This window comes from Macrobrachium rosenbergii, chromosome 8, assembly GCF_040412425.1.
Source record: "Macrobrachium rosenbergii isolate ZJJX-2024 chromosome 8, ASM4041242v1, whole genome shotgun sequence".
NCBI lineage: Eukaryota > Metazoa > Arthropoda > Malacostraca > Decapoda > Palaemonidae > Macrobrachium > Macrobrachium rosenbergii.
The window spans coordinates 71904541-72026436 of record NC_089748.1 but is presented as its reverse complement, the minus strand read 5'-3'; the positions used below and the strand labels follow the sequence as shown (position 1 = coordinate 72026436).

Genomic DNA, 121896 nt, shown 5'->3' with positions numbered 1-121896 from the left:
GCTAAGATCAACATTTTGAATCGTGACATTTTCGAGATATTACCAGAAGGCACTATGTTCAAATAGCATTGTCGCTATATAGCGGGATCTGTTGTGCACATGGATAGATATTTTGTCATTCCCTGCTTTAATGCCTCAGGAGAATTGACTATTTCTATCGTGTCTTTCTTGCTGTATTTATAACTTGTATTTTATTTTTGCTGTATGTTGTGTTAAAATATTTTGTAAATATATTTCCTTGTTTATATAGAATTTTAATTTCTTTATGGTGAAAAGATAACGTTAAGAAAGTAGTGTTTTTAAAGGTAAGGTTGAGGCGGACAAAGGATTTGATCCCTTCTCCCCTACACGGGTTAGTATAGCTAAATCAAATAATTATCATTTTATCAAATAATGATGAATTATTAAATAGAAAGACCCGAAGGAAATAAACAAAACCATGAAATTACGATACCTCAGCAAGAAGTGGCTGAAAAGTGGCAAAGATTAGTCGATGGATTATTTTTCTATGAGAATCACATTTCTACGCCGGACCTGAGAAGAGACACCCCTAGCGGGGTAGAGCCGTCAGTGCACTTCACGTTCACGCGGTCCAATATAGGTATTACTTAAGGGTCTTTGCGGCCAAGGTCTCTAGACCTTGTTTGCGGCATCCCTTCGGCCCCTAGCTGCAACTGATTTCAATCCTTTTACTGTACCTCCGTTCATATTCTCTTTCTTCCATCCTACTGTCCACACTCTGCGAGGTTTTCCTCCTGTTACACCTTTGTACCCTTTTACTCTATTTTCCTTTTAGACTGAAAGGAAAGTTTCAGTGCTGAATGAATGACCTCATAGGTCCCAGCGCTTGGCCTTCGGCCCAAATGGTTTATTCTGTTCTATTTTAATGATTCCAAAGACATAAAAAATTAAAATACCCAAAACATAAAAATTCATCAATACCTTGCAATTAGAAACATCAAATATGAAATAATGTAAAGGTGCGTCCAGACGATGCCTTTTTTCCATGCGCTAAGCGCATGCCTTTTGGAATAAAATTCCATGCCTCAGTCAAGTTGAGAGAGGAATGAGGAACGTAACGCATGCCTTTTACTGTCCACACGTTGCCTTTTTTAGTTGCGCGATGTCGCTGGATTCACTTGTTTGCGACGGGATTTGTGCTGCTTACATCATTATTAATAAGGCTAATAAAAAGAGACGAAAAAAAACAACAAAAAAGAATATGGATGAAGGAATATTATAAACAGAACAAAAACACCATTTTGCGTGAATTAAGAGATGGACATGGAAAGAAAACCTCAATGAAACACTTAATAGAAGGCTCCTCAGCAGCTGCACCTCAGTAACATTCGGAACGGAGACAAAAAAAAAAAAAAAAAGGTTGGACAAGGACTTGAATGAATGAAGATGCAGTACTTACTGTATATACACCTAGCATGTGCGTTTTCCCTACGTGCTCGTAACTGTGATCGAGTATTCGTGTTATTTACTGAGTAAAGTGACTGGGAGTGTGAACGGTCAGCCTGATACACGACAACCAATTTCCAAGCGCCAAGTCAATCTTGTCCGCAATGTTTGTCTAGCTTACGCCGCCAAGGAAAGGGTAGGAATATTTAAAAATACTGAATTACCACGATCTTACTTTTGAAAATAAATGTATCCAAAAACACTATTAGGCTAACTCTCCATAATCTCGGCGTAGGCATAGGCTTAAATGTTAGCCTAATAGGCCATTACGATGCCGTAATTTCGTGTTTAAAGGACAGCATGAAGACAGGCAACAGGTTATTTGTCGGGGAGCGAATGCGGAATGATGGGAAGGCTAATAGGCCTATGAACCAGCCAGACGTAACCAAAGCTAGGCTAACCTCGGACGCCATACTAACCTGTCATTGCTGCCCCAAAGTAAGTCGTAGCCCCTCACTCGGGAACACGTCCAGCAGACGAAGACAAACTTAACCTTTCATATAGGCCTAATACCATCCCCTGATTTAGCCTGACCAAATTTTACCCTCCCATTCTCCGACCAGTCCCAGGAGATTGCCTCCCCAGGTAACACCAAACATCGGAAACAGTGGACTAAGCTTCTGTTCAGAGGTATTCCCGTCATTCTGCAAACTACCCTAGTAAAATTCTACATGGAAATTTAACTTTCCAATTATCCAAGTTTCACTGTATTGTAGTAAATTTGAAATGGTTTTTCATAAGAAATGCTTGGTTAAAACAACCTGCATCTAATTACAGTAGGGGGACTAACGGGAAACCAGGAGTTTTTGATGGAGAACTGATGTGAGTGGAATGAGCTAACCTAACCTTCCTTAACTTAACCTAGAGTGCCAAACCCTTACTTGGTATAGTGGCACTGCCCCGTAGATCCCACTGCCTAACCTAAACCAGAGTGCCATAAGTCATACTAACCTAACCTAGTCCTAGTCCCTTACCTGGCCCAAGTGTCAACCCTACTAACCTAAACAGACCATTAAGATAAGCTAACCAAATAGCCCCCTTTCAGCATCGTAAATTCATTTAAACTTAGACAGGAGTCTCCGGTTTATGATGGGGGTTCCGTTCAAACACCGCACCATAATCTGAAAATTGTTGAAAAGTATAAGAAAATCTAACTTTCAATTCTTTGGATGTCTTGAAAACGACATAACCTACATTTTTATTGAGTTTTTCATCGAAAAACCTCCAAATTTTTACCATTCTGACATTTTGGAGCCACATTTCTGCCGTCGGATCGGCGTTGTAACCCCGGAGCATGCGTAACCCGGGGGACTGCCTGTACCAGTATATGCCACAGTTCCAATGTTGATTGCAATTATCAGCAGTGTAGAATATCACTAGGATTGTTAAATACTTTAATGTTACCTAAAATAGCTTGGAGCTCCTTGACTTATGTGTCAACTGCTTACACTAACAAATATTAACTTGGGCTTACTAGATTTTCATTAACACTGTTATGTAAATGCTCACAGCATCAGTAAAGTACTGTACTATAATGTTCATGCCTGAAGAAATCTGAACAAGTGATGCAAGATCTTGACAGTTGTGTGCAAGAGATTAAAGATGCCTTAAAAATACCAGATCCAACAAATTCAATGACTTAAAAATTTTACAGCTTAACTCCTAGTAGACAGGAGGAGTGATAGTATCAGTTAAGTAACAAAAACTTTAAAAAAGCATTCATAATGGGCTAATGTTATTGTTGGCATGATAAAGAAGATAGACAAAGGGCAGTGCATCAAACTGAGCTACATCTGTAAAGTACTCCTTTGCAAATCTGGTGCCTGATGTGCACAAACTAGAAGTATCATTTTTGCATCCATTGATGCCATATAGCCTAGAAGAAAAGCTGTTGCAGTTACTGGGGTAGCAACCAAAATGCTGCATGTGTAATTCAAGCCTATGTGTAAAACAGCAATAATTTTCTAACTGCATATGCAGTGTTATGTAAAATGCTGCTCATCATTGCTGGTGATAACCCCTCATTCACTGTTTCTCCAGTCCCCTAGTCTATATAACCCAAACAGTTATGGTGGTACTCAAATAGGTAGTTCATTAAAAAATAAACTCACTCAAACAGTTATGGTTGATGTTTATTTTTACCCATATGCAGTTCATCTTATGAAATTATGGGAATACTGTGATGCAATCATTTCCAGCCAAACACGTGAACTGTATATTTGTTCCTATCAAAACAAACCAAAGCATTTCAGCCAGTGTAGGAATATTCCTTAGCATGAGCTGCAAGCAGTAGATGAAACTTGGTAACAAGAATGTTAATTGGAGGTAGGCAGGTAAGTTGGGCCTTGCTGTTATCTGACTGATCATTAAGTTGAAACTTTTTCGTCTTTATTATTATGATGAGCTTGCTGGTGCGCGCTACACGCTCTGGAACCTGGCACTGCTGTCTCCCCTACACTCCTGATCCCCTACCTACCCTGCCCCCCACCTGGGGCAGAGAAACCGGTTTGCAAGGGGTGGGTGGCTGTGTCATGTCTCCCCTACTGTCACCTGGGGGAGGACAAACAAAGATCCACTTGGATTTTATTACAGATATGCATGGCACTTGCGTTTTTTGTTCAACATGGATTTGAACCAGAAAAGTAAGCAAAAAAGGAGGTTAAGGACTTAGCAGTCAATTGGCCACTTCAGTAACTTTGTGTGTGTGTAACCAGTTTTTGTTTAATTTTTCTACTGTAGTAGGTCCTGCACTGGCAGTTTCTTTCACAGTGGAGAGGTTCAGCAGCAGTAGGGGAAGGCCAGCAAACTTTGCAGATGCATTCAAAGAGGATTGCCATGACTTTGATACCACCCAAACTGACTGACACTCTCTCTCTCTCTCTCTCTCTCTCTCTCTCTCTCTCTCTCTCTCTCTCTCTCTCTCACGAGTGGGGTAGGCAATCAGGTTAATCTCTCTGGCAGTGCTGATCCAGCTGTTCACATGGAGCTCTCCCCAGGTTATGTTGTGGCATGTGTTTTTGGGCCTCCTCCTCCTCCTCCTCCTCCTCCTCCTCCTCCTCCTCCTCCTCCTCCTCCTCCTCCTCCTCCTCCTCCTCCTCCTTAACTCCTCTCCTCCTCCTCCTCCTCCCTCCTCCTCCTCCTCCTCCTCCTCCTCCTCCTCCTCCTCCTCCTCCTCCTTCTTTCAGGCCATGTCCCTATTTGTTTTGCATTACAAGTCATTAAATGTGAGTGAGGATTCCTTACTATTGCATGCATCTCATCTGGATGATCATGCTGTATTATTCTAATACAAATTGTAATACGTAGTTATCTGGTGATCATGCTGTATTATTCTAATACAAATCATAATATGTAGTTATATGAAAAAGGTCAAAAGTTTGAGCATATAAGTGAAAGTACATTTTTGGAATCTTTGTATCATTATCAGTTACTGGAGTTTAGAGATGACATTGACAACCATGTAGGAGAAGTCATTGAAATTTTGTATAAATGTTCTGAGATGAGTAGGATTTGTGATGGCAATGTGAATTTTGATCTATAGATAGATGGGAAAGGCTATTGCAGTAAAAAGGCCTCAAAATATGGCAAGCAGTAAATTGAAAGGGTGAAACTGACACAAGAGACAGTGACAGTAGAGTTCCTACTGATTAGCTGTTTAAAGAGTATTTGTTCCTACACAGTATACAAATTGTTGGTCCTTTACTTAAGGAATTACTTTCAGCAAAGCTGGAACAGCCATTAAACTTTCGAACAAGGTGGTTAAGCAGTTAACTACCGTGCAGTAGGCGGGAGTCCTGCCTTCCCGGATGTAATCATTCCAGTTTGCTTTCGGCCGTCTCACAGTACAGACGTATTTCCTTACTCTCTGCCTTGATCGCCATTTTGCTTTTTTCTCGGTGCGATCTTTCTTATTTTGTTCTTTTGTGATTATAACGTCTGCAAATCCACAAATCATCTAAACCTGTACGGAAGGCCGTCACCCAGCATGTATGTCCTGGTGTTAACAGCAAGGGTTGCACCCACTCCCGATCACCCATTTGTGTTGACCCTCATGTCCTCTGCACTAGTTGCAGGGGGGCATGACAATGATCCAGACTTTATTTGTATTGAATGTTGTTCCTCATCACCTGTACAGTGGGTGAAGTTTACTGGCAGGAGGCAGCACAAGAAGAAAGCTTCCAAAGCATTGTCTAGGGGTTACAAGCCTCCGGCTAAGCCTTTGGTTGCCAACCCCTCTTCTTCATTTCTCCCTCCTGCTAAACTTCTGCACATTGCCGTCTCTCCTTCGGGAGCGATCTCCCCCTCTTCGTCTTCACTTGCTTCATCAGGTGAAGATCATCGGGGGAGCACCAGGCTGGCCTTGGCTCCAGGGTCTCCGCTCGCTCCAGGGGGGGGAGGGGTTTCTCCCTTGGAGCAAGAGGAGTCTCCCTCCCCTCACCCGACTTTGTCTTCTCTAGGTCAGGCAGATGAGCCCCGGGAGACTTGGTCTCTTTGGGGCTCTCAGGTGTTCCTTCAGTGCAAGGTCTCTTGGCACACCTAAAGGCTTTGTGCCTTCCTGAACTTTCAGTTGTGACTCAAGCCCCTGTCATCTCCACTGCAGCCACAGTGACCATGATGTTGTTCACCGAGGTCCCCACATCTGTCTTGACACATGTTCTGACTCTTATGACCACGGCTGTGTAGACCAGACTGCTGTTCATGCTCCTACTCTGGGTTATGCAGTCCCCCTCCTGACTATTGTCTTTGTGACCCCAGCTGCTCCTACTGTTCCTGCTGCTCTTGCTAGTCTCTCCTGTATGGGAGACTGTTTGCTGACAGCCATTCTAAAGATGTCGAAGAAGTCGGAGAAGAGGTGTCGTAAGGTGTCGTCATTGTCATCGTCTTCATCTTCGTCTTCAACTTCAACTTCATCTGCAGCTGCCTCCTCCCCTTCTTCTCCTGAGGCTCGCTGGCCGAAGAAGAAGAAAACTGCTTCTTCCCTTAGGAAGGCCTGTCATGGAACTTCTAAGGGCTGCCTCCCTCCACAGGGGAAGCAGGGGGGGATTTCTCATTGGCCCTCCCCAGTCTTTGGACTCGGGAACCGCTTCGTGTCCCCTCCAGGTTATCGTGTCTCTGGAGCCTCGAGTACGCGAGCCCCCAAGGCTCTCGCACTTGGAACCAGCTCTTGGGAGTCCACTTCCAAGAATGGTGCTGTGCCTGCCTCTTCCCGAGTCTCTTCAGACACTCAGGTAGAGATAGCTCCTGTTGATCGTTCTCTACAAGATTCAGGAGCTTTGAGTGCTCAACAAGATCAAGTCATCTCAAGTACTCGAGTTTCCCCAGAACCTCAGCTACCCCAAACCAGCACTGGGGAGTCTGTTCCCTGGTCTGGTTCAGGCACAGGACAAGAGGAAGCAACAAAGCATGCAGGTGCTTATCTCTTCTTGCCGGTACTTCTCCGAGTACTCGGACAGGTTCCCACCCAAGTGCTTTGGACTCGAGGGTCTGAACACATGGAGATGCAGTGAATAGTTCCCCTCTGCAGTCGTCTTCCCGCCAGGGGACTTCGGTCTCGAAGAAGACCGGAGCACTTTGGGAGGACAGCGCAAGTGCACACCCGGCGGTGCCCGATCCCTTGACTCTGGCTAGCCCTCGTTCACGTTTGTGTGATCGACTCCACTCACCAGAGGGAAGTGTTTGGATATGTTTGTGCGAACCTCTACACTCTTCAGGACAGCACCTCGCCACAACGTAGGCACTCTCCTATACCTGTGCTGCCGTTACCACCACGGGTTGGCGACCGCCCATGGCCTTCCTCTCCTGCAGGTTCTTCCAGCAGCAAAGGAAGGAGTGCGCAATCTCCCTCACCTATCCCCTGAACCTCCTGGGGTTGCACCAGGTGTGAGTCAGATAGGAGGGACTCTGATGAGAATGCTATACAGGCAGTCCCCAGGTTACGAAGGGTCCGGCTTACGATGTTCCGAGGTTACGACACTTTTCAAATATATTCATCAGAAATTATTTCCCGGTTTATGACGCATGTTCCGGGGTTACGGAAGAAATATGGCTACAAAACGGCAAAATAATCAAAATTTGGAGGTTTTTTGATGAAAAACTCAATAAAAATTCAGTTTACATCGTTTTCAGCACACCCAAAGCATTAAAATTAAGGTTTTCATAGGATTCTTTATGATTTTCGACAATTTTTCAGTTTACAACGATTTTCGGCTGACGACGCAGCATAGGAATGGAACCCCCGTCGTAAACCAGGGAACTGCCTGTGTCTCCTATATAGGAGTTCTACCACAGAGGCCTACACCCAAGTGGTCGAGGAAGGATCCAAGGGTCTGCCAAGGTTCTCCCTCATGCAGGGAGAGTTGATCAGGAGGACCACACCCTGGAAGGACTCAAGGGTCCTCTTCTCCAGGAAGCAGACACCCCTGAGATATAGAGGACTTTTTCGGACATCATTGCACTGATTCGTCAGCACAATGATCTCGGGAAGGGGACCACGGCCTCTTCTGTGGATCGTCCTTTGTGCCTCGAATCTTTTTGGGGTCCTAAGAAGGAACCCAAAATTTCAGTGGGGCTGCCATGGTCCATTCTTTCTGAAGGGGTGCTCAAACAGGTGAATAATCTGGTCTCTGGGCAGGATAACTCGCTTTGTTTGAACCATTCAGAGAAGCGTTTCTACATACCCTCGGAGGGGTCATTGCCGACTAAACAGCAAGAGGCAGTGAACCTGAAGCTACCACCATGGTGGCTCTCCAGGCAGTCTCCTAGTTGGATCTGTGGTCCTTTACAGTTTCCAAGGTTGCTGCCTCCCTAGGTTTGATGTTCCCTGGAGAGGACTCCATCTTTGGGAGACTGTGCCAGTCTGGAGGTAAGGCTATCTCCTACCTGGCCCACCAGACAGCAAACCTATGGGCAAACCTGGTACTGAAAAGAAGGGACGCTGCCCTGACTTTGATCTCCAGATCTGTAGGACCCAAGTCAACTCTGACCCTCAGGAATGGACCGTTGCTGGGGTCTGCCTCTCTCTTCCCCAGAGATCTGGTAGATGCTGAGGTAGGCAAGAGGTGTGCCGAAGACAATAACCACTTTGTCCACCAGGTGGTGGCTAAGACCTCTGGGTATTCACGTGCCACTGCGGCCCAACCTAACACTTCCTCGGTCCCTAAGAAGATTCAGGCTTCGAAGGGCACGTGCGGAAACATCCAGCCTTCTTTTTCTGCCGGAAAGGGCACGCAGTTGCACCTCCTTCAGCCCGCTTTCCAGCCCGGAAAAGGGGACAAGGGGAAGAAGAATGGGGAATGCTAGGGGCAGCACTCCCCTCAAGCTGCTGCCATTGGCGGGTGGATGTCCTTCAGGAGGGATATCTACTTCCCTTTGAGTCTCTGCCACCCCTCACCAACTCTCCGGTTCGTCTTCAAACCTACGTTCTTGGTTCGCCGAAGGATCTCGCAGTCAGGCAAGAAGTGCAAGCCATGCTGAGCAGAGGCACTGTGGAAGTCATGTCAGATTGGTCCCCAGGCTTTTATAGCCATGTCTTTCTCATAGAGAAAGCCTCAGGGGGTTGGAGACCAATCATAGACCTCTCTCCCTTGAACTTATTCATTTGCCAGACCCGGTTCATGATGGAGACGGCGCATTCTGTGCTCGCCTCCATCAGGGAGAATGACTTCATGCTTACAGTAGGCTTGAAGGATGCATATTTTCAAATTACCCATCCATCTGTCCTCCCACAAGTACCTTCACTTTATCCTCGGAGAGGCAGTGTTCCAGTTCAGGGCACTCTGTGTCGGGCTCTCGACCACTCCTCAGGTGTTCATGCGAGTGGTCACCCTAGTGTCAGCTTGGGCCCATTTGCATGGGATACGTCTGTTGAAGTATCTCGACGATTGGTTCATCCTGGCGAGTTCCTGCTCACAGTTGCTCCTGGACAGGGATTGGCTCCTCAAGTTTTGCCACAATCTAGGGATTGTAGTAAATCTCAAAATCCGATCTCTCCCCCAAGCAGAAGATGAAGTACTTGGGCATGCTGACAGATATGGTAGCAGCAAGAGTTCCCCTCAGACTCTCATATCAGCAGGTTCAGGAAGGCAGCACTCCTGTTCCTGTCTTGACGGGAGCAGCCAGCTTGCCAATGGCAAGTCATCATCGGTCATCTATCTTCCTTGGAGAAGCTGGTCCCTCACGGGCAACTTCACCTTTGTTCTCTACAGTGGAGGCTGAAGGAGTACTGGTCCCAGTCTCGAGACCCTCAATCCTTTCTCATTCTTCTCTCGGAGGAAGTGAGAGAGGATCTAGATTGGTGGCTAGACGACAGGAACCTCTTAATAGGATTATGCTTGCATACTCCCCCTTCAAACATGCCTCTGTTCTCAGATGCATTGACCGAGGGATGGGGCACACACCTGGAGGAGTTGCTGACTTTGGGAGTGTGGAACCGAGACAACAAGCACCTTCACATCAATATCCTGTAGCTCAGGCGGCCTTCCTGGCCCTCCAAGAGTCTCAGGATCGAGTGATGGGACACACTGTGGTGTTGATGAGCGACAACACCACAGTGGTGGCATATGTCAACAAGCAGGGGGCTCTTGTACCCCATCCGCTTCACCAGTTGTCAATGCAGGTGCATGAGTGGGCGGTTGCTCACTCGGTAGAGCTGTCAGCCAGATACATTCCAGGAAAGAGGAATGTAGTGCTAGACAAGCTCAACTGCCAGAATCAAGTGATAAGGACGGAATGGTCCCTTCACTTGGACATCATGGAGAGGCTGTTTGATCTGTGGGGGTGCCCAGTCATAGATCTGTTCGCTACCTGGCATGACAGAGAACTTCAGGTCTTCTGTTCCATCGTGCCAGACCCATGGGCCACTGTGGAGGACACTTTTCAGCACCTTTGGGACAACCTTGAAGTCCACACGTTCCCCCTGTTTTGTCTGATTCGCAGGGTGATCAGCTAAGAGTTGGTCACTCCGAGTCTCAGGATGATTCTAGTGGCTCCCAAATGGCCGCAGGCCGTTTGGTGTCCCAACCTGCTAGCTCTACTCTCCAAGGCAACAAGAGAGATTCCTCTCTAGCCCAACCTTCTGTGTCAACCCCACTTAGAGCGGTACCACCAGGCAGTGCAGTCCCTGTGTCTTCATGGCTGGAGGTTATCCAGTCTCTTGCAAGCAAGAGGTTTTTCGCACCGCGCAGCAACAGAAATGGCTGGATACCTCAGACAGTCCTCTGCAGCAGTATACCAGGGAAAGTGGGCCGTCTTCTGTGGTTGTTGTCGTTGCCGGGGTCTCTCTCTGGTCAGAGCTACTATTCAGCAGTTCGGGGACTTCCTGATCTTCCTTCACCGAGAGAAGCTTCTCTGTTTCAGCCATGAAAGGCTATAGGTATGTAATTTGTTATCATGGATTTCATATGTAATTTACTTTGTTATTTTCTGGAGTGCTTCTCAGTTTTACAAAGTCATTTTGTATGATATTTTATATTGATTGAATGTGAAAATATTGTAATTTTGAATCTTGTGAGCTAAGAGATCTAAATTTCTATCAGTTCCATAAATTCTCACTTTATCATTTTCATTAAGTTTAAGATTTTCTCCTCGAGTCAAGAAATTTAAATCCTCATTTTCTTGCTTAGCCCTGGTCCTATTTACCATGTGTAAAAGAGAAGACTTTTTGGCAGTGCTCCTGCAACGCTTAGAGGTAAAGTACTTACAGCATTATCTAGTATGCAACCAGTAACGTCTTCAGTTTCATGAGCCCGTTGTTTTATTTGAACAGTTGCTTTCAAAGCCGTATTACACGAATCGTTGGGTGGATGAGAGTGCTGAAAAGACTGACCATCAATCACATCATCATTCGTCTTCATTCTCACATTACACTCCTTGCGTTTTTCACATCTCCAGTAAACCTTGCTGCCACATGTTTTATCAACCAAGTACAGGCAGTCCCTGGTTATCGGTGGGGGTTCTGTTCTGATGGCGTGATGATAACCAAAAATCAGCGATTTTCGGTGATTTTCGGCACTTAACGGCACCAAAAAGCACCGAGAATCACCAATTTTCAGTTATCATCACCTGTTAGGTAAGCATCAGTGCCGATAAGTGGAAATTGGCAATTTTAGGCGCCGAAAATTGCCGATTTTCGTCACTAGACAAGCCCAGTAAAATCAGATCACTGATAACTGGGGACTGCCTGTCTGCTCACCCTTCGCAGAGGAGTTTTCTTGCACCTCTTTCTGTCTTGATGAACTCCATCTTACTGAGGGGATATGATTTTAAATTTAAAAGTTTAAATCTTAAATTTTTTAAACTAAACCATGCTAAAGTACGAAAATGTTTATTACAGCCATATCATGATAACAGAAAGTTAGTGAGCCAGTTGAAAAAATTAGCCTTTTTGACTAATTGTCCTTTCCATCAAATGGTCATTCGACGTGTTTGCATTTCGACTAGTTGTCAGTCGGCCAAATATTTTTCAACCAGTTGTCTTTCGGCAAATAGTCTGGCTACCGGTGATCGAACCTCTTCCTCTGGAAGATAAAGTTCAGGATGAAGACTCCTTGAACAGTCCTAGCAGCTGTTAGAAACAACGACCACATGCTTACTATAGATCTGAAGGACGCTTACTTCCAGACCCCTGTCCATCCCTCTTCCCGGAAGTTTCTTCACCACAGTCTTGGAGAACTGATGTTCCCAGTTCAAAGTCCTTTGCTTTAGCCTAACAACAGCTCCCCAGGTGTTCACAAGAGTTTTCACCCCATTGTCGACATGGACTTGTGCTCAGGGGATTTGCCTCCTAAGATACCTCGATGACTGGCTGGTCTTAGTGAATTCTTGGGAAAAGATAATTCGAGACAAGGACTGTCTTCAATTTTGTCGCAGCTTAGTCATCGTGATAAATTTGGAAAAGTCCAATCTTCAGCCAAAGTCAAAGAATTCTTTATCTGGGAATGGTCATGGACAGCCTCGTCAAGAGTCTTCCCATCAGACCAAAGAATCAAGAAGTTCAGGACAGTGGCTCGTTCCTTTCTGTCCAAACAGAAACAACCAGCTGGCAGTGGCAGGTGATCATAGGCCTTTTGACGTCACTGGAAAAGCTGGTTACTCATGGCTGTCTACATCTTCAATCCCTTCAATGGGGCTGAAAGAACTTTGGTCCCCAGCAGGGGACTCTCCTCAGTACAGGTCCTTCTGTCAACAGCAGTAAGAAGTGATGTCCTGTGGTGGTTGAACAACGAAAACCTGACAGTGGGAGTGCCTCTTCATTTACCCCCTCCGGAACTTATGTTCTTGGACGCCCCTTCCGAGGGTTGGGGAGCTAGAGTTGAAAGCAGCCTTCCTAGCACTTCAGGAGTTTCAAGAAAGAATGATGGGGCACTCTGTTGTTCTGATGTCAGACAACACTACAGTGGTAGCGTATATGTAAGCAAACGGGGGGGGCTAGTGTTGTGCCAACTTCACATGATGACAGGTCAATTGCATCAGTGGGCCATCGACAACTCAGTGGACCTCACAGCCAGGTACATTCCAGACAAAAGGAGTGTAGTAGCCAACAAGCTAAGTCATCAGGGACAGGTCCTAGGGATAGAGTGGTCTCTCCATCAGGAGATAGCAGACAGGCTTTTTCATCTGTGGAGGAGACCAGTGATGGTGCTCTTCATGACAAGGTTCACCAGGAAGCTAGAGGTATACTGTTCAATGATTTCAGATTTCTTCGCTGTGATAGAGGACGCCCTTCAGCATCCATGGGACAACCTGGAGGTCTACGCATCCCCCCCCCCGTTTGCCTGACCCGTCATGTCCTTAACAGAGTAATGATCTCTCAGAATCTCAGGATGACCCTGGTAGCTCCCTTATGGCCTCAAGCAGATTAGTTTCTGGATCTGCTATCTCTGCTCTCAGCAGTCCCGAGAAGAATCCTCTTATGGCACAATCTCCTCTGTCAGCCTCAGTAGAGAGATATCATTGATTGGTAGGATCCCTATCTCTTCACAGCTGGAGACTATCCAGTATCTCCTGTGAGCGAGAGGCTTTTCTCTGAGAGCAGCAACACAGAGGTCTGGTTATCTCAGAAGATCCTCTTCAGCCATATACCAGGGAAAGTGGGCCGTCTACTGTGATTGGTGTCATCGACAGGGTTTCTCTCCACTCGGAACATCTGTTCAACAGGTAGCTGATTTCCTGATCTTCCTCCGAACAGAAAAACACATTTCTGTTTCTGCTGTTAAGGGCTACAGGGCTGCCTTGGGATTAGTTCTTCGTCTGAAAGACGTGAAACTTACTTCATCTTGGGAAATCTCTATGCTGGCCAAAAGTTTTGAGCAGTCTCGTTCTCCTAGAGAACTTAAACCACCTACCTGGGATCTGACTCTGGTGCTAAGTAGTCTCACTTGAGCCCCATATGAACCATTGTGTCTCTCATTGGACAGGAAATTGACCCTCAAGACTGTTTTCCTTCTAGCCTTGGCTTCATCAAAATGAGTGGGCGAACTCCATGGTCTGTCTTGACATAAAACATACCAGGGGTTGTGGTCAGTAGCCTTTGAATTTGTCCCAGAATTCGTTGCTAAAACTCAAAACCCCTCAGTTCATGATGACAAGTTTGTCTCCTTTTCCATCCCTTCCCTTGGGTTAGAAGTACGTACACATATATTTTTAAGGGTAAAGTGTTTAGGATGACTTGGAATCACATTAATAATATTTCAAAGATTAATACAGTAAATAGAATAATAGTTTAAGGTATATTTGATGTAGGGTGCTAGTTTAAGGTGTAGATTTGTTATTTGAACTTTCAAGGTAGGCAGTTATAAGCGTTTTTAGAGGGGATGTTAACTATTTGCAGATTTTAACTATTCACGCAGGGTTGTGGTACGCTTCCCCTGCGAATCCGGGGGGTGTTTGCTGTGCTTTCAACTTCCTGTGGAGGGTACAGATAATTTTTAAAAAATTTTTCCTTCTACCATGTGCATTTGCATATCTTCCTTTTTGCAGTGATGTGTTTTTCTTTTAAAATATATATTTATCTCAAATCCATTAGCTTACACAGCTGGTTCTACCCCTGGCTCCTCTAGTCTTGAGGCAAGTTGAGGTAACACAGAAATGAGTGGTGTCCTTCTTTTGTGTCAATACAGTAAACCCCCCATATTCGCGGGGGATGCGTAATACACCCCCCCGTTAATAACTAAAACCTGCGAACACATAGAACCCTTCTAAAAACACTTAAAACTGCTTATTTTGATAGTTCAGACACACAAAAAATGCACTAAAAATGCTTATACAGGTATTATCCTACTTACAATGGGGTTAGCTTCCAAAAAAACCCATGGTATGTTGGAAAAAAACGTACCTCGAATATAGCCTAGCCTACACTAGGGCATTCGGTACCATGTATACTTGTATGGTGACCTAGCCTATACTATAAAGTGTACTCTATAAATACATGGTATAGTAATTGTTAATATCAGCCAGTTCTGGAGGTTCATGTCATGCAGATGACTTATGATAATTCATTACAAAGAGAAATTGAATAACAAACAAGAATTAGCTTAGCCTACACCATGGTATATCGTATACATACAGTATACGGAAGCCTAGCCTACATTATACTGTACTCTATGTTCACATATCGTATTATACAAACATCAACATAACAAATGCAGGTGTATGCATCTTTTCCATGGATCTTTTAAATGTTATGCCTTAATTCACTGTATCCAATAATATTGTATATATTCTTATATTGCTTTTGCGTTATAAATTGCGATCATAGCTATCAGTGTATTGGTTTGGAAATCATTTACGCGGTGTTTATTTTGCCATATTTAACCAAGACCACTTTATTTAACTTAGTTCAGAGCGCTTTTCTTGCTTCTAGTTAGTGTAAATGAATCTCTAGATACTTTATTTATATGGGGCAAGGTTATTTTTCGTTGTACGAAGTGTTTTATGTCGAAATATAACTTGAATACGTCTCGTTGTGAAATTAATTTAGCTGTTCTTTCATTAATAGATGACGTTGGCCATTTGGGAGTGTTTGTTTTGTGTAAAAAATATAAAGATTCCGTTCGCTATTTTCACTTGATTTCATCATAATACGAGATTTACGTATTTATCGTTTATTGGCATAAAAATAGCAGTAATGCATTCTTTCATGCTCAGTACTCTTGATTAAAATATTTTCTCTCCAATTTTAATTAGGGTCGAGTTTCATCTATGTTGCCAATGCATGATAATTTATAGTCATTAGCAGCTTGAACATTGTTTTCTCAGCTTTAGCTACAACTTGCAGCTTAAATTTAGCAGTATATTTCCTTGCCGATCTTTTATCCATACCGGATAAGGGTATAATGTAAAAATATATCATTCCTTTTCTACTTAATGTCATTTGTACTATAACCTACGGTAATTGTTTATTACCGCACGATGGTTGAAATACAAGCAAAATGACTGTTGTTATCCAATTCAGTGAAGCAAAACAACAGATTCTCAATCGGTTGTTTATGGCTGTACGCATTTATGCAAGAGTATAACTTACTAACAATACTTTTGTCATTCTCTTTTACTTTTTTAACTAGAAGTTGGGATGAAGAGATGGAGGAAAAGAAGTTGGTCTATTGCAATTTGGTCTCTCGCTGCCTGCACCTGCACGAAATTTAAAAATATTTTATAAATATTGTCATATTGTTACTTATTGCTTACCCCATTGCAAAATCAAATTATCATAAGGTGAATTATCGTAACTTGAGCACTACCTGAGTATTTTAATAGTTTTATCACAAAAAAGTGCATTTAGTCATGAAAATGAGATGAAAATACAGTAATTAGTGAATATTTCTCAGTGTAAAATACCATGAATGAGCGAATTTTCAGCGAATAATGTGTATATTTGTTCCATAGAGAAATCCGCAAATAGGTGAGTCTGCAAATCGTGATAGGGGTATAAAAAGATTCCAATTTGTCCTCTTTGAAAATGATGTCAATTAGTCTACGAGCATAACTTATGATTTTATTTAAGCTTGAAATATTTTAGACACTGATTTTCATTATGTTTTACAGGTTTAGTTTAAAAACTGGTGGTAACAAACATTATGGAGGTAGGCCCAGGTGGAAATGTGGATGCTGCTGGACGGGGCATTTCAACTACCATGCTCTTGACAGAACTGGATCGCTTCTTGCACTTAGCATTAGCTGCCACAGACAAGAGAGGTCATAGTAGACGAGATGGAATAAGTGAAGGAGAAGAGCAGACAACAGCTGAAACAGCCCTCTTTTTGCTGCGTAACCTTCCACCTGCTAGACCTGCTGCCTTGGCCTTCTTAGCTCATACTCTTTCAAGACAGGTAAAAGTGTACAGAAGAAAGGCCAGTATTTTATCTCTATAATTCTTTAACTCTTTCTAGACAGATAAGTGTTGAGAAAAAAACCAGTATTTTATCTCTATAAATCTTTAAAGACCATTACAGGCAGTCCCTACATTTCGGTTTTATGACGCTTGGCTAACAATGTCGCTAACCAGATTTTCGTCACCGGTAAGCAGTTTATCAGCGTCAGTAGGAGGTTTATCCGTGTCAGTAAGGGATTTTTGGCGCCGGTAAGCGGTTTATTGGCGTCAGTAAGTGGTTTATTGGTGCCAATCAGCGCTTATGTCATTGTAACGCCATTTATTACCATAATTACTGTGATGTTCCAGTTATCAGTGATTTTAAGTTATCGACGCTTGGCTGGGAATGGAACCCCCACCGTTAGCTGGGAGCTGCCTGTAATTTTAATAGAGTATTGTAATGTTTTGGATTTTTTTTTTTTTCTTAGAAAAAACTATAGAAAAAGCTGAGCAAATCAGTTGGTTTAATGTTTTGTTTGTTCATCAAAAGTCTTGGATAGCTTGTATGTATAAGGCATATTTGTTCCTACACAAATAAAAACCTTCGTTCATTACATAGGATTTAGCTTGCAAATGCAAGCTGGAATGACCATTTAACTTTCAGACATGGTCATTAACTATTGACAGGTAGGGGGAAGCCCTGCCCACGTCAGTATGCACTCCACTTTGCTTCCGTTGAGTAAGAAAGATGAGCCAAACCTGTCAGTCATTGCAGCCTTCCACCTCCCTTACGAGGAAACCTCAGGTATTTAGGTGCTGCCCAGGGATGGACAGACCTTACAACAAGTTCCTGTCCTTCGTGGAGGTGGATCCTCACACCCTCTGCAATTCATGTAGGAAGTACGAATGTAACCAAAGTTGTCCTTGTTCAGAGTGCTGCCTGGCCGTCTGAACAGTGGGTGAAGTTTACTAGGAAGAAGAAAAGAGAAGAAAGTCTCCCCAATGTCATTGGATTGCAATACTCCGTCGGTGATACCAAAGGTTGTCTTTAGGACTTTCCTTCCTCCTGCCAAACTTCCTCCCACTGTTGCTACTCCTATGGGAGCAGTTTTCCCCTCGCCGGCTCCTACTGGGCATTTAGTGAGAGCCTTCAAGGAGGAGAGGCTGCCCAGTCCAGCATCTGAGGGAGAGTTTTCCTCTGGAGGACATTCTTAGGGCAAAAGGAAGTCTCATAATAACCCAACTTCCTTTGCAGGTGTGATGGAGGATGAGCAGCTCAGCGAGTGTGACCCTCCCTGGGCATCTCGGGGGACTCCAATGTCTTGTCTAAGCTTGATCACCTGGAATGTGAGTAAGGTATCATACGCCTATCTCTGGTTCTACCATGATTGTTACAACCTTGGTGGTCACAAGTCTCCACTAGCTCTTGGACCACTCCCATATATTCATTGTCACCCCCTGTCTCATCAGTGATGTGCCCTGAGGAGTTGTCTTCTTCAACTCTGGGGCAGTTCTCTATTTGCTTTCTTGGGTGCTGACCTCAGCTGCACTCTGGAAGAAAAAGAAATTGAAAAAGAGAAGGGAGTCGTTGCCATCATTTTTGTCTCTGTCTTTGAATGCTGTTGCCTCCTTCCAAAGCTAATAAACGGAGGAAGAAAGCTGCTAGATATCCCTGAAGGAAGTCTCATTGAGCCTCTGGTGGTCAGCCCTCTGCTGCAGAGAGGACTGAGAGGACTCTCAGCAGTACAGCGAGTACTGCTGCACCCATTGCCAATGCAAGGGAGCAACTCGGGAAGGCTGGGAAGTGGAGGGACCCAAGGGTCCCATGCCCCCGGGCTCGGACACCAGAGTTTCAGAAGTACTTAGTAAAGGTCATTAAGTTGATGTGTCTTGTGTACTTGTCAAATATATTTACTCCAGCCCTTCAAGCATTCGTTATTGTATTGATGGGTGTAAAACTAGACTTACTAAAGGTGGCTTATGATTTGCACACTAAGTGTGTCAAGTGTTGGGGGCAGGAATGTGGTAGAGAGCTTAGTTGTCAGGATTGGGAAGATAGTAAGTGGAAGACCCTGAAGTCCCATCTGGACAAATTAGACTGGAAAAGGAAGGTGGCCCTTAGAGCCAAAAGTAGAGCCAGTCAGGAGATTCCTTCTTTACCTGTGGTATAAGATAGCTCTGTTTCTTCTCCTGTGATTCATACTATGTCTCCCATCCATAGCCCTCATACACCTTTACCCCAGACTCCTGTACGAGGTTCCCTACTTCCAATCCCAACGCTGTTACCAGTCTCAAAGCAAAATTTGATAAAAATTATGAATTCTTTGCCAATACTGTTATGGAATTAGGTTCCTCTTTCAGGGATTTTGTGTTTAAATCAGCACCAAGTGTCAGTGTTGCGCCTAGTTACAGTGTTGTGAGTGTTGAGGAGGTGGCTGCCCGTCCCACTGGTGTTCCTAGACGAAGGTCACTGTCCCGCCTCCCAGCTCCGGGGAGAAGGCATACCAGAGGTCCAAGGAGGCCAGTGGGGTTTGCTCACGGGCAGTCGCCCTTTCCATCAAGCCTGTTGCACGGTCCCAGGCTACAACAGAGGGCCACTGGAAAGCTGTCTTGTTTAGTGCTTCTCGTCTGTCATCGGATTCGGAAGACTCCTTGCCGGATTCGAGGCATCAGTGTCATCGATCTTCCGTCTCTCGGCCTTTGGAGAGGCACTCTGATGTGGCTAGTTTAAGTCTCAGCCCTCTTGCAGTTTCACTGTTCTGCCTGCTACCACTTCTTCTGCTCTTCATCAATCTTCTTGGGGTAGTCTGGAACCTCTTTCGAGTCACGAGCACCCTATTTTGGTCTCAAAGCGACATGGTACTTCGAGTAAGCGCCCGTCACTGCCTGCTAAGCGGTCTCTCAGCTCGGAGCGCCCCTCTCCTTCGACTTGCTTGGCACCCACTTTGCCTCTTCAGTCTACAGCACCCGACCACTCAGCGCCACGGTGGAGCATTTGGTGGCGATATTTGGGCGTTGGCGCCTCTTCCCTCTTCATCAGCTCAGGAAGATTCTGCTTTAGCCCCGATTAAGCATCAGCTTGAAGAACTCATGGGCTTTTTAAAGAAGAAAACTGTCGTTTCCAAGAGCAAGGACACCCCCTTATCCCATCTGTTCTGAAGAGGACGAACCGGAACAAGATACCGCTCCTTCGTCTGCGTATTTGGCGTTGCTGAGATTCGTTCTGGCGAATTTTTCAGACCTCTTCGAGCCTGCTGCTCCTGATTCCCCAGTCTCAACATTAATTGTGTGGAAATGGACTGCTGTCATCATTTGCCTCCCCAAGCTAGTGCTTTCCTCTTCCTCGAAGAAAGTCCTACGAGAAGTGGACTAGTGGCTGGCCATGAAGAGGGACTAAGGTAAAGCAACCTTTGCCTTCCCTCCTTCCAAACTTCTCAAGAAAAAGTATAAATTCTATGCCCCTGGGGAAGCTCCCTCCTTGGGAGTCTCTGCCTCCTCCCAGGGGGATTTCTCTGGTTTGTTTGATGCCACACATCATTCTGTGTTCTCCAGAGCCAAGATTTCCTTCTCATCGCCCAAACTGGACCATCTTGTCAAGAACCTGTTCAAGGTATTAGAAATTTTTAGCTTCCTTGATTGAATGGTGGGGGCTTTAGCTAGAAAAATCAAGGATTGTCCGGTCTTGGCCAAAGATTTCTCTTCTGACTGGTTGGGAGTACTGTATTGTCTTGCGCAGACAAAGCAGTCAGGGATGGTTCTTATGAGCTCAGCTCCCTGTTTTCGATGGGAATCTTGAAGAAGCAGGAGCTGTGGTGCTCCTTCACCACTAAACGAGTCACCGCAACACAGAAGTCAGCCCTCTTGTTCCCTCCATTAAACAGATCCCATCTCTTCCCCCAAGACACTGTAAAGGAGATCCTGTCTGACCTTCAGAAGAAATCTACAACTGATCTGGCTCAATCTTCCAAGCGGCCTAAGGAAGCTCCTACAACAGCAACCAAGTCCTTCTCTCCTCTACAGCAGCCCTTTCAAGGAGGAAAATCTAGATCGCAACCTAGACCTCGGACCAATCTGCGCCCCCCAGTCTAGATTGATCAAGAAGTCTTCATTTAAACCACCCGCTAAGAAATGAGAACACAGTCCTTCGTGCCCCGATCAGAGCCAGGCTACACCTCTTTTGGGAGGTATGGAGATGCAGAGGGGCAGAACCTTGGGTAGTCCAAGTGGTGAGGGAAGGACATTCCATCCCTTTCCAAGAGAAACCTCCCTTATCCAAGTTGCTGATCAACTTGACTGCCTACTCGGCTCACTCTGAGAAGCTTGCTGCCCTTTCTCAAGAAGTAGTCCCTTCTTCGCAAAGGGGCAGTAGAGGTGGTTTTGGATCTCAGCTCAGAGGGATTTTGCAACATCTCTTTGTGGTCCCCAAGTCATCGGGGCTGAAGACCAGTTCTGGATGTCAGCACCCTGAATCGTTTCATGCTGAAAACCAAATTTCATATGGAAACCAGTCACTCTGTCATGTCCTCTCGCCATCAGGGCAACTGGGTGGTCACCCTGGACATGCAGGACACCTATTTCCATGTCCTGATATATCCAGATTCAAGAAAGTTCCGGCACTTTGTGTTTTGGGACAAAGTTCTACGGTTTCGAGCCTTGTGCTTCGGCGTGTCCACCACCCCACAAGAGTTCACTTGAATCCTTGTTCCTCTTGGGAAACGGCTTCACCTTCTCAACGTCAGCGTTTGTCTCTATCTCAATAATTGGCTGCTCTGCTCTCCTCTGGAGAAGTGCGCCGAAGACTTAAACAAGACTCTTCGCCTGATGCAGGAGTTGGGTATTTTGGTCAGCTTTCACAAGTCGCAGTTAGTTCCAACACACAAGATTCCCTATTTAAGGATGATTTTGGACTCAGACTTTTTGGGCTTTTCTCTCTCCCCAACAGATTGACTCCTGTCTCCAGACAGTCCATGATTTCCTAGACCTCAGGACTTGCTCAGCGCTTCAGTGGATGAGTCTGCTGGGGACCTTGGCCTCAATAGAACCATTCATAAAGCTGGGCAGGCTTCACATGAGGCCTCTTCAGTTTTATCTAAAAGTGTGTTGGAGTAAGAAAACCCAACCAGACTCCTTCATTTTCCCCATCTCCTAAGAGATCAAGATGGACCTTTGATAGTGGTTGTCTGTAGAAAGACTTTGAGAAGGGGAGTCTTCTACAGTTGCACCCCGACCTAGAATTTTATTCTGACGCTCAGATCTAGGTTGGGGAGCCCTTCTAGGGAGTCAGAAGATTTCAGGGATGTGGTCTGTAGATCAGAGAGCTCTCCACATCAGTGTGAAGTAACTAAAGGCCATTCAACTGGGTCTCCAGGCCTTCTCTCCTCTAGTTTCCGGCAAGGTAACCGCCGTTTATGTGGACAACACCACGGCGCTGTTTTATGTCCGCAGACAAGGGGGCACCTACTCCTTTACTCTCTACGAGACAGCAAAAGACCTTCTTCTCTGGGAGGAGCGGTACTAGGTGAAGATCATAAAGGCCATTCAACTGGGTCTCCAGGCCTTCTCTCCTCTAGTTTCCGGCAAGGTAATCGCCGTTTATGTGGACAACACCACGGCACTGTTTTATGTCCGCAGACAAGGGGGCACCCACTCCTTCACTCTCTATGAGACAGCAAAAGACCTTCTCTGGGAGGAGCAGTACTAGGTGAAGATCATCACTCGCTTCTTTCAGGGAAAAATGAATGTCCTTGCAGATGAATTGAGTCGCTGTAATCAGGTTTTGCTGACGGAGTGGACTTTGGACTCCTCGTATGCAATGATCTCTGTAAACTTTGGGGCAAACCAGCTGTGGACCTCTTCGTAACATCGAGAAATCGTCTGCCTCTCTTTTGCTCCCCAGTCCCGGACCCTCTCTCATGGGTGATGGAAGCCATGTTGTTGGACTGGACGCGCCTGGATATATACAGTAAACCCCCTGTATTCGCGTTCTCATGGTTCGCAGACTCACGCATTCGCGGGTTTCTCTGTGGAACATATCTAGCCATCATTCGCAGAAAATTTGCCCATTCGCGGTATTTTTCACTGAGAAATATTCACTAATTACTGTATTTTCATATAACTTTCATGAATAGCCTAAATGCACTTTTTGTGATAAAACTGTTAAAATACTCAGATATAAGCATTTTTACAGGGTTTTTCTTGGTTTAGGCTATCAAAATGGGCAGTTCTAAGTGTTTTTAGAGGGGTTTTAAGCATTCGCGGGGGGGTGTGGGACGCATCCCCCGCGAATACGGGAGGTTCACTGTACCTTCCCAACTTTCGGTTTGATCAGGGAGGTGATCAACAAGTTCTCTCACCAGAACGTCTCAATGACCCTGATCACTCCGTTCTGGCCCAGGAAGGAATGGTTTCTGGATCTGCTGTGTCTGTTAGTGGACTCCGAAGACTCCTACCACAAAAACAGTCACTGCTCAAATAGCCCCACTTCCTCAGGTTCCATCAAGGATTGTCTGCTCTGGCCCTGACAGGCTTCAGAGTGCAGGAGCCTCGTCAGAGCAAAAGGCTTTTTGAAGCAATCTGCAGAAGCTATTGCTAGGTGCAGATCTTCTAGCAGGCTTTACCAATCCAAGTGGTCAGTTTTCAGGGGATGGTGCCAACATAATAACATCTCGTCTTCTGAAACATCTATAAGCCAGTTAGCTGACTTTTTTCTTTTCCTGAGGACCGATAGAAGGTTGTCTCCCTCTACCATCAAGGGGTATAGGTTAATGCTTTCTTTGGTGTTTAAGCATACGGACCTGGATCTGTCTCCAACCAAGACCTCACCAACCTCATCAGATCCTTTGAAACCTCCAAATTAGAAAAGCATGGATTTGTCTCCAGGAATTTGGACGTTCTGAAGTGGCTTACGAGCTCAACTTTCGAACCCCTCAGCTCGACCTCTTTTAAGAATTTCACTAGGAAGACTTTCTCGTGGGGTTGGCGACTGCCAAATGCCTTAGCAAGCTGCAAGCCTTCAATAAGAGAGTAGGCTTTTCAAATGGGTGGCAACTGCCAAATGCCTTAGCAAGCTGCAAGCCTTCAATAAGAAAGTAGCTTTTCAAATGGGAATGCAGTATGTTCTCTCTCTCTCTCTCTCTCTCTCTCTCTCTCTCTCTCTCTCTCTCTCTCTCTCTCTCTCTCTCTCTCTCTCTCTCTCTCTCTCTCTCTCTCTCTCTCTCATGAGGTGTTTCCAAGCCATGGCCCCGTTCCTTCGTTATTAAAAGCTTAACAGACATCCTCGGCCCTGAGAAAGAAGAGAGACTTCTTTGTCCTGTGAGGGCCTTGAAATATCTTCAGAGGACAGAAAAGATTAGAGGACCCTCTGACAAGCTTTAAGGTCAAAGCTCATGAGGTTCAGGCTGTCGCAACGTCTCTGGCTTTTCGTCATAACTTGAAAAATTCTACAATCAATATTTTAGAAGTGTAGATTGGTGTTTGCTTCACATTATCTTAAAGACATGGAAACTGTGTTTGATAATTGTTATACTTTGGGTCCTTTATCCGTGGCTGGCATGGTGTTGGGAAAGGAAGTATAGGGGCTCTCTGTCCCTCTACTGTCTCCTTGCCTTGTTGTAAGGCGTTGAGTTTAAGGGAAGCCCTGGGGGTACAGTATGCCTGGAGTACCTGGCAGTTTTTAATGGTTCGGGAGGTGGTTTTTAATTTTGGTAGCAGGTGACAGTGTTGTGTTTTTATTCTGGTCTATGCCCAGGGCAAATTCTTCACTGGATGAGTGGGTTCTGTTCTCAGCTACCACTCAGTTGGTCGCAAGTTTGAGTCTCCGACCGGCCAGTGAAGAACAAGAGGAATTTGTTTCTGGTGATAGAAATTCATTTCTTGCTATAATGTGGTTCGGATTCCACAATAAGCTATAGGTCCTGTTGCTAGGTAACCAATTGGTTCTTAGCCACGTAAAAATAAATCTAATCCTTCGGGCCAGCCCTAGGAGAGCTGTTAATCAGCTCAGTGGTCTGGTTAAACTAAGATATACTTAACTTTTTTATGCCCAGGGCAAGGGCGCTATTTTTGTCTTTGTCAGCCATCGGTAAACTTCCATAGCTGTAAAGTACCCACTGAGGTAGGGGCATCTCTTGGCCATACTGCCACGCCCTCCATAGGTTAAGATGAGCGCCAACCAGAGGCATTACCAGACAGAAGCAGCTCTCTTACCAGGTAAGGTACAACAAGTATTGACCCAGTGCTAGCAACCTTCCTAATTCAAAGTCATTACTGTGTCTTCATTAACCCTTAAACGCCTGTTGGACGTTTTAAACGTCGTCAAAAATTGTCTGTCGAATGCAGTGGGCGTTGCAAACGCGTCGACTGAAAATGTTTTTTAAATATTCGCGGAAAAATAATTATAGGCCCTAGTTTGCGGAAGATTTCAAATCACGCACCTTGAGGATGCTGGGAGTTCAGATCAAGCTGTTGTTTTGTTTATAAGCGTCACCCAGATGCGCATGCGCGAATTCCCTCCTTCTCGCACCAGATAGCATCAGCGTCAGACCTTGCGGGAGCGATTTTTTGACGCATCCGTGTTTTGCAGAACTTTGGCGAGTGTTTGCGTATTCGTGCTGCAACAGGACGTTTGCAGAGATGTCACAAAGCTGTCAGGACCGTGAAAGGCTCATACTGCCTGTCGGTAGTGAGCGTGAGACGAAGTTTTAGACTGGGTTGCTGGAGAAGGACCCAGCAGCCAAAGTGACCCAGCTTCTCAGCGCGCGTGTTGTTAGCCCACGTGTGACCAAATCCGACCAAAGACCACATCCCGTGACGTTTAAGACCCTAGGAAGCATCGGGGTGTCTGAGGGGCATCCGTAAATTTTTGAAAAAAAAATTTTCCTTCGCTGAAAATCCTGTCATTTCTTGCGTCTGCTTGCCGTAATTTTTTTGCCATTTCATATTATTCGTTACATAAAGTGTTATACATCAAAATGTGCGCAATTTCATGTAGAATACAACAAAAAATAAATCATTCCTTTAGCTCTTCACAGTTTTTTAATATTTTCGCCAAAATCACGATAACTGACAAAATTTTAACATTCGGCCGACTTTGACTCGATCGAAATGATCGAAAAACGCATCCGTAAGCCATAATTATTACATTCGAGTAACAATCAATCACTTACCTTCATTTTGCAACAAACGGAAAGTCTCTAGCACATTATTTAGATTTTTGGTAAATTTTTGAAAAAAAAAAAAATTTTCTCCGCTCCGTGCGTGCGGACTCCGCTGAAAATCCTGTCATTTCTTGTGTCTGCTTGCCGTAATTTTTTCGCCATTTCATATTATTCGTTACATAAAGTGTTATACATCAAAATGTGCGCAATTTCATGTAAAATACAACAAAAAATAAATCATTCCTTTAGCTCTTCACAGTTTTTTAATATTTTCATGAAATCACGTAAACTGACACAATTTTAACATTCGGTCAACTTTGATTTCGATGAAATGATCGAAAAACGCATCCTTAAGCCATAATGATTACATTCGAGTAACAATCAATCACTTACCTTCATTTTGCAACAAACAGAAAGTCTCTACCACATTATTTAGATTTTTGGTGAATTTTTGAAAAAAAAAAGTTCTCCGCTCCGCGCGCGGACTCCGCTGAAAATTCTGTCATTTCCTGCGTCTGCTTGCCGTAATTTTTTCGCCGTTTCATATTATTCGTTACATAAAGTGTTATACATCAAAATGTGCGCAATTTCATGTAGAATACAACAAAAAATAAATAATTCCTTTAGCTCTTCACAGTTTTTTAATATTTACACTGAAATAACGATAACTGACAAAATTTTAACATTCGGTCAACTTTGACTCGATCGAAATGATCGAAAAATGCATCCGTAAGCCATAATGATTACATTCGAGTAACAATCAATCACTTACCTTCATTTTGCAACAAACAGAAAGTCTCTAGTACATTATTCAGATTTTTGGTGAATTTTTGACAAAAAAAATTTCTCCGCTCTGCGGGGGCGGACTCCGCTGAAAATCCTGTCATTTCCTGCGTCAGCTTGCCGTAATTTTTTCGCCGTTTCATATTATTCGTTACATAAAGTGTTATGCATCAAAATGTGCGCAATTTCATGTAGAATACAACAAAATATAAATAATTCCTTTAGCTCTTCACAGTTTTTTAATATTTACACCGAAATAACGATAACTGACAAAATTTTAACGTTCGGTCAACTTTGACTCGATCGAAAAACGCATCCGTAAGCCATAATTATTACATTCGAGTAACAATCAATCACTTACCTTCATTTTGCAACAAACGGAAAGTCTCTAGCACAATATTTGGATTTTTGGTGAATTTTTGAAAAAAATAATTTCCTCCGCTCCGCGTGCGCGGACTCCGCTGAAAATCCTGTCATTTCTTGCGTCAGCTTGTCGTAATTTTTTCGCCGTTTCATGTTATTCGTTACATAAAGTGTTGTACATCAAAATGTGCGCAATTTCATGTAGAATACAACAAAAAATAAATCATTCCTTTAGCTCTTCACAGTTTTTTAATATTTACATTGAAATAACGATAAATAGAAAAAAATCAACCCTCGGTCAACTTTAACTCGATCGAAATGGTTCAAAAATGCAATTGTAAGCTAAAAAACTTACAGTCTAGTAATATTCAATCAATTTCCTTCATTTTGGAACAATTGGAAAGTCTCTAACATAATATTTCGATTTTATGGTGAATTTTTGAAAAAAACTTTTTTACGTCCGCGCATTACAAATTCATGCATCATTTTGTGATAATATTTTCTCTGTGTTGCTTTAATCGTTTTACAATCTGTTATATACCAAAATCATCGCAATTTAGTGTAAAAAACAGCTAAAAAAAATAACTCGTTAGCTTTAACCGTTTTGCACACAGCGCGATTTGTATACAATTATATACGAGTGTTTTTTTTTCGCTGTCATATATTCCAATATTTATATATAATGATATTTTTTTCATTTCTGATGATTGCATACTAAACTTCAGGCAATGGGAAAAAAAGGAGCCAAAAATGAACTCTTAATCTTGAAAACTAAGCGCGTTGTGATTTTTTGAAAAAAACTTTTTTTTCCACTTCGGCGCTACCTCTCGGAGGCCGTCGGCATACGGGAGATTTTTTTGAAAATAGGGCTTCGGCGTTAAAGGGTTAATGTTTTGGATTAGAGGATGTCCCTGATTCCCACCTCTCAATGTGGAATCAGCTATGTACAGGCATTCCCCAGTTATTGGCGGGGTTCGTTCCGATGGAGTGACGATGAGCAAAAATCTCTGAAAAGTGCCGGAAACCGCTGATTTTCACATATTGGCGCTTCTGTCGGGTATGTATTGGCGCCGATAAGTGGAAATCTGCGCGTATCGGTGCCAAAAATTGCAGATTTTCGTCACTAGACAAGTACCGAAAAACCGGATTGCAGATAACCAGGGACTGCCTGTAATTGCTTGGTAAATTCACTTATATAAAAATTACATTTTTATGATAAAGTTTTATATATACTTACCAAGCAGTTACATAATCGGAGCCTGCCTTCCTCCCCTCAATGGGCATTGGGCATCAAATGAATTGATCCTCTCTGCTGAGTTGTACCTATGGGTCCTGAAAGTGTGCGGGACCCTGTCACCTGCACAAGCAATGGTAACGCCACCAAGAAAATATGAATTTTGTTAGACTTCCATGTAGAAAGCTAGTAGCTATGTAATTGCTTGGTAAGTATGTATAAAACTTTATTTTATCATAAAAGTGTCATATTGTATATGAAAAGTGAACGAAATACCTAGTCACTCAATATTATTACAGTTGCAAGAAATATTTGCTATATTTGTCCAAAAAAGTCAATGCTTGGCTATGAGCACAGAAGGCAAGCAGTTAGTAGATAATGATTTGATAAGGCTAGATGTATTGGATTTTGATATCACTAATTAAGAGGGGAAAATGGTTCCTGTGGAAATATAAATTATACCTTCTACATAGTTTTCCTCATTGTCATTGGGTGTGATTTGCCTGCCTTGGAGTTTGAAGCTAATTTTCTTTCTGTGTGTATGGTACTTTGTTTTTGCACTGAAGGAAAACAAAACTTGTACAGTACCATGTGAAGGATGTGAGGAGGTGTGTGGCTGTTTTATGTCCTCTTTGTAAAAGTAACCAGTTTTGTTGTTCTGCAGAGGTGGGTCCTACAGCCCAGATGTTCTGCAGGGAGTATATTGGTTGGTCTCCTTCACATGGGGAGGTTCGGCAAGCAGAGCAGGAAGACCAGAAGATGTTTGCCAGTGTCTTTAGGGGGAATACTCTGTTTTTGGTGCTGCTAAATCTCTCTGGCTCTTTCCTCCCTGACTGCCCTCTCACACTTCCTACCTTCTGCTCATTCTGCTTTCTGACAATGCCAACTCTCAGGGGCCACATGTTCATGGTTTGCACCTACACCAACTTTGTTGCTGGCTTTGATGGAGTACTTACAGATGTTTCTATCCCTCAGTTCCAGTTGGCCCATCTTTAGCTGCTGTTCCCACTAAGGAACTTGGCATTGTTGACCCTTCTGTAATGGTCATCTTACTTGTTGAGTTATTCCCACAATATTGAGCACATGCTGTACACCTCCAACAGTACGACCTTGCTTTATCATATCTTTTCCACATAGGTGGAGTAAAGTATTCCAACTCGTTCAGAATAAGTACAGGCAGTCCCCAGTTATCGGTGGGAATTCCGTTCTGACAGCATGACCATAAGCGAAAATCACTGATAACCAAAAAGCAGTGATTTATGGGGCTTTTTAGCGTGAGCACAACCTCTACTTCGTAACCCTCACCCAAAGCAGACTCCAAGAAATTCTCCTAACATTTAGGTATGCTTATCTCGTAAAGGAAATCTCCCTAAATGAACTTTAAGATGAAAATGAATACTTAAGTGAATTTGAAGGCACTGACAATTATTGCTGAATTTCCCGAGTCCTTCCTCGATACAGCTACACTGCACCGGAGCTGCAAAGAGACTGGCTGTCATGACAGTCTTTGACTAACACCAAACATTCTACTAACAACCGAACCGACAACAACCGATGTCTGGTACTTAAGCACTATTACATGTATACTTACAATTAAGTACACGAAACAGCCAAACACAACTATATACAAACACAACAAAACATAATATCCTTCTTCTACATAATACTCTTTTCCACTTTATGTAAATTTAGAAAGAATGCATAAAACTGTACCACAACTTGTGGAAAAGTACAATCCCTCTTGTCGAAGTTTCAAGATAAAGAGAAGAAATGCATTTGCATATCTTCTTCCTCTTTCCCCACATCATCACGCTCTTCCTTCTTATCTGCTTCTTCCCTCAGAAGGAAGAAGAATAGATTTCAGAAACTGTCTCACAAGAAGTACCATGGAGTTATAGTGAGCAGCTTCCTTCATTGAGAGTTGGCGGCACTGTTTGCTCACATGCTGGTTAGACATCTGCTGTCATGGACTCTTAGCCCTTGCTCGGGGCACGCATGATCGTTGAAAAGTGAGTGTTCTGCCAGAAGGATCGTAAGCGACAGGTCATCATTGTACTATACAGTTATGTATCAAGCAAGGAATCCCAATGTGTTCGTGCATATGGTTGGTAGTGTGAATACAGTAAACCTCCCATATTCATGGACTCATGTATTCACGGATTTCTCTGTGGAACGTATCTACCCATTATGCGCAGAAAATTTGCCCATTTGCAGTATTTTTTACTGAGAAATATTTACTAATTACTGTATTTTCATCTCATTTTCATGACTAAATGCACTTTTTGTGATAAAACTATTAAAATACTCGGGTAATGCTCGAGTTATGATAATTCACCTTACAATAATTCGATTTTGCAATGGGGTAAGCAGTTAATACAGATAGACAATATTATTTATAAAATATTTTTAAATTTTGCACAGGTGTAGGCAGCAGCATAATCAGGCAGTGAGAGAGACCAAATTATAATAGACAACTTTTCCTCCATCTCTTTATCCCATCTTCTAGTTAAAAAAGTAAAAGAGAATGATAAAAGTATTGTTAGTAATGTTATACTCTTATGTAAATCGCATTGCAATATAAACAACCTAACCGAGAAACTGTTGTTTTGTTTTATAACCGATTCTGATAGATAAACAACCGTTTACCTGGTATTTCAACCATCGTGACAGTATATAATAAACAGTTACTGTAGCTTATAGCACAAATGACGTTAAGTAGAATAGGACTGATATATTTTTACATTATACCCTTATTCGGTATGGATAAAAGATCATCAAGGAAATATACTGCCTAAATTTAAGCTGCAAGTTGTAGCTGAAGCTGAGAAAACAATGTTCAAGCTGCTAATGACTATACTGTAAATTATCGTGCATCGGCAACATAGATGAAACTCGACCGTAATTAAAATTGGAGAGAAAGTATTTTAATCAAAACTACTGGGCATGAAAGAACACATTAGTGTTATTTTTACGCAGATAAACGATAAATACGTAAAGCTCATATTGTGATGAAATCAAGTGAAAATAGTGAACGAAATCTTGAATTTTTTTTACACAAAACAAACGCCCCCAAATGGCCATCGTCATCTATTAACGAAAAAATAGATAAATTAATTTCACAATGAGATGTATTTTAGTTATATTTCAACTCACTTCATATAATAAAAAATAACCTTGCCCCATATAAATAAAGTATCTAGAGATTCATTTACGCTAACTAGAATCAAGAAAAGCGCTCTGAACTGAATTAAATACGGTGAATTAAACACCGCATAAACAATTTCCAAACCAAAACATTGATCGCTATGACTGCAATTTATAATAAAAAGCAATATAAGAATATATATACAATATTATTGGATACAGTGAATTAAGCATAACATTTTAAAAGATGCATATTCGTTATGTTGATGTTTGTATAATACGATATGTAAATGTAGAGTACAGTATAATGTAGGCTGCGCTGCCATATATGTATACAGTGTACCATAGTGTAGGCTAAGCTAATTCTTGTTCGTTATTCAGTTTCTCTTTGCACTGAATTATCATAAGTCACTTTGCATGAACCTCAAGAATTAGCTGATATTAATAATTACTATACCGTGTATGTATAGAGTATACTTTATAGTGTAGGCTAGGCTACCATATATGTATACATGGTACCGAATACCCTAGTGTAGGCTAGGCTATGTTTGAGATATGTTTTGGTATTTCTTACGTTTTTTCCAACAAACAATGGTTTTTTTTTGGAACCTAACCCCATCGTAAGTAGGATAATACCTGTATGAGCATCTTTAGTTTGTTTTGTGTCTGTTTGAACTATCAAAATAAGACAGTTCTAAGTGTTTTTAGAAGGGTGTTCTAAGTATTCGCCGGGGGGGGGTTAGTACACATCCCCCGCGAATACGAGGGGGGTTTACTATATGTGTTCGTCCACAGCTTTTACTAGTTCACTTTCGGTCGGTCTTACAAAAGTAAGGATCAGTACTGCCAGGTTCATTCGTTCTTGTCCTTGGCCCAAAGAATGCTAACCAAGGCAAACTCGTATATCTGCTTCTTGGTAGAGGATCCAAATCTTGCTTTGGGGAGTCTGTTAAGACCTGAGAGTCCTTCAGAATGGTTTTTTCAAAGAGATGTTAGAGCTTATTTATGAGTTAAATGATCTGGAAGCAACGACTGCACTTTCGTTGAACCCATCTCATCAATAGTGTACTCTAAGGAGCACCCTGGAAGTGAGACAGTTATTGTTACTGCCAAGATCATTGTTTGCTTGGTTTGAAAGGTTCCAAACTGTTCAGCAGATCGAGTAGATATTTGCACTGATGTCATGACAGGAAATTCAAGCTATGGGCAAATTTTGTCCTGAGATGTGTTTTTATGTGTACACTCTTCTTCAGACAAGCTTAGCCTGAGAATAATCTTGCTAAGCAGAACGGATAGGCCAGACAAGGTGCCTCTGTACGCTTCCCAAAAAGTAACATTGAGACAGTGGTGGAGATAAGGTATTCCGATAGCAGGAACACCTTGATCAACCATAAAGTCTCTTTCAAGGTCTGGGGACCTAGAAGGGTACTGCGGCTGATCCTTTTGGCGGTACGCATGTTATCATGTGTTCAATATCAGGAAGGCTCAGACTGTCTCAAAACTACAAGGAATATAGGTTTCTTCTTCCTCATGAATGAGCAGGAGTCTCCCCAACTGCTTGGGCCTCTTCATTTAGCTTGGGCTTGAGGTGTAGGCAAAGGGAAGAAGAAGAGAGGGTAATGCTAAGGTAGGCTACTCCTTTTTCCAACTTCCAGGAGTACATAAGTTGGGGTATGCCTGTCATGTGATTGGGTACTTGGCAGCAATTCTGTTGCCAGCCTACCCTCCAGGGTCATCTCAGAGCTCTGACCCTGCTGGCAGAAGTTAGGGCAATGCTGGAAAAGAAATGTTAGAATTCACAGATGATATGCCTCTGGCCTTTTACAGGAGGTTCTTTTGGTGAGAAGTCAGCCAGGGTTAGAGACCAGTCATTGACCTTTCACTGTTGAACAAGCTGAAAGCAATGTGTTCCATGTTGGATTCTATCAGATAGAGAAATTTCTTTATTTTGCTGGATCTGAAGGATGTATATTTCCAATGGTCAGCCATCAGTACACAGCACTATGCTTCAGACTAGTAATCTTCAGGTGTTCATGCGAGTGATCACCTTGATTTGAACTTGGGCTTATTTACATTGGATACATCTTCTGCATTATTATAATGCATGGCTGGTTGTGGTGTCCTCAGAGACTCAGTTGCTCCAGAACAGAGACTGCATCATCACCTTTTGTCACAACCTGAGGATCATGATAAAATGGGGAAGTAGGATCACATGCCCAACCAACAGACAAATACATATTGACAGACATGGCAGCAGTGAGACTTTTATGGTAAGACTTGCTTTAGCAAGCTCAGAGAGGTAACAGCACAGTTCCTTGGTCACCTGTCATCCTTGGAGAAGCTCATTGCTTACTTCAGTGGTAACTGAAGTAGCATTGGTTGGTCTCAAGCAACCCTCCTCTCACCTGATGCCCTTAAGCCAAGAGAAGAAAGACCTTGCTCGGTAACTGAGCAATAGGAATCCCCTAGTGGGGGTTCCCTAAAACTCCTAACCCTAAAGATGTTTCTGTTCTTGGATGCAGCAAAGAAGGGTTGGGATAAATGCCTTGGGGATCTCTCTGCTTCAGGTGCGTGTACAGAGAATGACCTTCATCTGCACATCATCTAATGAATGTGTGCAGGACAGATAGCTGCAACATTGAGATCATGTTATGATCATTCTGTTGTGTTGATCAGTGAAAACAGGATTGTTGCATTGTACATCAACAAGAGGGGTAAAGGATGGTCTCCCTTCACTTCTGCAAGTTGGTGACACAAATGCTTCTGCGTGAGTGGGTGTTTTGCCACATTGTTAAGCTGTCAGCCAAGGATATACCAGCTAAGAGGGAATATTGTAGCAGACTAGCTTACCTGCCAAGGGCAGTTAGTCATAACAGATTGTTTCATACTTTTCCAATGAGGAAAGCATTTTCAAGCTTTGGGGAATTCCAGTGATCAACCTGTTTGTCATGTGGCTAAGTAGGTAGTTCCCAGTGTTCTTCTTCCCCATTTTAGACCCCTAGGCTACCTTGAAGAATGCTTCCCAGCAGCCTCTTGGACCATCTGGACCTCTTTGCTTTTTCTGTTTCACATTGTTTCACTGAGTGATCAGCTGAATGTTTGTTATACCTGGTCTCAGATAACCTTGGCAGCTCTTCATTAGTTCGTCTGTTCAAGGCACCCAGAAATTCTCCTTTGACCCACTCATATCTGTTAGCCACACTTTTTGAGATAGCCTCAATTAACATGTATCAGGGAAGTGTACCATCTTCTCTAGTTTGCATCTTAGTTGGGGTCTTTCTCTGGTCCAAGCAACTTTTCAGACCACTGTGCAGACAACGTCCTATCAGTCCCTGCAGTGAAAGCCTACGGCTCAGCCCTGAGCATTTTCTCCAACTGAAAGGTATGGATCTCTCTTTCTCAAGAGAGTTGTCTATGCTTATAGGAGCTTCAAACAGTCTTGGCCCAACTAGGAAACTTCAGGCTTGAGTCCGGGATTTTGCTCTTGCCCTCTGAAGCCTAACTCATTTGCTGTAGTGCCCTTGGAAGAGGCCTTGGATCAAAATCTCACCCTGAAGTTTTGTACTATTAGCTTTAGCTTTGTAGTTTGTTGGTAAGTTGCATGGTTTTTCAAATTTGTCTGGCACTCAGAGGGTTAGGGATCCATCTCATTCTTATAATTTCCGAGTTTGTGATGAAATCTCAAACCCATCAGTCTGATGAGAGATTCAAGTATTTCTCAGTTTCCGTCCCTCCAGGACTTTTAGATGCTTTTGTGCCCTCTTAGACCAGAGTGTCGGCATTTCTTTGTAGTACTGGCAGGCTTCATGAAGCAATCAAAGAGATGTGTGGTTTGTCATGCAAGAAGAGTGTCCAGTTCGGGCATGAGCTCACCAAACCAGGGGCATTGGCCTGTCTCTGGCTGTTCAGAGAAGCTTCGGGTTCACAGGTAATGAGGGCAGGTGTCTGACAGCACTAATGTAACTTAACAACAGGTATTCAGAAGGTCTAAGACTGTAGATTGAATGGGTAAGCAATTTGGCTCTCTCTCTCTCTCTCTTCAAGGCAGGAGTCAGGCCAAATACTTGCTGGAAGACCCACAGTGCAGATAGACTTCACAATATAGCATCCTATCCCTCTGCTCTCCCTTTTAGCAAGGGGGGTTATTAAAGATCTTATCTGCAAACATCAATTTATCAACCCAGATACTAGTTGTCTTCTGACTTGTGCAATCTCTATCTGTAGAGGAGTACTTGGTTCTCCGAAGTTTGCATTGAGTGAGAGTTCAGAGTTCAAACATATCTCATCCTGGCTCACGGCCCTATTTGTCTTGCATCCCTATGTCCGATTGTACAGAATGTTGGAGTCATTGGTCCCCTGCTCATGACCGTGACTGGGATCATGGCATTATCAACTGACTTGTCAGTCAGCTGAGAGACTATCTTCCCATCTAAGGAGTGAGTCACCCACACAAAAGGTGAGTAGTTTATTTTTCTTAGGAAACTGCATGCCTGCCACCAGAGCCACTGTGGAACCCAGATGCATAATCAGTTCAGTTAAGTTGGAAGGGTTTGTTTTCTTCAGTGGAGTCTGGAGGATTGCAGATGCACAGTAAGGTTAATGTAAAATAATGGGTTTGTGATGAATTACAGTCTGGAATGTGACTATGTGGGTGCTGTGTAAAAGGTTCGGGGGTAATCTCGGCACCATGTATTGAGTATAACCAAACGCTAATGGAAATTATCCATGAACAAAGCACTGTTGATGGAATCTTGTCAAGTTTTTTTGCTGTTTACTTTCTCATGGGCAGACTTAGAATATGCAGATTATCTGTGGTGCACTATATTGTGATTGGAAATAATGAGTAAAAAGCCACAGTAATGTAAATGAGAGACTATTTTTCCAAAATACAAAAAGGATAAAACGGGAGCTTTTGAATGTTTGCACAATGGTCCTCTTCAGCCAAGGTTGGTTGAAGAGGACCGTTGTGCAAATGGTCAAAAGCTCCCCTTTTTTTATTCTATTTGTATTGGAAAAATACAGTCTTTCATTTACATTATTATTGTGGCTTTTTACTCATATGCAGATTATGCTTTTTTTTTTTTTAAATCAGCAACACCTCACAAGGTTTAATTATAGCAAAATCCAACTAGCTTTGCAGCCAAGTCCCGCCCACTAAACGCCAGTGATTGGCAAAGTGGGAATGACATTGCTCTAGTTAACAGTCAAATGATTACCAGTACAGATCTGACTCCATTCGGTAATGTTGAGTTTCGTGCATGAATCTGGACACCACAGATTTGAGTTCCTGGAGTTGTGGAGTATGCATTTGATATCTCCAATAAAAGATATATAAAGTTATATATCATTATGAAGATCTTGGATCATTTTGTCTGTTTTTTTTTCCTTTTGATCATGCACAGCAGAAATACACAGGCATCTTGCTTTTTTCGTTCTTTTAAATTGGTGTTGGCGTACATAAGCGATCCCACATAGACCACACAAATTGAAATGAAGCACAGACTTATGCAGCTAGTTCTGTTATTAGGGTATTAATTCTTCATAATCCTGTATGTCAAATGTTAATATCATTGAGAGATTAGGCCTACTTGTCAATTTCTTATATTTTGAGGCAATGACAGACATACACATCAATTTCTTATATTTTGAGGCACTGACAGGGCATAGACCTACTTGTCAATTTCTTATATTTTGAGGCAATGAGAGGACATAGGCCTACATGTCAGTTTCTTATATTTTAAGGCAGTGACTAGGCATAGGCCTAAACATGTTTCTTATATTTTGAGGCAATGACAGGGCATAGGCCTACACATCAATTTGTTGTATTTGGAGGCAATGACACATCAATTTTGTATCGCAAATAGTTTTCTACCTGTATCCACAGAGAATAAAAGTAAAACTTGTGGGCACGTAGCCAGTGGTGCACAGATCAATCATAGGACTGTCTCAGCCTTACACACAATTATCAAACTGTTCTCAGTGAATTATACTGAAAATATATTTACAAAATGGATAACAAATTGTATTACTGTGATGAGTAAATATAAGGCTGCTGTAGCATTTAAATGAAAATGAAAGCTTTGATAGGAATGCATCATAAGATACTTAACGAAATGAGAAAAAACATAAATGATAGCTGAAAAAGTTATATATGAGATGATGCAAACCAGTCTGCGAGTAGCCCGTGAATCACTTCATTCTGGCGGCATTCTTATAGATTACCCTGTTGGACAAGAGGATATGTAAGAGTCATTGAATTCTCTCTATCTTTGTTGTTAGTAGAATATTCTAGCATAGACTATATTCATAAAGATCTCGATTACTTTTAATGAAAACAAATGGCTAATTTTCAATTAAAAGAGTAGGCAGATAATTCTTTACACCAGTATTCTATGGATAAGTCTATGTTTATTCTGCAGTGTTAGGTTATCATATCCCTTAAACGGCGAGCCTCTATTTACAAAAACGTCTCCCGTATGTCGGCGGCGTTCGGGAGTTAGCGCCGAAGCGGAAAAAAAGTTTTTTAAAAAAATCACAGCAGCTTAGTTTTTAAGATTAAAGAGTTCATTTTGGCTCCTTTTTTGTCATTGCCTGAAGTTTAGTATGCAACCATCAGAAATGAAAAAAAAATATCATTATCATATATAAATATTGAAAATATATGACAGCGCAAAAAAATTTTCATATATAATTTTATACAAATCGCTGTGAGCAAAACAGTTAAAGCTAACGGATTATTTTTTTCTTTGTATTGTACACTAAATTGCGATGATTTTGGTATATAACAAATTGTAAAACGATCAAAAGCAACACAGAAAATATTATCACAATATGATGCATGAATCCGTAACGCGCGGATGTAAAAAATGTTTTTCAAAAAATTCACCATAAATCGAAATATTGTGCTAGAGACTTCCCGTTTGTTGAAAAATGAAGCTAATTGATGGGTATTACTAGACTGTAAGTGTTTTAGCTTACAATTGCAGTTTTCGACCATTTCGTCAGCGTTAAAGTTGACAAGGTCGAATTTTTTCTATTTATATCGTAATTTATATGAAAATATTTCAAAACTGATAAAAGCTACAACCATGAGTTATTTTCTGTTGTATTCTACATGAAATTGCACATTTTCATATATAAAAGTTTATGTAATAACTAATATAAAGCGGTGCCAACATTACGTTATGTAACGACTAATATAAAGCGGTGCAACATTACGATAGCGTGGTGAAAAAGAATTTCTGAGATGTTGGCCGAGTTACCACACGGACCTAAGGAAAATGTTTTTCAAAAAATTCACCATAAATTGAAATGTTGTACTAGAGACTTCAATTTATTGCAAAATAAAGGTAAATGATTGAATATTACTAGAATGTAAGAGTTTTAGCTTACTATTGCGTTTTCTACCATTTGGTCGAGTTAAAGTTAACCGAAGGTTGAAATTTTGGCAGTTATCATGATTTATGTGAAAATATTTAAAAGTGATAAAGCTACAACCATGAATTATTTTCTGTTGTATTCTACATGAAATTGCGCACATGTTCATATATAAAAGTTTATGTAACGACTAATGTAAAACGATGCAAACATTACAACAACGTGACAAAAGAATTTCTGAGATGTTCGGCCGAGTTACATGCATGAGCGTAAGGAATTTTTTTTTTTTTTTTTTTTTTTTTTCTCTCAGAAATTCGCCATAAATCGAAATATTGTGCTAGAGACTTCCAGTTTGTTGCAAAATGAAGGTACATGATTGAATATTACTAGAATGTAAGAGATTTAGCTTATAATTGCTTTTTTTTACCGTTTTAAGTTAAGTTAAAGTTGACGAAGGTTGAAATTTTGGCAGTTATCGTGATTTATATGAAAATATTTCAAAACTGATAAAGCTACAACCATGAGTTATTTTCTGTTGTATTCTACATGAAATTGCGCACATTTCCATATATAAAACTTTATGTAACGACTATTATAAAGCGGTGCAAACATTACGACAACGTGGCGAAGAATTTCTGGCGGTGAGCGTAATGAAAAGTTTTTTTTTCAAAAATTCATCATAAATCGAAATATTGTGCTAGAGACTTCCAATTTTTGTTGTAAAATGAAGGTAAATGATTGAATATTACTAGAATGTAAGAGTTTTAGCTTAAAATTGCGTTTTTACCATTTCGGTCGAGTCAAAAGTTGATTGAAGGTTGAAATTTTGGCAGTTATCGAGATTTATATGAAAATATTTCCAAACTGATAAAAGCTACAACCATGAGGTTGTATTTTGTTGTATTTTACATGAAATTGCGCACATTTTCATATATAAAACTTTATGTGTAGCTAATATAAAACAGTGCAAAAATTACGACAAAATGATGAAAGAATTTCTGAAATTTTCGGCCGAGTTTACATGGACGAAGGAAAAAGTTTTTTTAAATTCACCATAAATCAAAATATTGTGCTAGAGACTTCCAATTTGTTGCAGAATGAAGGTAAATGATTGAATATTACTAGAATGTAAGATTTTTAGCTTACAATTGTGTTTTTCGACCATTTCGGTCGAGTCAAAGTTGACCGAAGGTTGAAATTTTTTGTTTTCGACGTACGGTACGTCCACTTGGCACCCAGCAGACAATTTTAGTCAACGTGTGATACGTCCAGTAGGCGTTTAAGGGATATGAAAAATTTTTGAAGGCACCACAAGCACCAAAACAGCAGCAACAAAAACAATAACCACAACAACCACAATAAAACGGCTGAATATAAGATAGGGATAAGCCTATAATCCAAACGTCACAAGCTGCATAAACCGACAAAAAGACAGGACATTATAGGTCTACTGTACATCCATTTTTATGATACAGGCAGTCCCTGGTTAGTGGCGGGCTCAGTTAACAGCGATTCGGTTTTATGGGGCTTGTCTAGCGACGAAAATCAGCAATTTTTGGCACAGAAAATCGCCAATTTCCGCTTATCGCCGCCAATAATTGGGTATTGGCGCCGATACATACCTAACAGAGGCTCCGATAACCGAAAATCGGCGCTTTTCGGCGCTGATAACCCAAAAAAATCGCTGAAATCGCCGATTTTTGGTTATCATCACACCCTCAGAAACGGAACCCCGCCGATAACCGGGGACTGCCTGTAATGTTATTCCGAAAAGAGATAATGTCCTTAAGAAAATTATCAGCAAATTATTTCCAATATATGACTCATATAGCCTATCACACTGTAACTTTAAGTTAAACATAGGCATATTCTGGTTTTGTAGAGTGCAGTCACTGCTTTTCATCCTTCCAAATGTGTAAACGATTGAGATGAAATTGATTTTATGACTATTAAAATGTAGTAAAATTTCCTGAAATCAATATGAAATACCAGTCTGCATAGCTTTGAGAATCTTTGTGTTTAAATTTAGAATGGTGAACATGCTTGACAATATTAGACGGTAATTATCATTGTCCAGTGATTAAAGTGCACCGATTCGAATGCAGACATTCCGTGTCACTGACTCACCTCCGTATTCAAGTGAACCCCATTTACAAAACACAACACTGCAGCATCGCGGAACACTCCTGACTTTATTCATATTTTCCTTTTTCTTTTTACCATTTTTAGGGAGATGTGTATTATGATTTTATTTCAGGGGATAATATAACATTTCCATTTGATAATCAGCAAAACGTATTTTAGTTTGGTTGTTTTCGGTAAAACAACCATTGAAAAATAAATGAAGATGAAAAGAAACACAGATTAACCAGCTTTTCTAAACTATCGCCAACCAATCAGTTCCAAGGAATGGTTGTGATGTAATCAGTGGACGGGGCTTAGCTGCAAAGCTAGGTGGATTTTGCTATAGTAGAATACATCATATATTAAGAGGTGGGGCCCAGAATAAACCTAAGGAAAATGTAAGTACATAATGAGAACATGGCATGCACAAAGATGAGATAACACTGGATAGAAAAAAGGTTAATGAGGCTGAATCTTTAAATTATTTAGGAACAGTGATTCAATCATTTAGGAAAAGTGATATCCAGTACGAGTCCTCTCGAGTGGAAATTTGATGAAAGACTAATAAAGCAAGTCACTGCCCCGTCCAAATAATATTGGAAATCAAAGAGATTGAAATTGCATACAAAAGTAAGATAATACATTAGTAAAATCTCTATTTCTCTGTGGACATGAATCATATTAAGACCTTGAAATTACTATATCTAAAGTATTTTGTTGATTTCAAAATAGTTTTCTTAACTTTTAGGATGGCAGAATAGAGCGAGAAACAATACCATAAGGGTAGTTATGGAAGTTCTGCGTGTAGGTATGACCATGATGAAGGGGAGATGGATATGGCGTCGACATGACCCTCTCACAACCTTGGGTAGAATTGTATGGGATAGTGTCATCAGGGCATCAAAGAGTTATAAGACCCAGACATACGTGGTTGAGAACTGTGAGGTGTGAGGATGGAGATGAATGGTAGAATTTCAGCAGGCATTTGCTACAGAGACTGCTGGAGGTGCTGATGATGATGAAAAATATAAGGAGAGCTCATAGCCAAAAGCCATGTTGTGGTGGAAGAGCGATTCTTAGAAGAGACAGAACATTTCTATTACTTTGCATATACTAGACTGTGAAGCTGGTATTGAGAGGTCTGTAAGAGAAATAGCAGCAAGCAGGATTAAATGGAAACTGAGCAAAAATTTGCATTATGTGTGCAAGGCCTGTGCTACTTGGTGAGCATAGACATGGGCATTGACAAAAACAGTAAGTGGGGATTTTGTAACTACAGTATGCTTGAATGTTTGACTGTTGTGTGTGCACAGATGAAAAAGTAGCCAATAGATATAGTGTCCAGTAGGTGGAAAGTAGACTGAAATACCAAAATTGTTTGGACATCTGATGAGAAAGAATGAGGGATATTAGTTAGAAAATTAGTAGATATGGCAGTGGCAGGACAAAGCCCAATAGGAAGGCCCAGAAAATCATGGCAAAATTGCGTGGTGGAGCCCAGACCAGATAAGGGTTTACATTTTGACTGAATGTAAGACTATACTAGAGATATTTATATCCAAGACCCAATCTTTTGGGATTGGGTTAGCCATATAACTCTCTTTCATTGTAAATTTTTTGCATATCTTATCAAGTAACTTGTCTTCTGTACATACAGCATAGTACAGTATAATTTTTAGTGGTATTGATTTAATATCTCTTATTATTGAATTTTCCAGTTATTTAAGTTTAATTATATTTTATTTTATACAGGTGTCATCGCACATGCGAGGCTTCAGTGGAGGTGAAGGATCTCGTAAACAAGACACACAGGAGGAAGGGCTGTCTACACAACTGGAGAGTCTCTTGAGTGATTTAGTGGAAGCAACGCCAGCTGTATGGGGACCACTAGTAAGCCAATGGGCTGTAGAGCAGTTAGGACGATGGTCTGTGGAGTGGGCAAATACTGTGGTAGGCAGAGGAGATGCTACACTTGAGGAAGTTGTAGCTGGATGGTTATCTTGTGGACCTGCTCGTACTTTAGCTGCCTTGACTGTTGCTTGTGTTGCCCATGACCCAGACACAGCTGTAGCAGCATTATTAGATGCTAGTGCAGCAAGTGGGCCAGCACTGGACTGGTTAGTAGCACATGTAGGTTGCTCATTTCCTGCAACTGTTATAAGTAGAGTCTTATCCCTAGGACTTAGAAGTTTTGCATCTTCTCATGGTCGACCTCCAGAACATCAATTAGCAAGTGTCAATAAGATATTGAGTCACTTAGCAGACAGGCATTTAACTGATATAAGAAGAGGTTTACATGGTATCCTTACTCTAACATTTGCTGGAACGTCAGATTCAGAAGCACGGGCTGCAGTACCATTTTTACTATGTCTAGCAGTTTCAAGCAGCTCGCGTGCTGTACTTGCTGCCGTTACATCTGGTTTAGATACATTGCTTATGCCTAGTGACCGTCTAGCTGCATTAGCTAATCAAGTTAGCTGGTGGGTTCCACGGTATTTTAATTCACATGGACAGTTATTGGAGATGGTAGTTCATTTAGTGTTGGATACTGGAGGATCAGCAGCCCCATCAATTTTGCACCTTTTGCTGCAGGGTGCATCTCCAACACCAAAATTACCAGCATCAGTGACAGCAGCTGTAAAAAGAATTTTGAAAGGTGTGGTTGGAGAGATATGTATAGTTACATACATGAGAAGAGCGTCTGGAGCAAATCGGATACACATTCCATTTTTAGTTGGTCTTCGAGGTGGTGGCCTTGACGGCAGTGACGTAGGTATAGCAGTTGGTGGAAGAGCTGTCTCCCCTGTTGCAAGTCTTGTGGAGGAAATGCTTTCCATTCCAGGTAACCATACAGCAATGGCTCAGTTAAAACAATTGATTACTCTTGTGGTAGTTCAACAAGGGCCTGCCACTGCCACAACTACTCTTGGCCACTTACTGCAGTGTCCAGCAAAAGAAAAAATAAGTGGACACCAGCAAATTTTGTCAGCAGTGATTACAGCAATCATGGTACATCAAATAACGCAGAGTACACAGGTATCTCCCCTGTCAGTGGCTCTCTCTGGAGCATTTCAGCCAAATACCGGAGGACCTACTCTACTTCTTGCTCTTAACAACTTGGAAAATTTGGTATGTCAAGGACATAAAGAAAGATCACATATATACCCAGCACTTACAGAGGCACTCTTGATAAACATATCTCAGTTATCAGAGTTAATAAATAATCCAATTATAGGTACAGCTGCAGTTAGAGTTTTGTGTCAGCTACCAGTTGAGAAGCCAATATCTGTCAGTCATGTCTTACATTTAAGCCATGCTATAGTTTTCTATTTTTTCAGCAGCCTTCATGAAATAAGCTTAAGTAAAAAAATATCTTGCATTGGACGTTGCCAGAGAATACTAGCTCAGCTTTCAAGATCATCACTTGCTCTTAACTTAATTATTCGGCTTCTTGTCGAAGGTGTCTTCAGACCAGAGTACTCCTATTTGTTTGGGGCTCAAAAGCAAGCAACCTTAGAAATGAAAGAAGTAACAAGTGAGAAATTAATCAAAGCTAATAGGCAATTTGACTCATGGGTTAAGGTTCCATTGTCACACACAAGTATTTTCCACATGGGCATCATTGGCAATGGTAGGTATGTTCCACCAAGACCTACGAAACCTCTTGCAAAGGATGTGGTCAAGCTTCATATACAGTTGATTCTCAATACATTAAGTATTTGTTGTGCTGCTCAAGCCAATGGTGAAGGAGCTTCTACTATAGCACTACTTTTAGTTGAACTTCTGTCTCCTGACATCATGTTTAATGGTTTTCCTTGGCCTGAGGAGTATATTAAATTTACATTTGAAAGGGATTTAGCTATAAAAAAGGCTTTTGATGAATATCCCATTGCATGGGCTCTGCTGGAGTTGGTAGCTGCTCGACGAGCAGCTCTCAGTTATTGTTCAGTGTTGGTTCGAGCCCTTACTGCTGCTCTGATTGCATATTGGAACACTTCTCCACTATCAGTAGCACAGCAAGCTCCAGAGGCTCTGCAGGCCACCCAGTATTTATTGGAAGTCATGGTCACAGCTCAGTTCCTCCCAGGACCATTTAGAGTTTTACCACAGATGGTAGAAGCTTTAGCACCATTTGAAATTGTGTGCATCCTCCAAGATGTGTGGGTATATATGCGAGATCATACACCTTCACCAGATCGCTGGTTAGAGCTTCCATCGGGCTTTCATCAACGTGCCCCAGAACCACGTCTGGCTCCCTGTTATACTGAGAGGATAAAGAGAATCATTCAATCAAATGTGTCAACACTAGGTTACCTAATGTCTGCTATGATAAGTGCTGAACAAGATTAATATCTAGTCATTAACTGTTATGAAAGTGTAGTAACAGAAATATCAATAACTTCCCTGTCCTTTATTTATTTTAACCATACACAGAAAACAGCTCGTCAAAATAACAGGAAATTTTTATATTTTATATATGTATGTACAATTACTCAGTATAACAGTACTGAGAAATGGTAAATAAAAACAAAAGTAAAGCCTACTGATTTTTCTTTTTGGATGGTTGCAACCAATAATGAGGTATTTATCACATAAAATGACCTTTTATGTTAACAAAAAGGAAATACAGTACAATTGAACATTTTGGCTTCTAATGAAGCTTCACTGCACTCATAAAACTAAACTGAATAGCAGGAGTGACATTTTTCTAGTCTCACAACATTTTCAGAAGTACTCTCTTGGATACGGACTTGTATGAGGAAAACTCTCCCTTTGCATGAAAGGCCGGTATGGGTCATCTGGATAATAACGAGGTCTTTTCCAGAATCGGGTAACCTGTAAGAATTGTTATTCTTATAAAACATGAATAAAAGATATTACTTAAACAAAAAATTCTTGATGATATCATATATGCCATCTCCCAAAACTTCTATATAGCTCTGCTTCTCTAGAAGTTACTTGAATATTTATGTGAACTGGATTTCACCTTATTTTATTTTATTTTATTTTTACAAAATTAGTCATACAGGCAAAGAGAGGACATTATATACACCAAATTGGTTTAAATAAATTAATCTTATGTTATGCAATTACATATTTTTTACAAGTCAGAGAAAAATCCTTAACTCTTTTCCATTACAAACTGCAGCTAGTTGTGCATAACTTCCCATGCTACTTGTATTTTACCCAGAATCCTAGGTAATACTTTTGAACTTCTTAAGCTTACCCTAGAGAATTTTCTCTGTAGTATGGGGGAAAAAAGTTGCAGCTTATAAAAATGTAAAAACACTAAAACTTCTTAGAAAGGCTGAAGACAGATTCCGACAATCATTTCATTAAATGTTTCAAAAACTTAATGAATTTAGAACATTCTTACTGCAAAGTAACCTCTCCCTATTCTATCAATTAGAGCCACAAATGGGCCACCTCATGTACTTAGTTTACTACAAAAGTTAGCCTAACCTTGTAATTTACATAGCCTACCCTTAGCGCGCGCGCGCACACACACGCGCGGTCAATAAAACTTGAACAAAAAGTCATAAACATATAATTATGTGAAAATATGATAATTTTCATGATAAAATTATTTATTTAGGTACTTCTCTACTGTTAAAGTTAGCTTTATCTTCGCGCCATTTGGTGTGATCAGTATTTTAAAAATATCAATATATGCTTGGCTAACTTGCCAGGACTGTCTTTGTATTCACCTGTTTCCCACCAAATGGTGCTGGAATGGTTACTTTCCTGTCATATTTCTTCATGACCACTAAGATGTGGAGAGGCTGGGTGGGCTTCCACTTTAACAGTAAGTTACTGTAAGTATTCAAATAATTGATTTTATTATGAAAGTTATCTTTATTTGGAATGAATCTTATCAACTATTAAAGTTATAGCTGACTACCACTTTGAATGACTGTGGTGGGTTAGTGCAGCCAGAGAAACAGAGTTTAGCCAAGCAAACTAAAAGCTTTTTAATGAGGAGGAAAAGCTTCTCAACATTCCTAACTGTTGTGTGATCCTCACGGGCAAGTACTCTAATGTCACCAAAAGTCTGTGGCTCCTGTGTCTGAGTTGAAACCCCATAGCTGACAGTCCAAAACTAAAAATAATTATTACCTTCATATATGAAGGTGTGCTCCTATACACTAATGTGTACCTTCATGCTCCCAAAATTCAATACTGCCGGGATTCCTAACAACTAACGATAAGATGGAAAGCCGAATTGTTCCTAAACGAACAAACCCTCAGTCTTTACATTGGGATTAACTTTCAGCGAGCTGGAAATCCGACCGTAAAACTTTTGCAAAGTTGGTTATGGTAACAGTTACCAAAGGTAGGGGTGGAAAAACCGCCCACCCAATCTGTATACATTCAGCTCCACGCAGTTTAACTTTTGGCCGCAGTCTCGACGAGATGTGCGTTCCTTCCTCTGTCCTGCCATTCAACTTTCTCTTCTGTGTTTGAATTTATATTGTTTATACTTTGCATATACTGAAACATTCCAACATGGTTTTTTATGTCTCTACAATGATATGTTCACTTGTTCTTGCTACAAAGTCTGCATAAGTTTTGAGAGGCTTTCTCCTTATACTGTATATCATTTTACTTATTTTTGTTTGTGTTGGCTTTTCGTATTTATGCAATCCAACACCTATCTCCTTGGTATTTGTTTTGTGTATTCTGTTTTCATGAACAATGTTTTTTTTATTTTCGACTACACAATTTCTTGGAATGTTGTAATGTACTAGTCTTTCAGATGTTGTGTAGATTGAGAGGTTAGAGACAAGGCAGGTTTTTCATGTTTCCTGGCAAGGGTTTCATATTCAGTTTGTACAGATACTTCTTGCTTGAACCCTGCAAATTTTTCCCCTCTCCCTCAACGTTGCAGGTCTCCGTCTCCTCCTTGGACTTCTTTTCTTCTCCGTCTTCGTCTGCCCACGGCCATGGTTCTCCCGCTCCAGCTCGCACCCGTCTCGCTGATACGGGGGTAGCACGTCCAGCCGCTTCTCAACGGCTCTCCCTGCTCCTGAGTCTCAATCCAAGAACCTCTACAGCGGCAACTGATAGCTAGATGGTTTCTTCTGCTCCTGTTAAGAAATCCAGGGTACTGAAAACTTGAAAGTTCAGCCTTTTCCTTCTGGGTCATGCAATCCTATGACGGACGTGAGAGATTCTGCATGGCTGCAGATGTGTTTCCTGCTAAGGCCGTTGTTGCCTCATCACTCACATGTCCGTGGCATTAGTCTCCATCATTCCAGAACTCCTTCCTGTTCACTCTCTCCCAAGAGGCCATTGGATCATCTTTCCAGCTCCCATGACTGTGTCCTCTCAGACATCCAAGTCTATGAAGACACGCAATAGTGAAGACACACACATACGTGCGGTTACTTCCACTCAGTCAGCCTTTCAGCCTCGCTTCTCAGCGTCTCGTCATCTCTTGCGTTCTCGCTCTCCTAGGAGAAATCTAGTTCGTGCAGCCGTGGACGTACGGCTGTATGATGACACCATGGCAGTTGTACGGGGGTTGTGGAACTTGTCTCAGGATGGCATGTTTGGGAACAGAACATCGACCTTGCTCACATAAAAGTTTGGGAAGAGAACGGGATGGTCTACAGCCATACCACGTTGAAGAACCATTGCCTGTCCGATCACTGCCTCGTTGAAAACCGTCAAATGAGGAGCATCGATAGATTTTTTGTGGATATCTAGAATGGCGCCGAACCAGGTGCACGGCCTTGAGAGTCGCATCCGCGGCCGTGCAGTCCTCGTTCAGGGCTGCCCGAACTTGAGTGGGGTTGTAATTTCTCCTAGGGAAATGCGAAACAGAACGACAGAGAGGCAGGGGCAATCCACGCACAAGTGCATCAACATGTTTGTGCAATGCCTTTCAATCACGCACATATTTTTTAGTTGATCATCTGGTAACGGCCTTCATAGTAATGACCAAGGGATATTACCATGCAAGCAAATAGGATCGTTCTACTAACTTTTATGTCTTTTATAACGTAAACTGACAGGGTCTTTTTCACGATCAAAAAAATTCATTTTGTCAGACCCATACAGCCGTCATTGCGGGAACTGACAGTCTTTCTATTGTGTTTAGCCAGAGACTTCAACATTTTGCAGGTAGGAAGAAATCTGTGTTTCACTGTTCATAATCGAACACTGACTCTTGATTGTTCCTACTCTGATATTAAGCTTTGACTCCCTGAAACAAGGTGGTTACAGTTCGTCACCACGGATTTCTTTGGATTCCTAATTCGTTTTCTACTACATGTTGGTCTCGTTTCCAGTGAGGTTCTGTAGAACCATACCATCCTGCGCTTCCGAAACAGTAGTCAATCAATTCTGATAGTGAAAGGTTTTTTCCTGGTGCAATCGGAGTTATTTTATAACTCCATAGGCCTACGGATCAGGCCTACTCCTTGGTGCAACAACCTCAAGTGTTCTCTTCTGCAATACTCTTCTTAGCAAGGATGAAGACTAATTCTTGAAGACGGAAAGGCAGGTCCTGGTCTTCGACAAGGTCTCCCCATTCCTATCCATCCTCTCTGAGGAAGGAGAGAAATTAGCCTAATGGTGAGATGACAACTATCCCCTTGGGGTGTTGTACACACTTTCCCTCCAAAGATACTCCGTACCTCAAAGCATTTACCTACACTTCAAGAGGTTAGGTTGGGTTTGGATCAAGTTGGGTACTTAACCTAACTCAGTCTACCCATTCCTTCCCATCCTCTCTCAGAGATGTGAGTGGACTTAGCCTAATGGTGAGATGACTACTCCATATTCCTTCCCATCCTCTCTCAGAGAGGTGAGAGGACCTAGCTTAATGGTAAGACGACTACCTTCCCCTTGGGGTGTTGTACACACTTCCTCCAGAGATACTTTGTGCCTCAAACATCAACCGAAGGACATTCACATGCACTTGAAGAGGTTGGGTTGAAAAGTTGGGGTCACATACACTTGAAGAGGTTGGGTTAGGTAAGTTGGGTACTTAACCTAGCTTAGCCTAGCGTAACTAGTTCTAGTCTAAATCTTACCAGACCTGCATTTCAATATCCTGGAGCTACTTGTCTAATGGCATCAACCAAGATGTGGTCTCTTGCTCTACAAGGGACTAGGTTTGGTTGGTACATAGCCCAGCCTAACTAGTTCTAGCTTAACCTTGCCAATCCTGCACTTCAGAATCCTGGGACTCCTTGTTTAATGCCTTCAACCGAAGGTGGTTACCCATTCTTCAAGGGTTTGGGTTCAGTTAGGTTACGTTAGCTACTTAACCCAACGTAGCCTAGCCTAGCCTAGCTTGACCTAATCCACACCTCAATAACCTGGATCTTCTCGGATCAACAAGCCTCAGGATCTGTAAATAGGTGTTCTGCAGTGTTGTTAAGGAACAGTACTATGGTAGTTCCTTAGTCAACAAGAGGGGGCTGTGTCCTATCATCTCTTCAACTGACGGTGCAGGTGCACAGGTTTGCAGTAGTACATTTAGCACAGCGGTACACACAGCACATCGGTCAACCAAACACATTACATTGGTGGTACACGTGCACAGGTTCTCAGTGGCACACTCAGCACAGCGGCCAACCACACACACACTCCAGGATGAAGGATGTATGACAGACAGGTTCGGTCTCACATCCTTGATTCAAGTCTTGTGCTTACAACATCATGTCATTTTGCCTGATTTGCTGGGATATCAACAATTCCTCCAAACTAAGTTCTGACAACTTGTTTGGTTCCTACTCAGTCAAGAAGCGGTGTCTGGGAGCTCCATTTCTTTTGACTTGATGTAATTACACTCCTCTTGTGAAGAGTGGGGGATGTAAGCAGTAGCTGTGCTACTGTAATTACCAGTTGATCCACAACTCAAGGAGAGTATTATGTTGGTCTTAAGACATTTTCAGGAGTCTCTGTGTCCAATTAAGCACTCCTTTGATAGCAATGACACCAAGGAAGTGGCTACACTATCCTCCTCCAGAGACTTTTCATTCTTAGGAATGTTGACCAGGCCGGCAGTCTCCTACACTTCATTTCTTGGGATTTAAGCACAGTTCTTTTTAGACTTTCAAGAGTCTCAAGAGCAAAGGTAGACATTCCTCGGTGTGATAGCCACAACATCATGGTAGTACCATGGTCAACAAAAGGTCCTAGTGTCCTTTCATCTGCTCTACTGCAGTGCAAGTACATGAGCAGACAGAAAAACATTCAGTGCAGTGGCCAACCATACATCCCAAGCAAGATGGATGTCTTTACAACATTTATTCACTGAAATAGGAAATACAGACACTTGATCTTGGCACCTTGACTTCTGGATTCGTTCAACCTTTGAAGAAGTTTGATTGCAGTCCTTCTTTCTCGACCTACTGAAGTTGGCGCTGTTCTGTTCTGTCTTCTCACACCTTTGAATAAAGAAAGACATCTTTGGTACCCATTTACATCTGGAAGCTTACGCCTTTCATCATTCTTCATGTTTCAAAAGTGTTCAGTGAGATGGATCATTCCACTTCTGGTCCTGTGGTGCCAATGACAGTATGATGTCTATGTTGCCTCCGTAAAGAGTAGACTTTTGACCCAGTGCTAACAACTCGATGGTTACCTTCGAGTTGTCTGAGAAACGGTGTCCAAATTGCCATTTCTCTGAATAGTGAGATGATCGAATGAGCATACCCCGCAACTTCTCAATGGACATCAGTACGTTGCAGACCAAATCTTTCGAAGCCAAGGGTATCAGTCTGTCTATCGCATTCAGGAAGAACCTGTCAGTCGAGTACTGGTATGGAATGCAATCGTACAGATCATATTTCTCCTTTTACCTTGGGACATTGCCCATAGGTCACTGGACTCCTTTTCCTTGGATCCTATGGTGGATGCTCAACAAGTCATTTAAGCAGGCCATACACGTAAAGGACTGACGCGCTGATTTTGCCGAGATTGGCGTGAACCGGCCAATCTTTATCGTGTATGGGGGTAAAAATGACAAACCCGGCGAGACTAACCAGTCCTCTCAGCTTTTCAACATGTTCAACCAGACAGGTCAGTCTAGCCAAGACTGGCATTATCCCCCGCCAGTCTGTGGTGTGTGTGGGGATGGACTAGCAGGACAACTGGGTTGACCCACTTTGGGCCACTTATTTTGACATGTATCATGCAGCCTCACCACTTGATCGGAACACGTAAACATTCGGTGGTCTGTGGTGCATATGCGTACTTCCTCCAGTTCCATATAGATAATAGTGCCATAGAGAAAGGATGTCTCAGGCCACCAAGTACAGGCAGTCCCTGGTTTATGATGGGGGTTCCGTTTTTACGCCGCGTCACAAACCAAAAATCGTCATAAACTGCATTTTTATTGAGTTTTTCATCAAAAAACCTCCAAATTTTTATTATTCTGCCGTTTTGATGCCATATTTCTTCCGTCGGATTGGCGTACGACGCGTCATAACCCCAAAATGTGTCGTAAACCGGGAAATAATTTCTGATGAATATATTTGAAAAGCGTCGTAACCTTGGAACGTCGTAAGCCGGACCCGTCATAAACCGGGGATTGCCTGTATTTACCTCACGATTTTGTGTGTGTTTATAGAAAAATACATGTCTGCCATTTTTGTGGAAAATACGAAGTGCAGAATATTCCAATAAAGTACAGTAATGATAAACCTGTCAAAAACTTGAGGTCTTCCAATGATCGGCCTGTTGCTAGGTATCTTAATGTTGCAATCAATCTTTCCTCTGCAACTATCGATTTCCTCATCACTGTATCTTTGTTATTTTGGGAGACACGAGTACTAAAAGGACTCTGAAGGCATTGTCAGTCATTCGCAAATAATTTCTGAAATCATCTGGGTTGTTTTCTGCAGTTCCTTTAATAAAGACATGTGCAAAAACTTCTCTGTTTTTCAGCCCTGTTTTCACCCATACCTCACGCTTTTTCTTGCTAATTTCAGGCTCCTCTTCCTCTTGTAATATAGCACTGTTATTATCACACTTATTTTTATTTTACTTGGCGCCATTATGTAACCATCTATAGATTACATATACACTGTGAGGGAAGAGGAAATTAACTATCCACACGGAGCAATGCTACGTCCTCTCCCATGTATGTATACATGACTAAAAATTACGTAACCATGTTTAATGTCCTCTTGAAATGTGCTGCCAAGTCAGTAGCGTGTGTGGGTATTTTTTACCTGACAGGAGCACCCATCCAGTCCAGTGGGACAAACCCACTGCCAGTCCTTTACGTGAATGGCCTGCTTTAGTTCACCCAGCTCTTGAGGGACAAGCTGCATCTCGCCTAAGGTGTGCGGCTGCTAGGAGAAGGTGTATGTCTTTCATGACCAGGAAGAGGATACCCAGGTGAGCTGAACTACCAGTCATTTCAGAGATTTACTCAGAATCCTCCCTCCAAAAGTCTCCCATGTGTGAAGACCGAGGGTTCGTATTTTATAGGAACAAATGACACATTTTTAAAGTAACTTGCATTTTTCCCGCATACAAACCGGAGGTCTTCACATTAAGGGCCTACCTCTTATCACCCCTCATTCTCTTACCTGGGCCAAAAGGTAAACTGCATAAATCTGAATGTGTACTGACTGGGTGGGTGGCTCTTCCACCCCTACCATCGGTAACTGTTGCCATAAACAATCTTGCAAAAGCTTTACGGACGGATTTCCAGCTCGCTGAAAGTTAATCCCATATGTAAAAACCTCAGGTTTGTATGTTAAGAAAAATACAAATTACAGTACTTTAAATAAAGACATATTTATGGTACAGAAGTCATGAGGTTTATCTCTATATAGGTAAAATACTCAGGAATCAACTGTGTGTGCATACATTAGCCACCTTGGACATAGGAGTGTTTGGATTTCTAGCACCACAGATAGATTCTTAACTTCTCTTACAGGTTTATATCTGTCCAGGTAAACCCTCAAGAGTTCAAACTGGACATAAGACTGCCAATCCACTAGAACAAAATCCCCAACAAGAAAGGGCTTGAAGGTCACTAATACACTTTGCCGCAACAAGAGCTAAAAGAAGAGTGTCTTCAAAGTTCTAAAGTGATGCCCTATCAAGGGGCTTAACTGAGGTTGTGTCAACATCTGAAGACTTATGTCCAAATTTCATCGAAAACCCTGATTGGAAGAAGAAATTCTAAGAACAAAAGATTGAAAACCTTTTCAAACTTAAAATCGAGAGCAATGTTCCAGTCAGCATGATGTAAAACTGAAAGCAATGTAAAGTGGGATCCTCAATCACTGTGACAAAAAACTACTTTGCATATCTGAGATAATGGTAGAGCTTAAATCAAGATAACTAGTGGAACCGATGCAGGATATCACTCAGGACAAGCACCAAGATAAAAAAATAACCACTGTTAATGGAACAAAAGTCTAAGAATGGAGGGCCTTCTAGATTTAAGGATTGCTTCCTTGGCCATTCTATAAATGCTCTTAGTTAGTAACAGACAACTGAGAATCTCATGCGGTGAAATGAAGTACAGTATGTGGAGGTTTGAAGGAATCTTCTCAAATAAAACTGTCTGAAAAGAGCCTTCCTCAATGGAGGAAGATGAAGAACATCTACCTCCAGAAAAGAAATTTAGGAGAACCATCCTTTTGGGGCCAAGGATGCATTAACAAAATCATCCTTGTGATCTGCAAATTTCACAACTTGAGTATTTCCTCAAAAACAGCCAACAGAGGAAAAGCCTAAAGGTCTAATTGACCATTCTAGAAGGAAGGCATCAACTGCCCATGCCCAAGGATCCTGGCATGGAGGGCAGTAAACTGGTAGTGTAGAGTTTTGGCAGTTGTGAACAGATGGGTGTTTGGGTCTCCCTAATGGTTCTGCAACTTTTGGCAAACTTGAGGAAGAGGAGACTATCTGACTGAAGACCTTGCCCTAGGACAAAACGAGGAAAGGAATGATGTTGCTGTACTCTGTCCAAAGGATAGGGTAGTTTCTTTGCTAGCCTGAAAAAATTCTAGATTTTTCTCCTTGTTGTCTTGCGTAATTGTGACTTGGATGAGACTAATTTAAACTGCCAAGAGCTGTAGGATGTTTGCACATCCACTTATCCTTTGTCCTTCCAAAAAGCCACCAGGACCAAACTGAATGAATCCTAGAAACGGGTAGAAAGGGGAGTATAATATGAATAAACTTGTTGTGACAGGACATGCCCATGGCTTGATGGCCTTGTTGCATAACAACTGTCCAAACTACCCTTCCAAACTCTGAACTTTTCTTTGTGAACAGTGTGGAGAGAAGGATGTTAGGAAGTTGATGGGGGTAAAATATAACAAAAAGTACAAAGTATCTTTCCCTGAGAACCATCACTACCAAATATTCTTCTTGACCCTTTGCTAGATGCTTCTGAAAAAACTGCACACGGCCTACTGAGGATCTACACAGCCTACTTGAACTGGGAGTTCATAATAAAACTTCAGTTAAGGTTACATGTGTAAAATTTCTCCACTGAGACTTTGAGCCAGAACTCTACTGAAGCAGAACTCGAGAGTAAATTGGGAAATTCTACGTGGAACTTGCATGCAAAAAAGGCTGTATGGACAGGACCCCAGACGAAAGACTTCAAAGGTAAGTGCTAAAAATTTCTAACGTCCTGAATCGAGACATCTAGGTGCTGACCTTAACACTAAGGGGTTAAGGATGCAATGATGGACCACCTTATATGATTTTTCACAACTTTCTGTTATTTTACAACAGAGTTGCAAAAGAGATAAGACATTCCTGCCATTAGCCTCGGAGGTAGGTCTATCATCTTCAGGAGTAATATAACATCAGCCAGTGTTGCCAACTTAAGAGGAAAAACCACTGTGTTTAGCAGATTTCAGGCTGTCACAGTTGGCAACACTGGCTCGCCCAACTAACACAAGAGTCAAAACAAGGAACCCATCTGGTCGAAGCTGCACGGCAACTCGGTGCCAAAATTGAGCCGGAAAAAACGGTGAGAGAGAGTTGTTGGAGGGCACAGAACCTTGGTCCCGAGACACACCATGGTTCCCTGTCAGAGGAGACAACCAACTGACTCAGGGCAGTCAAGAGGATAGGTTACATACAGAAGCCAAGGTTCCGACAACTTATCTCTTGGAGGGAAATCAGAAAAGGTGGAAAACTAGGGGAAGGAAGGCTTTGGCCTTAATATTTCAGTCAAAAACCTAACTAATAAAAGAGCATATGTAATTATTATTATTATTATTATTTTTCTACTGAACCACCTATGGAGCAAAAGAAGGCAGAGAAGGCTGAGCAGAATGACAGAGAGAGAGAGAGGAATTAACCTAGCTATCAGGTAGGCTAATGAAAGAGGAGAAGCAACACCAGCTGAGTAGGCTGCTGGTGTGCCCTAATTGTCTACATAAACTATCAGCCTCTAACATCTTCCAATATTTCACAAAATTTACATACTTTCAACAAAATACTCATAATCTACATATCAAGAAAACCACACTCGAGCCTGCACAGCTAGTCTACCGTAACTGCTAACATAAGGCTATATTGTTATCGGTAAAACCTAAACAATAGGTTTTCACAAACTCTTTCATATACAAACTAATGCTTTCATCTCTGCTTGTTGTAGATGACATAAAGCAAAAATAGAAAACAAGCACAATACCATACAGGAGAAATTAGCCACAAATCAAACTATACTCAAGCCAATAGAGACCGTGTGTTTAACACATCGGCATGAAGAAACACGACAAAATGTAAACATTCCAGTACCATCTGGTGGGAAATGGGTGAATACAAAAACAGTCCTAGCGAGTTAGCCAAGCGCATTTTGATTTGTTAATGCTGATCAAGTTAGCCAAATGTATTTTTATTTTTTTAAAATGCCAATCACACCAAACAGTCCAAAGATAAAGCTAACTTTAACAGTAGGTAAGATTCATTCCAAATACAATATTTTCAGACATGCTGATTACTTATAACTAGCACTACTGACCCCTAACCTGCAATAAATTAAAGTAACTGGAATGCAAGAATTTGCAATATAAGTACAGTAGCACCTAAATTTTATCAGATGCTTAACAGGTCCGACTTTCTGCTAAATGGCAAAATCCATTATGAAACAAAGAGCCTTTAGTACACACCACACTTGAACATTCATAGTATCCAAAGCCAACATGCATAATCTAAGTAGTAATTTAATATACTTTCTATCCTAACCAAGTAACAACTTAAATTGATGTTTTGATTGTGGAGATTTATCTTCCAAATACATAACTTCTAGACAAGTAGTCTAGAAAAGAATAACCAACATAATAATACAGCTGAGGAGTTCAACCTACGTAATAGTCCTACACAATATGTAACACAGCATTTTTATAATACATGTTCAGTGTTTGAGGAGGTTGAGTGACTCCTCATCACAATGCACACAACTGAGTTCCTGTTGCACAAGCCATGGTCTTCCTCTCTATAATTTACTCATTATTAATAGCAGGTCTGCCTTGTATTGTGGACCTACATATGAGTATATGTACAAAATTTTGGGATCAGAACCACTTCTTTGGTCGTGGGATATAGTTTTATTCTGAATATATGCCATGTATACACTCGGCAAGAAAAGTGAAGATACAGTTTTTTAAAATCTTCGGACATATATTGCTCAATAATGCGACATCTGGCAACTTTAGAAAGGGGAGGAGCTTCAGTCTTAGTGTGTTGGTTTTTTGCTTGACCTCCTATAACTTTCAATCATATTCTACGATTCTGACATCATTGATACTTAAATGCAGTAGTAAGCTTTCCAGTATTCGTTCAAGTTGTAATTTGCAGCGACAGTTCTGAGCAAACTAAACATTTTTCGACTTCACCTACCAATTAACCTTACACAAATGAAATTTATGACACCACAATGAACGGAATGCTTGCATAATCGGAAACGCGATCTTCCATAGTGAAATCAAGAGTTTAATTTGAGCAATGTCCAAGGAAAAACGTGGGGAACAATAAAGGAATGAATGCAATGTTACAATGAGAGAGAGAGTTGCTGTTGTGTAAGCCTAGGCCTACAGTATATGAAGAGCTACTCATTTCATTATTTTTTTTTCTTTTAGAGATTGAGCGATACTATATTTGTATAGTATATGTTTTAGCAATGGAGAGAGAGAGAGACTATGGTAACGTCAAGAAACATCCAGTTACTTGTGTTTTCCCGCCGAATCGCTCCACACATAGAGAACGCTCTTGCGGATTTAAATAGATTTGGTCAACTTGCCGTAGCTGTTGCAACATTTACTGCCATTAATTCCAGCTGACTTTTAACAAGGTGAAATACAAATATGAATGTGTAAAAATTAAAGAAATTATCATTATCTCGTATGATGATGCAATAATAAGCCTGTCCATAACGGAAAACGAGTAAATATTGCCGTTCTGATTAACAGTACTACACCGAGATATCCACACACTATCTTTTAGATCTCTATGAACGAAGTCATCTGAGAAATTCTGATTACTTCGGACATGCATGGTGTTTTTACGTATCTGAACGTTTTTGTTTTGCAGATTTAACATATATGATAATTTGCATTGTATTTTCATATTCTAGTGTAAACTTACCAAGATTATGTGTTTTCTGTAAGAAAAAAATTAAAATTCGATGAACGAAATCTAAAGAAAACTGTATCTTCACTTTTCTTGCCGAGTGTACATATATATTGTCTGGTAGTCTTATTGTGTTGTGTCAAAATAATTATTCTCTTAACCCTTATTACTCTTTGAGCTTCCAATTTGTTTTCAAGTTTCTCCACTGTGTACTTCATCAGCTGAAGAGCATAAATCAAACCCTTAGCAGGGTTCAAGCTCGAATGCAATGTGCACTCAACTGGAACTCCACCCAGAGAAGGCAAAGCCAGTCATTTTTAGCTTTCTTTTGGCGATCCCAACTCCACCAGCAATCTTTTTTCATTCTGAGATTTTTTGCTGGTTTGCCAACAACTGAATCTCTGTTGACTTCGAAGATACAGTATCTATATAACTCATTCAAATTAATTCAGGGACTATTTCATACCTACTCTTCTATATCATTTAATCATATGGTGCTAATATTTTAATGCTAGAACCAGAAGGGAGAGAGAGAGAAGTAATTCCCATTTTGTCCTAAGCCTCGCTTTGGGTCATTGCACTTGACCATAAGTTGCCTAAAGACTTAAGGGTACTAATACTACATTTTTCATTGGGCCTCTGCTTGAAAATATTAAGATCATCTCATGGACCTTTCATGGAGGATCACATTTCCACTAATAACGCCAGTAAGAACTAACTACCAATGTCCACCCCTATTTTACTCCAAAGGGATGGCACCATCATAATTAGAGGGGCACTATAAGCCTGACCTGCATGTTGGGACTAAGATTATTACAAGAATACAATCATTCTCAATAATTATGTTGGTAAGCATAACAGACACAAGATGACCACTGAGGAAGGGCTGCCGTCAAGGCATCAACATGAAGTCATTAATACCTCTCAGGTCCAGATTATCTGATGGTACACACTCATTAGCTTAAAAAATGAACCCCACCACACCAATCAGCTAAAAAAATTAACCCCAATCCCAGCAAAGCCACTTTTTCCCATTTATCAAAACAAAATTTAAAATGGAAAAGTCCACACCATCTAATCCAAAACAAGTTTTAATGGATACGACTTGAACTCAAAATGGGAATCAATTCCAAGTGTTCAAGGGAGGTGGCTGAAGTTTGGAAACTGACTCCCAGTGTTGACCTGCATTCTGTGCATACATGGATTGGGTTATGTGGGCTAATTAAGCATCCATGGCAAGCAATTGTGACCAATCTGAAGATGAGATGTAATTCAGTGTGGCATTTTTTTTGGTTCAAAGAATGTCACAATCCAATGACTTTACCTACTTTGATTTGTTGTTATCAAGCCATTCTTCAGTAAAGTCTGCCATTTATTTTAGAGATAAATGACCATGATTAAATTTTATCTGTTCATGCATAATACATAATTAGCTGCTTAATCAGCATCCATGTTTCCTTTTATGCCCTCATGGACATGGATCTAACATATTTCAATGTTTACATCAGCTTCATATAATTTGTGGAATGCAAAGTTTACATCAGCTTCATATAATTTGTGGAATGTTAACTTAATTTACTGTACATGAGAATTTATAAGACAAAAGTTTGAAGGGGTTCATTAGTATTTAGTCACTGAATTTGTGATAGCATACAGTTATTTTTTATAATCTTAGCGCTCAATTTTTTGTACACAGTTCCACTGTGAAAACAGCAGCATTACTTGGTAAATAAAATTTTTTGTTTTCTATGGTGAAACAGCTGTAAATCCTACATCTAATACTGAAAAAGAAGTTGGATAGTTAGGTGAGAACATACTAAAAGGAATGGATGAAAAGTAAGACAATATAGCTGGGGGCCAAAGGGACACTTCAGAGGACCTTTCGTGTGAGGCACTTTGGGCATTAACCTAAGGGGAGGTAGTCTTATGTATACAGCATTCCACATCAAAATTCAAACTATTATAAGTAAATAGATTTTTTGGACAAGTAATGATACTGCTTTTCCTGATTTGCCACCAAGTTCTTTAAAATCAGTATGATCTGGATTAGTGACCGCAATATCTGAAGTTCTAAGGTACAACTGACAGCAACATACTCTACACATCATTTAACTACATCCTTACCATTTTATCCAGCATATGTGATTGGGTGGCATTGCAAAACACATGAGTTTTAGCACGGTATCTTCTCTTCCTATTCTTCTTCCATATTCTTTTATTTGCTCCTGCTCTTGGCCGAATCCAAATACCACGCCCAGGCCTAAGTAGATAAAAAATATTGTTCAGTGTTCAAAGTGTAAAAAATACATTTTCACAGTTCCCTTAAAATTCCACTTTTCATCATACAACTCATACTGGAACTGGATATCATACATAGCAAACATAAATGGCAGAAGTAATTATGCATTAAACCTAATAAAAAAGGCTGCCATATGCAACTTGGGAGCTGACAGATCAACCCTGATGGTCTTATACAAGCTATTGTTTCATCAGTTTTATATTCTGGAACCCAAATATAAGACTTGCTTAAAAAGTTAATTCAGTGCTTTAATACGAACTCATGCTTTCAAGTAACCATTTTTTGTCACAAAATGTTCCCAGACAAAACTTAAAAGGATAAGAACATCAATTCCTGATGGGCAACTAGTGCACCAGTGCCAGGAAACCTACCAGGTCTCGGATGTCAACTCATAAGGTCTTTACAAAAGGAAAGTGGGGAGGGAAATTAAGGACAAAGTATGATTTGTATTATAAAATTATTTCAGCTTTTAGGGTAAAATATATGGTTTTAAGGTAAAATATATGTTTAAGTATAATCCCATGACTTCCATTACTAAATGAGTTACTTAAACCCAGTAGCATAAGATGTATGAGCAACAGGCCACATTCTGTAGGGTTCAAAGGGTAAAAGTCTTTATTGGATTTCAATCTGCTCTATATGGTAAGACAACTCACCCACTGTGAGGTAGAATCAGTTAACCCCAGAAATCTACTTAATATAGGGTGCCATAATGAAGGAATGAGAAAAATGAGATGAGGGGTTGTTTTATCATCTTAAAAGTTATTACCACAGGAGATGATCACAAGTCTGCCACCACAGAGCCCAAAGAATATAAATCTTGTCACCTGCATGTTATCGTTTTGAGTAAAAAGTTTAAACAGGCCACCAGGTTAACATTCTTAACTCTCACAGGACTGGCCCTGCAGGTTTTTTCTTAATGAATATATTAGGTGTTTAATACACTGCAACTTCTTAAAAAATTAATCAAATTTCCTTCAAAAATTTGTTTTCAACATTTGACATATTGTACACCACTAGCACTGAATGACCTCATAGGTCCCAGCGCTTGGCCTTTGGCCTAAACTCTACATTCCATTCCGTATACACTGTTGGTTGAAATTTGGACATACACACTGTTGGTTGAAATTTGGACAATCACATTTGCTTGTCAATGTTGTTCTACATTCTCTATATTCAGGGACTGGGTCATGAGCTTTCATCATATACCCATGGGTTAGATGAATATGATCAACTAGAAGAAAGCATAATATTACTTTAAATTATGTGGTGTTCTTTTTTGGAATTAAGTACAAAAAAATTTAACACTTGGTTTAAACCGCTGTAATTCGTTATAGTAAATTCTTAAATGAGCATTAGCAAAAATGCCATCCAACATCTTAATTATACTTATAAATTAGTTGAGAAAACTTTTGCATGAGAAACTTGGCCATCTGTCACATTTGCAAATGCTTTACAAATTACCATCCTGAGCCAATAAGAAAGTCTGTTTTTAGTTGCAGAGTTTTCTGTGGACCCTATCTATAAATTATTCACGGGAAAACTCACCCATTCGCAGATCTTTTCGTAGAGCAATATCCTGTATTTTCATATTTTCGTGACTAAATACTGTACCTACACATACATTTTATGATAAAATAGTGATTTACAATACTATTTTCAAATATTAATATTAGGTTTAATAAGATTAAATATAAACATTAAATAATAATTCTCTCTCTCTCACCGAGATGAGAGAATTTTTATGCATATGTAATATGTATATTTATTTGTTCTGTATGATAAATAAATGATTTACTAACTCTCAATATTAATATTAATGTACTAAACACAGCAAAATATCAATTCATTGGAGAAAATATAGTGAATTAGTAAGATTTTTCAATACAAGTTCTTTTCCTCAACTTTTTTGAAAGCTTTGGAGTGAGAGGTCAAATATCTTGACATACTGACTAGGGTAGATCCTGCCATTCGGTGATCCAATAAATGTTGCCACTAGGTGGTCAAATGATACTGAAAAATCTCTCTCTCTCTCTCTCACTGAGATAGATTTTTATGCATGTTTATTTTTGTATAATGTAGCTTTATAGTGATGGTACTTTGTTATTAATTTTGTTCATATTTTCCATGCTGTAATTAAAACTTTTTGCATTTGTGTGGTAAGTTATTAAAAATTTTACACAAATACATATCATTACCAGTCTTTTTCTCGGATTCTTCAGAGCAAGGGGGCGGGGGGTGTGCATGTACCTGTCAATTAACTTGACATACTGACACTGACCACAAAGGGGAGGTAATGTTGCCCAAAGATGGTCATATGGGTTCTGACAACTTTGTCTTCCCTAAGCAAAAAAGAAGTCTGCTATGATAGGAATAGTGATACAGCTGATTAATGTTTCCCCCTGTAAGGGGGTGGTTCTGTCAGTGTACCTCACAGGTGTACTGCTGGCATTGCTTTAGGTTCTTTGCAGCATCTCTTGGTCTCTCAGGGGCAACTCCATTCATTCCTTTTAATGTACCTCTACTCATATTCTCTCTCTTCCATCTTACTTTCCACCCTCTCGTAACAATTTTCCTTAGAGCAACTGCAAGGTTTTCCTCCTGTTCCACCTTTAAAACCTTTTTAATTTCAATTTCCCTTTCAGTGCTGAATGACTTCATAGGTCCATTTGCTTGGCCTTTGGCCTAAATTTTATATTCCATTCCATTCCAGATTAATGTTCCCACTTTGTCTGATATAACCATTCTCTGTAGATGCTACATGACCTAAAGACTGCACTGACTTTCCTCTACAAAAATCCCTCTTTTATGAGATGCTGCTGGGTTACTTCCAGCTATGAATGTTTAGCATATCTAAGCTCAGATGAAATCTGTGGAAGTGCACTTGTTTCAAGAGGGTCCTTCTAACTGGGAGGATTCCTAGGTCTGTCCACCAGCAAAGGCAGTAGATCTAGAGCCATTCTTGGCTCAGCAAGGGAGAGGCTACTAGAGTCACCCTTAGCTTCCTGTAGGTAATGACCTTGTCAGTTTCCCTTATCATTGCAAAAGAAGGAAAGGTATATACTTCCATATTATCCTATGAATGCATAAATATATTCACCTTCCACGTCATCCGCAACTTTTTGTTGCTGCTGGTGGCAAACAAGCCCCCTTCAGGGCTCCACAGTTGTAACAGTGCCCTACGTACATCAAGATGAATCAACCATTCCAATGTTGGAACCTGTTCCTACCACCTGAAGCTGTCCTCTACAACACTGAGTCTTTTAGACACAACCTCAGGATACTATTCCCTCCATGCTCCTTAGGACACACAAAACTCTGTACCTCTAGACTGAATGCCATCACTGAACAGTTGCTTAAAATCTTCTCAACCTTAACTCAAGCCTGTGTACCCAGATCAATAAATACTAGTGCTATGACCTTGGTAAATGCCTGTGAGGTAGTGGCCAGCCCAAGGCAAAGGACTTTGCACTGGAGATCCTTCTTGCCCCTTACAAAATAAAGATGCTTCTGGAGTCTAGGTGCACAATAATGTGGAAATATGCATTTTTAGGCCAGAATGAAAAAATCTCCATTTCATATGATTTAATTAACTAAAACCATGGTTTTCATCCAATACGGGCTCAGCCAGAGGTATTGATTCAGAGGACTGAGTTCAATGATGTAATGGCACCCTCTTCAGCTTCAGAACACCTGATATGTAACAAAGTAGGAGCTCCTTGTTACCTCCTCTACTGCCTTTTCTCCATTATCAATCTCATCTCCTTGTCCAATTCATGAGAAATCTCACTGAGATCAATGTAATTGTGGAAGTCGAAAGACTCAGATGTTGGTAGGAAGGGGGAACTTGTCTCCAAAAAAGAAGTCTATAACCATCTTAAGCAATCTATATTACCTAAGGTTATACTCATAAATTCTCCCAAGTCCCTCAATTGTCTAGAAATTATCCCAACTGTGGATCTTGTTGTTCATGAAGAAAAAAGCCCATTTCCTTTCCTTCATTTACATGGTACATGGTGGTCTGATGACAAGCTTGCTGGTTCTCCATCCTCAACAGAAAGAAAGCTGAACAAAATAATGTCTCATTGGTGGGGAAGGTCTACAAAAAGGGGGTTCTTAAGGACTCTAGCCGCTTCCTTTTCTTAGAGACACAGGTGTACACCGGAACTTTCTCCAAGTTCACAACTAAAATTGGTCTCAATACCTCCTAGGAAATAAACTCAACAGGTTTCTCATCATGCCCTGGTTGCTGCCAATTCTATTTTGCTTATCAGGTTACTGATGGTCAAGTCTGACAAACATGTACCCAAGAAGTCAAATCATATTAGATCTCTCCTATATGTACATGAAATTAAAATACAGAACTACTTCAGCGATGTCTCTATATTCTTAAGAGTGATATTTGCTAAAAGGTTTAAATAATTTTCCAAATAAGTATGGAGGATCTATTCGGGGACAAAACAATCTTCTTGTCTCTGGAGATGTTCAATGAGTCACTGTGACCTTGATGATTTTGCCATTGGTTGAAGTTTGAAAATTCACATACGATTAAGATATTTATAACATTTATTGTTGACCTGCATTCTTTGCATACAGGGATTTGGTTATGATGGCTATTCATACGGGTAGTAACTGGTGATGAATGTTGATTTCAGTATGCTGTAGATGATGATGATGATGAATTAGCTGTGCAGTACGATGAATGATGGGAGGCGCTGTCATGTTAAGGTATTTGAACATGGCAACAAAGGTGGTACAGTAGGGCTGCATGAGTATTTTACCTTGTTCATGCTTAATGCAGGCGACCGCAATTAATGTCATACTGTAATGGGTTGCTACTTCTCCATGACTTTTGCCCTCTCTTAGCAAAACAATCATGTCTACAGTACTTTCTTCTCATCAGTCATTACAGTAATTGTAGGCTATTGGCCACAGGCCTTAGAAGAAGCAGAGCATTCAGAGGACATCTTAATGCACGATTTAAAAAAATATTTTTAGGCCATAGTACTGTACACACAAACGTGAGATAGCAATAAAACGGGTTATAATAGGTTATTTGCCGATAATTTGCCGCTACGGTATACGCATGGTACTACTGGTTGCGCGTACATATACTAACACTGATCTTCTGCGCATACAGTACGTATATTTTATAAAATGTTTTGTTGTAGGATGATTTTTAAATATTATATACAAAAAGTGTTTTAGGATGATACATAGTACAGTAAAGTACTACGGGTAGTATGTAGAGCATATCTAAAATACATAAGACAACAGGAATACTGCAGAGTACGTATGTTTACATCTACAGTACGTAGCATTTTCATGTATGTACTAAGTATATATTAACCCTCTAACGCCGAGCCTCTATTTACAAAAGTGTCTGTCGTATGCCGGCGGCGTTCAGGAGTTAGCGTCGAAGCGGAAAAAAAAGTTTTTTTCAAAAAATCACAGCATGCTTACTTTTTAAGATTAAGAGTTCAATTTGGCTCCTTTTTTTGTCATTGCCTGATGTTTAGTATGCAACCATCAGAAATGAAAAAAATATCATTATCATATATAAATATTGAAATATATAACAGCACGAAAAAAAAAATTTCATATATAATTGTATACAAATCGTGCTGTGAGCAAAACGGTTAAAGCTAACAAGTTTTTTTTCTTTGTATTGTACACTAAATTGCGATGAATTTGGTATATAACAAATTGTAAAACGATCAAAGCAACACAGAGAAAATATTATCACAAAAATGATGCATGAATTAACGTAACGTAAAAAAGTTTTTTTAAAAATTCACCCTAAATCGAAATACTGAGCTAGAGACTTCCCGTTTGTTGAAAAATGAAGGTAATTGATTGAATATTACTAGACTGTAAGTGTTTTAGCTTACAATTGCAGTTTTCGACCATTTCAGTCGAGTTAAAGTTGACCAAAGGTAGAATTTTTTCTATTTATCGTGATTTATATGAAATTATTTCAAAACAGATAAAAGCTACAACCATGAGTTATTTTTTGTTGTATTCTACATGAAATTGCGCACATTTTCATATATAAAAGTTTATGTAACGACTAATATAAACGGTGCAAACATTACGACAACGTGAAGAAAAGAATTTCTGAGATGTTCGGCAGATTGTAACGGACGTAAAGAAAAAGTTTTTTCAAAAATTCACCATAAATCGAAATATTGTGCTAGACTTCCAATTTATTGCAAAATGAAGGTAAATGATTGAATATTACTAGAATGTAAGAGATTTAGCTTACAATTGCGTTTTTTTACCATTTCGGTCGAATCAAAGTTGACCGAAGGTTGAAATTTTGGCACTTATCGTGATTTATATGAAAATGTTTCCAAACTGATAAAAGCTACAACCATGGGTTGTTTTTTGTTGTATTTTACATGAAATTGTGCACATTTTCATATATAAAACCTTATGTAACGGCTAATATAAAACGTTGCAAAAATTACGACAAAATGACGAAAGAATTTCTGAAATTTTCGGTCGAGTTACTGAAGGTAAATGATTGGACGATGTCAAGAGAAGGAAATACAATTTTTTTTTTTCAAAAATTCACCATAAATCGAAATATTGTGCTAGAGACTTCCAATTTGTTGCAAAATGAAGGTAAATGATTGAATATTACTAGAATGTAAGAGTTTTAGCTTACAATTTGCGATATTTTTTTTTACCATTTCGGTCGAAGTGAGGTAAAGTTGACCGAAGGTTGAAATTTTTTGTAGTCGGCGCGACGGTACGATCGGCCACTCAGCACCCAACAGACAATTTTAGTCGACGTACGATACGTCCAGTCGGCGTTTAAGGGTTAATGACTACTGTAAGTACATTTTGTAAGTTGAAAAACGATTTACTAATTTTCAAATATTACAGTTCTGTCATATATTAACGTAAACACAGCAATATTTCAATAACATATATTTGTTTTTCTTAAAAGTGCTTCACCCAAGCCACCTCTCTGCAAATACAAAGAAATCACAATGCTGGACGCTGTATACCCAGGACCAGTGATACTCGACACACTATTGGCTGTCACCTGCAAAGCAGCCAATCCACAAGCACCATTCATTTTCCTTGGCGCTCATTGGCTGTTCACTTGGCGCTCATTGGCTGAACATTCACAATCAACTCGCGAACACGGAATTCTGGCAGACCGCTCCACGGCATCCTCCTCAGATTGTGTGTATAGTTCGCAGCTTCTTACCGTGTGAAACCATGCATCTGTCCGTTTTGATTTTTTATCTTTGTGCATCAGCGGTATTCGGCCCTAAAATGCCTCCTAAAAAAATGCCCTGCTCCTTCAAAGCCTTCTGGCAGAGTCTAAAAGAAAGAAGACTGTTATGAAACTTGAGGAGAAGGTGAAACTTCTTGACATGTTAAAGGAGGGCAAAAGTTTTGCCACGGTTGGCCGCCATTTCAGTGTTAATGAGAGCACAGTGAGACATAACAAGAAGAAAGAGGCGGAGATACACAAGTCTGTGAGTATGAGCTACTTCGGTAGTGCAGACAGTTGCGACAATGCGAGATAAAACAATCGTGAAAATGGAATCTACTCTGGCAATCTGGATAAAGGACTGCCGGAAGAAAAACGTGCCCCTCGACTCCAACATCATTCGCGACAAAGTGCAACAACTCTACCAGCACTTATCAACTGCTAAGGAAGGCAACGACGTAGTACAGAAAGAGGAAGGCGTTGAGGAAGGCGAATTAGAATTTTTAGGCTTTGATGAACCAGCAGAAGAAGGGGAAGAGCCCCAAGCAGGACCATCATCAGCGCCTCAAGGTTTCCAGGCCAGCAAGGGGTGGTTCCACCAATTTCAAAAGCGGTTCCACCTAAAGTCTGTTACTCTGCATGGGGAATCAGCATCTGCAGACATTGAAGCAGCCGCGAAATATCCCGAGGCCTTCAAGAAGATCATCGAGGAGAAGGGCTACCATCCAGAACAGGTGTTCAATATGGATGAGATTGGCCTGTTCTGGAAGAAGATACCATCCCAGACATACCTTATGAAGGACGAAGCTAAACGCCTCCGGATTCAAGGCCCAGAAGGATAGGGTTAGCCTCATCATGTGTGGGAATGCAGCTGGTTTCATACTTAAACCAGGCCTCATTTACAAGGCTGCAAACCCCAGGGCCCTCAAGAATAAGAACAAGGCATTGCTTCCTGTGTTCTGGATGCATAGCCCTAGGGCCTGGATCACCAAAGTCCTCACAGAGTACTGGTTCCATCAGAGCTTCATCCCTCAAGTTAGGCAATACCTGAACGACTTGGCCATGGAGTTCAAGGTGTTGTTGATTATGGATAATGCTGGTGACCACCCTCTCGATCTTTCTTACGAGGGAGTCCAGCTTGAGTTCCTCCCTCCCAACACCACCTCTCTCTTCCAGCCTATGGACCAGGGCGTGACCCGTGCCTTCAAGGCACTCTATGCCGGGAACTCCCTCCAGCACCTTGTAACTGCAATGGACAGTGACAGTGAATTTACGCTAAAAAGAATATTGGCGTAAATTCACGATTATCCAAATCTGAGCATCATCAGCCGATCACTGAATGACATGAAAAGGAGACCGTGAACGCATGCTGGAACAAGTTGCGGCGAGTGTGTTCATGATTACAGGGGCTTCTCTCCTGAAGAAATTCAACATTCGGCCATTAATAAGGCTGTCCAGTTGGCGAGGATTCTAGGTGGGAAGGCTTCAAGGACATCACCGAGGATGAAATCGGCACCCTTATTGATGCTCACTCTGACCCCCTGACGGACCAGGATTTGGAAGAGCTGACGAAGTCTGCCAGTGAGGAAGAAGATACGCCAGGTTCAGGGGAGGAGCAGGAGGAAGAGGAGAGTGGCCTGACTTTGGAACGTCTGTCCCACATGAAGAGAATGATTAAGGATATGCAGAAGTATGTTTCAACATGGGATCCTTTTATGGAACGCTCCTTAAAGTTTTCAAACATCCTTGATTCAGCATGGGAGCCCTATAATCAAACCCTCACCGCCATGAAAAAGCAGCGACAGCAGCTGCCTATCACCATGTTCATCAAATGGACAAAGAGGGCCCCTCCAAAGCCTCCCAAATCACCCAAAGTAGCGCCTCTCGAATCACCTGAAGAAGTGCCTCCCCAACCCCCTGAAGTCGTGCCTCCTGAAGGTGAAGAGGCACCCTCAGATGAGTTGTAACTCCTCTGCTTTGCTGTGCAGTCATATTTTCATCATCATTCATCACACTGCACAGCTAATTCATCATCATCATCTTTAATCAACATTCATCGCTGGTGAGCACCCGTATGATTTACATATGTAGTAATCTTAATATATAGGTAGTATTAAATTTTTTAAAATGTGCATAAATTTTTTTAACATTTTGTCTCTCTCTTTTTGTGAATTACGTATACGTAAATAACAATGTTCTCCCCAAAAAGAAAACAGGACGGCTTGTAACTGTATGAAAGAAAATGTGCGTGGCTGAATACATATGGGGGACTGGATTATTTTCACCTACAGCTGTAAGCCATACAGTACTTACGTATAAATGTAACAATAAAATGTTTAAGTTGACTTGGAAATTATATTAATAGTATCATTTCAAAGATTAATACAGTAATAAGGTAATAGTTTAATGTATATCTGATGTAGGCTGGTATTTTTAGGCATACAGTACTTTGGTGTTTGACCTTTCATGGTAGACAGGTACAAATATACGTAGTACTAAATTTTTTAAAATGTGCATACGTTTTTTTTAATTTTTGTCTCTCTCTTTTTGTGAATTACATACTGTACATATAAATACCAACGGTTCCCCCTGAAAAGAAAACGGGACGGCTTATAACTGTATGAAAGAAAATGTGTGTGGCTGAATACGTAGGGGGGACTGGATTATTTTCACCTACAGCTGTAAACCATACAGTACGTACGTATAAATGTAATGATAAAATGTTTAAGATGGCTTGGAAATTATATTAATAGTATCATTTCAAAGATTATTACAGTAATAAGGTAATAGTTTAATGTATATTTGATGTAGGCTGGTATTTTTAGGCATACTTTGGTGTTTGACCCTTCATGGTAGACAGGTATAAGTGCTTTTAGAGGGGCGTTGTAAGCATTCGCGGATTTGACCTATTCGCGGGGGTGTGTGGGACGCATCCCCCGCGAATACGGGGGTTCACTGTATATATATATATATAAACATACAAGAATTTAATTACATAAGTATAAATGATACAACTCAATGACATAAAAACTGAAAAAATATATATATACAGTATATATAATATATATATACAAACAAACCCCACACACACACACACACACACACACACACACACACACACACATATATATATATATATATATATATATATATATATATATATATATATATATATATATATATATTAGCTCTTTATATGTTTTTGTAATAAAATTCCTTGATTTATACGTATGTATGTGTGTATATAAATAATAAAATTTCAGCTCTTTATATGTCACTGAGTTGTATCATTTATACTTATGTAATAAAACTTGTCTATGTATGTATAATGAATATAACATATATTATTGTGAGCTATGTAAATATAATTATTGCATTCATTTCCTGACTTTTATTGTGTCCTTTATATCATTAATGGCAAATTCATTTGCATACTTTACATGCAAAAATAAATGCAAATTTTAGGTAACATAAATCAACCGAGAGCATATTTCTATTCATTTGATTATACTGTAAATTTCAGGGTATATTTCTTATATGGCAAAATAGTTTTAGTGCAAATATCAGCTTTCTAACTGTCATAGTTTTGTTGTTATTACAAAATTAGCAATATTTTTTTTTCATAACCTATAAACAATAGTATATGGTACCTATAAAAAATTGTACAGTATATGCTATCAGTGCTAAGTTTATTTCATAACTTAATTAACCCTTAAACGCCGAGCCTCTATTTACAAAAACGTCTCCCGTATGCCGGCGGCGTTCGGTGAGTTAGCGCCGAAGCGGAAAAAAAGTTTTTTTCAAAAAATCTCAGCATGCTTAGTTTTTAAGATTAAGAGTTCATTTTTGGCTCATTTTTTTTGTCATTGCCTGAAGTTTAGTATGCAACCATCAGAAATGAAAAAAAATATATTTATCATATATAAATATTGGAATATATGACAGTGAAAAAAAAACTCATATAATTGTATACAAATCGCGCTGTAAGCACAATGGTTAAAGCTAATGAGTTAATTTTTTTTAGTTGTATTGTACACTAAATTGCGATGATTTTGGTATATAACAAATTGTAAAACGATCAAAGCAACACAGAGAAAATATTATCACAAAATGATGCATGAATTCGTAAAAAGCGCGGACGTAAAAATGTTTTTTTCAAAAATTCACCATACATCGAAATATTGTGCTAGAGACTTCCCGTTTGTTGAAAAAATGAAGCTAATTGATTGAATATTACTAGACTGTAAGTGTTTTACCTTACAATTGCAGTTTTCGACCATTTCAGTCGAAAGTTAAAGTTGACCGAAAGTAGAATTTTTCTATTTATCATGATTTATATGAAAATATTTCAAAACTGATAAAGCTACAACCATGAGTTATTTTCTGTTGTATTGTACATGAAATTGCGCACATTTTCATATATAAAACTTTATGTAACGACTAATATAAAACGGTGCAAACATTACGACAAAAGACAAAAGAATTTCTGAGATGTTGGCCGAGTTAAGCGTTATCAGGACGTAAGGAAAATGTTTTTCAAAAATTCACCATAAATCAAAATATTGTGCTAGAGACTTCCAATTTATTGCAAAATGAAGGTAAACGATTGAATATTACTAGAATGTAAGAGTTTTAGCTTACAATTGCGTTTTTTGCCATTTCGTTGAGTTAAAGTTGACCGAAGGTTGAAATTTTGGCAGTTATCGTGATTTATGTGAAAATATTTCAAAACTGATAAAAGCTACAACCATGAGCTACTTCTGTTGTATTCTACATGAAATTGCACATTTTCATATATAAAAGTTTATGTAACGACTAATGTAAAACGATGCAAACATTACGACATGACGATGAAAGAATTTCTGAGATGTTGGCCGAGTTGCGCAGACGTAAGGAAAAAGTTTTTTTTTTTTCAGAAATTCACCATAAATCGAAATATTGTGCTAGAGACTTCCAGTTTGTTGCAAAATGAAGGTACATGATTGAATATTACTAGAATGTAAGAGTATTAGCTTATAATTGCGTTTTTACCATTTCGTCGAGTTAAAGTTGACCGAAGGTTGAAATTTTGGCAGTTATCGTGATTTATATGAAAATATTTAAAAACTGATAAAAGCTACAACCATGAGTTATTTTCTGTTGTATTCTACATGAAATTGCACACATTTCCATATATAAAACTTTATGTAACGACTAATATAAAACAGTGCAAACATTACGACAACGTGACAAAAGAATTTCTGGCGCGGACGTAAAGAAAAAAAGTTTTTTCAAAATTCACCATAAATCGAAATACTGTGCTAGAGACTTCCAATTGGTTGCAAAATGAAGGTAAATGATTGAATATTACTAGAATGTAAGAGTTTTAGCTTACAATTGCGTTTTTGACCATTTCGGTTGAGTCAAAGTTGACCGAAGGTTGAAATTTTGGCAGTTATTGTGATTTATATGAAAATATTTCAAAACTGAAAAAAGCTACAACCATGAGTTATTTTCTGTTGTATTGTACATGTGATTGCGCACATTTTCATATATAAAACTTTATGTAACGGCTAATATAGAACAGAGCAAAAATTACGACAAAATGAAGAAAGAATTTCTGAAATTTTCGGCCGAAAGTTACCGGCGGGCATAGGAAAAAGTTTTTTCAAAAATTCACCATAAATTGAAATATTGTGCTAGAGGCTTCAAATTTGTTGCAAAATGAAGGTACATGATTGAATATTACTAGAATGTAAGAGTTTTTAGCTTACAATTGCGTTTTCGACCATTTCGGTCAAGTCAAAGTTGACCAAAGGTTGAAATTTTTGTAGTCGACGACGTGCGGTGCGTCCACTTGGCACCCAACAGACAATTTTAGTCGACGTATGATACGCCCAGTAGGCGTTTAAGGGTTAATAACATGCTGTCAGTGCAAAGTTTTTTCATAACTTATAATAAAAATATATGGGGTGGTTAGCAGAACAACAGGATCGGATCTTTCCGATGTTGAATGTTACTTGGGGGGTCCAGGGGGGTGAAGTCCCACCCTGACCAGCTCAGGGCATGGCACCCTGGTGAGGTTAGGAAGGTACCTGGTTAGGCCAGGACATGGTACTTTACACTCACCCCAAAGTTTTCTTCATAACTTATAAATAAAAATATATGCTATCAATATAAAGTGTTCTTCATAACCTATAAAAATATGCTTGGTGTTGTTATTTCCATGTTTTCCGTTCAGGTATCATCATCATCATCCAGGTGCCATATCCCCAAGGACGTCGGCAATCATGGCTCGCCACTCCTCTCTATTTCCGACTCTCTGCAGTAACCGAGCTGCAGACATTCTTCCTCCAGTCATTCTCACCAATCCATCCATATATTTTTGTCTAGGTATTCCTCTCGGCCTCCTTCCATTGATTTTACCAGTGAGAGAGAGATGCTCTAGTTCTTGTCTTCTCACTATGTGACCCACAAACCACATTTGTCTACCTCTCACTGAAGCCAAAAGTTCTCTCTCAATGCCTACTCTCTCTAATACCTGCTCATTAGTTTTCCTTTCTGTCCACGATAATTTCAGCATCCTTCTCCAAAACCACATTTCTGCAGCCTGTAACCTCTCCTCGTCTGCCTTCCTCAAGGTCCAAGTTTCACAGCCATACAACAATACAGACCAAACAAAACATTTCACAAATCTCCTCCTAAGATACATCGACATTTTTGAGTTAGTGACTAATTTCTTTATCTTACCAAATGCATCTTTTGCATTGGATACTCTCTTCTTGATCTCTTTTTCACATTTTCCATCACTTGTGACAGTGCATCCTAAATAATTAAAACTATCGGTTTGTTTAACTGTTTCAGCATTAATTCTTATATCTGTTCTTGGGGGGATTTCATCTTTGGAGATAACCAAAACCTCTGTTTTCTTAATATTTATTGACAGACCTCTTTCTCTGCTTGACTGGTGTAAAGTACTGACTAAAGCTTGAAGTTTATCATGAGAGTCTGCAACAAGTGCTGTATCATCAGCATATCTGATATTATTAATATTGACTCCTCCAACCTTAATTCCTTCCATATCTCTGAGATCTCTCATTATCATTTCACTATATAAATTGAAGAGATCAGGTGATAGCACACAACCCTGTCTTACACCTCTCTTGATGTGCCGAGTCTCTGATTCGTCATTTTCTACTTTCACTGATGCCTCTTGATTCCAATAAAAATTCTTTATCAATCTTAGATCTTTCCCATCGATATTTATCTGTTCCAATATCCTTATAAGGTCTACATGTCTAACCCGATCAAAAGCCTTTTCATAGTCAACAAAACAAACACATCTATCTTTTTTCACTTCTATTGCTCCCTCCATCAACATTCTCAAAATAAAAATTGCATTTCTTGTCCCTTTATCTCTCATAAAACCACACTGTTCATTGCCAATCTCTGGGAGTATCTTATTTCTTATTCTATTCAAAACAATCCTTAATATTATTTTTGTGATCTGACTCATGATACTGATAGTCCGGTGTTTATTGCACTCAAGTGTTCCTGGTATTTTTGGCATTGTGATAAATGTTGATTTGTACATCTGTGTTGCAGGCCCCTTCTTCATATATTCCTTCCACTATTTCCATTAATATATCAATGATGTATTCTCCCAGAGCTACCAACATCTCTGCTGCTATTCCATCATCACCTGTTGCTTTATCGCTTTTCATTTGTTTTAAAGATGCCTCTATCTCTGATCTGATTATACTTGGTCCCTCTCCGTTGTCACTGAAGTCTAGATGTTCTATTCTATCATCATCAAACAATTCTCTAATATATTCCGTCCATCTTTCCAATATTTCTTTTGACTCCATTACTATGGTTCCATCTGCTTTTTTGATACCAGTGTTGATACTTCTCTTCTTTTTAAAAGTAATTTCTTTCACCTTATTATACTTTCTCCATTCATCCCTTTTATCCAAATCTTCTACCTCCTCACAAATCTCATCCATCCATTTCTCCTTTGCCCTTGTGCATTCCCTCTTAATAGTTCTATCCAGAGCTCTATATCTATCTTCATTTTTACCCTTCTGTTGCCTTCTTTCATCCATCACTATCAAGATATCTTCTGTCATCCATTCTCTCCGAGCTCCCCTTTCTGTTGTTGGTATTATTTCATTACCTTCTCTTATTGCATTTTCCATATTTTGCCACTTTTGCTGAGGATGTTGGAGCACTGGGCCTTCCTCCTTAAGCTGGTCATATCTATTTCTTACAATTATATTATATTGGTTCTTCATTTCCTCTGTTTTCAATAATTTCAGTTGCCTCTTTGATTTAGGTGTACTCTTCCTCTGATTTTTCAACTTCACCATCACTGTTGCTACAACTGGTACATGGTCACTATTACAATCGGCTCCTGGGTAGGTTTTCACTTGCTTGACAGAGTTCCTAAATCTTTTATTGATGGTTAGAAAGTCTATTTGGTTTCTAACTCTGTCACCAGGGCTTTTCCATGTCCAGAGATGTCTTGGGTGGTGCTTAAACCAGGTGTTTGATATAATCTGTTCTCTCTCTAAGCACCAGTCTACAAATCTGTTTCCTCTCTCATTTCTTCTACCTAATCCAAAAGGCCCAACAATATCCGCTGTTCTTCCTTGTCCCACCTTCGCATTGAGGTCACCAATAACAATAATTAATTCATACTCTTTGCACTGCTCTCTTGCCTGATTTAACTCTCGATAAAATTGATCAACATCCTCTTCATCATGTTCAGGTGTAGGTGCATATACTTGTATTATGCATATATTGAATGGTGTGGCTTTTATACGCACCAACAAAATCCTGTCAGATGCAGCCCAATAGCCTATCATACATGGTTTCACAGATTTGTCTAACATCACACCAACACCTCTCTCAGCACTCTGGCCTCCCAAGTATATGAAGGTTCCTCCTGTTGAAGTTGGAGAACATCCCAATCCTGGCCATCTAACCTCACTAAGCCCTAATACTTGTAGCTTCATTCTTTCCATTTCTCTACATTCCATTTCTCTACATTCATTCTCTACATTTCCATTTCTCTACATTCATTTTCTTTCCAGCCTGATATAATGTTCTAACATTCCAAGTAGCTATTCTTATTTTCCTTGTTTTCTGCTGTCTTTGGGTTGTTATTACATTTCTTTCTTTTCTTTTTGTTCAGGTATAGAAAGGACAAATAAACAGACATCTGTGAAAATAAAGTAAACAATGATCCCAAGCTAAACAAGTCAGACAACTCACTGTGGTAAAATCAAGCTTGCTGGTCTTATATAATTACTATCATTATAAAAAATAGTAATCATGGGTATATATAGGAAAACAAATCACTGAAAGAAAATCAAGCTTACTGTTGACATCCCGGAGGTACCTGGCATTTCTCCCATGGAGACACTTCTCGTCTGGTTGGGTCTCTCTTCTCGTAATCCATGCTGGGCACGCATTCTTTGGTACCATTCCCTTCCAGGGTACTCGTCCTCTTTTTTCCTGCCATTGGAACTATGTCAATGCACAGCAGGGTCACGAAATGCAAGCATAAATGCGATCACGGACAGAAAGTACGTCGGTAGAACCAAAACCTTAAACTCACTCGATGAGTTGGCTTATGGGTAAAGAGGCTCTGTTAGAAAGTGTTACCTACGATCATATAATTTTATATTTCTGAAAATACACAGTAAAAATACAGGCAGTCCCCGGTTTACGATGTGGGTTCCGCTTTTACGCTGCGTCGAAAACTGAAAATCGTTGTAAACCGGAAAATCGTCGAAAATCGTCAAATATCCTAAGAAAACCTTACTTTTAATGCTTTGGGTGTATTGAAAACGATGTAAACTGCATTTTTATTGAGTTTTTCATCAAAAAAACTTCCAAATTTTGATTATTCTGCTGTTTTGGAGCCATATTTCTTCCGTTGGATTGGCGTACAACGCGTCATAAACTGAGAACATGCGTTGTAACCCAGGAAATAATTTCTGATGAATATATTTGAAAAGCATTGTAACCTCGGAACTTCGTAAGCTGGACCCGTCGTAAACTGGGGACTGCCTGTATGTCAAGAAATACAAAATATTATATGTAAACTAGTTGGTGTGGTATATCTGTGATACGACTATGACGAATTCAAAATATCTAGACACCTAGATACATATTTACTCTGATTTGACATTCTTTTGAAAGAACAAACCAGCTCTTATCATAGAAAATGGGTATTTTTATTAGGAAACTGAAGTATATTTCTCACTTCCTACTATCTGGAATTAGAAAGTCATACAGACATTATGCGACAATTTGTCGCTCAATGTCGCTCACAGGGTGATATCAAGATACATAGATGCATATTTACTCTAATTTGATATATATCTGAGAGAACAAGCCAGTTCTTATCATAGAAATAGTGTATTTTATTAGTAGGAAACTAAAGTATATTTCTCACTTCCACCTAGATTCCTAGAAAGTCATATAGGCATTGTGTGACAATTTTTCAGTCAATGCTGCACACAGGGAGGTAAATACAGTAAACAAATATGTAAAAAAAAAACACCAAAAAACAAATACTTTTTTTGCAATAATACTTCAGGATGTTTATTTAGACATTAAATACTCCACATCCGTCGATAACTAAAATTCCATAATTCCTCAAAATTCAGCAATCAGCGGGCCCCTTAAATGACTTCCTAGAGGAGGATGAAAGGACCATCTTGGGGAGGGATGTCTTGCATAGAAGGATACAAGGGCCATCTTGGGGAGGGATGCCTTGCATAGGAGGATGAAAGGACCACCTTAAGGAGGCATGTCTTGTCATCCGGCTGGTTCCTCATCAAAAATGTTGAAGTAGGCGAACCCGGGGCAAAAAAAAAGAGGGAAAGTTCACCATCAAGTATCTCAATAAGGCAGCATATGCTGAAGGAGCAGTGGGTTCTTTTCTTGATCGATTTCTTCTTCAGAGGAAATTGGAGACAAATTGTCATCCTGAGCAGGCTTAGGAGTGGGAGGAGCTTTATTTAATAAGTCCATAATTTGGGCTAACAGTCTTTTAATAGGAGCCAAAGCAGGCTCGTCAGGGTCCTTAGGCATAGGAGATGATGCTGGAGGTCTAACTGGAGAAAGCGAAGGAGACTGCAACCTCTGAGAAGACAGAAACAGGTGATGAGTGCCTGAGAGTGGGATCTGGGTCCTCAGGAGCTGGCACTGGGCACTCAGGAGCTGGCACCAGGTGCTCAGGAGAGGGCACCGAACACTTGGAAGTGGACGCTGAATGCTTATGAAAGGGTGCTGGCCAGGTGTGGGTGCTCAAGGTCATAAGTCGGCGTTCAGGTGGGAAAGTCTTGGACTGTCCAAAATAGATAGAGGTGGGTGTTGATGGACATGAGCAGGAACATACGGGTCCACAGAGTAACTGCAAGAAGGTCTGGGACTGTAAAGAGACTGCTTGCACCGGTTAACAGGAGCTGTGTCCTCAGCAGATCTGGACATTGACCAAGGGTTTCAGAAGGTGCTTGGAGGTGGGGAAGAATCCAGGTAATGTTTGCAGTGCTTCCTGTCCACGCCCGTAGTTGTCAGAAGAGCTTGAGGACAACTTATGGATATCCCTGGACAAGTCTTTCCAATAGTTGTCTGCCGACACCTGGGACTGTACAACAGGTGCAGCTGAGGGGGGCAACTACCCGTGGGCAAACCCCATTAGCCTCCCTTGGACCTTTGGTATGTCTTCTCCCAGGTTTGGGGAAGCAGGACAGGGAACTCGGTCTAGGAGAACTAACAGGATGAACAGCCACCTCCTCCACTTGCCACTTGCACTGCACCATCACTATGCGCTTTTACAGAAAACACTTTTTCCATGATCACTTTAATGGAAGCTCCCAAATCTGCAACAGTACTTACAACTAAGTTAATTTTCTTAACAACTCAAGATTCGAGACTGGCAATGGCTTTAGGATCAGAAGAAAGGGAGCCAGGCACGGGAGTAGGAGGATGTTCAGCAGGAGGCCAGTATTAGGAGAAAAAGTAGGAAAAGGAGTAGAAGGAGAGTAATAGGGCTAACCTCTAAACTACGCTTCAGTGTAGCCTCTAAACTAGAGAGAGTTTCGGTTCTAGAAGCCGCTTTCCTCTTTCTATCTCTCTCTAACTTGTCTCAATGAGGCTTAAGAAACTTCCACTGTTTATTATCCCATGCTGAACATTCATTACAGGTTTATCAATACTGCAATCTTGCCCCCTACGTTTTAGTGCAGATTGTATGAGAATCATAGCATGCTTTAATTAGCCTAGCCTTGCAGCCTACCCCACTGCAATAGCGTATACATACTCGAATTACTGGAATCCAACACAATTCTAAATAATCTGTTGAAAACTAATCCAAATGATCACGATAAACCGCCTACAGCCTGAGCGCAACCACAATACAACAATTGTACTTCACCAAATATGAAATAACAACTGGAAAAATCCAACAAAGTTGCTGCAAATGGTGCGTTGTTGATACTGCAACCAGCAGAAACAAATTGAATATGGCTGCTGGTTGTTCCTCCTTTCCCCAGTGAGTAGAGAGTCACCTACGTAATAAACAAAAGAATCGCGCTGTGAAATTAAAAAAAGTTGCTGGGCGAGGTAGATACATTAGCTATGTAATTACTTGGTAAGTTACTTATATGAAAATGCCAGACTGTTCAATGAGAGGGTAAAAGAGTCAAAACGAGAAGGTCCAACATCAGATTCTGTTTTCGAGTAAATGTGAAATAATGTTGCTTACCATCACCTAGTACCTACTGCTGGGAATACATTTTGTAATTATGTTAATCATGATAACAAAAGCACATATTAAATAAGATGATTTGTGTTTGAATAGGAAGATGTGGATATATATACACCCATTTGAACATTTATTACACAGGTATGTATACCATATTATACAGCACATACACAACTTACCAATCAAGTCTTTTAAAACGCCTTATTACTGTTTTTACCGTCTTCCGCTTTCCTTTTGATAGAGACCATTTAGTGACACTTCTCTTCTGTATCAAATTAGAACTAGGGCTCTCTGCATTGCAAAATGGCTGTAACTTTGGAGAGAGCTCTGGGAATCTAGTTACTGCAGCTAAAATTGGTCTGAAATACAAATAAAAAATCATAATAAAGATACTGCTAAGACTTACAACCTGATATACAGATAAAGTATATATGAATAACAGTTCAATTTTCTCTTATTACCTTTCTGAGAAAAATGACATACTTTTTGGAAGATAATGTTTCCAAGCATGCTTTTTAACTACTATAGGCAAAGGAAATTAATCTTTTGGAGATCAAATTACAAGTGAAGTACCACCAGTGGCTAATGAGAAGTTGGGCTACCACAAGGTGTGGAAAAACCCATCACCTCTCTTATTGTGGTACATTCTTCTACTGTCAATAAGCTAAATATGGGCAGCACAGAGTCTCGCATTTATGGAAAATGCAGGCTACTGCATTAAGAAAATTTAATATTTCTTAAAGTTCTCAATTCATTTAAACTCAAATACAGACCATAATGTTATATTTACATTTGACAAACACAGTATAATACCATGTTTACATGTATTAAATTAGTACATATACAGTACTGTCTATTGTCATACACAGCTGCAAACAAGAGCTTAGAAAACTGTAATAAGGAAACTGGTGATACTGTATCTGCAAGCTGGGATAGGGATGGTCTTCATGCTTTCTCTACCTGATAAAAGCAAGAGAAAAGACTGGAACACTAATGAAATTCAAACACAGTGAATGCAAGGTGTATAAAATAAAGATCCATAATGCCACCTTACCTCCAGCAAACTTTTTCTGAGGCTGGGACTTTGTTGGGAATTTCTTTGCAGACAGCTGTCTCTTCCCAAGGCACTCAAACCAAAATAAGAAAGGACTTAGAAGTTTCCTTGCACAGACCAGGTTTTCCAAACGACAACTGCAACATAGTCCGGGCCTGTTACAGTCTGAGTCCATGGTAGATCTAATCCTAAGACTGTTACTGTAGGATTTAACAGTCTGGCTCTCACATACCCAGAAAAGGCTTTGTGATCACCTCCACCTGAGATTGGGAAGATACTCTGTCTGTGGACCTGGAAGGGTCTCTGGCAAACAGGCCGACCTGACTCCATCGTTCGTACAGTGATAATACATATGGATGCCTCCTTGAGAGGTTGGGGAGGCCATTGGGAGGGCTGTCAGTTAGGGGAAGATGGCCACCTGCTCCAGAGGAGTGTCACACCAGCTTTCTGGGGCTGTTGGTTGTCTTCCATCTCAGAAAACTGAAACCTCAAAAGGGACTCACACTTTGTTCATCCTACACAATATGACTGAAATGTTTTTGTATAAAGAGAATAGGCTCATGCTGAAGTACTCTCAAGTCAATGATTGCTAACATGCTTCCACAGTCCAAAAGTCAACCGGTTTGCCACATGTGAGAACCATCAACTGACAGTGTTTGTGTCTCTGAACCTGGACATTCAGGCAATAACAAGAGATGCATTCACACAAGATTGGAACAAATGGAGGATGATATACCTTTTTCCTTCACTGTCCCAGATTTTGAAAGCTTTGAACAATCTACTAGCTTTCAATGGAACCGCTTGCCTAGTAGCCCTGAACTAGCCAAATGGTCATTGGTTACTTATTTCTTCAACAACAGGCAAAAGAACAGACTACCATTGCCTTCCGTTGTTCTATCCCAGACAAAAGGAGGGGGAGTCGTCTAAGCATTAATATCATAAAAGAATGCTGGCCACATTTAAGAAAGTAGATGAGCAAAATAAACTTATGTGATGTCATTAAGAAGCAATTACATTTGCTTGACATTTGTGTGATTGCATATCAACTCTCTCTCTCGTCTTGAAAAAATTGGTTGTGGACAATGAATGTGATTTTGCAGCAATTGCATCGATATTTATTTTCAGTCACTGTAGCGACAGTATCAATTGATGAAATGGAAATTCCGCAGTAGCTTCTAAAGATTTTGGACTTATAAGCAAAATCGTTAACGAAGTTACGCATGGCTTGATTAGACAGTTCACGGTCCCTACCCTCGGAACAGCTTCTATCTTCTTCCAACCTTTCACCGTCCACCTTTGTCTCCAGGGCCAGTCTCAGGAGCCAAATGACACTGCATGATGATATTACTCTACGTAATTTCCCTCCTCTAAAGCGTTTTATACAATCCTCAGAAAAAACACTTATAAACCCAATTTTCACATTGCAGATTGTTCACACATTTTTCTTTTACCAATGTATTTTAGCTTTTATGAAATAACATAAATAAATATATGTTAACTGGTAAGGAGATGTCTGCACCAATCAGCTAATAGTATTACTACTTAACTACGTAAACAAACGCAGCGTCGCCATTTACAATGTCTCGTGAACTCAAGGGGTAAAAGAAATCATTTCCCCAACTGTACATATGGGATTTTCAATTACAACTGTTCAAAGAACACTACTAAAAAGCAATTGATGAGAAAATGCAGTAAAAACATAGTGTAAATGAGAATACTGTAGCATAAAATATAAATAAAATAAAAGTGTTGTTCTCTCTCTCTCTCTTAAATATGGTTACCTCACATACCATAACAATACACAAGAGAATCTTTCATCACTGTTGATATTTTATCTCTAATCACTAAAAATATTTGAAATGCAAATTTCATATTTAGCAAGTTCAAAGACAGTATCGAATGAGTGTGTATGCATGTTCCGTATGCACACGACTGGGTTTATCTTTTGGACTGTAAAATAAAAAATTAGAAAACAAAGTAAAAAATACAGTGTAAATGAGAATACTGTAGCATAAAATATAAATAAAATAGTGAAGGAGTTTTGTTACTGTACTTGGGCTTCCATGTAAACATGTAAAGAGAGAGAGAGAGAGAGAGAGAGAGAGAGAGAGAGAGAGAGAGAGAGAGAGTAACTGAGACGAAATATCGAAAGTGATAAAATATTCTCTTGTGTACTGTTATAATATGTATGATAATCATACTTAGAGTCAACTAAAGTTGTAATGAAATACATTACAGTAAATCAAGCAAAACAAATGTAATTCACTTTTCATCTCTAATCAACGTAAAAATATTTGCAGGCTGTCTTCCTTACATATGAAATTCACTTTTCATCTCTAATCAACGTAAAAATATTTGAAAAATGAATTTCGTATGTAAGGAAGACAACACCAAACAGGCTGTAGTGACTTCACCGACTCCATGGAATGAGTGCATGCGTACATTAGTCTTTTTTTTTTTTTTTTGCTTTGCTTGATTTACTGTACTGTATTTCATTACAACTTTAGTTGACTCTAAGTATGATTATCACACATATCGTAACAGTACACAAGAGAATATTTTATCACTTTTGATATTTCATCTCAGTTGCTCTCTCTCTCTCTCTCTCTCTCTCTCTCTCTCTCTCTCTCTCTCTCTCTCTCTCTCTCTCTCTCTCTTTCATGCCCTACACATGATTGTGTACAACTTTTTTAGTTTGGAAGAACAAAAAATGAGAAAATACAGTAAAAATATAATCGACAATGCTGTAGCATACAATATAAATAAAAATGTAAAGGATGTGTGTGTTACGTTGCTTAGACTTTGCTGTAAGCATACCTCTCTCTCTCTCTTGTACCCTATACACATGATTGCATTTATCTTTTGGTTTGAAAAAATAAAAATGAGAAAACAGAATAAAAATATAAACAAGACTACAGTAGCATATAATAATATAAACAAAGTGAAGGAGTGTGCATGTACTTAAGACTTCGATGTAAACACATCTCTCTCTCTCACTCTCTCTCTCTACCGTATCTCAGCAATGTTCATATCCATTAACAAAATACGGATTACTGTATCATAAACATAAAAACATGAAATTAAACAAGCTCTATCAAGTCAGGTCTACCTAGCCCTCTTCACACATCCAACACAGCATCCTCACCCCCCACCCAGCCATAGAAACTCCTCCCCAGCTCCACCCACCTTCCAAAACAACCCCTTCTCTGAGCCTTCCTCTACTCAGCCTTACTGCTCCTTCCCTCCAATGGCACCAAGCCATTCGACCACCCTCACCCCCCAAAACTCTTTTTCAGTCAGTGTGAGTGTAGGCGGTGTTATTAACACTTTCTTGAGGCCAAGCAGCATTGCCAACCATTGGAGGACTGTTCTTAAAAATTTTTTAAATTTATATATTTATTATATCTTTGGGGCCTTGATCCCTGGTCTGGGTGTGTCTGAAAATGTGTTCCGGATAACTGAGGTATTACCTTTATGATTTTTTATCACATCACCATGACATTGTACTGTATATACGAAAGCATTAACCTACAAATGTCATTTAATATCCAATTTGGTCTACCTCAGAAATAATACCAAAGGGGAATTATAACTGATAAGTGGTTCATCACCTGGCAGGCTCGAACAGCCGAACAGCAAGTACCAACAACGTTCAGTGACTGTTCTAGACCTCTCGACTATCAAGAGGGGTATAAGTTGATACCAACTCTGCTATACATATCTCATGGCAAGCACAGGTATTTGTTCTTTAGCACTGACATCAACCCACATCCACCATAACAGCCGACTGGTGCATTTAAAACATGTAGCTATTTATTAACAAAATTTTTATCACATCACCATGACATTTCATATACACAAACATTATGCCATAAATGTTATGTAATTTTTAGACTGCGACAAATCTGAATCCCCTCTAAACTGCCTAGTTTAATAGTTCAAACACCAATACCCCCTCTAAAAACACTTATACAGTATGTCTTCGACTTATGGCAGGGGATCCATTCCAGCACCGCGCTGTAAGTTGATTTCGATCGTAAGTCAGTGTTTTACCGTTATTGGCGCTTTATTGGAGCTGTAACTTGATGTCTGGCACCATAACTTGATGTTGCATCAAGTTACAGCACCATTAACTTGATGCCTGTTCTTGCCATTAGTGCTGTCAACAGTGCTGTAAAACACCGTTAATGGCACTGAAAAAGCCCCATAAGATCGAATCCGCCATAAGTCAGTGACACACTGTAACTGCCTATTTTAACAGTTCAAACACCAAAAATACCTTAAACTAACATCCTAAAACACTATAATACCATTTCAAAGTCATCTCACAATATTACCCTTAAAAATATATGGCTTACAACTATGTGTGAAAACTAATCAAGTTACCCGAGAGAGAGAGAGAGAGAGAGAGAGAGAGAGAGAGAGAGAGAGAGAGAGAGAGAGAGAGAGAGAGAAATACATATGCACATTAAAAATATCTAGTACACTAGTGACAGTACATAAACTAAGGTAAATAAAAATTCACAAAAATTACATTTTTATGATAAAATATGATTTTATATATACTTACCAAGTAATTACATAGCTAACAGTTTCTGTTAATTGGCAGCTAAAATTTCAAATTCGCGATAGCGATTCTTTTGTTTTGTTTCAGTGTAGGTAACTGACCCCGCCCACTTTTGGGAAAGAGAAGAACAATTGAGCAGAGAGCTTCAATTTGTTTATGCTTCATGACCATGTGAGGGGAGGAGGGTGGGCTCCCACTCTGTAGTTACTTGGTTAGTATATATAAAATCTTATTTTATCATAAAAATGTCATTTTTATATAAGTAACTTACTAAGTAATTACATAGCTGATTCCCACATTGACAGGAGGTGGGATGCATTGACTATTCTTCCCCCAAAACATTATGTAATGAGTTAGGGGACTAAAATCTGCTAGCATTACCAAAATGCTTGTTTCTTACCTGGTAAGAGAGCCACAGCAGGAAATTACTGCCTCTGGTTTTGAGCTCATCTTAACCCGTAGAGACGTGGCAGTATGGCCAAGGGTCGTCTACTCTTTAAGTGGGAACTCCACAGTGCAGGACAACTCCGAACGCTAAATGAAGCACAAAAAATTTTGCCCCTGCCCAGGGAACAGTACCATCATAAAACCAGATAAAACCACTCTGTTACCTACACCATAAAATTAAAATACCACCACCAACCACTAAAAAACTGGTGGATATCCAAGCACAAAGTACCCCTAGGCTCCCCTAGAACTCAACACCATGATTCAAGTCGAAGAAGTAAGGATGGAAGGAATGCTTCCTAAACTCTCTCCCTCAATACCATGCCAGCCATCAATAAAGGTCCTAGGGTACTGCAATCCTTAAAAGTCGTTTCCACATCTCGGAGGTAATGTGACGCAAATACAGATTTACACCTCCAGTAAGGTAGCTTGGAGGATGGAGGAAAGTGAGACATTGAATTTACAGGCTAATGAAGGAGCTACAGACCTGACTTCATGAGTTCTTACTTTCAAGACAGGACAATCCTCTTCTCTCATTTGTGAGTGTGCTTCACAAATAACATCCCTCATAAACAAGGACAGAGCATTCTTCGTAAGAGGACGAGATGGACCCTTGACCGAAGTCCAGAGGTTGCTTGAAGAACCTCTAATTTTCTCAGTCCTGTGTAGATTAAACTTTAGGGCTCCCACAGGGCAAAGGCCCTTTCTAATTCCTCTGATCCTAGCGTATCTGCTAGACCGTTAATGCTGAAGGATCAAGGCCAAGGATTGGCCGGGTTCTCGTTCTTAGTGAGAAAACCTAAAGGAGCAGATTGCATCGCCTCCTGAAAATCCAACCCTTTTGCCAATGGCCTGAATCTCACTGATTCTTCTGGCTGTCGATAAGGCTACTAAAAAGAGTGTATTCCTGGTCAAGTTTCTGAATGAAGCTAAGTTCAGAGGCTCAAGAGGGGGTCCAGAGAACCATTTCAGGACTACGTTCAGATTCCAAGAAACATGCTTTTGTTTCTTTGTGTCAAAAGACTTAATCAGGTCCGAAAGGTCCTGATTCGAGGATACATCAAAGTCCCTATGCCTCAACAAAGAGCTCAACATAGCCCTGTAGCCTTTTATAGTAGACAAGGAAAACCTTCAGAGTTCTTCAGGAACAAAAGGAAGTCCGCATCTCTGTCAGAGTTTTCTTAGAAGGAGAGATTCTATTACTTTTGCACCAACTACGGAAAACTGACCATTTGCTTTGGTAGACATTAGCTGAGGATCAACATCTGCATTTTGAAATAGCTTCTGCAGCCTCCCTTGAAAAACCCTTGCTCTGAGGAATCTTTTGACAGTTTGAATCCTGTCAGACCCAGAGAAGACAAACCTTGGTGAAAGTGCCTGAAGCAAGGTTGTCAGAGAAACTTTTTCTTCTGAGGAAGGAGTCTTGGAAAGTCTACCAGCAGATTTATGAGCTCTGGGAACCATTCCCTTAAGGACCAAAAGGGAGCTACCAGAATCACTGACACATCCTGGTGTAGGTGGAACTTATTCAGCACATCCCCTATCATCCCGAAGGGAGGGAAGGCATACAGGAACTTGTCGGACCAGTCGAGAAGCATGGCATCCGTTGTCCGTGTTTGCGGATCTGGAATTGGAGAACAGAAAAGAAGGCAGCCGATGATTCCCCACCATCTCAAAGAGATCTAACATTGGCTTTTCCCACAATTTCCATAGACCTAGACAGACCAGTGGATCGAGAGTCCACTCTGTGGGGATGACTTGATTTTGTCAGCTGAACTGATCCGCCAACACATTCAGTTTGCCTTGGACAAATCTGGTCATTAACTTGTATGCTTCTGGTCCGCCCAGAGAAGGAGGTCCCTCACTGCCTCGCAGAGGGGAAAAGAACAAGTTCCTTCTTCTTTGTTTATATGTGTCACGGCCATTGTATTGTCCGAGTGGACTGCTACTGTCCTCCTGAACACCTCCAACGAAAAAACTATCAGACCCAAGTGGACTGCTTTTAACTCCTTGACATTTACGTGCTATAACATCTGATCCCTCGACCATGTCCCGGAGATTTTCTTGTCCCCTCTAAGGGTTCCCCAGCCCAGATCTGCTGTGTCGGCATACATGTTTAGGTCTGGGCTCTGTGGGAACAGAGACTTTCCTTCCAGCAACCTTCTCTTGACTTCTACCAAAGCAGGTACTTCTTGATTTCTTGTGTCACCAGAAACATGAAGGAGTCTGGATATCTTTTCCTATCCCACTTTTCTCATAAGAAAAACTGGAACACTCTCATGTGAAGTCTTCCCAGGGAGACAAACTGCTCCATGGAGGCCAACGTCCCAAGGAGACTCATCCAATTGTTCGCTGAACATGTCTGAAGACAAAAATTTTGTCTATCTTCTGTAGGCAAGACTCTACTCTTTCCTCAGAGGGAAAAGCCTAAAAAAGATGAGAATTGAAAAAGCCTGAAAAAGATGAGAATTGAGAGTCAATCCCAAATAAACTATCTCCCGTGAAGGAGTCATCTCTGACTTCTGATGATGTATTAGTTAGCCTTGGGCAAGAAGTAATGTTTTCCAAAGGTCCTCCGTACACTGTTCCTTCGATGTGGAGCGAAGGATCCAATAGTCCAAATAGAATGCTATGTTGATTCCCATCAGGGGGAGCCAACCTGCCAGGGGAGCAAGAATACATGTGAAGACTTGAGGGACGACTGTTGATAGCCTGAAGCACAGGGCCTGGAACTGGAACACCTGGTCCTGAAAAGCAAATCTTAGATATTTTCTAGAGTCTGGGTGTAATGGGATGTGGAAATAGGCATATTGTAGGTCTATGGAGACCATCCAGTCTCCTTGTCGAATGGACAAGAGGATCGAACGAGTTGTCGCCATTCTGAATTTGGTCTTCTGAATAAAGACATTTAGGGCGCTCACATCCAGGACTGGCCTCCATCCTCCTGATGACTTTGGGACTACGAAAAGCCGATTGTAGAATCCTTCTGAACTTACATCTGGGACTACTTCTATTGCTTTCTTCTCAAGGGGAGATGAAACTTCTCTTGCAAGGCAGTTAAGGCGATCAGATTTGACTAAGGGAGGTCTTTCTAAGAACGGGATTGTGTAGCAGCTCCTCAAAACTTCCACAACCCACTGCTCCACCGTTCTCTCACTCCATTTCTCCCAATACTGAAAAAGCCTGGCACCTACTGGAGTACGGAGGACATTTAATTCATTTTCTAGTAGAAGGTTTAGATGAGGACTATTGACAGTCTGAGACTGGAACCGTACATTAGGTCTTGATCTTGAAGATCTTTGCCTACCACCATGAAAGGGATAGGGTTGCAGAGGAGATGATGACTTGAAATTAACAGCAGGAGTCCCCTTAGTGCACCTCGATGACTTCGCTAGTAGATCATGAGTAGATTTCTTCTGTAAATCAGAAAAAATCTTGTTAACCACCAACTAAGGGAGCAAGCTGTCTCTCGAAAGGGGAGGAAAAAGAAGTGCAAACCTCTGAATTAAAGTGACTTCCTTAGAGGTGTATGAACACCATAACTCCCTCTTCTTCAACACTTCCATAGTGTAGAGTGAAGCTAACTCCTGTGCTCCATCTCTTATCCATTTGTCCACACATGAAAGGACCCCAAGGATATCAGTTGAAAAATCTGCAGGCAAGGCAGTGAATTCTTGAAACTTCCATGCGAGGGCACCTACTGACTAGTTCAAGAAACTAACAATCTCAAAGGCCTTGAAGAGATTCTTCATCATATGATCTAATTACGACGAAGAGAAATAACTTTGGCCGCAAAAAAGGCTGATCTACGGATAGTCTATGAGGCTGTTGAAGTCCCCTTGGGAGGAGGCAGCTGCACCCATGGAAGGAGCTTCTCCAGTTGCATAATATGAATATCTCCTCTTTAAAAGATAAGAAGAAGGATAACTAATGTTTTATTTCCCTTGTTCCCTCTTATCTGAGAGCCAGGTTTCAACTTAGTTAAGAGCTTTCCTGGCTGAAGTGGAGAGTACCATATCAGGTAGTCTTAAAGTCTCAGCAGAAATGTTACTCATTTGGAAGGTGGACGCAGGAGAAGCAGGAGCCGCAGGCGAGAAGAAGGAAGAGAAACTTCAAAGAAGAAATTGAAGTAGCAATGCGTATGCTGAAGGAGAATCTCCTTCCTCGTCCTTATCGTCTTCCTCTTCCACCAAAGACACCTGCTAAAGAGACAAGTCTTTAACAGAAGATGGGTTAGGAGGTTCTTCAAAAGGCCTAAGATATCATCTAGGCATCATTGGATGGGCGCAACAGAAGGATCCAAATGTGTAGCTGTAGCAACCTGCTGTAAGGGGGATGGCACCACAAACTCCAGCCTGGAAGTCAAGCGCTTGGATGAATGTCCAATAAAATTTGTACGAACGGGCGCAAATGGGCGCTTAAAGCTACTGAACGCTCAGAAGCCACATGTAGTTTGGGCGCAACTGGGCGCTTGTCGATCAAAGGGAGCTCAGGTGTAAATGAGCACTCATAAGTGACTGAACGATTGGCAGCCACTGCGCTTTGGCGTCAGCAGGCGCTCATCCACTACTGGTCTATCGGGAGCCAAAGGAGGTTCGTCTGCTGGTGCAAACACTGATGCTACCGAGCGATTATGCTTGGAGGTGGCTCTTGGCATTAACACTTGCCTTCCTCCCTCTACACACACTTGAGAAAGCTTCTCTGGGCTGTCCCAAAAACTGCAGGAAGGAACCGCTTCCTTGGCTTTCTTCTCCAGCACCTGAGGGATGCGAAACATATCTACAACAGACCTTTTCAATGGTCTTGGTTTACCACTGTTGTGCCAGTGGCACTTCTGTTCAGGGCTGGAAGCCTCAGAACTACAGGAAAGATTGTACACATTCTGGAACATGCCTTCCCACTGATTGTCTGCCGCCACTTGGGAACTGGCGCCAGAAGTGACTGAGGGGCCAACTACCTGGGGGCAGACCCCGCTGACCTCCCTTGGGCTTCCAGTGTAGCTTCTCCCTGGTGTGGGGGAGTATGCCAGTGGCCTTCGACTTAGGAATCGGTGGGCTGAGTAGCCAGCTCCTCCCCAAAAACTGCACTTTCACTAGTTACATTCTTATTTTCCATAAAGGATCAAACAGATGCACTTATTTGAGCCACCGCATTAACTAACATATTGAACTTGTGATTGAACTAATGCTCAAGGATGGCAATGGCACTGGGTTTGGGAATAGGGGAGCTGGGTAATGAAACAGGTGGGACAGAGGCAGGACTAGTGATAAAACAAAGCAGAAACAGATAAAACAGGTAAATCAAATAAAAGATTTAGCCGATTCCTGACTAAAAGTCAGAACTTAAGGTCTTCCATTTCTTAAGATCCCAATCAATTCATTCAGCACAAGTCAAGTCAGACGAACATACTTGACCCCTGCAAGAAGTGCACTCTGGAAGAGAATCATACTTTGCTGACATTATTCTCATATTGCAGCCTTTGATGCAATAACAATTGCTACTCGAACTTGTGTTGGACATTGTCGGTGATACAAGCTGAATAGTCAGGAAAAATCTAATCAATTACTAGTCACAATCAGGTGAATAAAGTAATTTTCAATGAAAACCTAAATATCTAAGTTGCCGAGAGGCTAGCAAAAGCAAAATACTTCACCAATTTAGATTGTCAACCATAAACCATTAACGCAAGAGAATTTCAAACACAACTGCTGCTCACAACTGTCGTCGTAAGCCGGCAGAAACAAATTGACGCTCTCTGCTCAGTTGTTCCTCTCTTTCCCAAAAATGAGCGGGGTCAGTTACCTACACCGAAACAAAACAAAAGAATCGCTACAGCGAATTTCAAATTCTAGCTGCCGATTAATAGAAACTGTTAGCTATGTAATTACTTGGTAGGTTACTTATAAAAACCTAGGTTATAATCATACAAAAAGAGGGGAACTCCCTCACAAAGCATCGGAGCTACAAGACAATCAGTAACTACGAAGCCGTGTGATTGGCTACTTCCCTCCCTTCCAGCCAATAGCGGTCATCATGGAACCTACGTCAAGGCAAATTGTCACACATACATATGTATGCATGCGCTCATTCGATGATGGTTTCATGAACTTCCTGGAGTTTTAATTTCATATTTTTATGTTAATGTTACAGTAATGAGAGAGAGAGAGAGAGAGATCGCGGGGCTGTCCTATGTTAAATATCAAGAGTGAAATTACAGTAAACCCCTCGGATTCGCATTCTCACAATTCGCGAAATTTTCTGTGGAACCTATCTGTGAATTATTCATAGGAAAACTCACCCATTCGCAGATTTTTTCGTAGAGCAATATTCTGTATTTTCATATTTTTTCATAACTAAATACTGTACTGTATCTACATATACATTTTATGATAAAATAATGATTTACAGTACTAATTTTCAAATATTAAGTTTAATAAGATTAAATAATAACATTAAATAATAATTCTCTCTCTCTCTCTCTTACTGAGATGAGAGAGTTTTCGTGCATATGTAACATGTATGTTTATTTTTGTATGATAAATAAATGATTTACTAATTTTCAAATATTAATATTAATGTACTAAACACAGCAAAATATCAATTCATTAAAGAACATATTGTGAATTAGTAAGATATTAAGTTCAATATAAATTCTTTCCATCATCTTTTTCCTAAAGCTTTGGAGCAAAGGAGGTGTAACCTGTCAAATATGTCAAATATCTTGACATACTGACCGCAAAGATACTCATCTAATCCTCATCTTTGTAATTTATCTCTCTCTTCTCTCTCTCTCTCTCTCTCTCTCACTGAGATAGATATTTTATGCATATGTAACATATGTTTATTTATTTTGTATACTGTAGCTTTATAGATAAATGTGACGTTCCTTTGTTATTAATTTTTTTCATATTTTCCATGCTATAATTACAACTTTTTGCATTTGTGTAGTAAATTATTAAAAATTTTAAACAAATACATAACATTCCCACTCTTTTTCTCAGATTCTTCAGAGTGAGGGGGTTGCAAGTACCTGTCAATTAACATGACATATGGACCAGAAGGGGAGGTAATGTTGCCCACAGATGGTCATACGGATACTGAAAAATCTCTCTCTTTCTTTTTTTCTTCATAAATCATGCTGATATCTAATGTAAGAATAACTTTTTTCTCTCTCTCTCTATCTTTCCAGTTATTCTCTCTTTCTTTGTCATATGTAAGAACAAACACCACTCTCTCTCTCTCTCTCTCTCACCAAAGGATACTCAGAATGTGAGAGATGGATAGATAGATAGATAGAAAGGGAGAGTGATTGATAAAAAGATACTCTCTCTCTCTCTCTGTTATTGGCTGGAAGGGTAAGAAGTATGTACACTCGGCAAGGAAAGTGAGGATACAGTTTTTTTAAATCTTCGGACATATGTTGCTCAATAATGCGACATCTGGCAACTTTACCAAAAGGAGGAGCTTCCGTCTTATTGTGTTTTTTTTTGCTTGACCTCTTATAACTTTCAATCATAGTCTACGATAATGAAATCATTGATACTTAAATGCAGTAGTAAGTTTCACAGTATTCGTTCAAGTTGTAATTTGCAACAACAGTTCTGAGCAAAATAAACATTTTTCGACGTAACTTACCAACAACCTTACACAAATGAATTTATGACACCACATTGAACGGAATGCTTGCATAATCGGAAAGCAGCGATCTTCCATAATGAAATCAAGAGTTAAATTTGAGCAATGTCCAACGAAAAAGGCGAATGCATTGTTATGATGATGAGAGTTGAGAGAAGAGAGAGAGAGAGAGAGAGTCTGCTGTTGTGTAAGCCTAGGCCTATATGTACTGTACAGCTAATTTCATTATTTTTTTTCTTTTAGAGAATGAGCGATACTATATTTGTAAAAGTATGTTTTAGCAATGGAGAGAGAGAGAGAGTTGTTGCTGTTGTGTAAGCCTAGGCCTATCGGTAGAGCTACTCATTTCATTGTTTTTCTTTTAGAGATTGAGCTACACTATATTGGTAGAGTATGTTTTAGTAATGGCTGAGAAGAGAGAGAGAGAGAGAGAGAGAGAGAGAGAGAACTATGGCAATGTCAAGAAACATCCAGTTACTTGTGTTTTCCCCCGAGGCTCCCTGCTGCCCTTCACATCATAGTAGAACGCTCTTGCGGATTTAAATAGATTTGGTCAACCTACCCTAGGTGTCACATTTACTGCCATTAATTCCAGCTGACTTTTAACACGTGGAAATACAAACATGAATGTGTAAAAATTAAAAGAAATTATCATTACCTCGTATGATGATGCAATAATAAACCTGTTCATAACGGAAAACGATTAAATATTGCCGTTCTGATGAATAGTACTACACCGAGATATCCACATACTATCTTTTAGATCTCTATGAACGAAGTCAAATGAGAAATTCTGATTACTTCGTACATGCATCAGTGTTTTTAAGTATCTGAACGTTTTTGTTTGTATATTTAACATATATGATATAATTTGCATTGTATTTTCATATTCTAGGAGTAAATTTACCGAGATTATGTGTTTTCTGTGGTGAAAAAAATTAAATTCGATGAACAAATCTAAAAGAAAACTGTATCTTCACTTTTCTTGCTGAGTGTACATCTAGATTTTTAAAGGTAAAATGTTTAAGATGACTTTGAAATGACATAAATATCATTTCAAAGATTAATAGAGTAATAGGATAATAGTTTAAGGTAAATTTGATCTAGGATGCTAGTTGAAGGTATATAATTGGTATCTGAACTTTCAAGGTAGGCAGTTATAAGCATTTTTAGAAGGGGGGTGTTAACTATTTGCAGATTTTAACTATTCGCAGGGGGTTGTGGTACGCATCCCTGCGAATATGGGGGGTTTACTATTCATGAATTATTGAGAGAGAGACAGAGAGAGAGGTTATGTTAACTATCAAGGGGGAAATTATTCATGATGAGAGAGAGAGGTTATTCTTACATTAAATGTCAAAAGATGGAAATTACTCATGATTTATGGGAGAAAAAGAGAGAGACTACTTGACTATTTTGATAGTTCAGACACCAAAAAGCCCCTCTAAAAATGCTTACACCTGAGTATTTTAATAATGCTATCACGAAAAATGTATTTAGTCACAAAAACAATATGAAAATAGAATTAGTGAATATTTCTCTATGAAAAATTCCACGAATAGGCGAATTTTCCGCGAATAATGTGGATATACATTCCACAGAAAAACCTGCGAACAGGTGAAGCCGCAAATCCAGAACCGTGAGTAGGCAGGGGTCCACTGTATTTGAAAATTGGTAAACAATTTTTTTCATCATACTCTGCATACCTTAAACTAAAGTCCTTGTAACTGTCTATTTTAATAGTTCACTGCCTATTTTATTAGTTCAAACACCAATAGTGTACATTATAAGAAATAATGATAAGTTTATGAATACATCAATCATACAGGTACTGTATACCCATATAAATGACCCAGTTATTGAAATGCAAAAAGCTGTAATTATAGCATGGAAAATATGAAAAAATTAATGACAAAGTAACGTCACTTTTATCTATAAAACTATACTGTACAAAACATATAAACATACATGTTGCATATGGATAAAAAATCTCTCTCTCTCTCTCTCTCTTATCTGAGAGAGAGAGAGAGAGAAACAAAAATACAACTCAGTATGTACACAAAGCATCCAAGCTACAAGCTGGTCATTGACTACTTTCAGCCCTTCCAGCCAATAGCGTGTCATCATGGAGAGAGAGAGAGAGAGAGAAAGGGGGGTGAACTGAGTTACGTTTACATCGGTAAAATAATTACAAATGTCAGGACAGTTTTTTTATACAGTACATATTACGATGATAATACATCAATATTGAGGGTTTTTACTTTAACACATATTTTATTACATATCTATATCATTTTCACCAAAAATAACATATTGTACTGTACCTCTCATGTGCACCATGTCTTAAAAGGCAGCAGGAATGTAACTGACGACTCAAAGGTAATGCTGCTGATGAGAACTGACCTGGTGAGACTGCAAGAGTCTTAGTTGGTCTAATGACTACCTTTGAAAATGGTAATAAGGATTTTGGCGACGTAAACTTTGTTATCATCCGCAGGAACATCTGAGAAAGAAAAAACATAAAACTTTGGAAATTATATAACTACAACAATATCCCACAGCGCACCAATCCTCTAGATTTTGACAACAGGTTGATGAATTATTTCCTATTTAACCTGAGAGGTTTCATGGAGGATAGTGGGAAAGCTTGATTAAATACATTAAATAAAAAAATAAATACCACATCACCTGAAGTCATCTTTAATGAACAATACTTTATGATCAGGACTCCACTACATATATACAATAATTTTATTGAAATGAACTGTATATAAAAAATTGTAATAAAAATACATCATCATGGAGTCCACCATAGAGTCTTAAGGATACCATACAACTGTGGGTGTAGGAGGGAAGAAAGATGGAATGAAAACACAAGTCACTTTGAGATGAGGGAAGGCAGGGTTTAATGAAGGAAAATGATTATTTGAGGTGCAATTGCATGACAAAAGAAATGAGCTTTGTAGGCATACAGAGGATGGACAGGGTACTTAAGGGGAACACCGATGCCATAAGGCCCCAGTATAAAGTAAAATTATATTTTATATGGTACATAATGTAGTATTACAAGCATACATACTGTATTTTTCAGTCTGCATGGGTGTACAGGTACACACACATTGTGTTAAGGTAAACTATATACTTACTGTATATTTGCTTCTCTCTCTCTCTCTCCCTCGGGGTTATTCTTGATATGAAAAATGCCATATTCTTTATGTAAAAACAAGGTTTTTGAGAGAGAGAGAGAGAAGGGCAAGAAAATGCACAATGTTACTGCATGTAGTTTCAGTCACTTGGTGTCTCCTGTCTAATGCATCAATGTGTGTGTGTGTACCAACATGAAGTTTTCATAATCACACTAATATTGTAATACTTACCTGAACACCTTAATTAGCCCTGGTCACTGACCAAGCCCGAACTATATACCCATAATTTTACTCACTACTGTCAGCATTACCAATGCTACAGGAAAAATCTTGTCAAGTGAGTTACCTGAGGTACCACTTGACAACGCTGCTGCAAATACCAGCCGACATAGGCCGACATCCCCAATCGAGTCACTCACTATTAAAAACTGAAGTGGGGAGGAAAACTTCACATTGCAGTACACTCCCTGAACACCTGAATTAGCCTGATTAACAAAATTTTAACAGAGGTGGGATCAATCTAATTCAGTCCGACCTGTCAACGGATAATAAGCAGGTAACTAATTATCAACCTATTATGTGTAAATGTATGAGTAAATGTATGTCACCATATCAATCAATGCTTTTGGTGAAGAGACATGCTGGAGGGAGACCCATCTAGGTTGCGGCATGCCCCCTTTTTACAACCGCAGAGATGGTAGCTCACTGATCTGCTCTGCATAAGATATCTGTTTAGTCATTTCACCATATCAATCAATGCTTTCGGTGAAGAGACATGCTGGAGAGTACTTTGATCGTCAGTCAGGTCAGTACTGTCACTGTCTGTCGATCTCCCATGTGGCTCTTCAGAACCTCTCATGTATGGAGGAGTACGATGAACCTCCCATGTGGCTATTCAGAGGGGAATGAAGCAGTGTGCCGAGCCACTGATCCTCCGGCTAGGGCCCGACGATCAACGAGCGAAGAAGTATCTCAGCGCCGACGAAAGAGCCTAGCCTACTAAAGAACCCCCCTTGGACTCTCGTAGGAAAATTATCAAAGACTAACATACTTAAAAACGAACTAAACATAAGTTCATGTGATTATACTATTACCGCTGCCTAAGACTCTAATGACTAAAAGGAATTCCTCTATCTGGTTAACCTAAGAACCTCTGCACTAAGAGAATACCACCTCAACTAAATGAACGCACCCTAGATAACAGAGTTAGCCACTACACACGGACTAAGAGAATAACCCTCCGACGAGGCGAATTGAACGTCTCTTAAGTAAAAGGAAGTAAACATTCAGACGGACTTCCAAGAAGCCGCCTCCAGAATAGAAGACACTGAACAATTCCTTAGAAAGGAAGATGAAGTGGACATACTCTGAATACTGTGCACTGGGGATAATACAGAGCTTGAAGATGATGAAGAAGAACCCTGAGAGGCCTGGGAAATCATCTCCCTCAGAAAGTAACTATAGTAATTGCATTCTTTGACAGTGGACGGAAAGGATTCCGCAGAGAGATGAGAAGTGTACGCAGACACGGACGGAGTTTCTCAACCTTTGATAAATAGACTTTTAATGCTGGCACTGGACATAAGAACATCTTCGCTGGATCCTCAGTAACAAACTCTTGCAGATAAAGAACCCTAAACGAACGAGGTAGAGGGTTAACCTCCAACTCCGACTTCACCACGAATTCCGGAAGAGACAAATACATATCATTTCCTGCCTACGAAACCAGCCTAGAAACTGCCTGAAGCTTGCCCACTTTTCTAGCTGTAGTTACCTCCGTAAGAAAAATCACCTCCTAGTCAGTTGTCTTGAAAAATTACAACTTCCGACAAATGTACACGGAGGAGCCCAAGTCGGCAAGACAGGACATTTTAATCTCTAAGGAACATAATAAACCATGGATGATCTTACTACTAGAAATTTTCAGGAGGATGGAAACTACATGTACTGCTAAAGCGTTGAGCTGGTAGCCAGCAATAACGGAATCTGAAAGAACCTTGGCTTTGAATGAATAAGAGAAAATGATATTTTTATGATAAAAAATAAGGTTCCTTATACTTACCAAGTTACATATAGCTGTCAGTCTCTGTAAAGTCTTCCTCCAAGTTTTAAATTTCTGCCAAGCTGAAAAACACCTAGGTGATCCCTAGACACAGCCCTTTAGAGGTAACGAACTGTCTAACAATGTTCTAGAACCCATTAAGTTTTAAGCCCACTTGGCAGAGCATGCAAGGGGTGGGCGGGTTTACTCATGTAACTACCAGGTAGTATAAGTAAAAGATTTTATCATAAAAAATATCATATAGGACTTACCTGGTAAGTTAGCATAGGAGTGATTGGCACCTTTGGAGGGGTGGGATCATGTCAGCCACATATATTGTCAGAAATCAAAAACATGAATTTTAATTTCCTGATTACCTGATGATTGCTGACTCAGTGGTTACTGCCTCTGTGGTCTGTAATCCCTCGTGGTGTATAGACAGGATCCAGGATCTGGTGTCAGATACAATCTGGAAGACGTTGGTGAGGACATCTCGTGACGGACAAGACTACAGTATGCTGGCCACTCTGGGCGCAGAACCAAATTAACAATAAGGGATCACCTCCATCACCAAAAATAAAATTAAAAACTTTCCCCATAAAATTAAAGATTGTAGGTACTCTAAACCAACAACATAGTACCTACAAGCAGATGCAACAAACTCAATTCCCAACAAAAAGGAGAAAATGTTAGTCGGATGGGTTGCCTCTCTTTCTCCTCACCCACCACCGTGTCAGTAACTACTAAAGGCCTAGGTTCTGCCATTGTCAAAATCAGTCTTCAATTCTGACAAACTAATGCGACTCCGGTCGACTTACATCGCAGAAATGTAAATTCACAATCTTTTTGCACTGAGAGGTTGTGCCTGAAAGCCAAAAGATTTAGCTACAGCTCTTATCTCATGTGCTCTCACTTTCCAGAGGTTCCGTGTCTGAGTCCTGACCTTCATGGGCTTCTCAAATAACTTCTCTTAAGAAGAAAGCAAGAGCATTCTTAGAAGTGGTCTTCCGGGTTTCTCACAGAACACCACAGAAGTTCTCCGAAGAGCCCCTGATACCTTTTGTTAGGTGAATATAGAACTTTTAAGGCTCTCACGGGCACAACAATCTCTCTTGTTCTCATTCTCCCACAAGATCTGAAAGGCTCTTAATGCTGAAAGAAGACCTCCCATGGTCTTCTGCGCATCTTAGTCTCCGCTAAGAACCTGGGAGGAAGAACAAGCAGCTTTTGAATGAGTGGAAACCAATAGTTTTGTCAAAAAAAAAACCTCACTCACCCTCCTGGCTGTTGCAGTGTTACTAGAAAAAATAGTTTTCTTAGTCAAGTTTCTCAGCGATGCATTTGCCAAAGGTTCGAATTGATCTGAACAAATCCATTTAAGGGCGATGTCCAAATTCCATGCTATTTGTTTAGGAACTTTCGTCTTGGTAACAAAAAGACTTAAAGTAAATCTAGTTAGATCCTGATTGTTGAGATGTCTAGACCTCTGTGTAAATTCTCAGCAAGCATTGATCGATACCCTTAATTGTGCTCAAAGACAATACCTCTTTCTCCTTAAAGGGATAGCAAGAACTTCGCTATTTGATTTAGAGGTTTTGAAGCGAAACTCATGTCTATTGCCCAGGTTCTAAACTGTTCCATCTGGCCTGGTATACTGCATCGGAAGACTTTCTTCTGAGTGGCTTAGTAGCGCTTGCAACCTCCTTTGAAAAACCTCTCTTCCTGAGGTGGCTCGACAGTCTGCATTCACCGTAAGGGGCGGACAAGTTCTGATGGAACCTCAGGAAGTGGGGTTGTCTTAAATAGATCTTTCTCGGCGGGAGGATCCTCGGAAAAGGGAGGAGGAGGGAAGATCTGGGAACCATTCCCTCGATGGCCAGAAAAAACGATTAAGTCATCTTGGTGTTCTTTGGTTCCTGAACTTTTCCAAGACCTTCTGATAATCTTTGAGGGGTGGACAAGCGTAAAGATCTAGGGCAATCCCAACTCATTGTCATTACCATCCACCCAAAAGTGCCTTGTCGTCCGGATCTGGGAGCAATATACTGGGAGCGTTTTGTTCTGTCTGTAGCACAATAGGTCTACTAGCGGACAACCCCACAGATTCCATCGTTTGCAAACCTGCGGATGTAAAGGTCCATTCCGTGGGCAAGACTTAGTTCTTCTGCAAAGATCCGCTGTTACATTCCTCTACGCCTTTTATGAACCTGGTCAAAGCCAGTTTGACCTCGTTCTCTTCCGACCATTCTAAAGTTCCAACAACCGTTCTTGATACAGGGAGAAGGAACAGAGTGCCCCCTTGCCTCTTGATATAAAGAGCTACGTGTTGTCCGACTGAACTAGAATAACCTTGCCTTTTACTTCTTGCTGAAATTGTTGGGCTAGATGTACGCTTTCAGTTCTTTCATTTATGTGCAGTTCTTTCTGTTCTTCCTGCCAGAGGCCGAACATTCCTTGTTGTCTAAAGTGGCTCCCCACCCCTCTCAAGCCAACTTGAGTGTGAGGTCTGGGTTCTGATAAAGAGAAATTCCCTCCTGTAGCCTTTCCCTTGATTCCACCAGAACAGCTCCTTCTTGTCATCTGATCTGAGATCTTGAACAGAAAGGGAATCCGGATGGGTTTTGCGTGGCCATTGGCTTTGTAGATAAAACTGCAGAGGCCTCATCTTAAAGTCTCCCCAGTTGGACGAACTTCTCCATGCTAAGGTCCCCAGTAAGCTCATCCACTGGTTGGCTGAGCAAACCTTTGATGTAGAAAGTCGTCTATCATAGACAAGACTCTACTCTCCGTATTGATGGAGAACCTGAAAAGTCAGAGAGTCCATTCTCACTCCCCAAATAAACTATCTGCTGTGATGGTGACAGGGATTTTCGGAACCTTGACTAGTAGGCCTAGTTCCTTTACCAGAGATAATGTCTTCATTAGGTCCTCCCACATTTGGCTTTGACTGTGCTTTCAGAAGCCAGTCGGGGGCTCATTGACATCTTATTCCAGTGAAGATTCTTCGCCACCGTTGACAGAACTCTTGTAATCACGAGGTCAGTTGACAGTCGAAACAAAGAGCTCTGAACTGGAACATCTTTGTTCTCGAAAACAAACCTCAGGAACTTCCTTGATTCCTGATGGATAGGAACGGGAAGTCATCCTGGAGGTCTATCGAGACCATCCAGTCTAGGATTGAAAAGAGATGCTAACACTGACTCTGGGGATCGTTTCCAGGGGAAAATTTCGTCTTCTTCAACAAAAACGTTCAATGCGCACCTCGTCCAGAAACGGCCTCCAACCTCCCCTGACAACTTTGAAACTAAAAAGAGAGGTTGTAAAACGGAGAGCAGCATCTGCATGTTCGATGGCTTGTTTCCTTAGTAGTGTCTTCTACTTCTTCGAAGGAAGTGAAACTTCTGAGAGTCCAGTATGTTGGAAAAACGACTGGGGATCTCCCGATAGAGGGGGCTTTTGTTGGAATGGGATGGGAACCCCTGGCGGATCACCTGAAAACCCAAGGATTTTTGGTGATTTTGCCAGAGCTTCCGAGAACGACTGGAGTCTGGACACCTATTGCTATGTGGAGGACAGCACACTCATTTCTTTTGTTGAAAATTGGAAGGTTTAAGTAGAAGATTTTTCCTTTCCTGGAGGAAACTTGGAAAAGGGCCAGCAGACTTGCCCCTGAACGTCTTGGAAGTGTCTGAAAACCTCCCGAGTTTTTGGTGGAAGTAGCTCCGGAGGTAGTCTTCGCAGGCTTCTTTGCTGACTGAGCCAACAGGTCCTGTGCAGCTTTTCAAGAGACAACTTGGCAGTCTCTCGAACTAATTCAGGGAACAAGTGGTCCTTCGACAAAGGAGCAAGAGGAAGCAGACCTCTGGCTGGGAAACACCCCGGAAAAAGAGCACCTTTATCGTTTCTTCAGAACTCGGTTGCAAAAACTGGTCCCCAAGTTGAGAGGCTGTCGCATACTCCCTTGTCTATGCAGTCGACTCCACGAAGTGAAATCCGTCGACTGCGCATCCGAAAGTAATTCTTTGACTTTCCTAGCCAGAGGACGCCACTGACCAATCAAAAAACTGATGACCGTTCCCACAATGAAATACTCTTGAGAAGATGATCCAACTCTGACTGCGTGAAAAGATCTTCGCTGATTGAAGAGCTGTGTGACGACTTGAATCCACTAGACTGGAGAAGTCTCCTTGAGCGGAGGCAGACACACCCAACAAAACGTTCTCCAGTCTGCGTACCACATGGGCTGCGTGAGCCAATCTGGAGGGTGGAAGACAAAACATACTCTTGCCTTCTCTCTCTTGTCTGAGAGCCAGGAATTAATTTTCTTGATAGCCTTCTTGTGAAATCGCCAAAACTAGCAGGCGTGTAAAAGGAGCTGGACCGATCGTTATCCCTCTTAAACTGCGATCTGGGACTTCCTTGACTGAGGTGTGAAGGCTTAAATGGAAGTCCCCAAAGTTTTCCACGAAAAACTTGAGTAACTCCCTTATAATTTGAAGATTTCTCCTTGACTCCTGGAAAGTCCTCTTCGTTCAACCATCTTCTTTTCTTCGTCTGACAGAAGACACAGGAGACAATTGGTGCACAGGAACAGTTTCCTGCGAAAAAGTAGGTCGTGCGGAATCTAAAGTCTGACGACCATGCGTGTGGCGCCAACCGTCACCCAAGTGTGGCGCGAATCCGTCCAGAAGGTGTCGGCCTCTTGAAAGTGGCTGGCCAGGAGTCCGCAGAGAGCATGCTGAAGTGGCGCTCGTCGGCGAGATCGTGGCGAATCCGGAGCCAGAGAAAGAATGCTGAAGCGGCTGGTTGAGCCTCTTCATTTGGTGCATACTTGAAGGGAGGCTCTTGAGTCAAGACTTGTGGCGCATTCAAGAAGTGTCTCCAACAGGTGCTCCCGACCAAGCGCCAAAAAAAGAACTGAATAAGATCCGTCAATTTGTCCGTGACTTGGCGACAAAGCGGGGATCTTTTTGAAGAAGGTAATAGGAGGCACTATCTGCGATGAGGCTGGACGAGATGGAGGTCGCTCCTGGAACGGAAAAGTTCCGCTTATTAAAGGGCAATTCTGTTAGGTTCCTTGGAGGGGGCTGAAGCTGAAGGAGGAGGAAAAGGTTCAGGATCCTCCAGAAGGAGGCCAATGCGGATCCGTCAACGATCTTTTCTCCAGGAATCGCTGCAGGAAATGGGAGACCTCTTGAGAGGGCGAGAAGAAGTAGGCGCCCACTTGAGGAAGAGTCAATGAATCATCACCACTAGAAGTGCACATCCCCAGCAGCGCCCTTTTTTTTGGCGTGCGGACAGCATCCTGGGAATGCACAACAGGAATACTTGAGGGGTGACTGCTGACAGATCATTGCAAAGCCCCCTCCGCCTCCTTTCGGTTTTCGTACATGCCCTCTCCTGAACCAGGGAGTCCGACAGAGGTCTAGACCTGGGAGGCAAGTGGGCGAACAGACACCTCCTCCACTAACACTTCACTTCGCTTGGAGCCAATTTTTCAATGGCTTGGCCATCGTCTGGATGGCTGAAAGCACTGCTGAAAATTTAGTGATCCATTTGGACTTTTAACTCTGACACGGTGATAGGATTGGGATCAACAGGGTCGGACAAAGGAGAGTTAATAGGAGATGGGGTTAACAGATTGAATTACCTGCCCTACAGACTTAGCAGATGATGACCTCTGCGAAGCTTTCCTAACTCTGTCCTTTTCTAACTTCCGTAGATATTTTCTAAGGCTGACCATTCATCCGTTGTTGAAGATGCATACATTCCTCCCATGTATCCTCTGAATTACAAAATTTAATTTTACATGAAGAGCAAACTGAATAGGGGTCGATAATGGCGAAGGCAAACAGGTCCTACAGCCCTAAAGAACAATATCTATACTGAGGAACCAGAATCAGACATATTGTACAAAAGAATTAATTCCGACCACAAAAGCAAAGCGCTTTAGACAAAAAACCACAAAAAACTTAAGTATAAATTGCAGACAAAAATTCAACCACAAAAACGAGACCGTGTTACCAGGTCTCTAAAGAAAAACTTAATGGGTTCTAGAACATTGTTGGGATAGTTCCTTGTTACCTAGACAGGGCGCTGGTAGAGGGATCACCTGGGTGTTTTTAAGCGCTAATTTTTGGGGAATTTAAAATTCTGCCCAGCGTCAGAGGCGACAGCTATATGTAACTACCAGGTAAGTCCTATAAGTAAAAAATCAGTTATTTTGGCTCTGGAAGGTCTGAGAGATGGAATGACCTCCCTTATGACACCAACTTCTATACATTTCCAGCTGGCCTGCTAAAGCTTACAGGTTGACTTTCTCAAACTGAAAAAAGCTGTGAGACACAGTTCTTTAGAGAGTCTGGTCTGTCTAGCTGCGCTCGGCATTCCAACAACTAGGTGAGGGCTGCGAGGGTTTGGATGATAATGGTGAAAATGCAGGTTTGTCTGAGAAGATCTTCCATGAGAAGGAACATTGGAACTTCCGTAAGGAGCTTAGGATTTTCCTGGACCAAGAGGCGTAGGGCCAAGCAAGGAGCTATTAAAGTCACGACGTCTTGACACTCTAACAGGCAATTTCCTGATTACCTGATGAATGAGACTGAATGGCGGAAACATAACCAATTTTAACGTCTTAAAAGTGCCTATCGACATGGGGTCCACCACTGGTGAGAAATAAACTGGAAGACGATGGTTTAATCTGTCAAAAAAGTCCACAGATGCTGGCCACTTCCAGAGAACCCTGACATACTTCGAAACTTGCCTCAGTCCACAAAATTCACAATACCTGACAAATGAAAAATGAGTTGGCCAGTCGGGAAGAGACTCCCCAGCCAAGTTTGGGAAGAAGAAGACGCTTTCCAGTTCTTCTTGACCTTCTCTCTGAATCTTGGAGCTCTGTTGATCTTGAGTCCCCTGAGTTCTTCAATACGACATGGAGTTACGTTGTTGCAAAACAGAGCCACTACTCTGTTAACACTAATGACTGAAAAACACCTGAACAGGCTTCCTTTACAGCCTGGGTTCCAGCAGCAGGACCTGACTCCTCTTGTTCCCCAATCCAGCCCCAGAGGCCTGAAGCCTGGGTTGAGACTCCATGGTTGCTCCGGGAGTCTTGATCTGGAGGCATCTGAGTACAGATGGGGCCGTCTGGAAGCCCCTCCACAACACTTCTAAAAGGTGTCAGAATGCATTCTTCTAAACACAGCAAGATCTGACAACTAAGTTTAGCTCACACTATATCTGCATTCTCGTTGTGGAAGTCCCAGCCATTTCTGAGGACATACCTGAGGAGAAAGCCATCCATTACAGAGACCCTGGAATTAAAACAGTTCAATGGAAGACATTCTCCTTAAAGAGGCTTCTCAAGCTGGTACCAGCCGTTACCTGTTGGCAGAACACCTCTACTTGCTGAAGGATTTGTTTCTGGATCTCTCCTATGAAAAAGAAAAAACCTCAAAGGAAGATTAATCTTCTCATCCCTGAAAGGTTACAGATCTGTGCTGGAACAGGCAATCTTCTTGTGCAAAGATTAGACAATTCCTAGTATCTTGTACATCATTCAATCAAGTCCCAACCGTTACTAGCCAAAAACTAAGGGAGGCAAGGATCAGCCAAATAAGCTAGATACTTCAAACATTCTGTACCCTCAACGATGCATAACACGACACCGGAGACATGAACTAGAAACAAAGTTTATCATACTCCCACATCACCTGAACCCAAGCAGCCCATTTGAATCATAGCCTCCTTTGCCAATCCACTGTGACAAGAGAAACACCAATTGACCATGGAGGAGACATCCTCCTCTCTAAAAATGACTGTTGTAGAGTGCAAAGGTGCCCTCAACAGAACCCTCTTATGTATGTCCAAATAGTGAGGCAGAAGATGATTTAAAATGAAGTCCCTCCTCTTCTCGCCAAAGAATGTTGTACAGCCAGCTGAAATGTTAGTCTGGTATGCCAACCCCATTGAAACTGAAGTGATGAGGTTGTCAAACAGTACAGGATCTGAGGGAGTGTATCCATCTTGTTTGAGAAACCTCATCAACCCCAACAACATCCACATACAAGTGCAACAAGGCCACTCAGACTGGCTGGAAAAGTGTCCTCCAAAATACAAACCTCACAAGATTTAACCACTACCAAACAATTCAATGAAGGAACTCCAGCCTTAAATTTGTTGAGGAGGAACTCTGACAGTTCTGAAGGATCTTGTTCTCCCCTATAGAACCCCTCTCGATTAGGATAAGGTTGAATCCTGTCTACCCCGACCCAAAGAGATGTTAACCTAGAGTCTGCCTCCCTCAACACCTGCCCGACTCAGCCACACCAGACCGGTTTACTTGATGTTTGGGAGACTACTGGTTTAGTTGCATACAACGATTCAAACATTGCTTGGTTTGGTTGTGTAGGTTCCTCAGGAGCCTGGACTGCGAATAGAGAGAATGGATGAAGTCCACCATCCGCTTATACTCGTTTTCATTCGCTGGAGGAAAAAACCTATATCTGGTACCGGCTCCTTCTCTTCAAGACAGCATTCTCTGTCAGACTGGGCCGACCAAATCAGGACAGGAAAAGAGACGGACTGACCACCCGCAAGAGCTGCACCCAATAACCCAGAACTCGCTACACCAGGATGTGTAAGACCAACACCTGACCCCACCAAACCTGAGCCAACTGTAACCCGGTTGCGCAAACCCTGTACTAACTAAAGCTGATGACAAAACTCCGGAGTCAGATGCACTTGACTGCACAAAACCCGCACCACCCAGCAACAATGATGTAACACCTAGACCGACCACACCTGGGCGACAAACGTCCACCCCTGCGAGCGGAGAGGCCGCAACACCCGAGCTACCCAATGCCAGATGAACAATGCCACACCAGGACGGGTATCCGGAGCTGAAGTCACACTGATTAAGGGAGAGGGAGGAAGAACTCCCTGATGACCCGGAACAAAGCCGAACCCACGTTGAACACCCTGGAAGGAGGAACAGGAATAGTTGTAGGAAAAGTTGAGAAAGAAGTAGAAGAAGGAGAGAAAAAGGAAGAAGCCACACTCGGAGTAACCACCGGAGCACCTACTGCCGAAGTTGGACAGGTGGAGAACATACCTACTGGTCCAGTACTCAAAGGTGTTTCGCAAGACAAGCTACGAGCTATGGAACGAATGGGGACTGAAGAAGGAAAATTACCAGCTATTCTGGTGAAAGGAGAGGCTGAGGACACAACTGGTACTGATACACTCAACGATGGTGCAGACGAAATGCCAACTGCAGTAGCATCTGCAAGAACTGCGGTGGACACATTACGTTTTAAACTCAGTCAAAGGGTGAAAATACAGAGTTGAGGAAGACTCCCAACTGCCTGTGAAACATCTAGACCAGAAGCCTGAGAAAACTACAGGACTCGTCCAGGTGCTAAAGAAGACAGCCCGCCAAAGGTACACTTTACCTCAACCCCGAAGAGTGAGACTCAGAATGAAATTCAACATTACAGGATTGAACCAATGAAAATTCTCTGCTCTGCTGAGTTAACGGCAAAGAACCAGGATGAGCGAGAGGAGACTCGAAGAGCCCTCCAAGAGTCCCTGATAAAGACTGTGTAAAGACATTAGAAGAAGGCTTAGAAGAAATCGGGAAAAGGAAAACTCAGAAGCAGCAGAAGAGGCCATAGTTTTTAGAAAGAGACTAGACCAACTCTGTTCCCCCCTTGATAATCTTGACAGACATCATTGGCAAACTGAGGAAAATTCTTCAAGACCCGTGATCGTGAATATTGAAAACCAAAATTGAAAAATTGCTAACTTAATCTATAACCCTTTGCAACAACTATGCATTATACTGGGCCAAATTGAAAATCTGCCACCACCACTGCAGAAGACAGGCGAAACTCATCCCTATAAAGGAGATTGTGGTTAATGCATTCTCCAACAAGAAAAAAACAAAGTCAGAACAGCAGCAGAAGAGGCCATAGTTTTTGAAAGAGTAGACCACTCTGTTACCTTGATAATCTTGACAGACATCACTAGAGACAGGAAAAATTCTTCAAGACGTGATCTTGAATATTGGAAAGGCCAAAAGTGAAACATTGCCTAACTAGTAATCTATAACCCTGTGATAAACAGCAACTCTGCATTATACTGAGCCAAATTGAAAACCTATCTCCCAAATTACCACCACTGCAAGATGAGACTAAAGGAGGAAGGAACATCAAAGGCAAGAAGGAGCATTCTCCAACACTTGAGAAACTGACAAACCGGAACAAAATCCAAATGATGAACCGCATACTTAGAAACCTTCTGTTGTAAAGAACTCGAAGCAGGAAATAAAACCAAAGAAGGATCCAAAGACAAAGTTGTCACATTAGAAACCCCAACCGAACCGAAACCCGAAGAAGACTGCACCTTCCACTTCTCTTCCTGAATACTTCCTAACCTATTTTCCCTACTCGTCTGTGTCTTACCTAACTCTACATCAGCTTCAGAACTTACGCCTTGAGTGGGAATGGGGGAATCTGCTGCCAGCACTGCCTACTCTGCACTGGGGGGGGCCGGCAGAACCTACCTTTGAGGTTTGCAGTTCTCCAAGACCACCGGCACCCTTTAGGGCTGATTCTGGAACAGGCAGGGGTGGGGGGGGCTGAAAAAGAACAATTAGAATCAACTATGCTACTACTACCACTATAACTTACTCATCAGGCTAGAAAATAGGCTAGACATACTGGATGATAACCTGTCCTCTTAGAATCAACTATGCTACTACAGGCAGTCCCCGGTTATCGGCGGGCTCAGTTATCGGCGATCCGGTTTTATGGGACTTGTCTAGTGGCGAAAATCTGCGATTTTCGGTGCCGAAAATTGCGCTTTTCTGCTTACCGGTGCTGATGATCAAGTACTGGCACTGATACATACCTAACAAAAATGCCGATCTCCAGTTATCGGTGCCGATAAGCGCCGATTTTCGGTTATTGGCGATTTTCGCTTATCGTCACGCTGTCAGAACAGAATCCCCGCTGATAACCGGGGACTGCCTGTACTACCACTATAACTTACTCATCAGGCTAGAAAATAGGCTAGACATACTGGATGATAACCTGTCCTCTAACTTCCTGAATAACTTTGAATCTAATGATTCCTTATCTACTGATTGTAACCCTACAGTTGGTCCTGACCTGCGCTATACTTTGAGGCTAACCCCGTGTTCAAATCTCCGACCGGCCAATGAGGAATTAGAGGTACTTATTTCTGGTGATAGAAATTCATTTCTCGCTATAATGTGCTTCAGATTCACAATAAGCTGTTAGGTCCTGTTGCTAGGTAACAAGTGGTTCTTAGCCAAGTAAAAATAAATCTAAACCTTCGGGCCAGGCCTTGGAGAGCTGTTAATCAGCTCAGTGGTCTGTATTAAACTAAGGTATACTTAATGTCAGGATTTTCTGTGTTTCATATAATCCTCCATTTGATCTACTGACCAGGACCTACACTCGTCACATCTCTGACTGATACTACACTGAACCTTCCTACATAAAACACAAACAGAATGTCGATCGTTTTTGAGGGTACTCATCCTTTACAGCTTAAGGGCGTGGGACCGAAAAGCAAAGCATCTCCAGCAGTAGAAGGCTCGGTCAGTCGAAGCTGTAGACAAAGTAGAAGCAACAGCGCTAGCAGACGGCGACATCATCTTAACTGACTTATCCATAACAAGTCCAAAGTACTGATCCAAAGTCAAAACCGGGAGAGAAGTTCCAAATCCAGTCAAAAAGCGTAAACCCAGAAAAATGAAGTTTTCATAATAAAACTAATATTGTAATACTTACCTGAACACCTGAATTAGCCTGGTCACCACTAGCCCGAACAACTCTCAACTACCCATCCCACTGTAGTTAGAATTTTAACATCCAGCGTTAACAACGCTGCAGGTAAATCTTGTCACTGGAGCTACCATAACAAGCGGTTGGCAACGCTGACACAGGTGTGCGCCGACATGGGCCCATTTTCATCAATTGCTTTATTCAAGGTCAAAATTGATGTGGGGAGGAGGGTGGGAATCATTCAGGTGTTCAGGAAGTGTTACAATATTAGTTTATTATGAAAACTGCATATTGCAATACACTCCCTGAACACTGAATTAGCCTGATTAACAACATTTAGAGGAGGAGGATCAATTCTATTGCTTGCCCTTTGACAATTGCAGACAGGGTAAGCTCACCAATCTGCTCTGCATAAGATATCCATTTAGCCAAACACTCACCATATCAATCAATGGTTTCAGTGAAAGACCTGTTGGAAGTACTTTGATTGCCCGTCAGGTCGTACTGTCTCAGTCATCGACCTCCCATGTGGTTCTTCAGAACCTCTCATGTATGGAGAATGCAGGTGACCTCCCCATGTGGCTATTCATATCCTCTGTGTATGGAGAAATGAAGCAGTGTGCGAGCCACTGATCCTCGGATAAGGTCCGACGATCGACGGCGAAGAAAGTATCTCGGTGCCGAAGCCAGGAAATAGCCTAGCCTACTAGAGTACCCCCTTGGACTCAGGAAACCATCAAAGACTAAGATACTTAAAAGCATTACTAAACCTAAGTTCATGTGATTATATTATCATTGTTGCCTAAGAATTCTAAAGACAAAGGAATTCCTCTATCTGGTTAACCTAAGAATCTCTTCACTGTCGAATACGCATCAGCTAAATAAACGCCCTAGAAAATGAAGCCGCCTTCACTAACGTGCCTAAGGCAATACCCTCCGCACTAGCGAATACCACCTCAGCTAAATGAATGCACCTTAGATAATGACTTAGCATGCACACGTGCAAAAATAGTGTGACATCTCATGATCTCAGAGTCATTGATGTTGCTACTGTTGTTACTACTACAGCTATAAACTGAAGTTTTGATGTTCGGCGTTCTCACATTCAAGCGGTTTTTGAACAATGAAGCCCCACCACAACCAAATACCCCATTCACGCGTTAGAACATCACTTCAAACACAGGTCTGTTGAGCCATGTTCGACAAACTGTTTGACCATGTAAACCCCCCTTAGAGAATAACCCTCGAACCTCGTTAATACCCCCCTCCAGCTAAATGGCTTTTCCATAACTGAATTTGTGCTTCGCTGTGGCGAATCAAACATCACTAAGTAAAATGAGTAAACACTGAATGGACTTTCAAGTAGCTGCTTCCAGAATAGACGGCAGTAAATAATTCTGGGAAAAGGAAGATGAATTGGACATACTCGAATACTGTCTTGATCGGGAAAATATAGAGCTGAAGACGGCAAGAAGAACAACTCTGAAGCCCTCCAGTAACTACTGTAATCACATTCTCTGACAGTGGGCCGGGAAGGATTCGCAGAGACACAAGTGTGTGCGGAAGCGGAAGGAGTTTTATAACCCTTGATAAATAGACTAATGCTCCCACTGGACATAAAAGGTATCTCCCGCTGGATCACCAGTAATGAACACTTGCAGATAAAGAACTTTTAAACGAGCGAGGCAAAGTTTTAACCACCAACTCTGTCGTGCCGCAAATTCGGAAGACAGCAAATATGTATCATTCTACTTTGGGAACCCAACCTAGAAATTGCCTGAAGCTCACCCAACCCTTTAGCTGAAGCTAAAGCCGTCAGAAAAACAACTCGAAAGTTGTTATAGTTTCAATAGGTTAAAAGGCAAGGAAAGTAAAGATAAATATTGAAATGCTTCCAATAAGTCCCACGAAGAGGCGCCAGTCGGCAAAAACAGGGCGTTCAATCTTACAAGAACTTAATCGCGATTATCTTACTACTTGAAACTTCAGGAATGTGGAAACCAAATATACCGTTAATCGTTGAGCGGTAGTCAGCAATGGCCGAATATGAAAGACTCTTGGTGGTCCGGAGGAATAGAAGGCTTACGGATTAAATACTTCAAACCAATCACAATGTGTTCTATCGATATGATTCATAGGCCTAGGCCAACACCAGAATCACACGTTCTTTCTTTCTCGAACCGGCGCGATGGAAAGTCACGACTTGATTTTGTTCCCAAAAGCGATACCTAGAAGGTGTTCCATGTCCATTTTGGGTGTTTCTGGATTTAGTTAAGCGTGTCTATCTGCTCAAGAGCCGCCCAACATCCCCTATCTCTGATTTGCTTTCCCAACCGTCTACAATAAGACATGGACCGAGTAATTCCCACTCACCTGTGTGGCAGCCAGCAGTTGCAAAGAAGCCCAGGATAGTAGGACCTACAAAGCCGATACTATTACCTACATAGGTGGACAGCAACGACTTTCAATAAGGTAGGCAGAGCATTTACCTGCCCTTTTACATTTGTTTTGTTGCTAGGTTAGGTTATGTTTTGGAACGGACCCTAGTATGCAGTTTGTCATTTTTTGTAACCTGTGGCTACACTGAATACAGATATTACCTCTTGCCAAAGCATACGGGCTTGCCAAGAATCTTTCAAAATGCAGATGAGGCACAAAGCGCTATTCCGCTACCCTGAACTGAGAGCAGATATGTTAAAATCACTGTTACCAAAGTGCCCGATCCGCAGGTAGAATACCCCTAACCAATGTTTGTTATATAAGTCAAGTAGCCACGTGGGTTTCTGTCTTCTAATGTATTTTAAATTCTTTTGAGTTCTTATTATTTCCTAAGTACCCATTTTCCATGAGTTAAAAAGAGCCTACAAAAGGTGGTGGGACAACATTTTGTGTGCAGAGTACCAGGTCAGCTTCATAAATTTTGGCTAGGTCAGCCTCATGTATGTACTGTAGTTTAGCGGGTCAGCATCACGTATCAGTTTAGCATGTCAGCCTTACGTTTGCAGCCTATGTGGGGCAACCTTTTGTAGCAGAACTAAGTTTTTACATTGACCTGAACAGGAAAGACTTTAGCCTAACCATGGTTCAATATTTTTATTCCATTTTCTATAGCGTAATTTTTTTCCAAAGTGGGTTCATTCACAGGGCCAAATACTGAACAAAGGAATAGAATTGGCAATGGGACAACATTTCGTGTGCTTGCCGAGTGCAGGGTAGTATGCTACTGTAGTAGCCATTTCCTCATGTATGCCTCAGTTTACAGAGGAAATATGACTGGTATTATTTTAAAGTTGCAATACATGATATGTAACCTAGCCTACATTTTGAAAAGAGTTCGTCATCTAATTAGGATTTAATAAGGCTGTGACAAAACCCGCCCCTTTCATAGCTTTACCCAAAACCCTGGTTCCATCAGGCCTCCCCCTTACCATGTGGTATTTTTACATTGTAACTTTATAAAATTTTACCCATGACTAAGTTACCTTTACCTAACCTAAGCTAACGCTGGACGCTGTGCTGACCTTTATTGGTGCGGGCGGGGGTGATGCAAGGGGCCCCCCTTCAAATAAGTCGTGACCCTTCACTAGGCATTTTACCGCTTTATATAATTAATTAATACTTAAACTTAGATCATTTTATAGATTTACAGGCAAGTGTAAAATTTTACATAAAAACCTGCAGTCCAAGGTAGTAACCCGGAATCTACTCAGTGACGTAGTCGAAGCGGAAACTAGGTGTTTGTAGTAAGGGGAGGAGGTAACCTTATGTGGTGCTCCCTTGATCGTAAAATAATTTCCCCTATTCTCAAATTCCTCTTTCAAAAGATGATGTAAGATATCTCTTTACTCATCGTTTTACCTCCCTAAGGCTGCAGGCTTCATGATAAATCGGAGTTCACCTTGGGCTTGGCAATAAAAGAAAACATATTTCAGATTTTCATATACTTCCGCACAGCGTATACACTGAGTTCGAGGGCGTTGGCAATCTTTGCCAGGTCAGTTTTAGCTCTATCCTCAACATTCTCATCTTTTCTTACATTTTCCTTAAATCTCCTACAGATATTCACAGCTGACTTGACATTAATTTCTGTTTCCTAAGGTCTTTGTTTCACTATATATAATATACTGTATCTTATTTTTTAATCTGTTGTTTTGCTTAAATTTAGTCTAATTCCTTCACATAAACTTAAAGGTGTATAATTTAAAGCGCTTTCTTGTTTTCCTGGCGGTCTGAGGTTTTTCCATAGAGGAGACTTTTCACTTTAGACTGCTGTTAAGAGTATACTTCAGAATTTGATGGACCCATCATGCCATTGCGTTCTCTGTTACGTTTAATTCCGTAATGATCTGCGTGCTAAGAAATTCAGTGATGCGGATTTTCTCTTTAAACTCCTGTGAGAGGTGCTGAAAGAGTCGGAAGACAGTACTGCTGGTTTATTGATTGTTGTTAGTTTAGCTGACCTTGTGCCCACGGGCTCTTGCTACTCCAGCAGCCGTAATAGTTTATTGATGTTGTCGTTTTCAATTTGCTGGCAGTGCCAAAACGTTCTGCTCCTTGGGTACGCCGTAATGGTTTGAATGATATTGTTGTTTCAGATTTTGGCCTTGTGCCAGCAAAGAGCTATCTGAGGCCTAGAACAGCCCGTAACTGGTTTTATTGATTGTTGTTGTTTGAATGGTTAGTCCATTAATGGCCTTGTGCCAGCTGGAGCTCTCACCTTAGAGCAGCCCAAGAAAGGTTTATTGAGGTTGTTGTTGTTGTTGTTTTAGATTTAGCTGGCCTTGTGCCTTTGAGCTCTGCTCCTAGAGCGGCCCGTAACTCTTTATGTTGATGATGAGTCTGATGAGATGGGTAGGTTGGATGAAAAACTTTATTATGATGCATGAAGTGATTTTGAAAGGGGTGATTTTTGAATTGAAAAGATTTAACATGGCAAGGTTGCAACCTCTTTGAACCCTAAGGTGACACCCATACAGATAGGATAAAGTATGATAGTAGTGAGTGTTGGCTAGTGGGAAATACAACAGATTAAAAAAGATGTAAGTTAAGTAGTAGGACAGGTGGTTTGTATGCGCGCTCGTGTTTATACTAAATTATGTTCCTGTCCATATCTAGGTTTATTGATGTTTATTCTGTTGTTATTTTTATATTTAGCTACTTTATATAGCATATAGCTCTGCTCTATAGATATATATATATTTAATGAGTGTTGTTATATTTGTTGTTTTATATATTTAGCTAATATGTATATATATATATATGCTCTAGAGCAGCCGTAACTCTATGTTGATGATAGTCTGTGAGATGGGTAGGTTATATGAAAACTTTATTATATGATACATATATACATGATTTTGGTGGGGTGAATTTTGAAATGAAAAGATTTAACATAGGATTTGCAACCTCTTTGAACCTAAGGTACCCATCAGATGAGGATAAAAGTCATAGCAGTCGAACTTATTGGCAATGGGGGAGAACAGAGGAAAAAAAAGAAGATTTAGTAGTTTAGCATGGTCTCTAAAAATGCTGGTTCGTGGTGATCTAAGTTTAAACTTGTAAGTCCTGGTTCTGTCCCAAATTTTTGTTAACTTTTTGGGTGTTAAAGTTGTGATGGATTTCATTGATAAGGGAGGTGATTTCTAATTACCCATAAAAAAATAAATGGTTGGCTTTTGATTTGCTGTCTAGGTCGGAATTTCTGTTGTGTCTGATTTATTGGGAAGGAGGAGTGGGTCTTAACCGGTATGGATTCTTTAGATTTTTCTGCGTCTCTTTCTCTTTGTTCACAGAAAATGCTTTGGATGTTTGGAACAAAGTGTTTTTATTTGGGTAGCTGTTCTTTCATTACCTTCATGTCTCTGTGTTTTAGCTGTTCTGTTTCAACACTAGCACATTTACAAGTATGAACGGTACAGGTCAGAGTAGATCAAGTACTTAAAACTAGGATTGTCTACTATTCTTTGCCATGTGCTGGAATTATAAGTTATCTAATGTGTGAGCCGATGGATTATGACCTAGGGCCCGTGACATGTCTTTGGTTATATTGTGGTTTTTTTAGGTTTCAATGTCCATGTACCATTTGGCTGTTTTTGAGCGAGAGGAGAGCAACTCTTCTGACTTTGCTTTCCTCCAAGTTGGCAGTGTGCTGCTTCCCTTGTTTTCAGTTGTGTGAGTGAGGGCTGATTTTGATACTAATGTTGGGTGTAATAAACTAACTTTTTGCTAAAGAATCTGCTTCTTTCATTTAAGATTCCCATGGCTCAGAATCCAGTTTAATGTTATTTCCTGTTCCTGTTTTGATGGAGACTCTCTCAATTGCCCGTATGTATGATAGAAGTCTGATGTTTTCCTTTTTTTTTCCTTTTGTTCTGTCCTTAGTGTGCTCCTTTTGAGTCAGTATAGTTATTTGTGTTTCCCTGCTATTAGAGTCTTCTAGAGCTTTTGCAATGGCAATCAGTTCAGTTTGTAGAGTTAGGCATTGTCAGAGGCCTACCAGCATCCTTAATAGGGGGTTGTAAGTGGACCCCAGCTGCTGCTGCCGGGATGCTGAGATCTACTGTTCCATCTGTAAAATATTCATTTGTGGCTGCAGTTTTCCTGATTGCCTCTTGGGCTGCAAAGCCTTAGCTGTTGAGCAGTGCATGCTTCTTTGCTTGCTGGGGAGGGACTGTCGGACAAGTTTATCTTGACCTTCGTTACAAGGCTCCCAGGGTGCTTGTTCTCTGTACTCTGCAATTGGCGTGTCTTCATGATTATTTTAGTTTGCATTCTCTCTCCTTAAAGCTGCTGTAGTCGCCAGCATATGTCTTAGTGTCTAGTTCCTCGTTCCCTTACAAAGTCACCAATTCAGGCGCCAGGATGAGTTGTTTCGGCGGCGCCATTAATTATGTCTGGAAAAGGCTTGTTTTCTTTAGTGATTCTTTTCTTAAGCTAAATTAGTCACCTAAATCTGGTCCAGGTTCACATTTTAATCATTTTACTTTATGGTGTTTCAATGTCACATTGTGTATCATGTTTCTTCATTCACAGGCATCAAGGACTGTATCTATATTGTGTCTCTGTATGTTTGTATTGTAATTCGTACTCGTTCACTGTATATTATTGTTTATTGTTTCGACCTCAGGTCTGGTCAATTCCATATGTCTCTCGGCCCGGCGTCAGTCAGCCGCAATCTCCGCCTGGATCTGTAATAAACCAGCAGTAACCTTTACCTGCTCGTTTCTTTGACACCTTACAGTGGTGACCCCGGGTATCCCGGGCCATTAGCGGACTCTGCGACTCGACTCAGTCTTGGCTCCAGGGTTTCTCCAAAACGCTCTTAGCGGCCTAAACCTGGCGCTGTAACCAGCGTTTGGCGTGCTGACTCTCGTGGCGTACCCCATCAGCGTCACTAAGCGGAACCACGGCGCGGAGGAAGTGCGTATTTTAGTATCCTACTCCAGTAAGGGGTCAAGGAGGCGAGCATGGGCGGATATCCCTCCTTCATGCAGTTAAACGCGGACCCCGCGGACTCCGGGTTTACCTACCTCCCATCGCTAAAGCGCGCCCGCCCCGCGCCAGGCCCTTTAATCCACCTGGCGCCCGAACAGACGGCGGCGGGCAACACAATCGCGGGCGCCCTCACCTAAAGCTGCCGCCCGTTTCGCAGGGCAACCCGCCGAGATGGCTGCGAAAAACTTGTGATGCCACTTCAGGTTCGCGGACCTCGTCGGTGAAATCCTGCAAGGCCCGACACGGTGCTCTGCGCCCTTCCGGAGGACGTGTACAACAAATTCATCTCGCGGGTACCCGAAGCACTCACCCCTCACATACAGCACTACAAAAAGTTCCTCCTCGAAGCTTGCTCCTGCCCATCGCCCGGCGGGCGCCCGTGCTATCGACCTTGCCAATAACCCACGCCCACAACCTCGATCCAAGAGGCGGCAGGGCATGGTCGTGATCTCCTGTCAATACCAGTCTCGGGTATATACATAACAATATATAGGGAGATAATAATATAATCTAATATAAATCTTAATATAAGCCAACTCCTCCCGGTAATGCGCAACCAGATCGCTCACCCCTACACCATGCCTGTCGAGGACCTCATAGAGGCGGCACAACACCTCACAGACTCCGTCAAGGCTTCACAGCGGCTAAAACCGGCCACTCCAGCCCGGTCAGCTCCGTCCAGCCTGAAGAGGGCGTCAGAGCAGCCCGTCGCCATTTTCAAGCCAACAGGCGTCCACCGAACCACAGTGACGGTGGTCCCGGGCTTCTGTCGCTACTCACAAGTGGTTCCGGAAAGGACACCGAAACTGCCTGCCGCCCTGCTCGTTCAACCGTTCAAAAATTAGGGGTGGCGGCCAGCAGAGACAGAGGCAGGCGCCATGGCGGCGAAGAACCCAGGGCCTCAAAATGAGTAGGTTTTCGTCCGCGACACCGTCTCCGGCAGGATGATGCTGGTCGACACAGGAGCTTTCAAGTCGGTCTTTAGCATCCAGAGGACGCAACCAGACACCAGACCCGGCCGCCATGGAACCCCCATCTCTCCCTACGGCAAGGCTCTGTCGATCTCCATCCTTGGCCAGAATTACTCCTGGGACTTCGCAAAATCGGGCGGGCGTAGGAACCCCACTCCTGGGGCCGCCCTGGCGCGCTTCGGCCTGCTAGTCGACGTGGGGCGCAGCGCCTCCTCGATCCCGACTCCTGCGGTCTCTCCCGTTAACGGCGGGACCCAGACCCACCATCAGCGCTTTATCGCCCCCACCAGTCGCCCACCTTCTGTCGGAATTCCCTGATGTGTTTAAGCCCGACATTTCGCCAAGTCCCCGGGGCTGGCCAAGCACGGCATATACCATATAGTGACTAAGGGCCCCCGACACATGCGAAGTTCATGAGCTTCCCCTCAGCGCCTGCAGGAGCGAAAAAAGCAGCGGAGATGGAACGGATGGGCATCTGCAGAAAGCCTCAGTCATGGGCCTCCCCCTCCCATGGTGCAGAAACCGGACGGCTCCTGGAGACCCTGCGGCGACTACAGACGGCTCAACATTGCAACGGGCCGACCACTACCCTCTGCCCAATATGCAAGACCTTACGGCCTCCTTTCACGGGGCCAAAAATATTCACTAAATTGGACCTTCTTAAATCTTATTTTTCAGGTACCTGTTGCGCCAGAGGACATACCAAGACAGCCATCATCACGCCCGCCGGGTCCCTATGTGTTCGCCTTCTCCACCTTCGGGCTGAGGCGCGGGGGCCACCTTCCAGCGGCTCATGGACGGCATCCTGGGGGACCTAAAATTCTCGTCTGCTACGTCGACAACATTCTCCATATTTTCCAGGTCTCCAGCGACACCAGAGGCACATCAAAAGCAGTCCTCAGCGCCTCCAAGAAAACTGGCCTCGTCGTCTGTTTTGACAAGTGTACATTCGGCGTCCAGAAAGCAGAGTTCCTGGGTCACGAGGTATCTCCGACAGGCGTCCGCCCTCTTACATTGAAAGTGGCGGCCGTAGCAAAGTTCCCGACACCCACCTCCATCAAGGCCGTCCAGGAGTTCCTTGGGATGGTCCTTCTGGCGCTTCATCCCGGGATCTTTCGCTGCCGGCCCTGGCGGAAGTCCTAAGAGGTATGAGTCCCTGTCTTGGGGACCCAGCCAGCAGCAGGCCTTGGCCTGACGGCCGCCCCTCCTGGGCAATAGCAACTTGGCACACCAGGATAATAAGGCTCCTCCAGCTGACGACAGACGCCAGTAACGTTGCCTGCGGTGCTGTTCTGGAGCAAATTATCCGGCGCCCCCAGCCCATCGCCTTCTTCAGCAGAAGTTCAATCCGCAGAGTCGATCAGCACCTTACGACAGGGAACTCTGCGATGTTAGCGCAGTTCGGCGATATTAAGTTCCTCCTGGAGGGCGCCTTGACAATCTTCACAGACCACCAGCCACTGGTTCACGCTTTCCACGAAGCAAAGGGGCGCATGGTCTTCCAGACACCAGCGCCACCTCCAGCCATAGCCGGTTACCTGTTCCGTCAGGTACCTCCCGGCAAGAAAAAATCCGCAGCAGACGCCCTCTCCAGAGTCGAGCTGAGCGCGAGTGCAGCAGTGTGAATTACCAGGACTGGTTGCCAGAGAACAGGCCGCCGACCCAAAACCCCAGCATACCGCACTGCCATCACATCCCTCAGAGTGGCGGGCGTGTTTCGCCTAAAGGAGGGTCCCAGCCTGCTCTGTGATATCGCACAGGCCAGCCCGCCCTTTGGTTCCAGCCTCACGCCGCCGCCAGGTATTTGACATCATCGGCCTCTCACACCCCTCCGGCAGGACCACGGCCAAACTGCTTTTTCAAAAAAAAGTTCGTCTGGCACCGGGGTGCAAGAACGCCACAGCCTGGGCAAA

General features: G+C 41.3%; 2 protein-coding genes across 4 annotated transcripts; one reads left to right on the top strand and one right to left on the bottom strand.

The window, feature by feature from the left end:
• Positions 1-1048: 1048 nt before the first annotated feature.
• Positions 1049-45494, top strand: omd (integrator complex subunit 5 omd). Of its 3 annotated transcripts, none has more exons than XM_067107997.1 (3): positions 1049-1603; positions 16507-16790; positions 42704-45494. In XM_067107997.1, the coding sequence occupies exons 2-3, from the start codon at positions 16539-16541 to the stop codon at positions 45299-45301; spliced, it is 2850 nt and encodes a 949-aa protein (XP_066964098.1). In that variant the 5' UTR covers positions 1049-1603; positions 16507-16538; the 3' UTR covers positions 45302-45494. The 3 variants fall into 3 exon arrangements, with proteins under 3 accessions (XP_066964098.1, XP_066964099.1, XP_066964100.1); XM_067107998.1 differs by having other exon boundaries at positions 1115-2097; XM_067107999.1 differs by having other exon boundaries at positions 1347-1438.
• On the bottom strand, positions 45348-97050 carry mRpL35 (mitochondrial ribosomal protein L35). The gene is made up of 4 exons (XM_067108000.1): positions 96843-97050; positions 80995-81174; positions 60650-60785; positions 45348-45787 (listed from the first exon to the last, which is right to left on the bottom strand). Exons 1-4 carry the CDS (start codon positions 97037-97039, stop codon positions 45677-45679), a joined length of 624 nt encoding a protein of 207 aa, XP_066964101.1. The 5' UTR covers positions 97040-97050; the 3' UTR covers positions 45348-45676.
• Positions 97051-121896: the final 24846 nt, after the last annotated feature.

Coding starts and splice junctions, on each gene's coding strand:
- omd (XM_067107997.1), top strand. CDS start 16,539: ATGGAGGTAGGCCCAGGTGGAAATGTGGATGCTGCTGGACGGGGCATT. Junction 16,791..42,703: donor CTCATACTCTTTCAAGACAG/GTAAAAGTGTAC, acceptor TATTTTATACAG/GTGTCATCGCACATGCGAGG.
- mRpL35 (XM_067108000.1), bottom strand. CDS start 97,039: ATGTTTTTTCTTTCTCAGATGTTCCTGCGGATGATAACAAAGTTTACG. Junction 81,175..96,842: donor AGACATGGTGCACATGAGAG/GTACAGTACAAT, acceptor TTTGTATTTCAG/ACCAATTTTAGCTGCAGTAA. Junction 60,786..80,994: donor CGTTTTAAAAGACTTGATTG/GTAAGTTGTGTA, acceptor TTATCTACTTAG/GCCTGGGCGTGGTATTTGGA.